Source organism: Myotis daubentonii, chromosome 12 (assembly GCF_963259705.1).
Source record: "Myotis daubentonii chromosome 12, mMyoDau2.1, whole genome shotgun sequence".
In the NCBI taxonomy this organism is placed as follows: domain Eukaryota; kingdom Metazoa; phylum Chordata; class Mammalia; order Chiroptera; family Vespertilionidae; genus Myotis; species Myotis daubentonii.
The window spans coordinates 13,933,103-14,076,961 of NC_081851.1; the positions used below are offsets into that span (position 1 = coordinate 13,933,103).

Genomic DNA, 143,859 nt, shown 5'->3' on the forward strand with positions numbered 1-143,859 from the left:
TAGGTGAAACCTCACACTGCTTAACAGGTTGCTTTGCGTGTGCTTTTCCAACCTCCGATGCCACAGGCCGCTGATGGGTGTGTCAGAGTTCTTTCCATGGGACAGAGTGAAAGAATTGCCACCAACAACCGCCGCACATCCAGCTACCCTGTCTGCAGAGCCAGGGAGCAGGTGAGACCTGCCATGGCTTGTCCCCACAGCAGTGCTATGAGGTTCCCCCCCCCCCCAGCAGCCCACTTTTCAGAGGAGCATCCTGAGACTTGGGAAGATGTGGTGACATTTTCATGCCTCACAGCTAGCAGTGGGCAGAGTCACGAGTGTGTGCTCACCTAGTTAGAAGCTCGTCCAGGAACCGTTGGGCTCTGGAGCAGGCCAGTGTGGAGACGTGGGGGACGATTCCCCCCGGGAAAGCTGGTACCATGGCCATGGCCACCTTCTCCGAGGTGCCTTCCTGGAGGGCCTGCATCCTGCAGGACTCATGCAGGTTACCAGTTCGCTCAGCTGCACACTGGGTGGGAGAAGGAAGGATATCCATGTCAGCGGCATGACCGTGAATCCCACAGGGATGGAGGTTTGGAGCTCAGTCCGGAGGTCCCAGCCCCACTGGGACGTGTGCAAGAGGAGGGAGAGGAGTGCCCCGGCAGGACGAGGTTCTAGGTCTTCAAAGTGCCACTGAAGTCCCGTACATGTTCATACAATTGCCACCGTCTTGGCATCTTCCCCCTCCCCCTTCCCTTTAGCGGAGGATCAACCAACCTCCTTTTAGTAATAGTGTATATGAAGAGCCCAGGCCCTGTCATTCCTCACGAAACGTCCTCGTTATAGAGATGAGAACACAGAGGCTTAGGAAATATCAAATGTCTGCTCAAGGGCATGTAGGTCCAAACTGGGTACTGTCCTGCATGACATTCCTTCTCAGGTACCGGGGACTTTCCTGCTACTGACATGGGTGGAAAGGGTGTGGGAACCTTGTCCCCCCCAGCGTGGGAACAGTGTACACGGTAGATATGGCCTGTGAAATCCTTTGACTTCAAAAGAGAAAGTTATGTTTTATCCTTTTACATTAATGGGCATTTTAAGACCCTCATTATGGAGATGACTGAGTCTGCAAAATGGCAAATGCCTGGAGACTGCAGATGGGAGAAAGGCGATCACAGGGCAGGAATCTGACCAGAGGACTCAGGGAGGAGCTAATCCATGTGGTGGATGAAGTGTGACAGGTGCCTCAGTGTCCCCATGAGGCAATTGCCTGGGATGGAACACTGTGTTTGAGTTGGACATCTTGACGTCGGCCCGGTGAAAATTTCAGTGAGTGAGATTTCCCGGGCCAGGCTGGGAGCAAGGCAGCAGCCATCATCAGAAACTGCTGTTGGCAACGTCCCTGCCACAGCCCTTTGGGTTTGGAATCTGCCTGCAGCCGTTCAAATTTTACACGTGCTTGTCCTTCCCCCAGCAGTGGGCGTCCATCTCCAGCTGGGGACATTATATGTCCTGTGGTCTGAATTGTGTACCCCTAATCCCATGACTTTGCAACCCCTAGAACTTTATCTGCATTTGAGTTGTGCCATGCCTTGTCTCCCAGCCTTTCCCTCGTTAGTCGCTGGAAGTCTTGTGTTCTTTCAGGTATCCCTCATCTTTCCCCTGTCCTGCTCTCTGCGCCCATAGTTTTTTGTTTTCATTTTTGTTGTTGTTGTTGTTGTTGTTTTTGCAATACCATGAAATGCTACAACCATGTCCACCCTCAATTGTTTTAAGTTTCTCATTCAGTGTGGATGCTAAGAATTATAAGCAGAAGAATAGTGATGAAACTAACAGTAACTTGTTAATTTGTTTTTCTCACAAAATATCAAGTCCACAGTTAGGTGGATCCAGTTTTGAATTCAGCTGCTCAATGATTTCATGCTAATCTCCCAGCATCAAGGAGAGGAAAAACCCTTCTCTTTGCTATTGTCTTTTATATCAGGGAGGAAAATAGTGTCTCAGAAATCAACTATGATACTCTTGCCTGAACCCTTGGGTAGAACAGGCCGAATTGCAAGGAACATGGGGCAGTTTAGTGTCAAACTGCTCCTGAAGGGAGGTGCCTCAGTCCAGGAGGAGGTGGTGAGGGGAAGGGCAGTGGGGACGTGTCAGATGGTGAGCTTCCTGTTTCTACTGTGAACACTTATGGCCTGTCCATGTCTTCTTTGCGGACTTGTGGTGGAAAGGTGTCCTGAGATTCAGGGATGACTGTTTCACAATTGTTTCCTAGTATCTTAATCTACTCTGTCCAATACAGTCAATATTAGCCACATACAAGTTTTTAAAAATATGTTTTTATTGATTTCAGAGAGAGGAATTGAGAGAGATAGAAACCTCAATGATGAGAATCATTGATTGGCTACCCCCTGCACCGCCTCTATGGTTTATCAAGCCTGCAACCCAGGCATGTTCCCTGACTAGGAGTCCAACTGTGACCTCCTGGATCATGGGTGGATGCTCAACCACTGAGCCACACATAACTTTATAAGATTAAATGTATATTGATTAAAATGAAGTAAAATGTAAAATTCACTTAGACATTGGGTTTCCCTTTTTGGATACCTGGGGAGTGCTGTCTTGGTATATAGACCGGCTGGTTTCCATTCACAGCAAATAGAAATGAAAGGAATGTGTCTCCCCTCAGAGCAAGTGTGTTCACATGAGAATGAGCACCTTTGGTTGATTCGGCCACATGTGTGCATGGGTCCCTCTTACACAGCTTGCCGCCTCTGAGATACTCACCTATAGATGGCATTCTTTATCTTTTTTCTTAAAAAGTTTTGACAATGGTTTTAATTTTAATTATAGGTTGCTCCAGTGGTGTCAGTGAACTATGGCTCTTCCAGTAGAACCCAGGGTGTGTACCTTGTTTCTGTACCATCCTGTGCCAGTGGGACCATTGGCTAAGATGAGTTTGACTGGTGAGTTAAATTCTGGGATCATTGAGGAAGGGAAAAGATTAAGGAAGAGTTTAGTGGAGGGAGTTGTTTTGAATTATTCCAGTTGCTACCATGCAATGCTCTTTCTATCTCTAGTGATTTTGAATGTTAACAGCTACACTAGTGGTTGTTGCTGCTCCAATAGCATATCAAGCTACACACTGAGTGAAGTGAAATGTAGCTCACTAAGTAATTTTTACTTGTAATGAAACCATTTCAAGATGGGAAACAGTGCTTGGAAATTTAACCGAGATCCAACAGTCCATGGGCTGGCGCTCTAACCACTGAGCCAAGCTAGCTAGGATTTGCCACTCGCTTTTGTATGGCCTGTGAGCTAATAAGTCTTTACATTTTTAAATGATTAAAAACAATTTTTTTAAGAATGACATTAAAAAAAAAACTCTATAAAATTCAAAGGACAATGTCCACCAGTAAAGGGTCATTGGAGCACAGCCTTGACCGTTTATTGACAGATGGCCTAGGATCGCCTCCTGCCCAGCGGCAGCATAGAGTAACTGCACAGAGACTGCATGGGTCAAGCCCTCCATGTTGGCCGTTCTGCCTGCTCCCTGCATGGATGGAGAGAAAAGCCTCCCAGGTCTGGGTGGGCTGCCAGCACAGTCACTTTCTGGCTAGTGGTTATGTCCCCCATCCAAGCCAGCTCTGCAGCCAGGTGGCGCCAGCCCCACCCCATCCCTCTCTGTGAAGTTGCTGTCCAGGTCTCTCCTCTGATCCAGGTCCATCTGAGGGGAGAGAGGAAAGAGCGCTCATTTCACTGAGAAATCTGGCAGCACTTCCTTTGCATTTCATGTCCTGACTTCAAGGCTGCCAGGCCCTTCATGTTCTTGGGGAGAATTGCAATGAAACAGTTCCAAATGGCCCTTGAGTAAAACCCTATTTTCTTGAGCTGACACATGAGTTTCAGAGCCAAGGGCTCAGCTTCCTCATGAGGGAGAAGCCAAATGGTCAGCTCCCCCTGGAGAAGGCCCTTAGTGTCCATTAAAGTATAATTGTCTTCAATCAGACTGCATCCACGGCACCAGCGGCTGCTGCCTACCCTCTGACAGCTGCTCCAGCTCCCAGCACAGGTGGGCGGACTCCTCCACATTCTGCCCCTGTGCAGTCTTGAGGGCCAAGTTCTTTTCCTGCAGCTCTCAAGGTGTTTCTGGTCTGTGTCCTGGCCCTGTATGTGCAGGAAGGGGGGGTGTGAGGATGCGGACTGGGGCACGCTCTGGACAGGCCCCAGCCCGCATGCATCTGTCCTCATTCCCCCAGGATGAAGGACCTCCATGCCCCTGCCTACTTCCCAAAACACAGCTGCACAGAAATGACTCCAACAAATAGCCCTGCTGTGAGACTTACAACCACTAGAAGGGATGCTGACCCAGTGACCTAGGGGATGAAGACACCCAAAATCTCTGAGGGGTGTCTGAACAAAGTGACGTACAGCGCAGGGCTTTAGAGCAAGTGCTATGGTGACGGCAGCTCTGTGGCCCCTTAGCAGGCCTAACGCCTTGGAAAGGCCATAGGGACTCACATCACAGCTCAATCCACATCATAAACGCCAGGGAGACCCTTTTTGCAAAAGAGGCCCAATCCCTCCATCCTCACAGGAAAGCAACACAGCATCAGGCCCTCTCTGTGATGGAGCCTTCAGTGGTGCCCACTCAAGCCACTGAGCTTAGCAAGCGACTCTCCGCCATCAGCGAGTCACTGTGCCGGCGGCAGCACCGACCCAGTAGCTGAACATCAGAGAAGGGCACAACATGAACCGAAAACTGCCCCCATCTACGTTACACTTGGGAACAACAGCCTGTCTTACCAAATGTAGGTGGCGCAGCTTTGATTTCAGTTGCACGTTCTCCTCCTCAAGCTCGTACAGCTTATTGACCTGGGACCAAGCGACCGTCAGCTGCTCCTGGAGAAGGCTCTTGGTGTGAGGTTAAGGCCCCTGGTCATCACGATGGCTCTTCCAGGCACCTGGGACCAAACCAACAACCTAGGGATGACACTGCTGCAGTGGGAAGTCCTATCTCCGCTTTTGAGCCCCTGCCCTTCTCCATTAGGCCAGGCAGATGGAAAAATCCCCGAAGCAAGACACTATTTAAATTCGGGAAGGCTGTCTGGCACGTACAGCTTCAGGTGGTTGGAAGAGTGCACCTGCTGACAGGTATGAGACTTGCCTGAGCCCCTTTCCTTAATAAGGAAGGGGTGGGGCTGAGAGTCTGTTCTGGGTTTGAGGGCTGAGGCTAGGCCTCTCACAGTCACTCCACTGATCTGGGTTCTGGAACAATATTCAGAGGAGCTCTTGTTCAATACGCAGTTCCTATTTGAACATTTCACACACCTACTCTCAGCAGTTTCCTGGAAATGAGGGGTCTGTAAGACACAACAAGTACTATGGCCTCTGTGTGTCAGGCACATGCTGAGTGTGGAACACAATGGCTGGGCCCTCAAAGTCCCCCCCCCCCCACACACACACAGGAGGAGTCCACTGCACTTACTCCTGTCCCAGTGCCCAGCACGCACAGGGAAGCCATTCAGCTCGTTCCCCTCATCCCTGGTCCTCCCCTCCAGATTCCTCCCAGCGCCACTCATGTCTTAGGGGGCTGAGTCTCCCCTGAATGCCCTCACAGTTTGCGAGCACCGATACACGCTGATGTGTCTGTTTCTCTTGGGGAGCAGTTTTCCAAGGCTTGCCCCACTCATGGGTTCTAACACCTGGGAGATGGGCCAGTAGCTCCTGCTTATGCACATGTTCATTTCCCCGCACGGGCCTGAACCCCAGATTCTCGGTATAGGGGAAACCATGCACCTACCACCAGTGGACATGGTTCTGGTCAAAGCCTGGCAGCGGGAAGGGTTTGGTCAGTGACTCTGGCTTCACCTGGCAGCCCCCTCTCTGCCTGTCCCTGGCCCTGCACTAGGTGCTCTCTGTCTCTGCCACATTCACTCTTCACAACAGCCCCCAGAGGGAGGCAGGGACAGTCCGTTCCTACACACGAAGAGGCTGACTTGGGTCAATTAAGGAATGAGCCCCAAGTCACAAAGCCAGCCAGGGGTGAAGCTGGGCTGGAACTCAGGATGGAGAGCTCCAGACCTGTGTCTCTCCACTGCCCTCAGCAGCCTGCACCCCATCCTTATGGAGCCTGCGTGGTTAAGGAGCCCCGACTAGTATCAGCGATGTGAGCTGGAGCACATGGAGGGGCTTCACGCAGGAAGAAGGCCCAGCTCTCCCTCTTTGGCCACTGCCCCCAGCATTCTGAACTAGTGTTCCAGCCGGTCTACCCACCACTGGTGATACTCACCAGTATCACCATAATCCCAGGCCCTGAGCTCCCATTACACAGCCTGCCCCTTCGCCCTTACAACCAACTCCTAACCAGCCTTTAAAACCCAGCCGGAATTGCACCCTCTGAGTAGGACTTCAGCTCCACTCTGTCCCACCCACTGAGTCAGATGCTGGGCACCCAGAGTGCGTACTATGAGGCAACACTAAGCTGGCCTGTCCCCCACCCCAAGGCTAGTCCTGCAGGACAGGCCTGTGCACTTCTGTTCTCACGGGGCCCCCAGAAGTGTTCAGAGACCCTTGTCAGCTGAACCACACCATGAGGGGGAGTCAGAGGTGCCATGTGAGTTGGGTCCTGACAGACCTGGGGAAAGGCAGGGATGGACAAGTGTCCAGAAGCAGAGTACAGCATGGAACGAAATGATTTATAGCTACTCTTCCAAGGTGCCTCAGTTTTCTGGGGGTGTCAGCCTTCCCCATGTATTAGGCAGCAGAAACATCTAAACCTGCTTTGCACACCCCACCACCGCAGAAGTGAGAGAGACCAGACCCCGAGAAGCTGTGCCTGGGTCCTAAAGTGGCAAAGGCTCCTCTTGCTCCCCCTTCAGTCCCTCAGACAGGGTGTGCCAGTGGTTCACCTCCAGCTGTGTGTCCTTCAGAGAGGTTTCAACCTCCTTGGTATGGGTCTGCAGCTCCTCCTGCTCACCCTTCAGTCCCTAGTACAGGGCCGGCCAGTGGTTCACCTCTAGCTTAGTGTCATTCAGGGAGGTTAGCACCTCCTTGGTGTGGGTCTACAGCTCTTCCTGCTCCCTTCTAAGTCCCTAGTACAGGGCCTGCCAGTGGTTCACCTCCATCCAGCTGTGTTTTGTACAGAGAGGTTTGCAGGTTACTGGTGTGGGTCTGCAATTCCTCCTGCTCCCCCTTCAGTCCCATGTACATGGCCTGCCAGCGGTTCACCTCTAGCTTCGTTTCGTTCAGGGAGGTTTGCACCTCCTTAGTATGGATCTGAAGTTCCTACAGCTCCCCCTTCAGTCCCTCGGACAGTGCCTGACAGTGGCTCACCTCCAGCTAGTGTCAGTCAGGGAGGTTACCACCTCCTTGGTGTGGGTCTGCAGCTCCTGTTTTGCTGTCCCTCATGCCCTTTGAACTGGGTGTGCCCGCAGTTCACCTCCAGCTATGTTTCGTTCAGAGAGGTTTGCAGCCAATTGCTGTGGGTCTGAAGCTCTTCCTGCTCCCCCCTCTGTCCCTTGGACAGGGCCTGCCAGCGGGGTTCACCTCAAGCTGCCTGTCATATAGGGAGGTTTGCAGCTCCGTGGTGTAGATCTGCAGGTCCTCATGCTTCTCCCTCAGCCAGTTTCATTGGGCCTGCCCGCGGTTCACCTCCAGCTTTGTTTCATACAGGGAGGATAGCACCTCTTTTTCGTGGGTCTGCAGCTCCTGCTGCTGCCTCTTCAGCCCTTTAAACTGGGGCTGCCAGCAGTTCCCCTCCTGCTGCTGTCATTCAGGGAGGTTTGTAGCTCCGTGGTGTAGATCTGCAGCTACTCCTGTTCCTCCTTCGGCCAGTTGCACAGGGCTTGCTAGCAGTTCACCTCTGGCTGTGTGTCCTTCACAGAGGTAAGCATCTTCTTGTTGAGGGTCTGCAGCTCCTCCTGCTGCCCCCTCAGTCCCTTGTCCGGGGCCTGCCAGTGGTTTACTTCTAGCTTCCTGCTGTTCAGGGATGGTTGCACCTCCTTGCAGTGGGTGTGCAGCTCCTCCTGCTCCCCCTTCAGTCCCTCTTAGAAGGCTTCCAGCGGTTCACGTCTAGCTTCGTGCGGTTCAGGCAGGGTTGCAGCTTCTTGGTGTGGGTCTGCAGCTCCTGCTGTTGCCCCTTCAGCCCTTTAAACTGGGCCTCCCAGCGGTTCACCTCAAGCTGCCTTTCATAGAGGGAGGTTTGCAGCTCCTTGGTGTAGATCTGCAGCTCTTCCTGTTCCTCCCTATGACAGTTGCACTGGGCGTGCCAGCAGTTCACCTCCAGCTGTGTTTCCTTCAGAGAGGTTTGCAGCTTACTGGTGTGGGTCTGCAGCTTTTCCTTCTCCCCCTTCAGTCCCTTGTACAGGGCCTGCCAACAGTTCAGGTCTAGCTGTGTTTCCTTCAGGGAGGTTAGCACCTCCTTGGTGTGGGTCTGCAGCTCCTGTTTTGCTGTCCCTCATGCCCTTTGAACTGGGTGTGCCAGCAGTCCACCTCCAGCTGTGTTTCATTCAGAGAGGTGTGAAGCTTCTTGGTGTGGGTCAGCAGCTATTCCTACTCCGCCCTCAGTCCCTTGTATAGGGCCTGCCAGCGGTTCTCCTCTAGCCTTGTACTGTTCAGGAAGGTTTTCAGCTTCTTGGTGGGGTCTGTAGCTCCTCCTGCTCCCCCTTCTGTCCCTTGTACTGGGCCTGCCAATGGTTCACCTCAAGCTTAGTGTCATTCAGGGATGTTAGCACCTCCTTGGTGTGGGTGTGCAGCTTCTGTTGGTGCCCCTTAAGCCCTTTGACCTGGGCCTGCCAGCAGTTCCCCTTCAGCCGCTGTCATTCAGGGAGGTTTGCAGCTCCTTGGTGTAGATCTGCAGCTCCTCCTACTCCCTCAGCCATGTGCTCTGGGCTGGCCAGCAGTTTAGCTCCAGCTGTGTGCCTTCAGGGAGGTCTGTTGCATCTTGGTGTAGGTTTCAGATCCTCCTGCTCCCCGTTCAGTCCCTCATACAGGGCCTGCCAGCGGTTCACCTCTAGCTTCCAGTTGTTCAGGGAGTTTTGCACCTCCTTGGTGTGGGTCTGCAGCTCTTCCTGCTCTCCCTACAGTCCCTCATAAAGGGCTTGTCAGAGGTTCACCTTCAGGTGCCTGTCATTCAATGAGGTTTGCAGCTCCTTGGTGTAGATCTGCAGCTCCTCCTGCTCCTCCCTCAGCCAGTTGTGCTCTGTGGGCCAGCAGTTCACCTCCAGCTGTGTGCCATTCAGGGAGGTTTGCAGCTTGTTGGTGCGTGTCTGTAGCTCCTCCTGCTCCCTCTTCAGTCCCTTGTACAAGGTCTGCCAGCGGTTCTCTAGCTTCCTGTCCTTCAGGGAGGTTTGCACCTCCTTGTTGTGGGTCTGAGACTCCTATTCCTGCCTCAGCCAGTTGCACTGGGCCCGCAAGCAGTTCACCTCTAGCTTCGTGTCGTTCAGGGAGGTTTGCACCTCCTTAGAGTGGGTCTGCAGCTCCTCCTGTTGCCCCTTCAGCCCCTTGAACTGGGCCTGTCAGCAGTTCACCTCCATTTGCCTGTCATTCAATGAGGTTTGCAGTTTCTTGTTATAGATCTGCATCTCCTGCTCTTCTCTCAGCCAATGGCACTGGGCAGGCCAGTGGTTCACCTCTAGTTTCGTGTCGTTCAGAGAGGTTTGCTCCTCCTTGGTGTGGGTCTGAAGCTTTTCCTGCTCTCCCGAAAGTCCCTCGTATAGGGCCTGTCAGAGGTTGACCGTCAGCTGCCTGTCATTCAATGAGGTTTGCAGTACCTCGGTATAGATCTGCAGCTCCTCCTGCTCCTCCCTCAGCCAATTGCACTGGGCAGGCCAGCAGATTACTTCTAGCTGTGTGCCTTTCAGGGAGGATTGCAGCTTTTTCCTGTAGGTCTGTAGCTCCTCCTGCTCCCCCTTCAGTCCCTAGTACAGGGCATGCCAGAGGTTCACCTCTAGATTCTTGGAGTTAAGGGAGGTTTGGACCTCCTTGCTGTGTTTCTGCAGCTCCTCCTGCTGCCCATTCAGCCCCTTGAACTGGGCCTGACAGCGGATCGCCTCCATTTGCCTGTCATTCAATGAGGTTTGCAGTTCCTGGGTGTAGATCTGCAGCTACCCCTGCTGCGCATTCAGCCCCTTGAACTGGAACTTCCAGCGGATCACCTCCATTTGCCTGATATTCAGTGAGATTTGATGTCCCTGGGTGTAGATATGAAGGTACTCCTGCTGCACATTCAGCCCCTTGAACTGGGCTTGCCAGCGGATCACCTCCATTTGCCGGTCATTCAATGAGGTTTGCAGTTCCTGGGTGTAGATGTGCAGCTCCTCCTGCTGCCCATTCAGCCCCTTGAACTGGGCCTGACAGCAGATCACCTCCATTTGCCGGTCATTCAATGAGGTTTGCAGTTCCTAGGTTTAATATCTGCAGCTGCTCGTGCTGCCCATTCAGGCCCTTGAACTGGGCCTCCTAGCGGATCACCTCCATTTGCCTGTCATTCAGAGAGTTTTGAAGTTCCTGGGTGTAGATCTGCAGCTCCTTCTGCTGCCCATTCAGCCAATGGAACATGGACTCCCAGGAGATCAACTCCATTTAGCTGTCATTCAGTGAGGTTTGCAGTTCCTGGATGTAGATCTGAAGCTCCCCCTGTTGACCATTCAGCCCCTTGAACTGGGCTTGCCAGTGGATCACCTCCATTTGCCTGTCATTCAATGAGGTTTGCAGTTCCTGGGTGTAGATCTGCAGCTCCTCCTGCTGCCCATTCAGACAGTTGCACTAGAATGCAAGCAGTTAACCTCCATTTGCCTGTCATTCAGTGAGCTTTGCAGTTCCTGGGTGTAGATCTGCAGCTCCCCCTATTGACCATGCAGCCTCTTGAACTCGGCCTGCCAGTGGATCACTTCCATTTGCCTGTGATTCAATGAGGTTTGCAGTTACTGGGTGTAGATCTGCAGCTCCTCCTGCTGCCCATTCACCCCCTTCAACTGGGCCTGCCAGCGGATCACCTCCATTTGCCTGTCATTCCATGAGGTTTGCAGTTCCTGGGTGTAGATCTGCAGCTCCTCCTGCTCCTCGCTCAGCCAGTTGCACTGGGCAGACAAACACTTTACCTCCAGCTGTGTACCTATCAGGGCAGTTTGCACCCCCTTGGTGTGGTTCTCCAGCTCCAACTCTTCCTCTCTTAACCAGCTGCACTAAGAATGCAAGAAGTTTACCTCCTTTTGTCTGTCATTCAATGAGGTTTGCAGTTCCTGGGTGTAGATCTGCAGCTCCTCCTGCTTCTCCCTCAGCCAATTGCACTGGGCAGTCCAGCATTTTACCGCCTGAAGGGCAGTTTGCACCCCCTTGGTGTGGGTCTCCAGTTCCTTCTCTTCATCTCTTAGCCAGTTGCACTAAGAATGTTAGCAGTTAACCTCCTTTTGCCTGTCATTCAGTGAGGTTTGCAGTTCCTGGGTGTAGATCTGCAGCTCCCCCTGTTGACCATTCAGCCCCTTGAACTGGGCCTGCCAGGGGATCACCTCCATTTGCCTGTCATTCAATGAGTTTTGCAGTTCCTGGGTGTAGCTCTGAAGGTACACCTGCTGCCCATTCAGCCCCTTGAACTGGGCTTGACAGGGGATCACCTCCATTTGCCTGCCATTCAATTAGGTTTGCAGTTCCTGAGTGTAGATCTGCAGCTCATCCTGCTGCCCATTCAGCCAGTTCCACTAAGAATGCAAGCAGTTAACCTCCATTTGCCTGTCATTCAATGAGGTTTGCAGTTCCTGGGTGTAGATCTGCAGGTCCTCCTGCTTCTCCCTTAGCCAATTGCACTGGGCAGGCCAACACTTTACCACCAGCTATGTGCCTTTCAGGGCAGTTTGCACCCCCTTGGTGTGGGTCTCCAACTCCTACTTTCCTCTCTTAGCCAGTTGCACTAAGAATGGAAGCAGTTAACCTCCATTTGCCTGTCATTCAATGAGGTTTGCAGTTCCTGGGTGTAGATCTGCAGCTCCTCCTGCTCCTCGCTCAGCCAGTTGCACTGGGCAGACAAACACTTTACCTCCAGCTGTGTGCCTATCAGGGCAGTTTGCACCCCCTTGATGTGGTTCTCCAGCTCCAACTCTTCCTCTCTTAGCCAGCTGAACTAAGAATGCAAGCAGTTAACCTCCTTTTGTCTGTCATTCAATGATGTTTGCAGTTCCTGGGTGTAGATCTGCAGCTCCTCCTGCTTCTCCCTCAGCCAATTGCACTGGGCAGGCCAGCACTTTACCGCCAGCTGTGTGCCCTTCAGGGCAGTTTGCACCACCTTGGTGTGGGTCTCGAGCTCCTTCTCTTCCTCTCTTAGCCAGTTGCACTAAGTATGCAAGCAGTTAACCTCCATTTGCCTGTCATTCAGTGAGTTTTGCAGTTCCTGGGTGTAGATCTGCAGCTCCCCCTGTTGACCATTCAGCCCCTTGAACTGGGCCTTCCAGGGGATCACCTCCAGTTGCCTGTCATTCAGTGAGGTTTGCAGTTCCTGGGTGTAGATCTGCCGCTCCTCCTGCTTCTCCCTCAGCCAATTGCACTGGGCAGGCCAGCACTTTACTGCCAGGTGTGTGCCCTTCAGGGCAGTTTGCACCCCCTTGGTGTGGGTCTCGAGCTCCTACTCTTCCTCTCTTAGCCAGTTGCACTAAGAATGTAAGCAGTTAACCTCCACTTGCCTGTAATTCCATGAGGTTTGCAGTTCCTGGGTGTGGATCTGAAGCTCCTCCTTCTGCCCATTCAGGCAGTTGCACTAAGAATGCAAGCAGTTATCCTCTATTTGCCTGTCATTCAATGAAGTTTGCAGTTCCTGGGTGTAGATCTACAGCTCCTCTTGATGCCCATTCAGCCCCTTGAACTGGGCCTTCCAGTGGATCACCTCCATTTGCCTGTCATTCAATGAGGTTTGCAGTTTCTTGGTGTAGATCTGCAGCTCCTCCTGCTTCTCCCTCAGCCTATTGCACTGGGCAGGCCAGCACTCTACCGCCAGGTGTGTGCCCTTCAGGGAAGTTTGCACCCCCTTGGTGTGGGTCTCCAGCTCCAACTCTTCCTCTCTTAGCCAGCTGCACTAAGAATGCAAGTAGTCAACCTCTTTTTGCCTGCCATTCAATGAGGTTTGCGGTTCCTGGGTGTAGACCTGCAGCTCCTCCTGCTCCTTGCTCAGCCAATTGCACTGGGCAGACAAACACTTTACCTCCAGCTGTGTGCCTTTCAGGCAATTTGCACCCCCTGGTGTGGGTCTCCAGCTCAAACTCTTCCTCTATTAGCCAGTTGTACTAAGAATGGAAGCCATTAACCTCCCTTTGTCTGTCATTCAATGAGTTTTGCCATTCCTGTGTGTAATTTTGTAACTCCTCAGGCTGCCCATTGAGCCCCTTTATACTGATAGCAGATACTCATTTGCAATGGCTCATGTACATAATGCTATTTACAAGGTACAGGTCTGCACAGAAGCAAGAGGGAACAGGGCCACAGAGGAAGCAGCCTGGGAGGCTGCCCTAAAACCAGTGGGGCCTCTACAGATTCTAGTGACTCTTCCAGACCCTGACCTACCCAATCTAAAAAATGTGAAATCCATAACCAATCTTTATTCGAGTCCTTACAGGCTTTACGTTCCCCCCAGAAAGCAGTCCAGAAGCACGTGCAAGATGCTCTGCCTGTATCAACTTCTGATCTGGTCCATTCTTTCAAACCCGGTGACTATGTTTAGATAAAGAAATTTGCCACCCAAGGACTGACTCCTACCTGAAAAGGACCACCCTCATGGCAATCAAGTTCGATGGGATCCCGAAGTGTCTTTACCACAGCCAGCTTAAGAGAACCAGGCAAAATAGAGAGTCCAGGACTCTTCAGGCCCTCTAGAGCAGTGGATCTCAACCTTATGGCCCTTTAAATACAGTCCCTCATATTGTGACCCAACCATAAAATTATTTTATTTTTTTTAATATATTTTATTGATTTTTCAGATAGGAAGGGAGAGAGATAGAGAGAGTTAGAAACATCGATGAGAGAGAAACATCGATCAGCTGCCTCCTGCACATCCCCCACCGGGGATGTGCCCGCAACCCAGGTATATGCCCTTGACCGGAATCGAATCTGGGACCCTTCAGTCCGCAGGCCGACGCTCTATCCACTGAGCCAAACCGGTTTTGGCTCTTTTTTTTTTTAAATATATTTTATTGATATTTTACAGAGAGGAAGGTAGAGGGATAGAAAGTTAGAAACATTGATGAGAGAGAAACATCGATCAGCTGCCTCCTGCACATCTCCTACTGGGGATGTGCCCGCAACCCAGGTACATGTGCTTGACCGGAATCGAATCTGGGACCCTTCAGTCCGCAGGCCGACGCTCTATCCACTGAGCCAAACCGGTTTCGGCCATAAAATTATTTTCGTTGCTACTTCATAACTGTAATGTTGCTACTGTTATGAATCGTAATGTAAATGTCTGATATGCAGGATGGTCTTAGGCGACCCCTGTGATAGGGTTGTTCAACCGCTAAAGGGGTCGCGACACACAGGTTGAGAACCATTGCTGTAGAGATTATTCCTGGCCCTCATTCTGGGCCCTTATCTTATAAACAGGCCCACTGACTTTATTTGGCAGAGAATTAATTCTATGAAGCTTATAGTTCTCAGGGGTCAATATAACTCCCTCCCCAACAATGACACAAAAGAGTCAATGATTTGACTCATGTACATAAAACCAGTGGGGAATGAAGTATCCATCTTATACAAAAACTGTTTGAAATTTTAACCCTACTATTTGGCTTCTGTAAATGCTTGCTTGGCTAAATAATAAGGAAAATAAGACTACTCCAATTCCAGAGAGGCCATTAAACCTTCCCCAACGAACTTATCAGTTCTGGCACCAGGCCAAGCCTTTGGTTGAGGTCTCAAAGCCCCAGAAAACAGGGGCTCTTTAAGAACTCGCAAAGGTGACCAGAAAACCCCATATTTGGGAGACAAAGAGGGTAAAAAGGTATAAATACAGGAAACTTCCTGTGTGACTTCGCCCAGAATTCTAGAGGCATTTTTCTCTGGGCCCGTGCGTAATAATAAATGTAACTCCATCTCTCTAAGCGTTGCTTGGTTCTTCTCCGGTATTCTGTAACACCTGCTCCAGGCTGGGAGGTGCTGACAGAAGGTGGCAGTCCCCAGAGCAGGGTCAGAACTGGGCCTCCATGGGCTCTGCCCACCCCCCTTGTGGTGGGAAAGGACTGGTTGTGTCACCAAAGGGAAGCCCAGCTGGCACGCTGCTCAGCGAGGGGCAGCCTGAAGGGAAAAGTCATGGGGTGGCCATCCCCTGCACAGCCTCAGCCTTGAGTTCCCCTCACCTGCCTCACTCGTTCCTTCCCACCACCCCTTTTCCCAGATCAGGAGAAGGGTCTAGGTGGCTGCAAGGGCTTTGAGTGGGGCTGTTCTTCACTCATTTCTCTTCCTTGTGGCCTAAGATGAAGCCCTCACCAGGCGCCTGAGCTGGTGGACTGAGGACAGAGCACAGTCCCCCCAGTCAGCTCCGCCTCCCCCTCTGCTGGGCGGGAAATGAGGAACAGAAGGAAACAGTGGGCTGTGCTCAGGCTTCCAGGTGTGACCTGTCCTGAGTGGATGAGTTTGTGGAAAGCCATTTCTCTCTCTGGGTCTGTTTTCTTGCTGGTGAAGTTAGGGGCTGCCTCGTGCCATCTGGCTTTTCTCCCTGACCCTGTGTTGCACCGGCCCCGCCATCCTCACCAAGGGCCGTGTGTATGCTCTTGCCTCTCCCTTGCACAGCCCTGCACACTGGTCCCCAGGCCCCCGGGCAGAAGTCAGCCATGGCCCACCAGTCAGCATGGGTGTCAGGTACCCAGGGATCAAGGACAGGCCAGTGCCTCAGGCACCCCCTCCTCTTCCAAACCCCCAGACTGGGGGTGTTGGTTGGGAGTCCCTTCCCCTCTGGTGCTTATCTCCAGGAGCTTAGGAGACTGTGGTCCAGGCAGGTGGGCAGTGACCAGAGCTCTCCACACTGAAGCGCATCCAGCCTCCAGGGCTCCCACCTCAGCCTGTGAAATACTCATCCCCAGAAGTCAAGGTGCGGGCAGGGTGGGCTCCTTCTGGGCCGCAAGAGAAAATCAGTCGAGGTCCACCCCAGCTGCTGGTGGCGGCCAGCTATCCTTGGTCCATGGCTTGGAGACCCATCCCCCCACCCACCCCTGAGTCCCAGTCACATGGCCTGTGAGTGAGTCCAAATTCCCTCTTAGAAGAACACCTGTCATTGCAGGTAAGGCCCACCCAATCCAAGCCCTCCTCTGAACTTGATTACATCTGCAAAGGCCCTATCCCAAATAAGGTCACGGCCACTATTCCCATAGGCATGGGTTGGGGGACACTGTAGAACACACCCCAGGAGAGGTATCACAGGCCACACGAAGGAGACAGAGGCCTGGGGTTGAGTGGAAACACAAGTCTCAGAGCAGCAAGCTGAGTATGAAATACCCAATAACTACTGGTAAACACAAGCAAGAATAACTCAACACATTTTCCTGTGGGTAGATGGGCATCCAGGTAAATGAGCCCACGTGTGGAAAGGTTCATGCCCTGCTCACGAGCAGGGTTTCTTTGGTGGCAGTTTCTGAAGAGGCCTCTTGGCCATAATTGGTAGGGATCTCCTGTACGAAGTGAGAACATATCCGTGCACTCACCACCACGTCAGGGGACCAAGTGTTCTGAGAGGGGACATACTGAGGTTGCTGAGCCTTTTCTGGCACTGTCGCCCTTCCGCCAGCAGAGGGCGCCACCCCACCTCTCTCAGAGCGCTGCTCCCTGCCTGGATCCTGCCCTGCCAGAATTCAGCATTGGTACCTGTGGAGGATGCTGCATCCACAGGTCAGGGAGCTTCTGCTGGTGGTTACCCGCACCAAGTGGCCTCTGGAAGCCCGGAGGGGGCGTGGGCCCTGGGGCGGCTAAGGCCATGGTGAGGTGTCTGTGCTGGGACCTCTGAGGGCCAGCCCCAGCAGTGCTCATTGCAGGTAGTCCATTCCCTTCCCCCAGAAGGTAGCCAGGGCAGGGCAGGGCATAAGGCAGGAAGGGCTCCAGGCCCTCCTGGCTTGGGGGCTCCCGCTCTGTGGGTACCAGCTGCTTAGGGAGCTGGCCTTCTGAAGTCAAGGTTCTTTTTCATCCTCACCATGGCCTGGCCCACTCCTCCCTGCAGAGTGTCACAGAGCCCGGGTGCCTTCCTTGTGCCCTGTGCTGCCAGGATTCGGGGCTGTACCAGGGCTTCCTAGAGCCTCCCCCGCTCCCACTCCTGTGTCAGACTGAGATCCTCCACAACCAAATGGTTCTGGTTGGGACAGAATTTCAGAGAGTTGTAGTTAAAGCCATAGATCCTGACCACCTACAGCAGGCCAAGAATTCAATGGAGGTGAAAATACTGGTAAGAAGTTATTGGTCCACTTCTCACTTAACCTTCACTCATGGCATGAAGGACACCAGAAATGACTGGTTCCAGGGAAGTCATTGTGGTGCCTCAGCCAATGGCATCCCCTGAACCCTGTGCCCCAGTGATGATCTCTCCCGATGCTGTGCCCATTAAACTCCAGTTCTGTGGGGCCAGGAAGGTTCTCCAGTATCCAGATTTGTGTTAAAATTCCATCAGAATCAATGTATGTGCTTAAATAACTTTAGCAACGTGAACAGTATTTATATTTTTAAATGCTATACTAAGTAATTTTTTAATACACCAATATGAAATTTGAGAAATTTGACATAATTAAACTGGAGGCCCAGTGCATGAAAATTCATGCACTGGAGGGGGGTCCCTCAGCCCAGCCTGCCCCTTCTCACAGTCCAGGAGTCCCCAGGGGTGGGAGGTGACCCAGCGATCAGGGGAAGGCAATGACTCATCACACCTCTGCTGCTACCACTGCTGGCAATGCAAGCCACGCTTGGCTCTGGTTACTGAGCCTCCGGCCGGCCCTGGGCAGCTGGGCAGCCACCATCGGCAGCTTATCTGCATCTCAGGCCAGCCCTGCTTGCCTGAGCCTCAGTCAGTGGTGGGTGCAGGAGGACCCGAGGCTCCTGGCAGGGCTGAGGTGACCCCGGTGGCAGGCGTGTAGAGCAGCTGGCCCCATCCCTGCTGTGCGTGCCGCCATCTTGTGAGGGTGTGATGGTCCATTGGCATATTACCTCTTTATTATTTAGGATAATTCCACTTGTGTGTTGAAAACATTCATTCAACCTGAGTGGCTTTTATGCATGAATTTTCCTTGATGTCTAAAGAATTCTAATTTCTGTTTTTAAAGTTAAATTTGAACATAATATAGTGTATGCTCCTTAGGTTGATCTTTAGTGAAGGGGCCTCAATGGGGAGTTTACAGGTGACAGTTCACTGTCTTCCTCCTGCAACAGAAGACACCCATGAGTGGGCTGGCTTACCCCATCGGGTCCAGCACTCTTCAGCATGCTCCCTGGAACCAGAGAGGTCTTGCCACAGCCCAGGCCTGGGGTGCAGGGACCCTGGCCCATTGTCTCTCCAGTAGTAAGAGGCACCCGCATTTGCAAAGTAGGTGGCAGTTGGCCAGCAAACCCAGGCCTCACTTCAGTCCACACATGGGTGACACTGGGTAGAGTAGCCTGGCTGGGGGGACCTTTCCTCTCCAGGTGAGTTAGGGGTCTGGAAGGTCAAGTGGAGCTTCCTTAACAACTTGGGGCTCCACGCTTTTCAACCTGGAAGCCAGAGTCCCTCCCTCCACAACCTACATCCTACAGGCTCTGTCATGGTTCCTGCTGGACCTGTGGCCCCCGAGCCAGGGCTCATGAAGTGGGTACAGTGTGCTGGGGAAAGGCTCAGAGACATCAGTCCAGCAGTTCCCTCCCTGGGCTTCATGGAGGATAAACTTGAGGCATTCCCTGGAAATCAAATTCTCAATCTTATATAAGTACTAGAGGCCCGGTGCACAAAATTCGTGCACTGGAGGGGGGGGTCCCTTAGCCCGGCCTGTACCCTTTCACAGTCCGGGAACCCTTGCTCCTTACTGCCTGCCTGCTTGCTGCTCCTTACCACTCGGCTCGCTGCTCCTTAGTGCTGCCATGGAGGCGGAAGAGGCTCCCACCACCGCCACTGCGCTTGCCAGCCATGAGCCTGGCTTCTGGCTGAGCGGCGCTCCCCCTGTGGGAGTGCACTGACAACCAGGGGGCAGCTCCTGTGTTGAATATTTGCCCCCTGGTGGTCACTGCGTATCATAGTGACTGGTTGTTCTGGTCATTCCGCTGTAATAGTCACTTAGGCTTTTATCATATAGATGTGCATTTTTTCTGGGAATGGGCCCTGCAGCTTTCCTAAATGTCACTAAAATAGGTGAGAGATGGGTTTGGTCCAAAACTGCTCCCTTCTCACCTGGACTCCCTGTGGCTCTCTCTCTATAGCCAAGGTCTCCCCCTCATGCCTCCAACCGTTATCCACCCAACACCTACAATGCAGACCAGATCCACCTCTTTCTTGCTTAAACCCACTGAGATGGTTTCTTATCACACCTATGGCAGAACCCAAATTCCTTATGGGACCTACAAGGCCCAACATGGTTCCAGCTCCCTACACCTTGCCCATCACCACCACATTCCAGCCACACTGGCCAGCTTCTGTGCCTTGGTCACCCAGCCTCACTCCTGGTCTTGACACCAGCCGCTGGCTCTACTGGAGCGCTGCTGCCTTCACCCCAACTCTACCTCCACCTCAGGGTTGGCTCCTTTGCTGCCAGATGTCAGCTTAGAGGTCGCCTCCTCCTCCTTGTGAGGCCTTCCCTGACCACCCTGCTGAAATCAACCTCTCCCCAGTCACCATCTCACCATCCTATTCCACTGCTACACAGAGCACCCATCAGTATCTGAGATTGGGTTCATTTATTGACTTGTCGGCTTGTTGATGATCTGAGAATGTAAGTTCCAAGGGCCTTGTGTACCTTGAATGGTGCCTGGCATAACAGAGGCACTCATGAACACTTCTGGAAGGAATGAGTGAATGCTAACTCCCTATTTCACAGGTGAGGAAACTGAGGTCCCAAAGGGGAAGTGACTCACCCAAAGCCAACCTGAGGAAGGAAGTGTTGGTGTTAGAATCCAGGTCTTCTTGCTCCACATTCCATCTCCCTGCCACCTTCAGTTCCCACCTGAGACTTACCCGCAACCTCTCAGTACCTGGAAGACAAGACTCCATCAGGCTCACCTCTCTGCCCTCTCCTCTCCTGGCATTCCAGTGAGGGTAGTGGAGTGTTATCATTGTTTTCAATTGTGGTTAAATGTACATAACATAGCATTTACCATGTTGACAATTTTTTCAGTGCACTGTTCCCAGCATTAAGTACATTCACACTGTGTGAAACTGTCACCACCACCCCCTTCCAGAGCTCTTATCTTCCCCAACTGAAAAACTATCCTCATTAAACACTAGCTCCCCATTCCCCTCTGCTCCCCACCCCCCAACCCTGGCACTCCCCATTCTACATTCTGTCTATGAATTTCACTATTCTAGGTCCTTCGTAGAAGTGGAGTCAGGCAGTATCTTTTTTTGTGACCAGCTTATTTAACTTAGCATAAGGTCCTCAAGGCTCATCCATGTTGTAACGTTTCAGAGTTTCCTTCCTTTCTTCTCTATGTATATTTTGTATTTTGTTTTTTAATTCACTTGTTAATGAACATTTGGGTTGTATTTACCTTTTGGCTATTGTGAATAATGCTGCTATGAACATGGGTGTGCAGATATCTATTTGAGTCCCTGCTTTCAGTTTTTGTGGGTATACATCCAGAAGTGGAGTTGCAGGACACTGTGGTAATTCTATGTTTAACTTTTTGAGGAACCGTCATTGTTTTCCACAGTGGCTGCACCATCTTACATTCTCATCACAGTGGCCAGACTTTTCTTATATTTTGCTTTTTGTGTTTTTGTTTTGCTTCCATCTTCTGAAGGTGAGAATGGGAGGCTGTGACCCCTAAACTGTGCCCACACAACTCAGCAAGTCAGAATTCAGCCCTATTTGCCCTCCTCTTGCTCGCTCTCCTATCTGTGACACCTGTGGGGCCAAACAGTTCACCTGGCTTACATATGAGGAAGTCAACAACAGCACAGGTCCCCAAACCGCCCCCAGGACCTCAGGTTCTCCATAGTCCAAATTCAGTCCGCCCAAAGGAAGATAAAATTCATTCATAAACACAAACCCTCACAAGCCAATAAAACAGGGCAAATGAGACACAGCGAAAACACGTCCTTTCAGGTCTTAAGAATTCCTTGAGAATCCCCAGGCCTAAAGCCAGTTGTTTATTGTTGTTTATTGTTGTTGTATATAAAAGTGTGTGTGTGTGGGTGGGTGTGTCGGGGAGGGGGGAGATGAACAATGGCTTGTGGTGGCCTCTTTCCTAGGCCAATGATAAGTGAAGTCTGGCAACCAAAGTCACAAATAGTCAAGCCTACAGGACAAAGAAGAAACATTTACTATGATTAAAGTACCTCCTCTGTTCACTTTGGAGCAAAAAGATAGTTTTGACATTCTAGACCAGCCGTGGGCAAACTATGGCCCGCGGGCCGGATCCAGCCCATTTGAAATGAATAAAACTAAAATATATATATACTGAACCCTTTTATGTAATGATGTTTAGTTTGAATTTATATTAGTTCACACAAACACTTCATCCATGCTTTTGTTCCGGCCCTCTGGTCCAGTTTAAGAACCCGTTGTGGCCCTCGAGTCAAAAAGTTTGCCCACCCCTGTTCTAGACAGTGGTTCTTGAACTTGGGTGCCTCTGAGTCACTGGAAGATTTGCTACAACAGGTTACTGAACCCCACCTCTGGAGTTTCAACCCTAGGGGTCTGAGATGGAGATGGAGAATTTGCCTCAAGTTCCCAGGTGCTGCTAGTGCTGCGGGCCCGTGCACCACACTTTGAGTAGCCAGGACTCAAAGGTCCAGAAGGTCTGGGGCTTGCTCTTGATCAAGTGTCCTACATGAGTTCCCAGGCTGGGGAGCAGAGGCGGCTAGAAGGGGAACTTGAGACCCAGCCGAACCTGTGGCCAGAACTAGGACACAGCCTTTGGGAGATCAAAGCCTGATTCAAGTTTTCAAAATATAGTGACTGAATTTGTATTTCAAAATGTAGTGACTGCATTTACACTTTGTGTTTGCAAAATCTTTTACAGTTATAAACTCTGCCCCCTTGCCCGGCTTTCACAACAGCCTTGTGATTTTCCCCATTTTGGGACAAGGAAACAGAGGCCTAAAAAGATGGAATGGCTTACACGATAGCCCAGAACCTCTGGGTTTCATTCAACAAGTATTTGTGAGCAGCTATAATGTCCACAGTAGCAGACTAGACACAGGAGACCAAGAGTTAAGGAAGAAATGGCTCCCGCCCTCAGGGAGCCTTTAGTCCTGTAAGACAGGAAGGCCACAGGCACAAAGGACTGCTACTGGGCAGTAGATGGTGGGTGCTTGCTGCACGTCCCTCACACTCACATTTACTGCTGGCTTGTTTTTGTCACTTTATACTCTCTGTGGGACAGCAGCTCTTCTGTAGTTTCAGCCCCTCTACCCTCTCAGGACGCCCAGATTGCACCACCCTCCCCGGGGGAAAGTTGACATAACCAGCTTCCTGCTACCACATAGGACATGTTCAGTGAGGCCAGCCCCGCTTCCATCTCCACTAGTCTATTGCCTGCCCAGTCACTCACGTCAGGTGTCTGACCTTCAGCTTCTTCCCTCATCTTCAAGACACCTCACCAGAGGTGAAGTCAGAGGAATGGCACCCTGAGAGTGCACCTTTTCCTCTCAGGAATTTCAACAAGTTAATCAGCTATAATTCAACAAAGAAATCCCTGCTCAACACAGATGCATGCCTGAGAGATCCACACACTAAAACATATAAAGGTGGGCAATGGGAATAAATGGGGTGATGGCCCTTAATGCAACTGTGCAGCTGGGAGCTTGTGGCTTAGCCCTTTGGCTGGGAAGAACAGAGAGCCGCCCGGGGGGTGGGGCGGGTAGAGGGGGCAGCCCAAAGGGAGAGTGGTGAGGAAGCAAACAGTGATTGTGTCAGCAGACGCCTGACAGAGCACTTTCACGGGGTTCTGCTGTGCAGCTCTCCACTGTTGAGCTGATGGTGGTGTGTCAGACAAAGAAACAGAACCACAGAGCCCTGCACCCCCTGGACTCCCGAAACTTGCCTCTTGCCCTTGGAGCCAGATCCAGGGGTATATTATCTGTAAACCTAGAGCTGTTGCAGTAGAATCGCTGTTTCCCTCTGTGACTGATGCCCAGGAGGGGTGGTTGGGGTGGAACCTCACAGAAGTCAGAGGTCACTATTATGGTAAGAGCAAAATAAACTGCACCCCCAAGCAGCCCAGCTGTACTGTCTTACAGAAGAGGCAGAAGTTCAAGACTGGGAGACCACAGAGGTAAAAAGTCTCATGATTCAGGGCCTTCTACTGGAAAATAATAGAAAGACCTCTTCAGAGATAAATGCTTAAGCAAAGAAGGACAGCAAACACCATGGAGAGCCACAGCAATGAGGATGACAAGAAAGAAAATGAAAAATACCCAGAAAGCGAGCTGGAACACCTGGAAATATGTGATATAAATGGCAGAGATTTCATGATTGTAGTTCTGAAAATACCTGACAAGATGTGAGGAAATACTGACAGAAAATGCAGAACACTCAGAAAATAAATCAATGAACAAAACAAGAACTTTACTAAAGAGATTGAAAGTTTAAAAAAGAACTGATCAGAAATTTTGGAAATGAAGCACGCAGTTAAAGAGATTAAACATGAACTACTGAGCAGAGAATATAGAACCAACCAGATGGAGGAAAGAATTAGTGATATCCAAGATAGGAATCAAGAAATGATGCAGAAGGAAGAAGAGAGAGAGACATGAGCATAAAGAAAAATGAAAGCTCTAGAAGGCCTATATGACTCCATCAGAAAAAAAGCAGTATTTGAATTTTAGGCATTCCAGAGGAGGAAGAGAGGAAGCAGGGTACAGAGAGTCTATTCAAACAAATAGTTTATGAGTACTTCCCAAATCTAGGGAAAGAACTAGATCCTCCTATCCAAGAAGCAAACAGAACACCTAGTCACCTCAATCCAAAGAGGCCTTCTCCAAGGCACTTGGTATTGAAGCTGTCAAGAATTAATGACAAAAGAAAAAATTCTCAAAGCAGTCAGGGGAAAGAAGGGCATGACCTACAAAAGAGAACCCATCAGAATTTCATCAGACTTCTCACAGAAACGCTACAAGCCAGAAGAGAGTGGAACTAAATATTCAAATGCCTGAGAGAGAGAAATTACCCCACACAAATAATATATCTAGCAAAATTATCCTTTAAATATGAAGGAGAAATGAAGATGTTCCATGACATATAGAAACTGAGGGATTTTATCACCAGAAAACCTCCATTGCAGGAAATACTCAAGGGAGTTATTCTACCTAAAACAAAGAACATAAGGTCACAACACTACGAGTAAGATCACCAAAAAACCTACAGCATAAGCAGGGATAATTTGTGACAAAAACATAAAAGGGGAGGAAGGAAAGGTCTGAACTGGCAAAGGAAGATGAAGGTCAGATGCACTCAAAAGGGAAAAAAACTATGGTATATATGCAACTTCACTTTTATGAACCTAATGGTAACCACATACAAAAATCACCAAACCAGGACATATAGCTAAAAAAAGAGGAAATAGAATACCACCAAACAAAAACAACTGACAGAAACATAAAGAGAAAAAAACAAACAAACACAAAACAATGGAGGCACAGAGCTACCAGAAAACAAAAGATAAAATGGCTATAGGAAATCCTCATACATCAATACTTAACCTAAATGTCAATAGTCTGAATTCACCGCTAAAGAGGCACATAGTAGTAGAGTGGATCAAAAAACAAAACCCAATTAAATACTGCCCACAATAGACATATCTAAGCTGCAAAGACAAAGGTAGATTCAAGCAACATCCACAGAAAAGCAGATGTTGCCATACTTATATCTGAAAAAATAGATTTCAAGATAACAAGAGACAAAGATGGACACTTTATAATGATAAAGGGGACACTACAGCAAGGAAACATAACACTTATTAATATATATTCACCCAACCAGAGAGCACTGAAATATATAAAACAACTACTCACAGCACTAAAGGGAGAAACAGATCAAAACACAATCATAGTTGGGGACCTTTGTAGTCCATTGACAGTTCTAGGCAGATCAACCAAACAGAAAATCAAGAAAGAAATATTGGTCTTAAATGAAACACTAGACCAAATGGACATAATTGACATTTTTGGAGCCTTACATCAGAGTATACATTTTTCTCCAGTGCACATGGAACATTCTCAAGGATAGACAATATGGTAGGTCACAAAACTAGCATCCACAAGTTCAAGAAGATTGAAATGATACCAAGCATATTCTCTGACTATGATGCATTGAAATTAGAAATCAATGGCATAAAGGAAGTAAACAAACCCACAAATATGTGGAGATTAAACAACATACTACTAAAAATGACTGGGTCAAAGAAGAAATAAAAGATGAGATCAAAAGATATATAGAGACAAATGAGAATGACAATATAACGTATCACAACCTCTGTGATGCAGCAAAAGCAGTAATAAGAGGGAAGTTTATGTCATTATAGGCCTATCTCAAGAAACAAGCGAAATCCCAAGTAAACAACCTAACATCACATCTTAAAGTACTAGAGAAGGAAGAACAAAAGCAACCCAAAGTTAGCAAAAGAAAGGAAATAATAAAAGTTAGAGCAGAATTAAATAAAATATAGAACAAAAAGACTACACAAAAAATCAAGAAAGCAAAGAGCTGATTCTTTGAAAAGATTAATAAAATTGACAAACCCCTGACAAGACTCACAAAGGAAAAAGGGGGAAAGACCCATATAAACAAAATCAGCAATGAGAGAGGAGAAGTCACCACAGACATCACAGATATACCAAGGATCATACTAGAATATTATGAAAGACTATATGCTATCAAATTCAATAGCCTAGAAGAAATGGATAAGTTTCTGGAAATGTGTAAGCTTCCTAGACTAAATCATGAAGACTTGGAAAATTTAAATAGGCCAATCAACAGTGAGGAAATTGAAACAACCATCAAAATCGTAAAAGTCCAGGACCAAAAGACTTCACCAGTGATTTCTACCAAATGTTCAGAGAAGATTTGAAACCTATCCATCTCAAACTCTTCAAAAAAATGGAAGAAGAGGCAATACCTTCCCAACACATTCCATGAAGTCACTATAATCCTGATACCAAAACCTGGCAAAGATAAAACAAAAAAGAAAACTACAGACCAATATCTCTGATGAACACAGATGCAAAAATCCTAAAGAAAATACTAGCAAATCTAATACAGCAGTACACCCCAAAAAACAGTACATCACAATCAAGTGGGTTTCATTCCAGGGTCACAAGGATGGCTAAACATACACAAATTAATCAATGTAATACACCACATTAACAAAAGAAAGGATAAAATCATATGGTCTTATCAATAGATGCAGAAAAGGCATTTCAAAAGATACAGCATCCATTTATGATTAAAACACTCAATAAAATAGGAAAAGAAGGAAAGTACCTCAACATAATAAAGGCCATAAATGATAAACCCTCAACTAATCTCATGCTCAATGGTGAAAAACGGAAAGCTTTTCTTCTAAGATAAAGAACAAGACAAGGATGTCTACTCACCACTCCTATTCAATATCCCTGAAGTGCTGGAAGGTCTAGCCAGAGCAATAAGGCAAGAGAAAGAAATAAAAGGCATCCGAATAGGGAAGGAAGAAGGCAACTGTCACTTTTTGTGGATGCCATGATTCCATATATAGAAAACTCTAAAGATTCCACCAAAAACCTATGAGAAACAATAAACACAGTCAAATTACAGGATGCAAAATCTATGTGCAAAAATCCATTGCCTTCCTATATACTAACAACAAACTTTAGCAAAATAAATGAAAAAAGAAGGTGATACTGAGGCTTAAAAAGAGGGTAGATGATTATGTCAAGTTAATAGCTCTAATAGAGCCAAGATTTGGACCCAAGCCATCCGGTTCCAGAACCGAGCTCTCAAAGGCAGATGCTCTGGTCCATGTGATCCAGTGCACCCACATTGCTTTGGGCAGGTCACTTGCTGTAGCTGGGACTCTGTAAAATGGAGATAAATACTAGCCATGGCCACCTCCCAGCAGGCTTGTGAGGACAAAAGAGAAGTGAGATGGTTTAAGAATATAAAACTGAGATGCTTTGCTCTACACATCCCTTTCTCCCCCCACCCCTGCAGCTTCCAGAATCCCCAAGAGCCTTCCCATGCCCTCTCCGCCCACATCTCTCTCTGGCTTGAGGATTACCTGCATCCACAGGATTACCTGTGTCCACACCATTGCCAGCCAGGAGGCCCTACCCACCAGCGACCCCAGCCTGCGCTCTGCGGCCACTCATAGGCCAGCTGTGTCCTCCTCCAAGGCCCAAGCCCTTGTTTGGACTGTAACCCCCCACCCCCCGCCTCCCCACACCTGACAGCTGCCCTTGGCCTAAGAGGGAACAGGGAACACACAGCCTGGCAGGAAGACAAGGAAGTGTTGGGTCAGCTGTGCAGAGGAGCTCTAGGAAATGGTTAACTGTCTTTTCACCCACGAGGACCACAGGTTTATATTGGCCTCATAGAATGTGTTAGGAACTAATTACCAGGTGGTCACGGTGCCAGCAGAGGGGTGGCTGCTAAACCAGAAGAAACACCCCACCCGGAAGAGGAACTGGCACGCCCTGCGCTGCTGTTCAGCACTGGCAGTGCTCCCTCCAGCGTGCCTGCACCTGGAGGAGCAGCTCCTCCAAGCCCGCACTCTCACCACTTCCCAGGGCCTGAACAAGAAGATCCAAGGGTGGGCAGGGACAGCACAGAGGACCTCCCACTGGTCTTGTTGAGAATTCCCGGAGGCCTTAGGGTCCTCTGCCCCCCAGGCTCAAAATGACAATAACAATATTCACAGCTCCCAGTTGTTTTTTAGATCTTTATTGTTGAAAGTATTACATCTGTCCCCTTTTTCCTCCTATTGACCTCTTCAAACCTGCTCCCCTCCCCAACCCAGGCCTTCACCACCCCTTTGAGTGTGGCCATGGAGTAGGCATATATGGAAACTGGTACACGTTCTTTGGTTGATCTCTTCCCATCTCTGTCAGCTTCCCTCTGACAGAGCTCCCAGTTTTTGAGCACTTTGTGCCAGGCCCTGTTCTAAGCACTGAAATGCATGAGCTCATTTGATCCTCACCACTCTGAGGTAGATACTTTTATCCCCATTATACACATGAGGGAATGAGGCACAGAGAGGTCAGGTAACTTGCCCAAAGTCACACAGGTAATAAATGGAGGCACTGAGATTCACACCCAGGCAGGTGAGTCCACAGCCATTATCACCACCTGTATCCCATCTTAAACCACCCTGAGCTGGACCCTCAGCACCTTGTTCTTTCACACCTGCATATCAAATCCCGTGACCCTTTCCACTCAAAAGACCTCTTGAACGCCAGCCCCAGTTTTCAGACAGGAAAGTGACTTCCCCTATGGAGTGTCTTGTTTGGCCCAGGCAATCTGTGCTGTGGGCCCTCAATGCTCCCTTGACTCCCTTCCCAGAATTCTTTGCACTGCCCAGTGGGGTCGCTCTCCCACAGCTGTCTCTCTGCATGGCCTTCCTTCCCCCCAGTGCCTGGCTCACAGCAGGGTGCCCCACTCCTGTCTGTGAATGAGTGTCTGGGGTTGGGCGCTGCAGGAGTTGGTTGTCAGGACAGGTTGGAGGGGCAGGGATGGAGGGCAGCTGGAGTGCAGCAGGGAAGTAAAGGCAGAGGTGGGTGTCTCACTTTCTTACTCCTCTGGGCAGCTTCAAACTCCATACCTTCTGACTGGGCCCGAGGCGAGTCTCTGGAAGGAAATGTACAGTGGCAAGAAGGCAGAAGATACCCCAGCAGCTGGCAGGGAGGCAGAGGGAGCAGGTGGATGGGACAGCAGGGAGTTTTGCTTTTCTTGCTGAGCACTCACCCAGCAACCTCCCAGCAGGCTCTTCTCTGGGGCTGGATCAACCTCTTCTGCTTGTCCTCATTGTGAAATTTCTCCTTCTTGCAAAATCTTCAGGAATGGAATTTTCCAAATTAACTATTCATGCCATAAAATTGCACGTGTGCTTTTTAAGCATTGCTGAACTGAAAGCAGTGAAGAGTTTGGCCTTGAAAGCCATAGTGCACGAGTTTGAATCCCACCTCTGCTACCTACTAGGAGGGTGGCCTGGACAAGTCCCTAACCCTCTCTGTACTGGGTCCTCGTGGGTGAAACCTTGTGGGACAAGGCTGCAAAGGGGGCTGAGATGACTGCATGAGGTAAAGCCCTCAGCTCACCACCCAGCACGTACTAGTTTCAGTAGATGTTGGCTGTTACTATTCCTGTCCACTCCAAATACCCTTGTGTCTGTAGCTCTTCCCTTTGGAATGTTCACTGTGCCCTTGGTGCTTAGGAGCAATCTCTTTTCATCCCAAGTGGTTTTATTCTCTGAGGTTTGGTGAATAGTCTAAGGCAGCCGTGGGCAAACTACGGCCCGCGGGCCGGATCCGGCCATTTGAAATGAATAAAACTATTGGAAAAAAAGACCGTACCCTTTTATGTAATGATGTTTAGTTTGAATTTATATTAGTTCACACAAACACTCCATCCATGCTTTTGTTCCGGCCCTCTGGTCCAGTTTAAGAACCCATTGTGGCCCTCGAGTCAAAAAGTTTGCCCACCCCTGGTCTAAGGCCACTCAGTTCTGAGTGCCTGAGTCAGGAATTGAATGGAGTCCTGACCTGCCAGGATCATGCTCACCTCATCTTAACCCATGGGGAAGAAGTGTGTGTTTGAAAGCCCAGCAGCAGCTGGATCCAGAATCTTGGCTCCCAGGGCACAGTGCCTGCCACGTAGAACCTTTCGTGCAGAGAGTCCTGGCAGGGCGGCCACATTGCATAGTCCAGGGGAGGGGGAGACTGTACACAGCACTTGGTGGCCCGGTCTTTCGGCCTCTGTTGTAGCCCAAAGTCTCTATTTACAGATGTCCAAACATATCTAGAGCCTGTCACACTCTACTTTTCAATTAAAACAAGGTTCGTTTTGCTTCATGCTTCACTTTTCAGAAACAGAATAGCATGGTGTCTGCATCAGTTACTTAAAGATCAGAGTGGCCTGTGGGTTCCGGCTGCTCCTCTGGCTGCGCCTTTGTTACACAGCAAGGAGCTAGGACAATTCCAGGGCAGGAGGAATGGGCAACTGAGACAGGAAAGTTAAAACAAGGCCAAACAGGGTGGGCCATTTGCAACCAGCTTATGAATAACAAGCCATTATCTTCTCTAGCCAAGGACACGGAGCAAATGGGTAAAAGCCTCCCTAAGAAGAGAATAAGAAAAGGAGAGGAGGGGAGAGGGAAAATGGCAGTTTTATTTGTTTTTACTCCCTAACAGACACGCCAGCAGTCTCCGGCTTGGCAGGATCAAGTTGCCAGGTGCCTCTCATGAATTCTGGGAAGGCCATGCCAAAGTAAAGAGGGGCCTTGAGAATGAATAGGCACCAAACAGTCAGCAGAGGAATTTTGAGACCTACAATCAGGAGGATGTAAAACGCCTCAGACCCCCACTCAACCGGCTCTTCAGATTAGCTGAGAGCCTGTTTGCACTTCCTAAGCCAGATGGATAGGTCTGCTCGCCCTGCTTCTTTAATAAAGGTGCTTGCTTTAACTGCTTTAGTAAATCGGCTTAATCACACGCAATCATGGTCTCTCGAATAAATTCATTTCCATGATAAGGATAGAGGTTGGGGAAAGCCCTCTCCATGGACTCGGGGCTATCCAGTGTCACCTTTCTGGTGTTGGGGAAAAGGTCCTTGAACACGTTCCACCTGAATGAGGAGCTGCGAGAGCTTCCTTTCATTGCTGTGTTTCTCGGTGTTGAGATACCTACTTCTTGGCAGGAGCAAACACCACCAGGCATTGGATTTGTGCATAGCACCCAGATCACTTAATTAAAATGAAGTACAATTGCTTTCCAGAACCTTCTAGGACCTAGAAAATGGTCATTTATGGCCTGTGCTCATGGAAAGCTGATCTGAGACGCTGCACTGATAGCTGTCTTTCTTGCCCACAAAAACCACTACAGTAGGCTGGGCCCCAGAGACAGGGCCAGAATCTCTCCATCCAGCATGAGAGGCGTTGATGTCATTCCCTCTTTCCGGTCTCCAGGGTTTGTGACCTTGGCATTTGCATTTTCCCAGTGTCAAGCCCAGGGAGGCACAGGGCAAGTGCGCAGAAAGGGCAGCAGACCGATGGACGTATGAGCTGCTGCCACAGGCCGGAGTGTGCTGGGGACTTTTTACAGCCCCTTAACATCCACTCTCTCTTTTTGTTGTTGTTAATCTTCAACTGAGGAGGTATATTTCCCATTGATTTTGAGAGATAGTGGAAGGGGTTAAGCGTTGGGGGGTGGGGGGGGGGGACATCAATGTGAGAGAGGCACAATGACTGGTTGCCTCCTGCACATGCCCAACCAAAATTGGTGGATTAAGCCTGCAACTGAGGTACATGCCCTTGACTGGAATCCACCTTGAGACACTTCAGTCCATGGGCTGATGTTCTAACCACTGAGAAAAGCCGGCTAGGACTTGCCACTCGCTTTTGTATGGCCTATGAGCTAAGCAGTCTTCTTACATTTTTAAATGATTAATTTTTTTAAGCAGACTTTTGTGAAAACTCTATAGAATTCAAAGGACAATGTCCACAAGTAAAGGGTCATTGGAGCACAGCCTTCCCGTTTATTTATTGACAGAGGGTCTAGGACCGCCTCCTGCCCAGCGGCTGCGTAGAGTAACTGCACAGAGGCTGCATGGTCCAGGCCCTCCATGTTGGCCTTTCTGCCCGCTCCCTGCATAGATGGAGAGAACAGCCTCCCAGGTCTGGACGGGCTGCCAGCACAGTCACTTTCTGGCTAGTGGTTATGTCCCCCATCCAAGCCAGCTTTGCAGCCAGGTGGTGCCAGCCCCACCCTATCCCTCTCTGTGACTTTGCTGTCCAGGTCTCCCTCTGGTCCAGGTCCATCTGAGGGGAGAGAGAGTAAAGAGCACTCCCGGCCTCACACAGCATAGGGGGAGCCCGATCAAGCTCCTAGAGGAACTCCCCCAGGGTGACCATCCTCTGCTCTGGGGGGCACAGGGCCGCACCAGGCCTGGGGCTGGGCCACACCCCTCTTCTGGATGCCTCCTGGTGGAGAGGCCCATCCTGGGTGGCAGATACTCCTGGAGGCTGAGGGTAGTGTTTCCTGAGGTGCTGGCATCGCGGGGCAGGGCAGAGTGCTGTGTCCCTGCTGGGCATCAGGTCCTCACTGCTCTTGGGTTTGTGGTGGAACCGGCGGGGTCGGAGGAACCTGGTGTCAGGGCGAGGGGACACACATCAGTCTCTCACTCTCACTGGCCTACCTCCAGTGGGCTCTGTGCTGCCTCTGCTCATGGAACACAGGGAGCCCTGCTGGGGAGCCCAGAGCACACTTCTCCCAGGCTGGCACTGGGATGTCAAGGACATGCTGGGATTCTCTAGAAGTTCACAGTGGGGTTTAAAAACAAAATAACATGGGAGGGAAGTGCAGAGCTTCTGCTAAAGCTGAAATTAGCAACAGCTGTGAGGCACCACACTCCTTAGCCCTTGGGACAGTGACAGACCATCTTCTGCACCATTAACAAACTTAAACGCTGTAAAGGAATCACACTCACCCGTGTCCTCTGACCACGATGGACCAGAACTCCCGGCCCTGTGCCCATCCGGAAGCTGCAGGAACTCAGACTCGTAGGATGGGTGGCTCGCCCAGGCGCCCAGAGCCGGTCAGTGAGGAGAAGGGATCTGAACCCAAATCCGTGAAAACTCCCAGGCCTGAGCCTGAAACTGCATGATGTGCCCTATGGAGGCAAACCCATCATGCTGTGAAGAACTTGCTAATTGTCTTCTTTAAATCACACAAACAACACAAAGCTCAGAGCCCAGATCCAAGGGCACTGGAAAGTGCCCAGAAGGAAAGCCAACTTACCCTTCAGGCCCCGAGGTGAGCTGTCACTGGACGCATCCCTATGGCTCTCCAAGCTGCCTGGCTGGGACCTGAGAGGAAAGGACAATCCTTAACCGAAAGGGCCAATGACCCACTCTAGCCCAGACTCAGCCCTCCACTCTGACCATTAGGACATAACAGAGTGATTCTGCCACAGCTCAGGGGAGCGCCCCCAGGAGCACAGACCCGGATTCTGGAGATGCCCTAGGAGGGGACCCGCCTCCCCTGAGTGCCTGGCCCTGTGCACAGTGGGCATGGGCTGTGCGGGATGACAGCCTGTGCTTCTGTGTCTGTGAGGTCTGGGGCTGGGCTCAAACAAAGGAAATTTGTTTAGACCAAACAAGGCTGCTCTGAGAAAGCGAAGTGTTGGAGGGGTGGGGAGCCCACCCTTACTACACATGGAGCTTTCTAGAACACGTGGAAACACCCTGTCTGGACCAGGACAGTGGCACCTGGTGAGGGCGGGAGCCAGGACAGGGCAGAGTGTGTGCGCCACATGTGCCCAATGAAGCCTGAGCCCGCTCCAGGGCCCACTTCCCCTCGGTGGTCCGAGGGGCGGATGCTGGGGTCTCAGGAGGAAAGAACGTGCTGGCTTTCCATGGCTGTTTGCTGTCCTTAATCTCCTTCCTGCCCCGCCAAGCAGTCTGCTCTGGACTCACTGGGGCACAGGGCTCCCAGGTCCCCAGCCCTCGAGTGCTCCCCAAATAGCAAGCATCAGATAAAGCCTCTTAGCACCGGGGTTTGGGGGTTAGCCAACAAGTACTTGGTTCCCGTGAAGAGCACAGAAGCAGAACCAGCCCCCCCTTTGAGAAGGAAAAACTTGAACAAAAAAACCCACCTTCCTCCTGGAAAAGGACGTGTCACTGAAAGGCAACTGTGATACAGATCAGCGGCTCCCAAAGCCTCCGTCCATTCCAGCCCTGCTTTGCCCACCCCTTCGCCTCTGTCTCTTGATGAGAGAAGCTCGAGGAATCAGAACACTGAGGAAGACGATCCCTGTCCTCAGCGGATTCGGCATAAATCTGGCCCCTCGGTGACACTTCCAAGAGCGGTGGCCGACTCCTCCTGTTGTGTTACCCTCCACCCAGTGTGAAGAGGGGAGGGCTCCGCGGTGTCACACTGCCCCCCACAGAGCCTTTCTCTGCCCATAAGTTGCAGGAGCCCATGCCAGCACCATGGAGCTTTCTAGGCAATGGGAGGGTGGGAGATAGGGCTCCTCCTGCACTTATTGTTGATACTTCCGAAGCCGAAGCCAATGTAAACGCTCTCAGTTTTTGTTTTAATTAAAAAGTTAGCTCCCCACCCTCCTAGGATTTTGTTCTTTGGAAATTATAAAGACCCGAAGCGACTGTTAATGGTCGAGAAGGCTGGTCTCATTCCCTGATTCCCTTCTGCCTCCATGAGATGGCAAGAGTTTCCACCAATTTCTAAGATAAAATTTACCACTGGGAGCTGCTCTGGGCAACTCCACTCCAGGTGAGGAAGGTGAGACCTTCCTGCAATCAGTGCTCTCTGCCTGGGCCACTAGGCCTTCCTTCAGGCAAGGGCAGTCCGAGCCTCCAGAAGAGTGACTCCCCATCATGGAGGGATGGGAGCAGGAGCTGCATGCTTAGGCCCCTCGGGGAGACAGGGAAGGGGTGTTGAGGAACTGCGGGTCCCCATTCCCGCTTCAGCATAACACCTCCACTTTCACCTCCTTTGTGTGTGGGACTTGCACACAGGCCTTAGCTTGAAGGAAAAGCACTGCTGATGGAAACAGGTCTGAGAACACAGGCTGAAGGGTGCTGGGAGCCGGTCCATCCTTGCTGTTTCAAGGGACCTGGCATATATGGCATATGGTTCTTAATATATTTGCTCACCTTCTTGGCGCTGTGTTTTAACCAAGGTCACCTCTCCGAGAAAGGTTGAATCCCCAGGTAGGGATTTTCCCCTGAAGTTAGGGAGGGAATAAAACCCCTCAACTAAGTGCCAGGCGGGTAATTAATCACTTCAACTACGAACAATCATGCTTAAACTACATAATCTTTTCTCCCTGGAATGGAGATAAGAAACGCCCTAACCTTTGTAATAGAGATTGATAGGATTGAATCAACTGGTATAAATACAGTTGTAACAAGACAGAAAGACTCAGAACTTAGAACAGAATCAAGAAGACAGAACCTACACGGAGCCTAGAGACAGAAGAACTTTGATGGAGAGAGCATGCCGGAGGATCCTGGAGAGGGACTGGCCTCGGAGCCTAGAGACAGAGCCTAGCGGGAGAACATGGCAAGGGATCCTGGACTGAACCTGACTACAGAGATTGGCAGGAGAACCTGACTAGAACCTGGTGACTGAACCTGGCTGGAGATCTGAAGCAGAACCTCTCTGGAGATCCAGACCAGAACTTGGCTGGAGATCCTGGCTAGAGATCCTGGCTAGGCTGCTGATCAACTGAACACTGTCTCCGTGTCATTCCTTCTTCGCCGACTCCGTCCACACCTTTGGGGACCCCTGGACCCGCTGGGGTTGGACCCCGGCATATGGCACCCGAACAGGGACCCCTAGGTAAGCGCCCCGCACTCGGGACGGATAGGACTCCACCGTAGGAAGAGGGTGGATAGTCTTCGCCGACTCCGTCCACAACCTTTGGGGACCCCTGGACCCACTGGGGTTGGACCCCAGCATATGGCGCCCGAACAGGGACCCCCTAAGTAAGCGCCCCGCACTCGGGACGGATAGGACTCCACCGTAGGAGGAGGGTGGATAGTCTTCGCCGACTCCGTCCACACCTTTGGGGACCCCTGGACCCGCTGGGGTTGGACCCCGGCAGAAGGGCACCACGCACCGCCCACTCCCCGTGCTGCCTGTGGTTGGTGACCACTCACAGGGGCTGTCATCTGAATTCTAGCCCGTGGAGAACATAAGGCGGGTGAGTCAGCGGACCTGGAACATCCTCGGGAAACCTGAGCCTTTTGCCAGAGGGCCACCTCTGACTCTGGCCCAGCCCTGAGTCGTGGTCGTGTCCAGCTCCTGGAGGAGGGAGGGGTGGGTGGACCCTGCCCTTAGGGAGTACGTGCCCTGCATGTCCTATCTCTCCCCATTTCTCCTGCTGGGACAGCCTCACACTGGGGACTCTCTCTGACTTAACTTTAAATCACTCTTCCGCCTGCGCAATGACTGGGACTCCAAAGGACAGCAGTGTCCTGGCCTAAGGGCCATGCAGCAAAGGCAGCTGATACTTAGCATCCCGGGAGCCCCTCCACCTCCAGGGCCAGCTGCACCCAAAGCAGGGCCTGAGAGCAATCCCCTCCCAGGGGCCTGGGCTCTCTGGCGGGGGCGGGGGGGGGGGTTGGGGGGGCCTGGAAGAAGGTAAAGGAAAGAACCACCACCTGAGGGAGGAGGCAGGTTCCCTAGAGAATGAGCCTGCACCAGCAGCTCCTCACCAGCAACGTCGGGAATCCATGGGCCACCAGTCACTGCTCTTCCCTGAGAAGGACTAGGATGCCCTGTGCCTCAGGCCTGCCAGCTGCTCTCTGACAGCAGCCCTGGGTCCCCTCCAAAGGGACACCAGGGTCTCCATTTTGCAGACAGTTCTAGGACCCCCTGAGCGTGAGCACTGGGCTGCCAGGAATCGCCGTGGGCAGTGCTGGGCGTGCAGTATGGGGGGCCCTGGGGCAGGCTCCGCAGGCATCTGAACAGGCCTGGGCTCTGGCTCAGTGGGGATCCAGGCTGAGGTAGCCCAATGGTTAGCCTGGTGGGCCGGGCCTGGAGCCACACAGCCTGCTGGCAGGCCCAGGGGAGGTGGTGTTCCCGGCTCCTGCTGGAGCCCAGGCAGGGCTTCTGCCCTGCAGAGCCTGGGAGACTGGGCCGGCTGCTGAGTGGCCACAAGGAACACAGAGCGAGCCCACCCCAGCCACGCAGGGCACAGCACCCCTGACACCCAACAGTCAGTGGCTGCCATTTCAGTGTCTGGCCAGGAGCACAGAGGGACTGCCTCCTGCCCTGTGCTCACTCACCTCACCTTCTCCCAGGGGTGCTTCTGATTTGTAAACCAGGGGCCAGGTCCTGAAGCTGAGCCAGGCAGCGTTGAGTGCAGAGGCCCTGTGTGTCTTTGCTGGGCTTGTCAAATCACAGTTATGCTTGTCATAGCTTCCAGGGTTCAGTGGGAGGTAAGATGATGAAAAATCATAACCACTTCTTTTCTCGTCAGTTTCTAACACCTCCAGGGCAGTCATTTCCAGCTCTTCTGCTGTCCTCAGACGTTGTCATCTCTAGGTCATAAGCAGAATGTCTTTTTAAGTTTGAAGCTGTATTTCTCCCCTCTGTTGCATGTTTTAAATTTCCCAGTGCTCATCCCCAGATGCTCCTTTTCACAGCATCCTGCTCTGGTTGCACCCTGCAAAGTGGCTAACTCTGATGTCATGACGGGCATTTTAAAGCTTTTGTCTCTGTAACAATGCCCGCTGACCCTGTTGCTCTCAAATCGGTTTGTCTCTGGTGTTGCAGGTGCTCCTGAGGTGTCTGGGGACCCTGACCTCTCATGGGCTCCCCCTGGCAAGATGTGACCCGACTGCCCTGCTGGGAGTGTCTCCCACTAATCCGATGCCTTGAAGAGGACCGTAATGTCCCATCTAAGGTGTGAGCACGCAGGGCTACTGGCATCTGGGAGACATCCAACCTGTCAATCCTCCCCGAGTCCCCTTGTTGTTCAGTCTAGGACACCTGCCCTCCACGCCATGGACCGGCCTCCAATGCAGGGACCCAGTCAAGTCTCTTCCCTGGAGAATAAACCTCCAATGTTGCCTGATTTTAGCCCAAACTCTGGTTCACCTCCATTAGGAAGCCACCTGGTGCCACCAATTCCTGAGCAGTGGTGTGGGTCTCGGGGCTCAGGCCCAGTCGTCCAGATGGCGGAGTTACCCTCCCAAAGTTGCACAGCTGTAGGTGGAGCTGAGCTCTGAACCTGTGTGTGTGGGATGCCATCCTGTCCACAGCGTCACCCACCTGCTGACCACCTCTCAGTCTGAGAGGCACCTCCTGCCCCTGTGAGCCGGGGTCTTTGGGAAGGACCTCAGGCCGAGATGCTCATCCCTCTTGGTTCTGGAGGGACCCGTGACTCACCGTGGGTGCGGCCTGGGTGCCGGGAGGTGGAGGTGGAGCTGGAAGGAGCTGTAGTGATGGCTGAGGATGAACAGGCCCCGGAGCCCAGCTCTGATGGCCGGGGCTTGGTGGCTGGGTCAGCGGAGGCATCTCCTGGAATGCGGTCAAGGCTGCCTCTGGGTGGGGCCACTCCCTTTGGTATTAGGTCCCCAGGGCCTGGGGCAGAGAAGGACAGTGAGAAATGAGGCTGCAAGATCCCATGCCAAGTTGGGGCGATCACACTGAGGCCTAGAAGCAGAGGCAGCAGGGCCAGGGAGCCCAGGGACAAAAGCGGGGCTGTGTGCCTCACAGGCTGTGGTCTAAGGGGGGGGGGGCCCTGGCAGCAGCCTGAGTTGGACGCCCCGGGAGGCCGGCCCTGGCTCTAACCATGGCTCACAGTGTGAGCCTCCAACAGCCCGGAGAAAATAAAGGGTGAGCTCAGGAGGCTCAGCAAAATGTTGGTAAAAGTCCAACACATTAGCTACTGGGCCCCCTGCCGTGTCCCTCAATCCCTGATTCAGTAGTGAGTAGACCTGGCCTGTGGCTGCTCAGGTCCACTCCCGACCTGTGGGCCAGGGCCTCCAGGTCCAGGATGTGCACCCTGCCAATGGGCTTCCCTTATGATTTGAGAAAGAAGTTCACTGCCACCCTAACAGTCATCTGTTTAAGAAGTCTTCATCTCTCATGGTGACTGACTGCAAGAATGATTTTTACCTTGTATGTTTGGCAATCTCTGAATTTTCTACTGTGAACATATACAAAGTTAAATAAAATCCTAATAAAGACAACAACAACATTGGGAGGAAAAACACTCCTAAAATATCTTCAACTACCTCATAGTAGGAAAGGGGATGGTTCTCCAAATACAAGTGAAAAACGAATGCGGCTGGAGTTCCTCAGAGCATCAGGACAAGGCTGTTTTGCACAGTGTCCTGCTCCAGGCAGCCGGAGGGCTATGGTCCCGGAGCCATACCCACTGTGGGGATTCTGGGCCCTCCACACTCTCCCAGGACCTGCCCCTCTTGCCCTTCAGCCCCCCAGTGTCTGGACTCATGGGGAAGTTTTAAGCACCCAAGCCTTGCAATGTGAAATCAAGGGGAAATTTGGATTCTGAAAGATAACCTTGATGAGAAGCAAGATTGAAGTTTGGTGGGATGAATCTGACAGGCGTCCACTGCGTTAAGTCAGCTTGAGGAGCAGCAGGGAGGCGGAGGCGCCAGACAGCAGCCAGGGCAGAGAGCGCGCGTTTCCAACAGCATGCTGGGCAGGCAGGCGGGGGACCAGCACATGGCAGCCCAGGAATCAGAGGGATGCATGTGACAAAGTCAGTGCCACATCAACTGACAGGAGCAGTGTGAGAGTCACGGTGGCCTTGTGTTTATATGATAGTGGTTTTCCATTCACAGTACCGATAACAATCTTTCTTTTTAAAATAAAGTGGAAACCACAAGTCGATTCAAGGGAAAGTATGTAAGTATCACTCAGGTGAAATAGACTTTGCAAAATCATGGAGATGGTATGAGGATGCTGAAGACAGAAAACAATGCAGTAGCTAAAGGCCTCTGTGGACCAGCGCTCCAAGCTGATGGTGACTGTGAGCTGATGTCCTGTCTGTCCACTGCTGCCCTCACAGCAGCATCCAAGACGTCAGAGGACCTCAGCACGGTCCTAAAACGTCACTCTGGGCTGAACCCTGGCTTGGCAACATCAATCCGATTATTTGAGATGCTGAGTGGAGCAGTCAATTCTTCAAACACAGAACACATCTAAAAAGGGACTGCCAAGATTCTGCGCTCTGACACAGAAAGTGGAGACAAGGGCAGCAGATTTAAAGTTAGCTGCCCAAAAATAAGTCTTGAAAAAATCTCACTTGACAGGGGCCACATAGTTTCGGAAGCATAGCGACCGCTGATGAGTTCTGTGCTGCACAGGGGCATGGTCTACAAGCCTGCAGGTGTGAGGGGTGGGGGGGCGGCACTGGGCCCCGGGCCTCACTTAGCACAGACACCCTGGCCCAGGGACCTGGTGTGGATGCCCCAAGGCTCCCCTAACACTGCCCTGTGCTGGAGTCAGGTCCAGACGCTGGGACCACTGGTCTCCTTTAAAGTCAGAATCCAGGTTGGCTACTTTAAGCTTGGCTTGGAATTTGGGTCAGGAGGAGGGGTCCACTATGGGTCATCTGGCCTTTAGCTACTGTTTTTCTGTTTGTTTGTTTGAATTTCAGACATGAAGGCAGGTACATTGTGAAGACACTGATGGATTAGAAATCCCCAGTGTCTGAGAAAGGGAGGGGTTAGTTAGAAGCAGGTTCGATGTCAGAGGAAGAGGAGAACCTCAGGCGTTTACAGAAAGCCAGGCGGGACAATGGAGACTTGGGCTTTTCCTCGGTTCTGCTTCCCCAGAAGCGACTCTTTTTGTGCTGAGTTGCTAAATTGTGATCCCCTGGATAACCCAAGAGAGGAAGGAAAAACAAAACAAAACAGCAAATAAATGAAATGAATAATAACAAATGACTGCGTTAGCTAAATGTTCTTGGGAAATCAGAGTCCTGTCCTGTCCAGGAGATTTGGAAACAATACCCACGGCACAACCAGAATCAGGACTCAGTGAGCCATTATGCTCTGACTCCACTTAATTAATTTAGTGGCATCCTTGTGTCCAGGATTTACTTAGCACGTGAGGAGGATTCTATATTGCTCTAGGAGCCGATGCCTTAGACTATTTTTCAATGTCAATGTGTTAAACTATTAAATAAGAATGTTTACTAGTTTAGGTTTTTCTTACTCCTAGGCCCTAATGACAAGATCCCTGGCAACTTGGCTCTCACACAACTAACTCCTGCTCCTGTTTAAACACCTTGGGACACTTCCTGGGGTGCTTCTGGCTGCTGCAATGGGACAGGCCACCTGAACTGCTCACTAGTAGTCCTTGTGCATCTCAAACAGCCTCTTATGGAAGGATGAGTTTGAAATTCATCTTTTTCAGACCAAAACACTGTCAACATCAAGAATTATTCCCATTTAGATCCCTACGCATCCTCTACTGCAAACCTACACTTCATGACCTTTAAATTATGGAGTCTCATCAGAGCAGCCAATTGGCCTAACTTCCTGAACATGTCATGTACATGAGCATAACTTATTTATCCTATTTCTGACTTAGGATTCAAGTCCATAGCAGGCCTGCTGTTATTTCTCTGTCCACACCACCACCTGGTGGCCACAGCTCACACCACAGGAGAAAGAACCCACTATGCAATGCTGGTGCCCCAGGCTTGGTCAACACCTTCAGGGACCAAAGCAGCTTCAACTGCAGGCAGTGCTCACAGTGGTTAAGAGTTCAGGCTCTGTAATCTGTCAGACCCGGGTTCAGTTCCTAGCCCCACCCCTTATTCTCTGGGCAAGTGCTTATTCTTGTCAAGCATCACTTTCCCAGCCCTGAAAAGGAGATAGGAATCGTGCCTGCCTCACATGGCAGTTGGAACTAAAGGAGAGACATAAAGTGTGAAACTAGCTAAAGGGTGCTGAGCCCAGAAAGAGCCCCCATTACATGGCTGTCGTTACTAATATCTACCACTGACCTCCTCATTCAGGGATCCAAACAGTTGTTTGTTTGTTTTATTAATCCTCACCTGAGAATATTTTTTTTTTTCAGAGAGAGTACGAGGGAGGGGCAGAGTCAGAGAAAGAAACATCTATGTGAGAGAGACACATTGATTGAGTGCCACCCACACAGCTCAACTGGGCCGGGCATTGAGCCTTCAACCCAGGCATGTGTCCTTGACCAGAATCAAACCCTGGACTCTCTAGTCTGAGGGCTGACACTCTAACCACTGAGACAAACTGGCCAGGGCAGTCAAGCATCTTTTCTCTGAAAGTTTTGCTAGCTCTATTAGGCTGATTATCATTAATTAAGTCAACTTAGACAATAACACAAGGGGAGGTGGTGAATGTAAAAAAATTTATGTAGCCCCCATGAGCACCCGTGGCAACAGACGCCTCAAGATAAATGTTAATAAGCTTCATTATCATTTCCCTGCATGTGAGCATTTGACCTAATCCACCTCCTGTAAAGACTGGGAATGAGAGCATTAGTCCCCAAACACTGGTATGGATGCGTGTGCACACTTTGCTTTTTGCATTTCGAGGTCCTGAAGTGGTGAATGTCACCCAGAAAGGCATGTACACAGGTCACACTCAGGAGGCGGCTTGTCACGGGCTCTGGTGCTGTCACAGCCGCCCCTGAGAGGGCACAAGTCTCAGGCCTGGGCTGGTCTTCAGGAAGTCCAGGTGTCCTTCATAAAATTTAAATTCTCAGGGTGCATGTTTGGCAGGTTTATAGGTAAGTCATGTATGAAATGATATTTAAAACTTAATTGAAAACTAAGCCAAGTTTAAGGCAAGTAAGGTGCACTTTCCCCCTTGCCGGAAGCCGGTCCATCCTTGCTGCTTGACACAGTCACTGCAGGGAAGAAACATCTGCACAGCATATGTTTCAAGGAACCTGGCATATATGGCATACTGTTTTTAATATGTTTGCTCCCCTACTTAGCACTATGTGTTTTAACCAAGGTCACCTCTCTGAGAAAGGTTGTTTCCCCAGGTGGGGATTTTTCCCTGGAGTTAGAAATTAACAGGACTAAGGAAGGGAATAAATCAGTAAAACCCCTTAACTAAGTGCCAGGAGGGTAGTTAATCACTTTAACGATGAACAATCACGATTAAGCTACATAATCTTTACTTAGGATAATCTCCTTCAGTTACTTCCTTGTAGCTTAACAGAAAAATAGAGTAGTGACCTTGGAATGGAGATAAGAAAAGGCCCTAACCTTTGGAATAGAATGGATAGGATTAAAATCAACTGGTATCAATACAGATGTAACAGGAGAATAAAGACAGAACCTAGCTGGAGAACCTGACTAGAGAACCTGGCTAGGCTGCTGATCAACTGAACACTGTCTCCGTGTCATTCCTTCTTCCCCGACTCCGTCCACACCTTTGGGAACCCATGGACCTGCTGGGGCTGGACCCCAACAGCCCGTCTCCCAAACCTTAACATCTCTGAAATCAGGATGCAGGTTCGATCCTGACTCACAGTCACTGTCAGCCAGGTGGCAATTATGAAAAAATCGTCACTGCCACAACCCATTTATCTTCTTATGTGAGCACCCTTGTCCTGACTGCCTCTTAGATTCCATTAAATACATACAGCACATGCAACTAGGAATCCACTTCAGAACCTATGGCAATTCCACATGACAACCCTGAATGATGAGGTACAGTGCACCCCTTGGTGGCAGGACTCAAGGCCAGATCAAGTTAGAGAAGGAAACCAGACCCGCTTGTCAAAGCGACAGGAAGATCAGAGCCACAAGAGGCCTTGCTGAAGACCTTGCAACTGTCAATCACGTGTTAAGTGCACCGCGGATCTCCCTACAGAAATGGCCTGTTGTAGGCCTGGAGGAAACAGGGAACCCCAAAATCCTCTGCTGTGGAGCTTTTCTCTGCAGTAACTGTGTGGACACCAGGTCTGGATATTCGAGTCCCTACCACAGTGTCCATGAGGCATGAGGCTCCTCATGCTAAAGGAACTGAATTGTTCTGGGACGAGAGTACAACAACACTGGGGGTTATATTTCCTACTTGGGTGTTCACATACCAAAGGAGACAGATGTGCATGTGTGGAGCACGCCCCCTTCAGCATCCTACACACACACACACACACACACACACACACACACACACACACACATACACACGCAAACACGCACACGCACACACATGTACACACCTAGCACGCAGTCTCCTTGGTTCTCCCATCCCTAAGGGAGACCTGAGATCCTCTCCCCTTCACTTCCTGCCTGCAGCCAGGTAAGCCCTTCCTACCTTTTCCCCTGGGCCCCCTGCAGGTGTCTTGCTCTTCTGTCCCCTTTGAGCAGCATGGGGTGGCCTCGAGGGGCTCCAGCTGCGATTGAAGAGGCTGAGAAGTACTGGGCGAGGCCTGGTCTGAGGACCCCAGCAGGCAGGGAGGCCTCTCTGGGGTTGACTTTCGTCGTTCTCTGGAACCGCCTTTCTTTAGTTTGATGAGTTTGAGTAAGAATTTAGCTCCAATCCAGTGCTTTTTCCTGTAAGAAGTAGGTTTTTAGGACACAGCCAACCCTCACTGCCCCTCCAGCAGGTCTCGGGTGCCCTATGCGAGCTGGGATTTCCATCACCCGCCTGAGAAGGTGGCGCTTAATTTGGTTCAGAATGAGGGTGCTCGTTTCCATCACCATGCTCATCCCACCTGAGGCTCAGGAGGTGGCACACAATGTGCAGTTAATTCGCCCAGACCCAGGGGTGGTAGAAGCCTTCATCGTGCAGGAACCCACACTAGCCCCTCGGGAAAACAGAACTTCAAACCCAGGTCTCAGCTCTTGATTACTGTGCCAAGGGCAGGAAGTGGTGCCGTGCTGACCTAATCATGCTGGTTGGCAAAATTCCACCAAAAGGCTATTTTCAGAAAGAGTCAGGGACCTCCTCACTTTCTGCTAGCGGTAATAATACGTGAAATAGGCTGGCATACTCTGCCCATTCCCGGCATTGAGGAATCTGGGTGAGGGGAAGAGGGCAGGAGAGTGGGCCGCTTAAAGTAAAAACAGTGAGCCCTGGATGGGTTTCCTGGTGGTTGAGCATCAGCCTGAGCACTGAAGGGTGGTGGGTTCCATCCCCCATCAAGGGAACATACCTGGGTTGCAGGTTCGATCCCCGGCCCCGGTCGAGGTGTGTGCAGATGGAAACCAATTGATGTGTCTCTCTCATTCTCTCTCTCTCTCTCTCTCTCTCCCTCTCTTTCTCTCTCTCTCTCTCTCTCTCTCTCTCTCTCTCTCTCCCACTGCTGTCACCTCCCTCCCTCCCTTCTACTCTCTCTAAAAATCAATGGGAAAAATACCCTTGGGTGAGGATTAAAAAAAAATAAGTAAGTAAATAAATGAAAACTGTGAATGTAAAGTGTAATACATTGCAGCTAACAGGAAATGAAGCATTATAATCTAACAGGGACCATAGCTGGGTTCTGACCCTGGCTCTGCCACGAAACAGCACTGTGCTTACACAAGCCACTCAATTTCCTCACCCGTGCCTCAATTTCCCTGTCAACAGAAGGGTCAGGTGGCGGTTCTGAAATTCTGTGGTTCTGTGATTTCTACAGAGAGGCCCTACTGGATTCATGTGATTTGACCTCAAGGCTGGGCTGGGACAGGTCAATGGGGAGGTCCAGCTCCTGGGCTCAGGCCCTGGCCCAGGGGGAGCCCTGCTTGACGGAGGCCGGCAGTCTCGGGGACCAAGCCGGCCCACCAACGGGGCTGCTGCTCTCTGTGGAAGGGAATGTGTTTGTGAACCTGCCCTGGGGGTGGGGTCCAGTGAACCCAGAGGAATGGAGGGCAGAACAAAAGGTTCCTGTGCTTGAAGACAGGGGTGCTGGTCCAGGTATCTGCCCCAAGCTTCCTTCCCAAAACAGAAGCATGATTTTCTAGGTCTGGCAATCTTGAGACAAAAGCTGATATGCCTGCTTTAGTGGCTCTAAAAGCACAGACTCTGCCCTTAAACAGGCTCCTGGCCAGCAGCATTCACCATCCCTCATGGGATAACCCTGAGAACTGAGGGCGGGACTGACAGAAACTCTAAATTCTTTCCATGCTGGGAGGGACCTGCACACAGGGACCTGCCATACAGCGGAAGGTACGCGCACAACAAACTGGCCGCTGCTCTAGATGCTACAGCTTCCCCCACTCGTGAAAAAGCAAGCTTTCGGTCCTGGGTGTAAGCTACTAACGCTTAAATCAACTCACTTCTTTGGCGCTGGATCATGGAAGTTGTGCTGAGCCATGCTTTTTTCTTCCAGTTTTTCATTTTGTCTCTGTAAGGCATTTAATTTGTCTCTAACAGAGGAGAGAGAAAAACAATCTGGTTTTTAAAATAAAACACATAAATTGACGCATCACCCCCGCCTGGGACCTGGCCCAGAAGGAGCCAGTGTGTTTCTGGGACTCAGACATCACGGTGCTCAGGACCACCATGACCCCTGAGTTGGGAATATGGGGATGGAAGCATGTGACGTGGGTCCAGGAGCCTAACACGTTGAGGAGACGGCTGAACACCGAGGGTCAGGCTGTACGTCACCTCAGGAGAGAGACCCCGAACCATCTGACACTCAAGCTGGGAAACCCCGAGTGTTCGGGCCACGTCAGCTCAGGACGTTGGGCACTCGGGTCAGACCCAGGGCTAGGCTAGCTCCTGCGGGTGCAGACCAACGATACCTTCAGTGGTGGGGAGGGGTCTGCCCTCAGTGACTTAGACGGGCATCAGGTTAAAAAGGTCAGTTTAGCAAAGTCAGACCCCAGACCTGGGCCCACTCCAATGTCGGACTCCTGCTCATACTTCCAGGGAAGCAAACTCAAAGCCTTTTGGGAGCCAGACAGAGAAATCAGGAGCAAAGCGGCCTGGGAGGACCTGAGGGAGGGGTGGGGGCCTGTGGCAAGGCTGAGCGCTTGGTGCCACCTGGGACCTAACGCGGGGCCTGCAAACAGAGCGCCGCTCTCCATGTGGCAGAGCTTCTGACTGCATTTCCCGAAGGATCCAGAAGCCCCAGCTCTGAAGCACAATCTCTTAATTCCTAAACGTGGGAAGTCAGTTCACATTTTTAAAAACACAGAAAGGACCAGAGAGACACCTCTTAAACCTTGGGCTGCCAGAGGGCACCCCTGCTCCTGGGAAAGGGAGCCTGTCCTTCCTGAAGCAGAGGGCATGGCATGCTTTCCTGTTGTCTGTCTAGGAGCCATGCACGCAGTGCTCGCTATACAGCGCCCCCCACTGGGCAGCCGGCGCCTGTCCTGTTCCTGTCTCCTCACCCATGTGGCCTTGACAGCTCAGACCCCTGCTTTTCCTTCCTGAAAATGAGTCCTTGGCATCCAGGCAGCTGCTCAGGTTCCTTCAGTCAAGAAGGTGACCAGGCCCCCTAATCCAAGGGCTTTCCCACGAGTTCACCGCGAAGTGAGCACCCGTGAGAAGCGATCGCTTGCAAACCACTGGGTCCCTGGCCACGGACCTGCTCTGCTCCCAGCACCCTCGTTTTGGCCTCTGTTCTTCTAGTCTGTGTTATTCTGTTCCCACAGCTGTCCCCTAGCCCCACAAACTCATGGTCCAGCTATCCCAAGGCTGGGGAAGACTCCACTTGGAGCAGGCTCAGGAAGCCTGCCCACTCTCTGACCTCCTACAGACACTTTCTAATGCAAAACCATCATCAGATCATCCCCCAGGGTACCAGGTCCCCACTCTTCTAGTTTGCACCTGCCCAGCCTCTGCTGGTAATTTTTACCAGCTGCATTAGAGAGAGCCCTCTTCAGGCTACAATCTCTCACTTCTACCCCAAAAGTACAGTGCGGTTTCCCATGTCAACCATCCTTGGTAGGTGTTGAGCGCCCTGTAGATGAGCAGACAAATCCGGGAGAACAGTGAGCAGAATCGTCACCCTGGGGAGCTGGGACAGTGCCCCAGTGGTCACTGTGGCCATGTCCCTCTGTCCCACACTGGCCAGCCATTCCCGATCGCAAGGAAGGACAGTCCCAGCAGCACAGCCCCGAGGGGTGAAGACCACCCTGGACCCACAAGATGCATCTCAGATGACTTGACTTCCAAACCACAAGGTTTCCAGCACCAAGGCTCTTCCTCCTGCCCTCATTTCTGGCAGCTTCCTAGGCCCTGTACACCAGCATCCCTTAATCACCCACTTCCCAGTGAGTCTGACTCATTAGCCGGGCATGGAAGCCTTCCACAGCTGAGCACTGCCTCTCCCAGCCTTCCTTCTTGCCACTCCCTGCACCTTCCCTGCACCCAGACCACACCAAGCTCCACCTTCACGTTCTCCACCCTCTGTTCCCCTGACACACTGGCCAGCCTTCTCCCCATCCGTGTCAGCAGCAGAACCCCAACTCCCACCACCACGCTTCCATCCATTTCCAGGAAGCTCCTCAGCATCTTTCTGTGTGCACATAGCTCTGCTCACATCCCACCACCCCTACCGGTTCCTGAAGACCAGGTAACTGGTTCTGTGTACCTCGCAAGGCCAGGCCTGTCGGCAAAGGCAATGTCAGCAGAGGGAGGACAGCCACTGTGCACCAACAACCCACTCTCCAGCCCATTAAGGGAAAAATCGACCCAGAAAGGGCTCAGCCTGTGATCTGAAGTCCTTCCCTAGGAGCCTCTCTTTATCACTGTTGTATTTCTCAAAGTGAACTTGATCCCAAAAGAAGATTAAGAAGTGTCTGGCAGGGGGCAGTGTCTCTGAAAAGCCAACAAAGCCAACCACCCCTATTTGAAGAAATCTAGAACCATTCCCCGGAAAATGAGAAAGATGTGCTGGTAAGATAGTCTGTCCCCTTGCCTGGGACACCAGTGCACCCAGGGGGTTCTCTGCTGCCCAGAATGGTGCGGTCTAGTCGTGGAGCTGGAAGCCACGGCCCCTCTGTTGACGGGCGTCCGTCAGCCCACACCCCTCACACGTACTGCTGCTGCTCCTCATGGAGCTGGTCCTTGTTCTCCACATCCTCCTGGAAAAGCCTCTGGTTCTGCTCTTTCAGCCTTTGGATTTGGCTCTGCAGGTCACGTTTTTCTCCCTCCAAGTTGCCCTTGAGGCGGGAGAGCAGCTAAAACACAGATGGACAATGTCTCAAACACCACACACTCCTGTGATTCCACTGCTGAGAATCTACTTCCAAAAAGAGAAAAAGGCCACGTGCACAAAGATGGCCATTTTGGTATGATCTACGTCAGCTGGCATGACCAATACGGCCAATGCCATGGGGATGGCCAAGCCTTCTGCCGCTGCACCGTCCAATCAGGCAGCCACAGGCCATGTGTGGCCACTGAGCACTGAAAACGCAGCCAGTCTGAGCTGAGATGAGCCATAAGTGCAAAATACATAATAGGTTCCAAGGACTTAATAGTGATTCAAAAAATAATGTAAAATATCTCATTAATAAGCTGCCCGGTGCATGTGGCTTGGTTGAGTGTCATCCCATGCACCAAGAAATCACCAGTGTAGTTCCTGATGAAGGCACATGCCTGGGTTGCTGGCTCCATTCCCCAGTAGAGGGCATGCAGGAGGCAGCTGATGGATGTTTCTTTAAAAAAGTCAGTAAAAACATATTATAAAAAAATCTCATTAATAAGCTTTTGGGGTTACATGTGATACTTTAGATATAAGGGTTAAATAAAACAGACCCCTACATCAATCCCACCTGATTCCTTTTACTTTTTGAATATGGCTACTAGAAAGCTGAGTGTTACATGTGGTGGCCTGCATTATATTCCTATTGCACATCTCTGATCTAGGCAGGGTTGGCACGTTTTTCCTGTAAAGAGTGAGGTACTAAATATGTTAGGCTCTCCAGGCCGACAGTGGTCTCCATTGCAACTGTTCAACTCTGTTATTACAGCAGGAAAGGAGCCAGAGAAACAATGCACATGCATGGGTGTGTCTGTGTTTTAAAAAACAAACCAAAATTCTTTACTCGTGGACACCAACATTTAAATTTTATGTCACTTTCACTTGCCCCCAAATATTATCCTACTTTTGATTTTCACCAGCCATTAAAAACTGTGAAAGCTATTCTTGGTTCTCAGCTGTACACAAACAGGCATGAAGCTGGACCTGAAATTTGGGCTGAGGCTGGCCAGCTCCTGCTCTAGAATATCATCGCGGTTGGTGTAGGAGGAAGTCCCAAACTTTGTCTTCAGACAAACGGGGTCCCAACCCGCTACTTCAGAGGGACAAGGATGGGAACCCCAGCTCACAAGATCATTGTGAGAATTAAATGAGATGACATAGAGAACAGAGTGCTCAGCCGAGAGGACAGAGATAAAACGGTACTTGGCTGTTTCCATGCACTGCCCCGACCCTGCAAAAAGCAAAGATGAGGTGAAAGGTGTTCTGTAGCACACCCCTGCCAGTCATGGTGTTCGTCCCAGTCAACTGCCTCTGGCTTCCTCTCTGCCTCTGTGTGACATTCACACACACACTCTTTGAGCAGAGATGCCAATGAGGACCCATTCCCACCTGGCTGAGCCCACGGCGTCAGCCCAGGGAACAGGCCCACCCAGGGTCCTGGGGCCTCCAGCCCTGGCCTCACCTGGCAGTGGTTGTCCTGCTCAGTCAGCGAGATGTCCGTGCTCTGGAGCTCCTCCCTCAGCCAGTTGCACTGGTTCTGCCAGCAGTTCACCTGCAGCTGCGTGTCGTTCAGGGAGGTCTGCAGCTTCTTGCTGTGGGTCTGCAGCTCTTCATGCTCCCCCTTCAGTCCCTCGTACAGGGCCTGCCAGCGGTTCACCTCCAGCTGGGTGTCGTTCAGGGAGGTCTGCAGCTTCTTGTTGTGGGTCTGCAGCTCTTCATGCTCCCCCTTCAGCTGCTGGTGCAGGGAATTGGCCCTAGGGGTGGAGAGACACAGGGCCAAGGGCTGAGGCGCATTCCCAGGCTCTGTCCCAGTTGTGCAACCTTAATCAAAACTGCAACCTCTCTGGGCTTCAGTTTTTTTCATGTGTTAATGAAGGGTTGAACAAAATCAGCGTTTTTCAAAATGTGTTCATTGGGGTTCCAGGAGGCTACACCAGGTGCCCCACTGCGGGCTGGGGGAGAAGGACAGGCAGGCTCGGACACCACGGCAACAGAGCATCCCTGTAAAAGTCCTTTCTGCTTTTCTGCTTTGGCACATCTGCCTACTTGGAAAAAGGGTTCTTTGTTTCAAACACTTAAACACTGAATCAGACCATTTTTGCTCTAAGACTCTATGTCTATGTCCTGCTCTTCCAATTCCAAGCCCCTTTCTAATTTCAACACTTGAAATAAATAAAATAGGAGATTCTGGACTGTTACCTAAACCCACTGAAATTATCACCATCATCATTACCCCAATGGGATTCCTGGGGAAGATATATACCAAAAAGCTCATATGACCAGAGGCTCATGGACTCAATTTGAGCACAGGTGTGTCAAGTTTGGCTCACACAGCTTTTTTTTAAAAAAATTTTTAACATTTACTTATTTTATTTCATTTTAAAGCATGTATGGTTTTATTAATTGATGTCTCTCCAATAAAGTCAACTATAAAAAATAAAATAACAAAGAAAGGAAACAGAAAAAGATAAAAAGATTCTTCCGTTGTGGTCCTGTGAATAATCGCTGGGTTTAGGTTTAAGGGTCCAGAGCCTCAAAAGTTTTTCCAGGTCCTCCCGGTGCTCTATTCCGCCCCCAAAAAGCAGCTTAAAAAATTATTTTACCAGCATTTAAAAATTTTAAGTTTCCCATCAACATTCAGATATCTTCTTCTCAGGAAAAAAAAAGCATAAAGAAGGAAGACCTGGCAGGCAGGCCTGCCTCCCAGCTGACAGCCTCTAGCTGAGGTGTATTCTCCACCAGGGCCTGGTCTATTGCTGACTCTAATTCCCCACCTGCTGGGCCTGCCTGGCCACTGCAGGCAGCTGAGTTTACAGCCCCAAAGCACATATTAAATCAGGGCTGTGGGAAGGAAGAGTTCATGTGCTCATACCTCTGGGTTGAGGCAAGATCTGGATTTGAATCCTGCCTGTGTCACTAACTAGGAATATTGACCTTAAACAAGTTGTTTAATCTCCCTGAGCCCGTTTCCTCCTCTGTTGCTGTGTTTTTTTTGTTTGTTTGTTTTTTTTTTAAGGATAACAATAGCTCAGTCAATTCTCGTGATTTGCAGTATAATGTTCTACCCAGCCACGCGAACCCTGAATTAGTGAGTACTGAAACTTTCCCACCAGTTCCTGAGAGTCTCTGGTCACATTTTGTCAACTCATCAAGACATAAAGATGCCTCGTGTAATATACTCAGAGACAACAGCACCATACCTGGGCCCGAATGACCCTTGTGTGCCACTCGAATATTCCCCGTGAGGCCCAGCGCAGCCTTGCACTTGGGAACACTAGACAGCACTTCAGCACTCCATTTGGGGGCCATTTCAAACAGCAAAATCGCCACCAAAGTGCACAAATTAGAACACCATGGCACTCAGTGGCCCATGAAGAGGACGCTGGTAGGTGAGAGCTGAAATAAGTCTGGGGTCAAAGGCCTTGTTCAACCTCAGCTGCAAATGTGCACATCAGGTGACTCCAGTATCTCCCACTCTGGGCACGTCCATGACAGGCCACAGGCACTCATTTGGGGGTCACCAGTGCATTTTAGCCAGGAGGTGAATTCACAAATGGGAATGCGTGAATGCTGAGGACCGAGCCTCTCTCCCTCACGGAATCGCTGGTGTTAGAGGATGCAGGTGCCCCTGCCCAACAGTCATCAGCATCACAATGTGGGAGAGGATGTTGTCCAAACCGAGACAATGCCCCATCCCAGCTGCGGAGTCCTTCCTTCCAGCCACCAGCTGGAGGCCCCTTTACCTTGTTCCCACCAGGGGCTTCCAGGGCAGGGTTGGTAAAAATGCACCATCACCAGGGGTCTCGCTTGAGCTCAGCTCAGTGGGTGCTGAGTGAGTGGGTCTGAATGACATCCCAGCAGAGGCACTGCAGGGGGCCTGGTGGTTACCTGTCCAGCTCTCTCTGCAGCCTCTGGTTCTCCTCGGCGGCCATGGCGCTCGTCCTCTGCTCCTGCTGCAGAGCCTCCTGCTCGGTGGTCAAGATCGTCCCCAGCTGCTCCTGCGCCGCCTTATGTTGGAGCTGATCCTTGTATCTGTTGAAGGGAAACACACCCGCTAAGAATGGACACCCAGGGAGACCTCAAAGCCTGGGTGAGCAGCTTCTCTCTGCAGAGCTGAGGGAGAGGGGGATGGACAGGGGACAGGGATGGACAGAGAGAGGGGACAGTCACTGGGCCAGCTCTGGGGGTCTCCTCCAGCCCAGGAGTCAAGTTCCCCTCCTCCCACCCGACGTGTCTCCATGTTCCCTTCCAGTCCCTGTCAAAGCAGCCTCCCTCCTTCATCCCACTGGGAACAAAACCACTGTTTTCTGAACTCCATGCCCTTCTCAAAGAAACCACTGCAAATACAGCAGAATTCCACTGCCCATAACAGCTGGTCCCCCTCAGGGGCCCTGGGTGAGCTCTCCACCCCAGCTCAGGAACACAACTCCGCACCCTGCTCCTCAAGGCACCCCCAGTCCAGCCCTTGCCCCCTCTCTCCCCCAGCCTCCCCCCCAGCTCGGTCTTTTATTTCCTTCCTGTCTCAGTCTGTAGAGGGTCCCCCACAGCCCTCGCTGGGGGGCAGCAGAGCACAAGAGGGAGCCCCTGACCAGCCCCAGGCTGTTCCTCCTCCTGCAGGAACCTTCCCTGTTCAGGTGACTCAGAGGCCTCCCCAGGTCCAAAGTGGAGACTGAGTCATCACCTTTCAATCTTCCCCAGGCAGAAAAATCCCTTTGCAGACCCCCTTCCTAAGGTGTCCACACCCAGAGACAGGCTGACAGAGACCACCCAGGTTCCAGGGTCTCAGCCCCTGCCTGCAGCCCTCCATCCCCGCCCGCCCACCCCATATCAGCTGTACTTGTACCATCTGCCTGGAGCCAACACTTGTGTGGACTCAGACTCAGACACCTGCTCAGGTGGCTGTTGGAAGACAAAAGTTCCTTCCTGTGGCCTTTAGCCACGGGTGGAGGCTGCTGGGACGGGACGTGGGAAGTGGAAGGTGGGGGTGGAGGCTCTATCAGGCTTTCAGGGCGGTGATCTTTCTCATCCAGGTTTGACAAACAGGGCTATGGACCATTATGGCCCCCACCTCCTGCTTCCCTGTTGTGTCTTGGAAAAGCACAGGATCAAGCATATCACAAACATTAGTACCTACCCTAAGGCAGGGCAGAAACTGCGAGTGCTTCTCCCCACTGAATCCTGGGTATGAGGCTCGACACCCAGTGCATGTCCACCAGGGGAACAAAGGAGCAAGTGTCTCAGTCAAGTGTCAGGTGAAATGAATACAGAGCCCCCGGCCAGTGTTCCAGGCACCTCCACCTCCAAACTGCAGCCCTGCTGCAGACACACCAAGGGCCTCCAGCTATCTGTCCAACCAGCAAAAACCACTGAATCACACAGTAGGTCCACCAAGCAAGGAGTCATAGGCAGAGCAATGAACTCCTCCCTCAGACCAGTCAAATGCCACCTGTACAAACCTTCCCATGTTAACAGCCATAAGAATATATCCACACGGTTATCATTGAGGGTAGGGCCCGCAGCACCTGGTGAGGGGTGGGCACCACAGGAGGCTCCCATCAGTAGTCAGCTGGGTGCATTCAAACCATGTTAGACAGCACCAGGCGCCCAGTGGGTGCTCACTAAGCGTCTCGTGAACACAGGATGGGTGCGGAGGAGGCAGAGATGGAGATGCCAAAGGCAGAAGATGCTCATTCTGGCTGGAAGAAACGAGAGTCTGATAGGAGCAGACGTCTCGGCACCCCCGAAGGATGGGAATCTGGGTGGAGAAAGCGGTGGAAGGCTCCGGAGAGAGAGTCCACAGGAAGCACTGGGTGAGTGTGTAAATGAACGTCATCGCCCCCAAGATCAAGTAGCAGCAGGCACCCTCCGCAGGCTTTGCAGGCTTAATGCCCTCCTGGTCCCTGTGATGCCAAATCCCTGCACCTCAGCTGCTCCCAGGGAAGCCCCAGCCTTTGCCTAGCATCTTGCTGAGGCAGAGGCAAGAGAAGTACTCAGCAGGGACAACTCACAAGCACAGGAAGTGGACAGCTCTCTCCTGTGCTGCTCCAAGTGTGGGAGAGCCTCTCTGTAGTGCATCTCTCCCTCTCTCACCCCCACCTTGGAGTCCTGTGCACTACACACCTCCCCCAGCCTCTGGGTCCTGCTGCACCCGCTGGGGTCATTGCAATCAGGGATCTGCCAGGACAGGAGCTCGGCCGAAGTTGGCTGACTACATGCACACAAAACCTTGATTTGGCAAAAGCACAAAGTTAAGATTTATGCATTTAAGGTACATCAGTTTTACCTTTAAAAAAAGGTGTATGAAGAGTCAGAGGTGAAGGTGACATGAGAATGACAGAGTATTGGTAATACTGCTGCACGTGAGGGGAACATGGGTTTTTCACTATACTATTCCGTACGGGTCCATATATTCCAAAGTTTCCAAAATTAGAAGTAAAAAAGAAAATCAGAAGCCAAGACTGTGAGACTTGTACAGGGAAAAGGCCCGGGGAGCTCGGTAAGGCACGCCCCTGAACATAGGCAGCCGAGGTGAACCTCCCCCTCCTTGTCCTTGGTTTGGAGAAAAAAAGCAAGAGGGGTTAGGAATCCTGAGGGGAGCTGGGACGCCAATGCTGACACCTGGTTTCCCTGAGCCAGGATTAGTGGGCACACCCTTCTCCCCTGGGGGATCCTCCTGCCCCTCAGCCTCCAGGTGCACCAACTCCACATCGCTGAGGGTGATGGTGGATTTATTTACTTCTCTTCAATGTGAAGCAGCGGGACCAGAGGAAACACAGGGGGCCAGAGTGAAGAGGGGACAGGAGCCTAGGGGAGCCTGTCAGTCACCCACCAACTGCAGGCACGCACCTGTCACTGAGAGCTTTGCTCTCCAGCTCCAGGGTCCGTCGCAGCAGTGTCTTCTGGCGGCTGTACTCATCCATGAGGGCCTCATGTTCCCCAGACAGGTGCTCATGGAGCGCACCCAGGCACGCGTGTTCCCGCTGCAGGGCCTCGTGGGCTGCCACCAGCTGCTGGTGCTGGAGCTGCATGTTCTGCTCTGTGAGCGCAGTGAGCGAGGCGCTCTGGGGGCTCAGAGTGGAATTTTCCACCTGCTGGGAGGGAGAAGGGGATGATGCCTCACCAAGTGCAGGCCCAGGGGGACCACAGACTCCAGAACCCCACATCCTCACATGCAGGGAGGGGCCAAGAGCAGGTCAAGTGTCGACACCAAAATTGCAGGACCCTCAGGACAGGCAACACCCAGCCGAGCTGAGGACAGTTCTACCTGCACTCAAGGAGCTGCTGTGGGAAGGCCCAGGGCAGAAACGGACTGCCCCATGGGCCTAAGCTTAGTCCTGGGCCCCTCTCTGCACATGTGACCTTTCTTGGCAATTTATGCCCTTTCTCTGGATAAGCTCCTTGGGTACCCTCTCTGACTACTTTGAAAAGTACATGGAAAATCAGTAAGGACATAGAGAACCTGAACAGCACTACCAACCCATTTCACCAATATTTACACAACACCCATCCAACCGCATTCAAACCACCAGAAAGTTGACCGGGGAGGAATCCGTCCGAACTCATTCTGAGGCCAGAATTACCCTGGTGTCCAGCTGCTTGTCCCGCTCCAGACCCTCGGGCTGCAGGGTGTCCAGAGACGTCTGCAGCCTCTGGTTCTCCAGCAACAGGTCCGGGCTCTCCCGCTCCAGGGCGTGGACCCTCTCGGGGGCTGTCCTCAGGGCGCTGACCTCCATGGCCAGCATCTCGTTCTCCTCCTGCAGCCGGTGCAGCTCCTGCTCCAGCTCCTGCGCCCGCGTCGCCTGCTCCTTCACCTGCTCCAGGTCCTGGTGCAGCTGCTGCCGCTCCCGCTCCAGCTTGCTGACTCTGCTGCTGGTCTCCATCACAGTCTGGTGGAGGACTTTGCTCTCATTCTCGATGTCCTGCACGCAGGCCTCACTGCTGGCCTGTGAATGCTCCCGCAGCGAACGCACCACTTGTTCAAGATCCTTGATCTTCAGGAAAACACAATGGAAAGGACACAGGCGTGATTTCGGTCCAAACTAGGAGCCCAGAGTGTAGGTCTGGAATGACCATCTCATCATGGACCCAAAAGACGTCCTAATGTTCCCCAAAGGGCTGATATGGACACAAGGTGAAGGGCACGGAGATCCTCACCCAGACAGTTCAAGTCTAAACACTTTCACAGCAGCCAGATGACTTAGAAACAGAAAACACATCTTCTCTTACTTAAAACAATGAAACCGATTTCCTTGGTGCTTTTTACCCTGGTCCACAGGGGCCCGACAAGCTGGCCGCCCACCCCAGTGGCGGCTCCTCACGCCACTCTCCCCTGCAGACATTGCACATGATCTTCCCTCTGCTGTGAATGCTCACCTGCCTGCACCCCCAGCCTCCAGCTTCTCTGGCTCCTTCTCATCATCCAAGGCTCAGTATGATTGACTGCACCTCAGGGAAGCCCTGCACCACGATTCTAAATGTCCTGCACCTAACAATACTCGCCCTGGACCCACGTATATTCCCTCAATAGCACAGGTATGAAGTCACCTGGCTTGTCATCTATCACTGAAACTGCTAGACTGGAAGCCGTATCAGGGGAGGGTGGATGCATGTCTCTTAAGTATACACAGCACCACTCCAAACCCCCTTTTCTGCAATACTAGAGAGGCTGAAGAACTCAAGTACCTGATACCCAGCCTCCCCTGCAGCTAGGGTTAGTCATATGTCAGGTGTGGCCAATGAGATGTCCACAGAGGATCCCAGGAGGCCTTCCCTCTGTCTCTTTACCCTCCACATCCTTCCTGCCCACTTCTTGGCGAGGTACTACAGTCACGGCCAAGACTGGCAGAGCAGAGAGAAGCCTGGCTCCTGGGTGGCATCCCTGAGCCACTGCCCCAGCACTGGGCTTCCTGTAATGTGGGGGCGGATCAACCCTGGAGGTTATCCAGGGCTCTGAGCGTGAAGCTGGACATTTGAAGGGGGATCTTCGTCCTGCGGGCTGTCCCATGTGCTGCAGGACATTTAGCAGCATTCTGGCCTCTCCCACCACAGCCAGGAGCACCTCCCCTCTCCTCCCCCAAGTCATCACAATCAAAAACAAGATGGCCAGTGTCCTTGGGAAGCAATATCTGTCCCTGCCCCCCTGCTGTGGCTGGAATTGCTGGTCAGACTGCAGCTGATGAGGAAACTGGTAACCCAGGAATCACTGCTGGATTCCCAGGACATGGCTGTGACCCTGGACTCTCCCTCTTGCAGGCAGGGGAGCCAAGGGAGGCACGGGTGCTGGAGGGCCTACCTCCTGGGCTTTCTCAGCCTTCAGGGTCTCTATGTCATGGAGCAGCTGTTCTCTCTCCTCCATCAGCTCCTCACTGAGGGTCTCCAGATCCTGACTGGTCTGCTTTTCTCTTTCCACCTGGACTCGCAAGTCTTCAATCTGCAGAACCAAAGACCCAGACCATGCAAAAGTCTGTTTCAGGAAGTGAACTGTGTTTTAAAGCAAACCCGAAACCTGTCAGCCCCATGGAACACTTTATGAAGTATAGTAACCTCCATCTTGGGTAAAAACTGCTGTTTAAAACTTTAACCCTGCTACTCTGTAAACATTTACTTGCTTAAATAATAGGGAAATAAGACTACTTCCCATTCCAGAGAGGCCATAAAATATGGCCTAGACAGAGTAGTCAGTGCTGGTACCAGGCCAGGCCTTGAGATATGGTCTCACAGCCCTGTCCCAGCAAACAGGACTTTTTCTCAGAAGGTCCTGAAGTCTCATTCCAAATTTGGAAAACAAAGAGCTGAAAAATATATAAATTGAGAAGACTTCCACCATATTGGGCCCCAGAATTTGAGAAGCAAGAGTTCCTCTGGGCCCGCTAGCGCTAGCGAAAATGAATAGGACTCCAAATAAATTTGGCTTATTGATTAAGGCTTCTTCTGATTTACTGCAGAAGAGGAAGGGAGAAGCCTGGGGCCTGGGTGGCATCCCTGAGCCCCTGACCCAGCACTGGGAGGCCTACCCTGGGACTTCTTTTACTGTGAGGTGGATCAACCCTGGAGGTTTGCCAGGGTTCTCAGTGATGCTGGACATTTGAACGGGGATGTTTCTTTGTCCTGCAGGCTGTCCCGTGTGCAGCAGGACATTTTCAGCATCCTGGCCTCTCCCCACCACAGCCAGGAGCACCTCCCCTCTCCTCCCCCAAGTCATCACAATCAAAAGCAAGATGGCCAGTGTCCCTGGGGGCAATAACTGTCCCTGCCCCCCTGCTGTGGCTGGAATTGCTGGTCAGACTGCAGCTGATGAGGAAACTGGTAACCCAGGAATCACTGCTGGATTCCCAGGACATGGCTGTGACCCTGGACTCTCCCTCTTGCAGGCAGAGGCGACAGCGGAGGCATGGGTGCTGGAGGGCCTACCTCCTGGGCTTTCTCAGCCTTCAGGGTCTCTATGTCACGGAGCAGCTGCTCTCTCTCCTCCATCAGCTCCTCACTGAGGGTCTCCAGATCCTGACTGGTCTGCTTTTCTCTTTCCACCTGGACTCGCAAGTCTTCAATCTGCGGAGCCAAAGACCCAGCCCATGCAAAAGTCCGTTTCAGGGAGTGAACTGTGTTTTAAAGCAAACCCGAAACCTGTCAGCCCCACGGAACACTTTATCAAGCCTTTTCTCAAGGGAAAAATCTTCCTGCCCACTTCTTGGGGAGGTACATCAGCCACTGCCAAGGCTGCAGAGCAGGAAGGGAGAAGCCTGGCTCCTGGGTGGCATCCCTGAGCCTCTGCCCAGGTCAGGCCTAGTTGGGCAGTGAGCTCCCCATACCCTTGACCATCACCTCTCAGCCCATGGTGTGCACTTCCAGCTCATGGTAGAGAAAAAGAACATGGACATCCATCGGTCAGCTTCCCTCCCAGCTTTCCACTGCTCACTCTCAATGCTTCCATCTTAGGCCATGTCCACTACTGTCCTGAGGGTCAGGCCACATTCCTGGGGCCAGCAGCCACCACTGGATGTCCTACAGGGACTTCACCCAGTTGGTGACATTCCTATTCATCCAGCTGCTCTGAGGGGTCCTCTGCTATCTCTCTCCCTCCTCTCCCCCGCCAAGTAAATGGACCACCAAGGCCTGTCCTCATTCCCCATGTGGCTCCCCCTCCACACCCCACTGCTGCCCAGGCCAGACCAGCTCCGTCCTGCCTGGACGACTGCCCAATCAGCGGCCTGACACGGAGCTCTTCTGCGGGAACCACCAGTGCCCACTCCCTGAACATGAACTGCCTGGACCTGCACGTCCCACACTCTGTGCCTGACACCTGAACACCGTGATGGATGCAGATTCAGACTCAGGGTGGGCCCTGAGGTGCGACTCCCAGGCGAGGCCTGTGCTGCTGTCCCTTCCCACTGATACCAAACTCATGACCACACGGGAGGAGAAAAGGGTTGCTCCCTGCTAACACTGTGACCACGAGCGGGTTTCTGTAACTGACAGGGCCAGCAAGCAGCAGGCATGGGCGCCAGCTTCTGTCAGGGTGATGTGCTCATCTCACACCTGGCAGGAGGCAGGTACAACAAGAGCTGACCCCTCCTGAGAGCTCCAGGCCCCTCCCACCCTCAGAGCTTCTGACATGGTCATTCTGGGCTGGGGCCCAAGAGCCTGCATTTGACTTGTGACCCTGATGCTGGTTTGGGATGACGGCTCTAAAACTAAAACAGAGGAGCCCCATGATCCAGATCAGGTGGCTCTCAGAGCTTTTAAACATCCCAGATCTCAGGCCACCGACTAGAACCTCTGGGGGCAGGACCTTCAGACGTCCAGCGACCCTGTGAGCAGCAGGACCTAGAGCCAGCTCCATTCACCTGGCTGTGGGCGGCCTGGCACAAGCAGGTTGACAAACTCCCGGAAGGATCGCTGCTCTAATGCCAGCTCTGCCTATTTCTCCTGGGTGAGGCCGCCCTGCCTTTATCTCACAGGTCTGGGCACAGTTTCCAGACTCCTCGGAAGCAGCAGGCAGGCAGCTTCTTGCCCATGACGGGGAGGGTCAGGCACAGTGGAGTTCATATTCGTGCCCTCACAGCACCCTGTGGGCACACCCAGCCCCCTGCCCCAACATGGGGACCCGAGGATGGGGCAGCCCCACCCAGCCAGGTTCAACAGCAAAAGGCGCTGCAAGGAGCTATGTGTCTGAGTCTTTCTCACAAGTGAGAACACCTTTCTTCTCCTTCCTGATTGCTGCCTCACTTCCTAGCACCAGGTATGGGCTCAGCAGGAAGTAGGCATCTGCCCTGATGGCAGCACCTACTCTGGAGCTGGCCCTGAGGGGGAAGGCCCTGCACAGCTGTCACTCCCCCTCATTCAGAGAAGGACACCGGCCCAGGGAGTCAAGCGATCTGGCCAGAGCCCCACAGTGAGGATGCAGCAGAGCTGAATGCACCGCAGTGGGCCGACCCCAGGCCTGCTCTCTCAGACGGGGCCTGGGGTGTGTGCCCCCCAACCTCCTGCCTTGTCCACCCCCCTCCCCATCTTACTGTTAATTCTTCTCCCCTGCCGTCCTGTCTGTCCCAGTGAAAGGAATGTTATGCCCAACCGTTGCATATCTGGTGTGGCTGCTTCTGGTCTGAAAATGTGACTGCCCCCTGTCCACCCCCGCCCCACTGCTGAACACCACCATCTTCTCTGCTTCTTTTTTTCCGTGGAACTGGAGCCCTCACTCCTGCCCTTCCCTGAAGGCCCTCCCTTCCCCTAGGGAGAGCTCTCTAGGCTGAGATGGGTTTCCCGTCCTCCTCAAAGCACCAGGCTTGGGCCGAGGGCTCCTGTGGGGAGGTCCAGGTCTCCAGAGCACGCGGGTGCCAGGGGCCTGCCCATCAGTTCCTGTGCTGCACTTGTGTTCCCATGATAGGCCCCAAAGGGCTGCCCTCTTCCTCTCAAAATCAGGACTCCTGCCTGAAGGAATGAACTCTTAGATGTCTTTGCCAAGTGAGGGTGGGGGACGCACCCTCTCTAAGGTCCACAGAAGGGTCGTGAGTTACAGGGAAGGATGAGAACTTCAGGAACTAAGGTTTACACAGACCAAAGCGAGCCTACAGCCTGGGCGACACTGGGCGGTGGGAGAGCCGAGCTGGCACCGGGGGCCTGGAACTCCGGGCCGCCTGTCCTGGCTGACCCTTGTCTCTCCTTCTCAGACACCACCCAGAGGGCCATGTTGTCTGGACGTGTCCAAGGCTGGGCCTGCCCTGGCTCCAGGGAGGTCAATGTCAGGCCATGTCCCCCATGGTTTTTAGCTGATGGCCCAGATGCACCATCGATCCAACATTAGGGAGGACCCATGATGCAGCCAGGCCCCGAACGGGCGGAGGACAGGGAGCCCCTCCCTCCCACCAGGGGCTCAGAGCCAAGAAAGGCCTCCCAAGGGCTGTGGCAGGACTGCCCTGGGGTCCTACAGGGAACTGATCAGGAGCAGAAGTGGGGATGGGACCTGAGAGACAGGACTAAGGAGTCATGTGGGGAGGCAGCACCCACCACCAGTCCTGTGTGTGCGGAGGGGGCACCGGAGTGGACCCCGAGGGCAGGAGATGCGTAAGGGGTTATCTCTCAGCCCTGCCAGGAGCTGGGCCAGAGGCTACAGCGCAGGCCTCTGCAGCTCACCCCTGAGGACCCGCCCCGTTGGAGGTTCTCATCTTTCTAAAGGTCAAGCCTTTCTATCTCGGCCGAGGTCGGGCTGCCATTTACAGAGACATACCCTGTGCCCAGCCCATGTGAATCTAAAACCCTGACTGTCTGGTGGCTTTCCCTGAGCTGCGCTGCAGGGAGAGACATGGCATGAGGAGGGGCTTCCTCCTGGCCCCCAGGGAGAAGACACACGGTGCCTCAAAGGACGAGAAGCGTGAGTCACGGAACCTCGGACGTCCCACGAGAGGCCTGGAGAAACCACTGCACAGGAGGAGGGATGGTCCCAAGCCTCACCCAGAGATGAAGTTCCAGCAGAGCCATGACCTGCGGGACCCAGGTCTCCGGTCTGCAGCCCACATCCCTGCCATTGCCAGGGCCGCCTCAGCAAATGATGCTGGCAGGACCTCTGGGCAGGTCAGGACAGACACCCAGACACCTGAAAGCACCAGTCCTGCCAGGTGGTCAGCAAGCAAGAGTGACCTTGCGCCTCCCTCATCCGGAATCCGGGCACCCGACAAGGTGTGCTCAGAGCCCGTGACGCAGCTGTGTCACCCGTGGTGGCTACATGGACTGAGGCCCTCTGACCCAGAATGACCAGCACAGGGAGGCTGTTGCTAGCCTCTCAGGGCCCTTCTTGCCATGTGAATGGGGTCCTGGTAACTGTAGGATGAACCTGGCTGGGAAGCTTGTCTGTCCTCCCAGACGACTGTTCTACTGCGCTACTGGGAAGACCTGGTTTGTCCAGAAAGGCAATGCAGTCCCGCCATCTCCTCTTCCTCATCCCCTCGACCGAAAGGAGAGAGCGGGCACTGCACTCCTGTCACCAGCAGCCAAGCCCTGAAACGGCCCATCCATGGTCTCCACACGGGAGCGAGTCTTCCATCGCGGCTTCTCTCCGGGACCCACCAGTGTTTTCTGTTTTATTTTTTGTTTGTTTTATGTTTTCAGTATATTAAAAAGTAACAGTACAAAATGCTATAGTTATTAAACAGGATCCAAATATATCCTTTATAAACTAGTTCTACAATTTAAGGGAAACATCTTGATACATAAAAGCTTTAACAGGATTTAAAATGTTTAAAACTAGAATGTGTATAAGACTTAACTCTTTCAAATGTTCAAACAGAAAGACAACATGCATAATCCCTATAATAAAATGTGTCCTTGCACACATACCCTAGGGACTTTAAAAATTGTAAACTTTTAAAGTTCCAGTAATAGAGGCAGCACTTAAAGGCTTTGTGAACCTTTTCCCAAACAAGCATACTTTCAGTAAATCATTTTATCTGACTCCGCATTTGCATTTTTGTTCTTCCTGAAAAGGAGAATTTACACTAGCACTGAATTTTTAATTTAAAAAAATACATTTAGAGATATTTAACTTCCTGAGTGACTTCAGTTATTTAAATATGATTTAACGAGAAAATTCTAATGTTTTAGAAAGAAATAGGAAGTGAAGATTTACACTTGATAACCAATTAAGGCAAAACTCAAAGAGCATGTCACAGAACTTACACTTACATTCTCTATGAAGTTAAACAATATGATTAATCCCAAACTTCACCAATAATCTTTCTCAAATGTTAGTAAAATGAATCACTGAAATGACATTTTCTCATTTGTTAACAAAATACTACTGCATTTTAGACCACCAACTTGAATGTTTTCTATTATATACACAAAATGTGATTCACTAATAAGCAGGTTCTTGCAATACAATAGATAACAGAGCATTAAAATATTTTCTTTATGATACAACCGATACATAGAACACGCGCCTTCCTCAATTTCTAAAACGATTAGGAATTGTGGAACTTTCTTTTGCATAGAACCCTTTCCTCTTCATGAAACCCTGAGGTGAAAGGCTATCCATGTAAAAGCTGTCGTCACAAGTCTTCTCAGTTCTGTATTAGAATATAGCTATATGTTTAAAAAATTTTATGAAGAAATGTGGCAACTTACAAAACTGTTCTGTACAGTTTTAACGAAACATTCCCAGACCAACTCAGCCTAGGACGACCCTATAAAAACACTGTCCTTTGGACACTTGCTCGTTTGGAGATGAAGCCCCTTCCCAGCTCTCCTGCTGCCTCTTCTGTTGTCGGGGCCATGGCTCCAGCCAGGTGGTTCCTGTCCTCACGGAAGTGACCATCTCCGTGTCCTCTGGGTGCTGCTCACGGCTATCGTGTCTGCTCCTGGGCAGGGAGGAGAGCTCGGCCTGGTTGGCGCAGCGATGACGGTGTGTCCTGACGCCATTGGGAGCTTGGAGACTCGTGATAACCAGGATTGTGTGACTGAGCTGATGGGGAAATCCTGACTGATCCAGCTGTGGAGAACCACATTTCCCGCCCTATGACATCTGTCTCAGAACGTTCATCACTGCTTGTTTCTGAACGTTTTCTGGAGAAGAGAGAGATCTCTCAATTGCCTGTGGCGATGGAGCCATGTTACCCAGGCCCTTCCGTGTCTGTGAGGAAATGTAGAGGCCGGGCTTGAATTCCCACATGACGCTGGGAGGCATGGCTACTTCCTGAGAAAACTGGGTTTTGCTGGGCCTTCCAAAGAGTTTTATTGCATTAAGTAGATGCGTTGCATAAAGAACAGACAGTACGTGTTGGAGATTCACAAATGCAAACCGCTTTGCTTTGCCATCCTACCTTCTGGGATTTTCACTGTTATCACTGGCCCCGCCTGGCAGGAAGGCGGGAAAAGGAGCCCCGCGGTCACTGCAGTGTCCAGGTCGCCACCTAAGCGAGCAGATCCGCTTCCGCCACTGCCCCTGCGGGCGCCGCCCTCCCGTGTGAGGCCAAGGGGGGCCTCCTGACGCTCCCACTGCGCACTCTCCAGAGCCCAGGTCCTCGGCAACCAGGCGTCGCCTACGTAAACGTCATCACGCTCCTCCCGCCTGCGTCAACATGCTCTGACCCAGTGCGCAAGCTCGGAGGACAGCGCTCTGTGAAGGCCATGGCTCCCAGGGAGGCTCGCGGAGCCGGAGTCCGCGCCCGACACCGGCTGGACTGACCTGCGGAGCGCGGAAGCCTCCCTGGACCGAGGGACGTGGGACGGACACAGCGGCCGCCTTGGAAGGTGGCCCTGAACGAGGGGTCCCTGGGCCCGGCGACCAGGAACACGGTGGCCCTTCGCGCTCCCCTCAATGGCCTCAGCCCGCTGGCCTCAGGGCCGGCGACAGTCTCTGCAGACAGCGCCCTTGAGCCAGGCCAGAGGCGACCCACCGGGGACCTCCTCCTCCGCAGAGGACACGGCCAGGCATCTGGACCAGAGCCCTTGAGAGACTGGCAGCGGCTGGAGCCTATGATGCTCAGCAAAGGGAAGGGACCCAGATGGGCGGTGCCAAGGCTGCGAGGTGAGATTCTCCCTGTACCCGCCCCGCCCCCTGCGAAACCAGACCTGCTGCGGAGCTCGGGGTGCAGGACGCTGCGTGAGTGACCGGCCACTGTGTGACCGCGGCCCGCACTTTGGCCCCGCCCGGTGCTTTCTAACAGGGCGCTGCTCTCCTTCCATGAGGCACTTACCACACGCGGGACCCTTTGCCTGCACTAACTCACACCATCCTCAAAACACCTACTAGGTGTGTGCATCGCTAACCCCATTTCACAGATGAAGGCAACGAGGCACACAGAGGTCCATCGTGTGCGGTCTCACTGCTGCAGGGACTCCTCATGCTGCCTCGTGACGCCTCTCCAGGAGGCCTCCTGTCCCCCTACCATAACCGTGGCTGCACTGGACTCTGCCTTTCCCCAGCTGCGCATGCTCACCAACACCTGGGTGCTCCCCCTGGCCACTTATATGCCCGTATGTTCCGGACAGCACCCACGGGTACCTGCTTTCTGAGCTGCTGGTTCTCCTTCTCCAGCTCCTGGCGCTGGAGGCTGCTCTCCTGCAGGGCCAGGGAGGCGTCCTGCAGCCCCTGGATGGTGCCCTGGAGGCTCTGCTTCTCCTGGTCCAGCTTCAGGAAGCAACTGGAGGCTGAAGAGCAAAGTGGAGTCAGAGCCCATATTCCAGGGGCCTCAGCTTCTGCTCTCTGCCCCCGGCGCTGAGATGGCCATTACCCTGAGCCTTGGGTTTGGGGGGCCGGGAGTGTCAGCTGGGTGCCCTCCCTTTTTCCCAGGGTGCTGTTGCTCTCTGCACATGAGGGTTCCTCAGGCGGTTATGGCCCCTCTGCTGGTTCAGCTGGGATTGTTAGGGGAGCAAGCAGAACTTAGAAGAAAGCAGGTGATGGCAGAGAGAAGCCAATGCAAAAGTTCAAGATGGTGGAACTGCTGGAACCACTTTTTTACAAAGTTGTAACCTGACCATCAAGTCAAGGATTGCAGAGACTAACAGATGGCAAAGAGAGTGCGTTCTCTGTGCCAGCCTCAGAGTGGTGGGTGTCCGGGAGGCTCAGCCGAGGGTTTAGGGGGGACATGATCATTGACCCGCATGTCTGTGGGTGGAAGAGGCTATGGGGCACATATGCCCAGTACTTGCCACCTCTGGGTAAATTCCTTCAGTCAGAGATTTCATTTTGTACTTTCACAATTGCATTGAAAAAGAATGAGACAGGGACACAATGTCGTTAAGAGTTCTCACTAGCGCCCTTGCGATAATTGCCGATAGGCTACTAGAGACCAGCCACTACGATGTCCAATCCAGTGACGAGAGTGAGAGCTGCCAGGAGACAGAAGAAGACCAAATTATCCCAGGAAATAGCACATGCTGCTGTAGTGGAGACAAGGAAAGGTTCTCAAGCGATCCAGCCACACAAAGATTATATCAGAATCTGAAACAATGGAAATAATAGAGATAGCAACTACTCAAGAATCTGTGACACTGAATCCTGAGATAATGGAGCAAACAGTTAGCCAAGTACAGGGCATGCTGTCAGTTGCCCAGACTCAATCTGCAGAATCAGGCTGCAGCATTAGAACCGCGCTTCTCCAGCTGATCCACATGTTAAAGAAACCTCCTGAAGCATCTGCTCCTCAATTTCAGGTCATTATAGAAATGATACACCATGTTTTCAGAGATCTAAAGGACATTCAGGAAGAAATAGTTGACATTAAGAGGCACATAAGTCGACTCAGCCTGTCATCCTACGTCTCAACATGTGCACCACAAGGCCACGTTGACGTAACACCTTGCTTAGATCTACAGCCCTCTGTGGATCAGCCCACACCACCTTTTCAGCCAAGCGAGATTGAGTCCTCCCCTGACGAGTTCTTCAGTTCATTCTCATAAGCAAAATTTAAGAAAAAGAAATAAAAGGAATGAGACAGTATATCCAAATTGCTTAAAAAATTCTAAGCGAGATGAAAACATAAGGTAAAGCCAGAAAAAGGCAGATTTCCTCCGTTGCTTTTAAACAGCTTGAATGCAGAACAGAAAAGGGAGCACAGACCTGAGAAGAATGGGCGTTCTCGGCCCCGCCCTGCCACCAGGAGGTGCGTGACTTTGGATAAATCCCAGGGCTTGTTCAGGAGGAAACCATGAATGTATGAGGGGTCAGGGTTGTTCCCTCACCTGTCCCTTCAGGGCCACACACTCAGCCCTGGGAGCCTTATCACACTGTACTGCTAATAGGGCTGCTCATGAGCACCCCAAGAAGCAGAGTAATGGGTATCTTTGGATAAGACAAGGGCGAGAAGAACAGCCATCCTTTGTTGGCAACCTGCGGGCCAGGCACAGTCTAATGCTTCACTGTCTCCTCTCACAAGATACCCATAGCAATCCTGTGAGGCAGCTTCATTACCCCCATTTTGCAGATAAGAAAACTGAGGTGCAGAAGAGGTCACCTGGCTAACAAGTAGAGGAGCCAGGACTTTAAACCAGGCCTTTCTGATTCAAGAAGCCACCACCCCAACCACACATAAGTATACACACTTTGTTCGTGAGCTGCCAGCTAAGCAGTAGGAGTTGGGAACACCAAGAAGTCAGTCACTGACCTGAAAGGGCTCATAAGCTACACTGAGCATCTGAATCAGGGAGGCTTTCCAACCCCATCAGCCACCTTGGTCTCTAACAAGCACATTTGGTCTGAGCCACTCCCTGTCAGCCAGCACCAGTTCTGTGTCCCACCAGGGGGCAGTGGTGCTCCCCAGGAACCTGAATTCCCAGAGCCTGGGTTCCCAGGAGTGAGGAGACACCAAACCACAGAAAGAACTAACTTCTCACACAGACTCATAGTTCGATGAACTGATTTTAGGTTTGGAGCTGATGGGACGCCTTGAAGAGAGGAATACCCAGCTGCTTTCAACAGCCTTTCCATGATGCTGAGGAATGTTGCTCAGAATTGAGAAATAGTTCCTCCCCAACCCAGCCAAAGGCCTTCCTGGCTCTAAGCAAAGCCTAACCTGCACTCACAGGTGCACGCGTGCTATTGTTGGACACAGGAACTGGCTTGTTGTTTGCCGGGTGCTGAGGCTCCTGCTGCATGGCCACCCCACCCACCTTCCCTGGCCAACCCCTCACCTCCTCTGGGGGCTGGGAGGGGGGAAACACCAGAGGAAGTGGAAGAGGCCTGGGTCCCCTGAACAGCAGCCACTGAGCAGCCCCAGCCCAGGAAGACGGAGAGCAGACTACACCCATCTGTCCGATGATGAAATCAACGGAGGAAACCATGCCCCGGGTACAACTATAATGGAGGCGAGTGACCACTGGGGACGCCTCCTGCATCCAGAGCTTCCAGTGCTCCATGGAGAGATCTAAGACACCCTCTGGGTGTCAGCGTGCTGTCATTTGGAAGCTCCTGTGTCTAGCTGAATGGGAACTGAGAAATCTGGCAGCACTTCCTTTGCATTTCATGTCCTGACTTCAAGGCTGCCAGGCCCTTCATGTTCTTGGAGAGAATTGCAATGAAACAGTTTCAAATGGCCCTTGAATAAAACCCTATTTACTTGGGCTGACATATGAGTTTCAGAGCCAAGGGCTCAGCTCCCTGGCTTATGGAGAAGCCGAACAGTCAGCTGTTCCTGGAGAAGGCCCTTGGTATCCATTAAAGTGTAATTGTTTTCAATCAGGCTGGCTCCATGGCACCATCGGCTGCTGCCTACCCTCTGACAGCTGCTCCAGCTCCCAGCGCAGGTGGGTGGACTCCTCCACACTCTGCCCCTGTGCAGCCTTGAGGGCCAAGTTCTCTTCCCGCAGCTCCTCAAGGTGTTGCTGGTCTGTGTCCCGGGCCTGAATGTGCAGAAAAGGGGGTGGGGTGAGGATGCTGACTGGGGCACGCTCTGGACAGATCCCGGCCCCTGTGCATCTGCCCTCATTTCCCCAGGATGAAGGGCCTCCATGCCCCTGCTCACTTCCAAAAACACAGCTGCACAGAAATGACTCCAAAACACGGCCCAGCTGTGAGAGTTACAACCACTAAAAAGTATGTTGACCCAGTGACCTAGGCCCTAGGTCAGGGGTGGGCAACCTTTTTGTGAGTGCGTGCCAAAACCAGCAAAATCTCTGACTCAAAATTCTTCTGTGTGCCAACCCTAATTTTTTGAGAACATGTTACGCCTACTTGGTATCTCTTAAGGTGCACATATGTGAAGAACCTTGAAGAAATAATAAAATTCATTCGAGTGACAGAAACACAGTATATGATAATGAAAAATACATTTTATTTTTTAATGTATACATGTACACTGATAGTCTGACAGAAAATGTTATGACTCCGTTTGATATTATCAGTGGGACTTTTGCTGCTGCATCACTGATGACAGAGATTTTACATCAGGTTTCTATTTCGTGACCTTCAGAGATATGCATGAGCTACTACTTTCATCCGTCAGGCTACTCCTATTATGAGACTTAACAAAATTCATCACTGAGAACAAAGGTTCACAATTGTAAATGGGAGATTATAAGAGAGGGTTTCGCGTGCCAGCAAAAGTTACTGGCGTGCCATGTTTGGCACGCATGCCAGGGGTTGCCCACCCCAGCACTAGGTCCTAGGGGATGAAGTTCTCTGAGCGGTGTCTGAACAAAGTGACGTACAGCACAGGGCTTTAGAGCAAATGCTATAATGATGGCAGCTCCGTCGCCCCTTAGCAGGCCTAACGCCTTGGAAAGGCCGTAGGGACTCACACATCACAGCTCAACCCACATCATAAACGCCAGAGGAGACCCTTTTTGCAACAGAGGCCCAATCCCTCCATCCTCACAAGAAAGCAACACAGCATCAGGTCCTCTCTGCGTTGGAGGCTTCAGTGGTGCCCACTCAAGCCACTGAACCTAGCAAGCGACTCTCCGCCGTCAGCGAGTCACTGTGCCGGCAGCAGCACCGACCCAGTAGCTGAACATCAGAGAAGGGCACAACATGAACCGAAAACTGCCCCAACAGTTTTACACGTGGCGACAACAGCCTGTCCTACCAAATGTAGGTGGTGCAGCTTTGATTTCAGCTGCACGTTCTCCTCCTCAAGCTCATACAGCTTATCGACCCGGGACCGAGCGACAGTCAGCTGCTCCTGGAGAAGGCCCTTGATGTCCATTAAGGTGTAGTTGTCTTCAATTAGCTCCTGGTCAGCAAGAACACACATGAGAGCAATGAGGTTAAGGCCCCTGGTCATGACGAGGGCTCTTCCAGGCACCTGGACCCAAACCAACAGCCTAGTGGTGACCCTGCTGCCGCGGGAAGTTCTGTCTCCACTTTTGAGCCCCTGCCCTTCTCCATTAGGCCAGGCCAGATGGAAAAATCCCCGCAGGAAGACACTATTTAACTTCGGGAAGGGAACACTGTGAGAGTGTCTGACATGTACAGCCTCAGGTGGTTGGATGAGTGCACCTGCACAGGTGTGGGACTTGGCTGAGCCCCTTTACTTAAGAAGGAAGGGGTGGGGCTGAGAGTCCTGGGTTTGAGGACTGAGGCTAGGCCTCTCACAGTCACTCCACTGATCTTGGTTCTGGAACAAAATTCAGATGAGCTTTTGTTCAATATGCACTTCCTATTTGAACATTTCACACACCTACTCTCAGCAGTTTCCTGGAAATGAGGGGTCTGTAAGACACAACAAACAAGTACTATGGGCCTCTGTGTGTCAGGCACAAGCTGGGAGTGGAACGCAGTGGCTGGGCCCTCGAAGGCCACCTCATAGGAGTCCATGGCACTTACTCCTATCCCAGTGCCCAGCACACAGGGGAACCGTTCAGTTCATTCCCCTCATCCCTGGTCCTGCCCTCCAGAGTCTTCCCAGCGCCACTCATGTCTTCGGGGGCTGAGTCTCCCCTGAATGCCCTCACAGTTTGTGAGCACAGATACACATGGATGTGTCTGTTTCTCTCAGGGAGCAGTTTTCCAAGGCTTGCCCCACTCATGGGTGCGGGCCAGTAGCTCCTGCTTATCCATCACGTGTTCATTTCCCCACAGGGGCCAGAACCCCGGATTCTTGGTAGAGGGGAAACCGTATACCTACCGCCAGTGGACACGGTTCTGGTCAAAGCCTGGCAGCAGGAAGGGTTTGGTGACTGACTCTGGCTTCACCTGGCAGCCCCCTCTCTGCCTGACCCTGGCCCTGCACTAGGCGCTCTCTTTCTCTGCCACATTCACTCTGCACAACAGCCCCCAGAGGGAGGCAGGGACAGTCCCTTCCTACACACGAAGAGGCTGACTTGGGCCAATTAAGGAATGAGCCCCAAGTCACAAAGCCAGCCAGGGGTGAAGCTGGGCTTGAACTCAGGCTGGAGAGCTCCAGACCTGTCTCTTCACTGCCCTCAGCAGCCTGCACCCCATCCTTAAGGAGCCCGGACTAGTATCAGTGATGTCAGCTGGAGCACATGGAGGGGCTTCACGCAGGAAGAAGGCCCAGCTCTCCCTCTTTGGCCACTGCCCCCAGCATTCTGATCTAGTGTTCCAGCCGGTCTACCCACCAGTACTCACCAGTATCACCATAATCCCAGGCCCTGAGTTCCATAGCGCAGCCTGCCCCTTCACCCTTACAACCAACTCCTACCCAGCCTTCAAAACCCAGCCGGAATTGGGGGCGTGAGCACTGTTCTTGCTGATCCCTGGGCCCCGGCACATGGGCCTCGGAGAACAGTGTGACTCATTCTCTATGTGGCCTGGCCTTCACAGACCACTCTATTTCTCTTGTAATTCATTTACTAATGCCATGTGTAAGGCATTACTAGTTTCACAGCAAAATTATTAATCAATATGAGAAATGTTGCTGCTGTTATCCAGAGGCACACACCTTGAGAACACGAAAAAGGGGTTCCCACGGGAAACCCTGCAAAAGCCCAGAAGCTCCCCAGTGCCAGGAGCGAGTCTTGCTTTGTGTTAGATCCCCTGCTCCTGGCGCAGGGCTTGGCGCCACACAGGCCTTCAGTCACTGCATCCGCATGACTGGGCGAGGCTGCTTGGACAGGCCCAGAAAAGACACGGAGACAGAGGCTGAGCCCTGAAACCCACCCCCATCCACGGGGCAGAGTGTTGGCTGAGATGTGGGCCTGCCTTAGGTTCCCCGTGTGCAGGAGGCTGCGGAGGCGGCAGCCTGGGGAAGCTTGCACATGACCTTCCGCAACCCTCCTACCTGTGAGTGAGGGTGCCCGTGCCCCACACCTGTCTGTGCTGCAGATTGATGCCTTTCATCACCAGCAGGGCCAGGGGACCATTTCCAGGACAAAGCGGAGAGCTGGCCTCCCACCCCCACCCCTCCTGAGCCAGGCTGCTTGGGCACAGCACCCAGGGCGCCTTTTCCCCAGGGGGTAGGGGAGTGAGCCACCAACATTCCTGGGGGAACAGACACACCCTGAGTAGGTGGGAGGAACCAACAAGCCTGGACCACAGTCATCCCCAACCCGCACCACCTGGCCCCGGGACCCCTGGGCCGGTCCGCAGCAGGAGAGCATGTGGAAGTCTCCGGCCAAACTGCCTGGCCCAGCGCACCTGCCTACCAGCTGCTTGGCCAGGAGAGGGACAGCCTGTGCTCCCAGACCTGTGCTCCCCTCACAAGCTTCCTGCTGGCAGCGGGATGATTTCTTACCACCCAGCAGCCCACTCAGTGTGTGCTGACATCCTGTTTTCACACCGCTCCCTCAGACTGCCTCTAACCCTGGGCTCAGCAGAGGGAACAACATTCCCAAATCCTCAAAGAGAGGGTCCCAAACCCGCTGGTGATGTGAGCCATCGGGTGCATGGTCAGAGTGTCAGTAACCCTGCCTGGGTCTTGGTCTCCATCCCCCCCCTCAGCCCTGACACCCTCCCCTGAACAGACCCATAACCTTGAGATCTGAGTAGGCTACACCATGGAGAGCTTCATACGGGACTTGCCCAAATACCATATATCTTTCCTATTTCACTGTATAAACCTCACAGACTAGCACAGTTATCTCTGTTTTATAGATGAGGAAACAGTCCTGGTAAGATTTAGCCATAGAAATTACAAGGAGTCTTAAAGAAAAAGATTAGTGAATAGAAAGTCATCACTATAGCATGAAGGAGGAGAAGGAAAAGTCCCAGAAGAATCAGGGCCCTTCAACCACATTCCCAACCCTATTCCTTCCACTACCAGAGGGAGCCCAGGGGTCTGGCAGACAGTCTGCGGTGCAGGGAGAGGGCCAGCTGGGGAGGCATCGCGGCTCCTCTCCACTCTTCCAGGACCCAAGTGCCCACCGGCCGCCTACCCTGGGTCAGACTCACCTTCATGCGGGCTGCATAGAAGTCTATGTCTTTCTGCTTCTGCCTGAGGCCCATCTCCAGCCTCTCCACGCGCCTCGCCTTCTCCCTCAGGAAGTCCAGCTCAGGGAGGGGGGCACGGGCAGCCTGGGCGCTGGCTGCCAGCTCCATGTTCTGGGAGGTGGGCAAAGGCAGGGGACCTGGCTCAGGGCACCCTCGGGGCTGGGGAAAGGCCCAAGTCCCTGCAGCCCCTGGAGAAGCCAGGGGCGGCCAAGCTGGTCCATGTGCAGGCCCCTGTGTGGGGGCCCCACATGCTGTCACTGCAGCATGTCACCCCCCAGCAGCTCCCAGGACAGCTGGCTCTCAGGCAGCGCTGCTTTGAGCAGGAGGGAGAGGTGTCCCAGGTCACGTTCCTGGACCTGGGGCCCCGGTGACTGGGGCGTCCCAGCCCCTCACCCCCGGCCCACAGGATAGGCCTCCTGCTCACATTGCGCCGGGCCTCCTGCAGCTCCAGCACCAGCTGGTACAACTGATGCCTGGCGTCCGCCAGCTGCTTCGTCTTCTCCTCCCTGCGGGCGATGAGAACACGTGGTGAGGGCTCCTCAGAAGCACCCGGAAAGCCCACCACCTGGGAGACCGCAGCGGGGAAGGAGGGGGTCCTGGCGTGAGGAGGGCCTCTGCACGTGGGGCTGCAAAACCACTCCCGACTCCAAGGTGAGCTCTAAGTCACTCTCAGACTACACCACAGACCTGAGCTTTCCTCTGAGGGTGCGGACAGGGAAGGAGCCCCCGGAACCACTGTGCCCTCCACAGCCAGGCAGGCAGGGAGGCCCCCTGGCAGGGAGGTGAAGGGGGCAGCTTCCCAGGAAGTGGGCTTGGTGCCATCACCAGCTTCAGGAAAGGGGGAGCGGGCCCACCGGACGGGAGAGGAGAGACACATCCTCCCTCCAGCCAAGAGCACCCACACTGGGCCCAAGGCTGAGCGGCAGGCTGCTGCTCTGAGTCTGCCAGGTCTGGACTGGTCGGAGCCATACAGGCCCAGCAGAACCCTGCTGTGCAGGCCTGGGGAGGGGCTAGCCCAGGGCCCAACAGGGACCCAGCTCACAACAGAGCCCCGTCACCCCAGGGCACTGTGAGAGCTGCCCCGTTTGCTGCACTGCATGGCAGTGAACCACATGTGCGAGCAACGGGGGGTGACACAGGGCACAAGAGCGGAAAGACCGGGTCACTGGGAAACTCACAGCTCCTGCCTGAGGCCGCGCAGTGTGGCCTTGGTGTCCGCCAGCTCCACGGCCAGGTGTTGCGTGTCCTCGCTGGGGCGGCTGCTGGTGTTCCACTCCTGGGTCATGGTCACAACCAGCTACAGCAGGGCAGACAGAGGGGTCTCACCAGCGTGCTCCTGTGCCCGGCACAGTGCCCGCACTAGAACGTGGTGAAGAATGACGAAAAGACGGAAGAAAGTAAAAGAGAAGATGGCAGCCGAGACTGCAAAGCCAGGAGGGAGGCAGGAGAAAGTGGGGGATTTTTTAAGAAGCGAGGATATATTTAGTGAGACAGAAGGGCCATGTGAATGGAGCCGACTACCCAAGCTCAACCTCTGTCCTCACACAGGTGTCTCAGGGAACTGTGCCCTGCAGGGAAAGTGCCCACACCCTGCCCCCTCGGAAATGGACCAGGAGGACAGACAGTGTGCAGTTTGAGAGGAAGTCAGGATGAGGAGCGTGGCCATAACTAGGGCCCCAGACCCAGGCCCCTCCCCACCGTCCCTCAGGCTGTTGGGCCACCCGCAAACACACCTCCCTGCAACTGTCTCGTTCAGTTACGAGCTTCCTGAGGCAAAAAGTCGTGTTGCTGGAGAGAGACTCCAGCTCCTCCAGGGCCATGTCTGGGACCTCCAACCTCTGCATGTCAAACAGGCTCTCCTGGTGGCGGGTCACCTGTGGGCACACAAGGGTAAGGTGCTGCGGAGGCCGGGCAGGGAGCAGCGCTGGGGTCCCCTAGAGCACCCACCTCCCAAGGCCACGCCCCCTGGGACCTAGGCCCCACTCTCCCACAGCTGACCCACCTCACTGACATTATTAACCCTCAGCCACCAAGTTCCTGTGGGGGCCGGGCAGGCTCCTCAAAAACTACAGCCACACCCTGCAGCCCAGCTCTTTCCTCACACACCACTGCTGCTCTCACACTAGCTCGAGGGGGACACTGACTTCCCACCGGACAGCACTCCTCCCAGTGTGGGAGCTCCCTCAACTGTCCCAGGGATTGCAGTCACACACCACCCATGTGTCACACAAAGAGGGTAAGCCTTGGGAGTGGAGGGTGAGGAGGGATAGCATCTTATTCTCCAAATAAAATCTAACGTGAAGATGGCCAGGGATCAAACCTGAAACCCAAGTACATGACCTTGACGGAGAATCAAACCTGCGACCCTTTGGTTGGCAGTCTGACACTCTAACCACTGAGCCAAATCGGCTGCGGCCTGACCTCACCTTCTCAACCTGACCCCAGACCTGCTAGAGGAGGCAGAAGGGCTGTTTCCATCCTTGTCTTCTCAGTTTGGGAAGGTGAGTGTTCGTGCACGTGGGCCTCAAAAGGGGAAAACAAATGGCAATCCACTGAGTGATGTGCACCACAAACGCTCTCACATTTTCCAGAGGGGTAAGTGGAGGTGGAGAGTAACTTAAAAAAACCCTGCTCTGGCAGGTTTCACTCCGTGGTTAGAGCGTCAGCCTGTGGACCGAAGGGTCTCGGGCTTGATTCCAGGTCAAAGGGCACATACCTCAGTTGATGGTTTGATCCCCAGCCCCGTATGGGAGGCAACCAGTCTATGTCTCTCTGACATCAATGTGTTTCTCTCCCTCTCCTTTTGCCTCTCCCCTCTTCCTCCCTCTTCACTCTTTCTAAAAAGCAGTAAAAAATATCTTTGGATGAGGATTAAAAAACCCCACAAAAAAAAAACACAAGTAAAAAGGACCTTTCAGTTCCTCAACTGACATCCACTTTCTCACCTTTCCCACCTCACAAAGGAAACATTGGGATTCAGCGGGTCTCAGAGAATTCAGAGAAATCTCTGCCTGTGGCGAGAGGCACCAGAAAGGCAGGGATGTGGGGCTCTGAGGCTGGGCTCTAGGCCTCTCCGCCCCAGTGCTGGGGAAAGGCCTCTCATGTCCGAGGGGATCCTGGGACACAACCCAGCCGCACAGCAGTCACATGAGCAGCTTTTTAAAAAAATGTTTTACTTCTTTAAAATATGTTTTTATTGATTTGAGAGAGGAAGGGAGAGGGAGGGAGAGAGAAACATTGATGAGAGAGTGCCTCCTGCAATCCTCCTACTGGGGATGGAGTCTGATACCAGGAATCAAACCATGACCTCCTGGTTCCTGGGTTGACACTGAACCACTGAGCCACACCGGCTGGGCCACAGGAGCAGCTTAATTAAAGGCTCGTGTTGCTCCTCCCCCAGTTCTGACTCGGTGGGTCTCTTATGGGGCCCGGCACCTGAATGTTTGAGAAGCACCAATAATTCTGAAGCCCCGTCCCCAGGGCCAGGCCTAAATGTGATTATCACTCAAGACCCTCTGGCTGCATTATAAACCCTCCCCCACCTCCTTTATTTTAATTATCCTGCTGGCTGAGCAGGGAAAACAGTGAGTAGCAAAGACCTAGTACCCGGATACATACATGTTCAAAACACAAGGACACACAAGGATAATTAAAAGGCAGAATAGCCCTACCTAGTTTGGCTCAGTGGATAGAGCATTGGCCTGCAGACCAAAGGGTCCGGGTTAGATTCCAGTCAAGGGCATGTATCTCAGTTGCTGGATCCTCCCTGGCCAGGCCCTGGTCAGGAAGCACGCAGGAGGCAACCAATTCATGTGTTTCTCTCACATTGATAGTTCTCTTAGTCTTTCCCTCTCTCTTCCTCTCTCTCTCAAAATCAATGGGAAAATATCCTGGGGTGAGGATTAAAAAAAAAAATAAAAAGCAGAATGGTCCTCAGGCTAACAGGTGGCCGCTCACCATCATGAATAGCTGAGTGTATTTAGGACAATGCAGACTTCCCCTTGACTGTGACCAGTCGCTTCTCACTCCTGCTCCAGTGCTGACTCAGCACCCACCACCCATGGTGCCCATCAGCCCAGCCTGTCCCTGGCTCCGGCCTGGGGTATGGCAGCGGCCCCTGCCAGCCCCACACCTGCTCCTTTGTGCTCCTGCTCATGCCTTTTTCATGCCTTTATCTCAGCTGTCCAATCAGACTGAAGGCTGAGCCACATCCCCTAAGATAACTAAATCATACAAGGCTTCTTCTGGAGGGAGGAGGGGGTGTCAGGGAAATATACTTTCAGGTCAGTGCTGCCCCCACAGGTCCGGTTTCCAGGGAAACCACTTCTCTGATGTTCCCGAGGTCCATGGCAGAGGGGCTGCCCTCAGTGCACAGCCCTCCCGACCCCACCCCAAGGCCCAGTCTACAGCGACAGCCCTTCTGGGACTTGGCAGCCTGTTTCTCTGCCACATCCCTGACAGAAACGGACACCCTTTCCCCAGGAAGATCAGCCATGGGAAGCAGAGCCACATTGGCCAGAACACATTTTCAGGGCAAATCAAATTCTGAGCCCAAGCCCCTTGACAGTACTCAAAACCAGTCTGGCTCCATATTAGGCAAGAAGAGGAGGCAAATGAAGACTTGATTTGGGTGTATAAAATTTTTTTTTTAATTTTCCCCCCATTTTGTTTTAGCTTGCTGATGACTACCTTTCCAAACAGGTTCAATATGTCTCGTGTATGAAACCTAAAATTAGGAAAATCACTAGTGGGTGATGTAGTTTTTAAACTTTTCCTTGGTGGTGAGAGCCTGCCTCCTGCTTGCCACGGTAGAGGGGGTCCACGGCTAAGCCCCACAAAGCCAGCTTCACACCTACCTGCCGAATATGAGCCAGGATCCTGACCTGGGTCTCAATGTCAAGCTGTTGGATTTTTTCAATAAACTCCCCTTTCCTGTCGCACTGCGGAGGTAACGCGTGTTAATGGGAGCATTCTGCAAGCGAGGCAACCTGGGCCCACCACAGCCACAGAAATAGTTTCCAAATGAGCTGCCCACCCAGCCCCTGGCTTCCTCTTTTATAACCATCAGCTTGTCCTCCCTCCTGTCCCTTAGACAGAGGTTTCTCCAGAAGTTGCTCTGACCACCCACAGCAGAATCACCGGGGGAACTTGTGTTCAAAAAGCCCATCAGGTTGAAAACACTGGAGGTGAAGCACAGAAGTCTGCACGATAAACAAGCTCCAGTGACTCTTAAACCAGTAAAGGTCAAGAGCACCAGGGGTGACAACCTTCGTCTTCAAAGGGCCGGATGTAGGAACATCTCGGAGTCTGCCGGCCATTCAGTCTCAGCTCTGCCATGTGCTGTGCGAGCAGCCAGAGATAATACAGGAAGAATTGAGTGTGGCCCTGTGCCCATGAAAGTTTTGTCCAAAATCAGGGGGTGGTCAGATGGGGCCTCCAGGCTGGATGGAGTTTCTGGTCTTTGGTCTAGGTGCCCCTATACTGGGGACAATTTGCTAAGGGCACCCCGGGCTGAGGAATCCCCACTTGCTTCTTGCCAAAGGTGCCCTGGGAGTAGAATCGGCTGCCACCTAATGAGTGGTCCCTTCTCTCGGGAAGCTGGGATGTGTCATGTTGGACTGAAGGCAGCGTCCCTCCTACCTCACTCACTAAGGGGGAGTTTATCCCCACAAACCCACACACAAGATGGCCAAGGGCAGGCCCGCTCCACCCTTGCCCAAGCCCTACTTGGACAGCACAGCCCAGCACCAGCACCAGCATCTTCTCCATTTCCTCCATACTTTGTCCTAAATCAAAAGAGCAACATATTTAATAGACTCATCTTCTCATGAAATCTCACCAGTGATACACCACTCTGCTGTTGTGGGGGAAATCAGATAAGCTAAAAAAAATCATTTCAACCTGGGTGTACCCCGCCATCTGTTTTCTATGTATGGGCTTGTATATTATTTAAGCCAAATGAGAATTCTATACCTAAGTATGTGTGGTCCTTTCCCACTCAAATATGTCATAAATATTGTCCCATGATAATCCATGAACTCCAGCGTCAGCATCTCTTGTCAGTGTGTGCGGGAAGCAAGCCCAGTGGCAGAGAGGCGTCTCCGCAGGCAGTGCTGAGTGGGCTCTAAGGTGAGGTGCACACAACTCTCCCTGTTCATCCTGCAGCATTGCAAATAGACAAGCCCAGCTTCACGCTGCCAACATCCTGCACATCTGTCCTGCCGCCCTCCTCCTCCCGTTTCTGTCAGTGTTTGGCTGGAATGTTCCAAAGAAAGCCCAGACAACGTAAGGCGTCACTTTTGTACAAAGGCCACAAACTTACCAATTTCCTTCCAGAGGCTCAAGTTTTCAATGTTTGAATCTAAATCAGTGGTTCTCAACCTTCTGGCCCTTTAAATACAGTTCCTCATGTTGTGACCCAATCATAAAATTATTTTCGTTGCTACTTCATAACTGTAATGTTGCTACTGTTGTGAATCGTAATGTAAATATCTGATATGCAGGATGGTCTCAGGTGACCCTTGTGAAAGGGTCCTTTGACCGCTAAAAGGGTCACGACCCACAGGTGGAGAACCGCTGATCTAAATGATGCTAAACAACATCTCAGTGGCTAGTTTGTTTGGTTTTAGAAGAAAGAAGAGCAATTTATTTAAAAAGAAATTTAGAGAGGAAGGGAGAGAAAGACAAATCGATGTTAGAGAGATGCACGGGCTGCCTCCTGCACACCCCCTCCCACTCACCCCCATCGCCCCAACTTGAGATAGAGACGGAAACCCAGGCATGTGCCCTAACCAGGAATGAAACCAGCAACCTTTTGATGCACGGGACGATGCCCAACCAACTGAACCACCCAGGCCAGGGCTTGGAAGCAGGGTTGGGGAATGTCCTGCCCAAGGGCCATATACGACCTCCAAAATCATTTGGTCTGGCCCTCCCAAGGCATTAGGAGCGAGTTAATGAAATGTTTGACCAAATATAGCAGCTAATTTTTAAGCTGATAATTTGGTATGGCCCACGAATTATATACATACTCAAATGGCCCTTGGCAGAAAAAAGGTTCCCCACCCCTGGCTGCTGGTTCATAAAGCAGATTCTTATTTACCTCTTAAGGGAAAACTCATCCTTTAAGCTTTTCCTACTGCCGAATTGTCAGGAGGAAAGGCTTTTGCCATTTCACTCTCTCACACCAACGTATGATAAGCCCGATTTCCCCAGACCCAGACCAACACTATCACACTGCTCCTTCTCAGCCCTGCCAATCAGGACCAAAAAAAATCACACAGGGTCCCCTCAGACCATCCAGATCCAGCTCTTTGCAATATGCTCAGTAAGGGTGGGTGCTGCAGATCCAACTACTACGGTCAAAAACTCCCTTTGCTAGTAAGAGTAGAACTTCTCAGTGTTTAAATGGAATAATTCTCAAAGCCTTATGATTGTTTTTTTCACTTGAGGCATTTCATTTGCCCCAAGAGGCTCCAATCCATAGTCATTCATAAATAGAATCACAGCCCTGACTCACTTCTCTATTAATGCTGAGCTGATGATCAGCCACAATTTCAGTTTTGATAAAAAAGAAAGAGAACGAGCATAGGAGTGTTAACAGCCTCCAAACAGTCCCACTAAAACCTTTCCATGGCCACAGTGCTCTCGCCCACCAGCCCGTGTGCCCAAGTGACCGTCCCACCCAGGGCCCCCCCAGTCAGTCCCCACATGACAGGCAAGTGCCTCTTGTAAGCCCTTTGGTGGATATTACAGGCACAGACCCTCCCAGCCATCACCAGCTGCTCTTCCTACAGCGATTCACTTCCCCCAGGATTGTACATGGTGCTGTAGCCACCAGAGAGCTGACACGTAAGCAAGAACGTGTTTGGAGGGCTCAGACAGCAGAAACAGAAGGCAGAGTTCACACAGAAAATCTTGATGTTCACAGCAGAGGGTCTAAGTGTACCATACTTTAGAATAACTCCAACAGCTCTGAGAATCTTTGTTCCCAGTCACAGCAGAGGAAAACAGCATTAAAAGTGCAAACACATGTAGGATAGGCCCACTGCTAGTAGCAAGACCATAAGCAAGGAGGAGACTAGAAACCCTGTACACACAGACACACACAGATACACACAGATACACATGAGCTCAATCTACAGTGTGAGGCGGCTCAATGAAAGAGCAAAGGGTTCCGCTTCCTCAGCACCAGCAGTTACACACATGACAACCATGAGCCATTCATTCATTCATTCATTCATTCTATTCATTCGTTCACACCAATCAGGCATTAAGACAAAACTAAATCTGAACCAGAGCACTGTTATAAAAGCATAGAATTTCTGTTTACTAAGTTTTGTTAACACGGGGTTAGAGGGGGAAGGTTTTAAAGGTAGAGAATTAATTTTAGAAAAAATCTTCATGGAAAAAAATGATTTAAAATAAGCTTTGGGGCAACAAACAGGGCACTAGGAGATTCGGGTGAAGCAGTGCTCTGTTTGTTCTCACCAGGTGAGTGGAATAAAACATGTGGTGCAAACAAAGCACCCTGTGATTTTTATCCCTACACAGATTCCGATGAAACTTATGAGAGAGAGAGAGAGAAAGCAGAAGTTCTCTAATTCTTTATGGGAGGCTGATTTCTCTCAGGAATTTAAAGTAAGAAGAACTGTTATTCTCTTAAATCTACCAGATTGTGGGTTTTGAATAGTTTCAAACATAGAGAAGATAGTGGGTCCCTGTCAGTGAGATTGGCTCAGGGACATTTAAGCAGGCAAAGAAGAAACAAACCTACAGACAACTCCCTTCCAGGCACCCATGTGTTCTGGCTGCTGGGAGCTTTGTTGTAATCAACACAGTCCTCTGGCTCAGACCAAGAAAATCCACAAAGAAAAGCTGGAAAGGGAACCTGAGAGAAGGACCTCTAGTCTGCAGTGAGATTCAGGCAAGGCTTCTTAAAGGAAGTGACCTCTGAGCTGAGACCCACAGGGTGAGGGGGGAGATTTAGGACACAGGGACGAGAGCGCTGCAGGCACAGGAACAGCACATGCAAAGGCCCAGAGGTAAGAGAACAGGGTGCTTGTCCAGGAGCCTTGGTGCAGGCAGAGACACAGGATGGGGCGGGAGGAGATCCGCCGCCCTGTTTAACTCCCAGGGAGCCACCTGACAAGCATGAATTAACTCTGACTTTCTGGAAGATGTCCAGGAGCACATTTCATTCTGTCTTTCAAGGTCACAGCGCATGTCCGAGGCTAGGACTTGGAACCCTTGCCCTCTCCGGCTTCAGGGCCCAGTGACAGACATGCCAGGACTTCCTGGTGAGACCCACCACGGACTGAAAAGGGCATCACAGGGTCCCCGTGGAAGAGAGATGTGAGTTCCTCCACAGATTCTTCCTTTCTTACCAAAAGGTACCCACCCTGTGAAGGTGGCCCTGACCCCACATTTACTGAGGAGGAGAGACCCCCAGAGAGGCCACAAAGACTCGGGCCCCTAAGCCCACCGAAGCAGGGGCCTTGGCTTCATGCCTCAGAGGAAACACCCTTCCTTCAAAATCTCACCGGAATGATCACATGTTTTCACTCTGCTGGCTCCAAGCTGGCAGCCAGAGCTCTGTGTCCAACAGCTGCCCAGAGCCACTGGCACTGGCCGAGCCCGCCGAGGTTGGGGGGGGTGGTTTCACTCACCAGACAGCGGGTCTTTGCTAATCACTGAAACATCCGGCAGGCTCATTACGATCCGCTGCTGGAGAACTTCCTACAGAAACAAAGAGGAGAGATACCACTGAGAACAGGAAACGAACATAAAGAATGACTAACAAAATGACAGCTTATCCAGTCACTGGGTGAGCGCACAGCCACTACACGGTAACTGGGAACATGCTATGTAAGAGGAAGGAATAGTTAGAATATAAATAAATGTGAAAAGTCAGAGCTACCTGGACTTCCAATCCTCATCATAATCAAATAAACATTATGTCTGCATATGAGCGGAGACCCTGGGAAGAAGAAGATAGGCTACATGCCAGGACAGCAGCATCAGGTGTGAGTGTCTTTTTTAATTTTTTAAATATGTTTTTATTGATTTCATAGGGAGAGGGAGAGGGAGAGGGAGAGGGAGAGGGAGAGGGAGAGGGAGAGGGAGAGGGAGAGGGGGAGGGAGAGGGAGAGGGAGAGGGGGAGGGGGAGGGAGAGGGAGAGGGAGAGGGAGAGGGAGAGGGAGAGGGAGAGGGAGAGGGGGAGGGAGAGGGAGAGGGGGAGGGAGAGGGAGAGGGAGAGGGAGAGGGAGAGGGAGAGGGAGAGGGAGAGGGAGAGGGAGAGGGAGAGGGAGAGGGAGAGGGAGAGGGAGAGGGAGAGGGAGAGGGAGAGAAACATCAATAATGAGAGAGAACCATTAATAGGCTGATTCCTTCACGTCCCCTACTGAGGAATTGAGTCCTCAACCCGTGCATGTGCCCTGACTGGGAATCCAATCATGATCTCCAGGTTCATAGGTTGATGCTCAGTCACTGAGCCACACCGGCTGGTTATGAGAGTCCTGGCCCCAAGCCCAGAGGAGTCCAAGCAGCGGGCCAGGAGGAGGCCGGAGACACTGGCTGAGACACCAGCGCTCAGGTAAGCCTGGCCATGCTGCTTCTCACCCGCTCCTGTCCTCTGTAAAAGGTCAAGGACAAAGTCTCCCCAGGTTTTCAGAGGCAAAACTTGAGCTTCTTGAATAGCTGGTGCTTTTCAGAGGGGCCCCTGGTATTCCTAAGTGCCCTGCCCTGAAGCCTCAGAGAAGGACAGCCAGGGTGGCTGAAGTGTTGCCTGGCAAACAAGACCAGGCCTGAGTTCTGTGACTGTGACGTGTCTCACTGAAAAGCCATGGGCAGAGGGATCCCACTCTACGTGGGGGTGACCTCTCACCCTCCCCGGTCAGAGTAAGGAATGACTGTCTCGCTTCGTCCAAGCCCTCACAACAAGGTGACGCTGGGTGGTACTTCTTCTGAAAAACTTTCTTGACTGTCACTTCACGACAGTAACCAGTTATGCATATGCTATCATGTCAGCTGGGAGGGAAAAAGGCAGACTATGAAAGGCAGGGAGTGAAACACAAACTACTCATGCAGAAACTGGGGGGAAACACTAACACCGCTCATAGTGACTGTCTTTCAGTGGTGGGATTCTGGGTGGCTCTTATTCTTACTACCTGTATGTTCTCCTAGCTGTTTGTAAGAAGCACATATTACTTATATGGGCAGAACTTAGCTTTATTTTCCAATAAATCAGAAGGAAATACACACCACAACCCTGCCCGCACCTGCCCATGTCAGCCCAGAGGCAAGTGGCCTGTGGCTTTCTCAGCATGAAAAGGACTGAGGCAGGGACGCCCTGCAGCCCTTAGCAAGTGCTGCAGCAAACATTCACTCTCAGGCCGAGGGGCTGAGGCTTGCCATGCACACCTGCCCTGCCCTCAAAGAGCTGCCAGTGCAGAAGCCGGGCCAGGAGGCAGGGTCCTTCTTTCTACCTGCCTTTCTCTCTGGGCCCTGAGGGTAGACTGGCTGTCTTTTCCTTCCTGGGACGGTTCCCGTGTTCTGGAGCGCAACCCAGTGCCCAAGAGCAGCAAACTGCCTGCAATTCCACATGGTCGAGCCCCCTTGTCCAGCCCAGACCCGAGTGGCGTGCACCCTCCACGGCCGCCGAGATGAGAGGACCGCATGCTCATGGCCACACAGCTCGCCTGAGCCTGCCTGCTCTGTGCTGCTCACAGAGAGCCTCAGACACCTCCCTGCCCCTGAAGCCTCCATCGCAGCCCCAGGGAGAGGTGCTGTCCTCCAAGCCACACCTGAGGCGGGAGGCCTGCCTGTCCAGAGTCTCACGTTGGCATCTCCCTGGTTTTGATTCATGTGAAACCAGGAAAACAGGCCATCATCCCAGCAACTGGGGCAAGTGCTGACTGTGACAGACGTGGACGGGATTTACTGCCCGTCTATGCCCTTTCCCCCGTCTCCCGCCCACAACCCTCCAAACTGGAAACTCAGTTGTGCACCGTCACTCCACTCAGGTGTCATTTCCTCCAAGAAGCCGGCCCAACTGCCCCCACGCAGCCTGAGTTAGGAGTCTTGTCTGTTGACCTGTTGGCACCATCCGCCTTCCCTGGCACTTAGCACACAGCATCAAAAGCACCTGCTAACCACCAATGGTGCCTGCAGCCAGGAATCAAGCCCCTCCACACCCAGACCCAAGTTCAATGGCAGCACCACCCCTGCCCCCTGCCTGTGGGCAGCACTAGATGAAACCCACCAGCCTACAGCATGCCCGGCGCTGAGTGTGGCTCCCCTCAGACAAAGAAACAAGGCCACTTCAGCCCCATCATCTGAGCTCTCAAAGGCCCTGCCCAGAGGCTGCTCAGAGTCACGGTGCTCTGTTGCCAACAGGCGATGGAATGAGTACAGCTGCATGCTGGGAACAGGGCTCAGAAGCGGAGTCTGGCCAAGATCTCAGTGAAACCCAGTCATAAATCTGGGACTTGTTGGGCAGTGAGTGTTTCTAAAATTATATATATATATATTCTCTCTCTCTCTCTCTCTCTCTCTCTCTCTCTCTCTCTCTCTCTCTCGGCCTAGTGCATGAAATTGGTGCACATTAAAAGGGGATAAATTAGAGGAAATATTTTAATATTGCTATTTGCCCTTTCTCTATAATAGAAGTGTCAGAGATGAAAGAAAATTAGTAAAATGTATATGAAAATCTTCCTCCTGTCATAGTTGGGGCACACCACGGGACCCGGAGTCAACCCACGTGCGCCTCGAAATTGTGTGAGACCCAGACCAGGCCGCCCTCTGCCCCATTGGGCTAGATCCAGACCTGGCCGGACCCACCCTTGTCAAGCCCCGCTGGGCAGGGTCATAGCTTCAGGTCTGGCATGGCATGGGGGGAGGGCAGCCTGAGGACCCCTGTCAAGCCCCATGGGGGAGGGTTTTGGGGGATGCAGCCTCAGGTCCCTGCTGATTGCTCGTTAAGGATCATTACAGGAACTTGGCCTCCACTCTGGGTGCAGCCTTCTTGTGCTATGGAACCCTCCCCCATCCCCACCCCCACCCCCCGCCTCGACTGTGGGCACCACCATCTTTGTGGCAGAGTGACAGTCAATTTGCATATTCCCTATTTATCATAGAGGATTTATTTCAGAGTGGGAGAGAGATAGAAACATCAAAGATGAGAGAGAATCATTGATTGGCTGCTTTCTGAAGGCCCCACACTGGAGATCGAGCCTACAACCCAGGTATATTCTCTGACCAGGAATTGAACCATTGACCTCCTGGTTCATAGGTCAATGCTCAACCACTGAGCCACACAGGCCAGGCCAATGAGTGGTTCTTAAACCATGTTCCCTGAGGTCCCAAGAACCCACAGAGATCGCCTAGGGGAAAAGGAAGGGGCTGAGCAGAGGGCATTAGGGTTCCCCAACCCCCAAGTCAATCAGAGTCATTGGGCTTCACCTGAGATCTTAAAAAAAACTTATAGGGGGGATATTGATGCTCAGAAAATGTGTGAAAATCAGGGCCCAGTAGGGCAGTTTCAGTCCATATGGCATCTGTGCTTGTCATATAAAGACCATAAAGATCAAAGATTTCACCCCACCTTCCCAAGGCTGGGGTGGGGATTTTAACAGCCCTTCACCATCAGGTCCTCCTGCCATGGACTATCTGAGATAGAGACATGGTGAGCATGACAAGTGAACACTCTACACGCTGAACTCCAGTGCTGCCATCTGCACCCGGGGGCTCATCCATTATGATCCTGACCCAACATAACCCTCTGTGGTCCCATATCTCCTTCAACACCTTGAATTACTGCTGTACAAAGACTCGCTGACCTGTGGACAATAACCAGATCGCGTGCCCCTCCCAGAGTCCATTCCAGACACTCCCCATGCGCCTGGTGCTTGGGGCCGCAGTGGCGACTCATCTCTGAGGCCCTCACAGCACCAGACCCAATGCCATGCACACCGGTCAAAGGACATTAGCTGGACAAAGTAAAGCAATCCAACATCTGACCCTTCTCACAATGCGGGGGGAAATAAAAGATGCAAGTGATAAACCCCCAAGTGTCAGCGAGCAGCTGCCTCACCGTGAACACCATTTCCTCTGGGCTTCCTGCGGGGAAACCTTTTGAGTGACGACATTGCCAGGAACACAGAAGTCCTGGGGCACAGAGAGCTGCCCTTACCTGGTAGAAGTTCTCAATGTGTCTGACCAAGATGGTCAAGTTCTCAATGCGGAGGTTCACATCGTTGTTCACGTGCTGGTGGAAGCGCTGATTAGGCCTGGGGTCTCTAGGGGAAGAAACACGAGACTGGAAACGGTGTCTCCCAGCATTTGCCACACTTCCCTCCCCAGCCTGGGTAGCCCTCACCAAGCCTAGGTCAGTGTGAGGCTGAAACCAGTGTGGCTCAAGTCAAACCCTAATCCTGCCCCTGCCGAGCCGTGGACCTTAGACAAAACACATCCCTCCCAACCCCATGGCAAACCCTACTCAGGCCCTTAGTCAAAGTCATCCCGATCCCACTCCTGGCAGCACCCACAAACCGCCACCAAATGCAGTGCAGACCCAAAAGGTTACACTGTGTGAAAATCAATAATCCACCCCAAAATATATTTAAAGATTAAGAGTGTTAGGAACTGAACACGCCAAAATATATGAACCATCAAGAAAGAAAAAGGGAAAACATGGTACATTTTCCAACTTAAATCAATAAAATCATTAATGTTCTACTTCACACGGGTTCCCCTCCTCTGTCACCAGCCTGGGTCTCGGGCTGGTCCTGTGATTTTACAATCTAGGGACACAATTCCACCTGGACAAACCTACACCATCAGTCTGTGGCACTATATGGTGTACAACGCCGCCTAGGAGACATTCTAGCAGTGGAGACAAGCAATTCATGTGGGAACCCCCAAAGCATCATTTAATTTCACTCTCCAGCAAAAGTCAGGTCTGGTCGTGATAAAACTGGAAATCTCAATCAAGCGACATATAACTTCATCCATCGATATATTTTCAGGATATTTCTCAAAATTCTCAGGCTCAAAAAGTTTTCCTATCTGAAAAGAACAGACTCAACAGGAGGCCTTAGCTGCCACCTTGCCTGCTTTTTATAACAACCCCCCCCCCCAAATAGTTACTGTCCCAGGACACAGGGAGGGGTGATAATTCAAATGAGGGCTGTCTTCCTGGGTTCATGAGGGCACTGAGCCTCCTGGGAGCTGGTCTGATGGAAGAGAGGCAGGCCTCTTCCTCTTTCTGCAGTAACCTGCCCCCCTCCATAATGAAGGGGAGATGGGGGAGGCATGGAAATCCATATCAATGCCATTCTGCTCATTTGAAGCCAATAATTAATACAAAATTGACAAATAGGAAAAATATCTACAAATAAACGTGTCAGATGTCACTGGAAGTACAATTTAAAAACCAGCACCACCACAAGCTGTTTGAAAGTCAACCAAGACACAAGCAGCTGACTTGGAGAGGAGGATACTGGGGCTGGGGCTGTGGCAGCCCCCACTGCCTGGCTGGGAACCCGAGAAAACAGTCACCCTCAGAATGTCTGCGAATGAGATACAGTGTCTGCAAAGACCGAATTGAAATCTTTCCCTGGCAAATAGCACAGACCATGATGAAGGCCCGATTAAAAGGAGCACCGACAGGTCATAAACCTCCTAAAGAAAGAATCCCATGCCTTCACCTTTGATTCCCACAGATCCTAAAGATTGTAGAGACTTAAATGTTGATGGGTGAAGTGATGAGAGAAGATGTCTCCCACTCACTGAGGCCAAGTTCACAGCAGGGGACTTGAGCACCAAGATGTAAACAAAGCCCAAGTGAACATGTGAGGGAAGAAAGAGGATGTAGCAGGTGTTACTTGGCCAGTATTTGAACATGCCCATGAAGGAACTGACAGCTATGAACTGACGGGATTAGCCAGAGGTGGGGAACAATTGGCGAAATTAAGTGAGGAATTATGCCAAAGCAATGGGACTACTGGTGGATCTGGCCTCTGGCAGCCTTCCTTAGTGACTTGGGATGAAGCTATGAAGATAACCAACAGGTGTGCAGATGCCACTGAACATGTCATCACCCCCTGGATTGAACGTGTCCCTGCATACATCATTGCAGTGCTGGACACAGAGAGCGAGAAGAGTCCTATAGGTCAAGGAAAACACAGGAGAAGAAAAGAATCTCAAGGAAAAATCTGAAAAAGACTTGGCGCAACAAAGGGCCTATGGGGAGGGGCGGAGCCTGGCAATCTTCTGTCTGAAGAGAAGGCTGAGGCTCTTCTGATTGACAATCTTTCCTGCCTTGTTCTTTCAAAGTCTTAACATGGCACCATTTTAGTTAAAAACTAGATTAATTAAATTAACTGCAGCCATGAAGTACATATTTGTTAGCTACACTAGGAGTCCCCACCTTGCATGGCATGTATGCAAACCCCTTTATCCATTGCAGGCAATACTCAGCCAAGGGCTTCATTCAATTGCCCTGGGTCCCCTAAAATAGTCACATGAGGAAACAAGAGGACCGCTTTTCAACTGTCAGGTGACAACAGTTCTTACTGACCCCACACAGTAGGAGAGTCTGGCCAAGACACCTACACGTTACATGTTTCCCATGGAGCCATTCATTACCGAGGAAATAAAGGTGAGCGGTTCAGTGGAAATTAATTTAGGAACAAAGGAGGCTTTCAGAATTCAAACCACAAAGGCTCTTTGGTTGCAGAAGTGTGCCTGGCATCACAAAATGATTTACCTGCAGGGTGCAGTTCTCCCTGGATGAGAGCACATCCTATCTAATAAAAGACAAAAAGGGTAATTGACCGTACCTTCGCTACACTCCCCATTGGCTAATCAGGATTATATGCAAATTAACTGCCAAGAAAGATGGCAGTTAATTTGCATACGTAGACGCAATGATGGGAGGAGAAAGGGGAAGGATGGAAGAATGGTGATTGGAAACCCAAGCGGCAGGCAAGTGCCAGGGGACAGGGCAAAGGCAGCTCTAGGGGCCACCTTTGCCCTGCTTCCCAGCCCTGGATTGGAGAACCGGGGCTGCCTTTGCCTGCCCCCTAGCCGGTAATCGCGATGGAAAGCTGGCCCGCATGCAAGGTAGCACCTCCTGGACCCAGGAGCTGCCTTGCCTGCGGCCCGTGATCCTGATCGTGATCTAAAAGCGGGGCCGCAGGCAAGGCAGCACCCCCGGGACACAGGAGCCCCACAGCGAGGTCTGCAGGCGCGATCAAGCTATGAGGGGGAGGGTGGAGGGTGGAAGGAGCTACAGGAGCAGCTCTGGCCAGAAACTGAAGACTCTCGCCGGAACGAGGAGCAAAGACTGAAGGCTCCAGCCACAGAGAAGACTGTGTCCAGAGCGAAGATGGAAGGCGGTGGCCAGAGTGAAGGTCTGGTTCCCGGGTGCCAGAGGAAAACTGGTGCCAGCAGCCAGGGGAAGGGAAAGCCTATTGCACAAATCTTTTCGTGCAACGGGCCTCTAGTTAAGAAATAAGAAACAAGTTAATAAACTGACAAATGTGCTTCTTAACATAGCAGAGCTTAGGGAACACGCAGGGCTTTTTCATGTTTTGTTGTTGCTGTCGCCTGAGCTTTCATTTTTTTCTGTAGTGAGTCACACGGGAACCCCCCCAGGAGTGCCAGGAACCAAAGGGCCTCAGCACACAGGCACACTCCATGCACCAGGGTGGGGCAGGGGCTCTGACCCCCTGCTTCTCCCACCAGCTCTGAAGAGCAGTACTAACTGAAACTCCACTCCAAAGAGCCCTGGCATTTCCTACCTGAGCAATCAGACTAATTACCATGATCATCCATCAGTACTCCCTCCTTTAAGGCTCTCAAGGCAGAGAAAGGTTATTTGGAACCAAATCCAAACAAGCCAACTATTGCTAAGGAAAGTCTATCCCACTTTGCCCAGGATGTGTAACCCCCTCCTCTCCTGTTGCGGGAAAAACAGATCTAACGCTGCTGATTCCAATCTGGGCCAAATCAAAATGGTGTCCACTCTCACAAGTACATGCACACCAGCACAGGCATGCAGGCACACGGGTGTGCACACACACACACGCATACACACACACACACACACACACACACACACACCAGTTCTGGGCCTCACTCTAATGACAATGATGATGGACATTTGTTGGGCATTTTCTATATACGTGATCTTTTTAATCCTCCCCAAGTCTATAAAATTCCATCCCTTATTACAGATCAGGAAATGGAGGCGTAGAGAGTTTAAGGAATTTGCCCAAAGTAATAAACTAGTAAGTGGCAAAGGGGGGATTAAAATGTGCCTGCCTGATGCCAGAGTCAAAGCTCTCAGATGACTTTCCCACAAGACAGTGAAAAATGTGTGTAACGTGAATCAGACCCCTTCTTTTCCCTGGGGTATCAGTGGGTACCCGGAGATTCTGCATTTACAGAGGAGTGATTCAGCAAGTTTCCCACGCATCTCCATCCACGCCCCTCAACGCCTCATGTTCATTCAGCGATTCTCCTAGACCAGGGCCTCCCCAGAAAGCTGAGCTCACAGGGCTTTCCTGCTTCCAGGCTCTCATGCCACTGGGAGGCCAGAGCCCAGAGACTGCTGCCCTACCGCAGCCTTCTTCAGTGCCCAGGTGCAGTCACCTGAGCTCCAGCCAGCCGCCTGGTGGCTCTGAAGCATTAGGTAACACACCTCTTATCTGAGCTCCAGCTAGCCAGTGAGCAGATTGCTGCTCTCTTTCCTCAGTCCCATCAACCTGGGGAGAGTTGGTCCAAACAGGTGAACAGCACTCAGTTGAAGCTCCCAGCACGGGCTTTGGGAAAGCAGAACAGCCTTCCCTGCTGGGCAGTTACATTTCTCCACTTGGCAGAAGTGAAAACAGGCTTAGCTTCAGTACAGTGTCGGATGTGGGGCTAGGACGTGGGTCCCAGAGTCCAGTTCTGTCCTAGGCCTCATGGGAGAGGGCTAAGGCTATGAATTATCATCATCTAGGAAACTAAGAATGTGGGAGGAAGACTGAAGAAACATAAAACAATTCTTACGGGGTGCCTCAAATCCTTCCTGGATAAGGAGGGTATACACATAAGTGAGTGACTGACACTAGCACCTTTTACGTGGCAGGCGCTGCGCTACATGCTAACACATCATCTCATCTAATCCTCACAACCATCTCTTAAGGGAGGCACTTCACTTCCCATTTCACAGATGAGCAAACTGAGGTGATGAGCGCCCCGCCCAGCGCCAGGCAGCTAGGAAGTGAAATACCTGGACTTCAGGCCCCGCTGGCTCCCTACGTGTGGACACTAGGGCTGGGGTTCTTTTTCTTTTTTAATTGAGGGGATTGTTACATAGAGTGAAGTGCATACATCTTAAGTGACAGCTTGATGAGTTTTTAAAAATGAAACATACTCCAGTCATTATATAGAAAACCCCTCCCCCTCCCAGTTCTCCTGCACCCCTTTCCCAGTCAATCCCCACCACTTCCAAAGGCCACCAATGTCCTCATGTACACACCTGGAGCAGGTCATGCTCCTCCCCAAGCAGTAAGCTCTGCTGCTGGGGCCGCTCTTGCCTGCACTTCCTCCTTCTGGAACGCCACCCAGAGGGCTTCCCCGCTGTCCCTCTTCAGTGCCTGCCCTCACCAGAAAGACCCAGAAGCCCTGCTTAAGGCCTTAAGACCCTCAAATGGGTGGGCTCTCACTTCTGGATGATTCCCTGGGCACATCACTGAGGAGAAAATAACATTTGAAATTGTCAAGGGGAGGGGAAAAGCCCTTCCAACTGAATTTAGCCACAGGCCAAGTGTGAACGAGGGATGAGCTGGCATTTCTCACAGGAAGGTCCAACAGGCTTTCTTTCCTCCAGATCCACAAACAAGTGGTGAAAGCTCAGGGATTCCAAAGCCAGGGAAGAAAGAGCCACAGCCCCCGGGCTGTCGTCCTCCCTCCGCCTGTAAGAGCTGAGGGAAGAGGCTGGGGTGCTGCTCATTCTTTAAACAGTCTTGGGCTTGGGTAAGGGCAGGTGGGAGTTTCATCCCCCCCTCCCCCGCACCAATGGAATCCAGTAATTTTCAGGGTCTAACACCATGGGTGGGGGAGGGGGAAGGGTGGTTGCCAGAACTTGACTCTGCCCCTGGACAATGCCAGGAAAACTCATTTCCATCAGTGTTCTCAGAGAAGTTCTGCCAAAGCTAACGGATTTGTTGTTTATGATCTAAGCAAACACAGGGTGGGTGGGTTGGTAAGGTTGGTGGGGCTTTTGAAAAAACACAGTAGTACTGAAGTGCCTCTCCCACAGCATGATAGCACATGACTTATTAAAACAGAAGGAGCTATGTGCTTGGGAAATTCTTAAACAGATCTTTTGAGGTAAGTCCATTTAAAACACGTAATATGCCAAAGCTAACTCCTCCCACTGCGTGGGCCACAAATGGAGCTGATTCTCATTAGCCAGAGGGTTTACGCTCAGGTCTGACAGCTTAGCTGCAGGTGAGTAGGTGAGCATCAGGGGTTGCTCCAAGGAGAACGTTGGGATGTTCTCTTTTCCTTCAAGTGCCTCAGAACCACACTGACGCTAAGTTCCAGCACCTCCCCTGCCGTTTCTGAGTTTGAAACACAGTGCAGAGGTAGGAGCCACCACCTCCGTGGGGCAGGCTGGCAGTCAGGCAGGCTCTGCAGAATTCAGCAGCAGGAGGGGATGTGGTCCCGCATGCACGCTAACAAGTGCAACCTCCACCGGACCCTGTTTGAGATGCTAAATGGGTCCCTCAACATCCTGACCCCTGTGCCTCTCCTAGCACAGTGGCTTTCAATCCAGAACAGGAGAAGCCACTTAACCGACTGCACTCCCTGTGGGGCAGCTGAACAGGGAAGATGACGTGGCTCAGAAACACGGCGTCCTAACCAGGAGTGAAACCTCAGTCACGCTCAGTGCTCCCGACCCACCCAACACTTCCTGTAGCCAGACACTGTCCGCTGCAGTTCCATGACCCCCCAAAAGCTTTATTTTTAAAATGTCATCGCTTAAACCACATTGATAGCTGAGTTTGAACCATCTACACCAAGTGCTTGCCAGTCCCTCAGTTCTGAATATCCTTCATCAGACAAACTGCCAACCCAGTGTCCTGCAGTTCATCCCCAACGAATGGCAGCCAAAGGGCCCATAGCCTGAGGGACCCCTGGCCCACGAGAAACCCTCCCATAGCAACCGTCCATTTCTACACCCTTAACTCAAACCTTAAATCAAATGCTTCCATTTCTACACCCTTAAATCAAACCTTAAATCAAATGCTTCCATTTCTACATCCTTAAATCAAACCTTAAATCAAATGCTTCCATTTCTACACCCTTAAATCAAACCTTAAATCAAATGCTTCCATTTCTACATCCTTAAATCAAACCTTAAATCAAATGCTTCCATTTCTACATCCTTAAATCAAACCTTAAATCAAATGCTTCCATTTCTACACCCTTAAATCAAACCTTAAATCAAATGCTTCCATTTCTACACCCTTAAATCAAACCTTAAATCAAATGCTTCCATTTCTACACCCTTAAATCAAACCTTAAATCAAATGCTTCCATTTCTACACCCTTAAATCAAACCTTAAATCAAATGCTTCCATTTCTACACCCTTAAATCAAAGTTTTGTCCTTTGCCTGTGAAGACAACTTACATTTCCGACATGACTTGGTTTAACAAGATGCCATCCACCAAGTGCATGTACAGGTGTTCACCGTTGCCGCTGGCGACTGGGCTCAAAGTTTTCACCTGCGAGGAGGGGGGTGCGGACAGAAAGGCAGGAAAGGTCACCCCATGTGCACATTCTGAGGCTCCCGTGGAAACGGCGAGCAGGGCCCTGTGGGCTGCACCCATCCCAGCCGGTACACGTTCCCACTTGGAGACCCCTCCCCCCCAACCCTCACCCGTCACCGCCATCCACCGGCTGGTCTCAGTTCAAATGCTACATCAGGGTATTTGGGGGGAGTGAGTGCTTCTCCCAAGTGGTCCAGCCACATGGGCCGGGGTGACGACTCACATCTTGTCCGCTCCTGGACCCGCAGCCTAGCGCCCCGGCAGGAGCAGGTGAACTCATCTCAGTCCAGGGCTGGGAGCGCCAGGGCGTCCTGCACCTGGTGCATGGGCTCCAGAGTAGGAAACCCCTCAGGCCCCCAGGCCTGGAGCCCGCCCCCAGTTTGGAAACCTGTGAAGAGCCCTGAGTCCCAGGACTGCTAGGGTCCAGGAGGGTGGGGTCTGTGGAGACCCCAGGGGGGCGGGAGAGGAGCCAGGGCACCCACAATGGGACAGGGAGGCAGGTGCACTCACCCCCGCCACCAGCGGGCTCTGCAGAAAGAGCTCCATGAGCTCTCGGACAGTAACGTCCATCCTGAGGCTGTATCCACCGTCCATCGCTCTGCACACAGGCTCTGGGCCCACCGTCTCTGCCCACCAGCTCTGCGCCAAGCAGTGCCAACGGCTACTCGCCCCACGTTCCAAACGGCTCCTCACCCCACATTCCAAAGGGCTCTTGAGCCTGTATTCCTAACTGCTCTGGGCCCCATATTCCCAAGGGCTCTGGCAGGGAACGCAGCTGGGTCGGGGGCTCTGGCAGCTCCTACCCAATGCTAAGTGCTTCGGGATACACACACATTATGTAATTTAAATTAAAAATCTCTATGAAATTTAAAATCTCTCTGGGCACATAAGATATAAGGAAATATAAAGGTTCTATATCTACATCCTATAGGATTATAAATGGAAATTAACCACTTAAACGTAATTTTGCCAATTTCCATTTTACAAATTATTTTTTTCCATTAGCCAACTTACAGAAATTTGATCAGTTCCTTTGAGGTAACCATTCATTTTATTTTGTTAATTCTGACCTAGTAGCTCAGCTTGGGAATTCTCCTCTCCATTGGCAGTGAAAGGAGATCCTCCAGTCAGTAGTTCATACAACACCTCAGCTCCACCAGTTGAATGTTCTAAAATGATTTGTTAGAATATTAGCTAATATGTAATTTAGAAGAAAGAAACATGAACAAAATGAAGCTGTGTATTTGGAAAATATTTCAACACAAAGATTTTGTACATAACTTTCTGTGCAAGGAGCATTATGCTAGCACATGCAAGAAAGACATTTAGAGAACAGATATGCAGGATTCTCAGAACAAAATTTAAACATCTAGGCTGTCAATAAATGAGCTAAAAGGGTTTAAATTATTTTCTGAACTAGTAATGGTTTTATTTTGGTAAACTAAAGTTTTTTTAATTTAAAAATAAATATAAAAATTTTAAGTACATGGACTTATGATGGGGGCTGGGTACCAATTAGCATTTTTAATAACCATCCAGCTCCAATGAATAGTATCAAATTGCTTAAAGTCAAAGAACAAAAATGAAAAACAAAACCCCTCCTGAAGGTGTTATTTTTTCATAATCACCTACATCAATTCATCTTACAGAACCTACCACATAAATCTAGTAGCCTTCATTGGTGGGAAGCATGATGAGATTTAAAATAATGTAAAACAAAATGTGATCTAAACAGGAAACAAATTTATAAATGTAGTTACCTGAACTGAGAACACAGCAAATGACATACAATTTAAATAATCTTGATATATCGAAAATTACTTCTTTTATAATTACATGAATCAAGATTTCAATAACTATTGACTATATGAGCTTATGCCAATGAGATAGTAACTGGATGCTAACATTTTAAACTCTCTGCTTCCAAATTTCAGGGTCAAGCTTTCAGAGAAATGCAGCAAAATTTATGAGCCTAGAACTGTTTTAAAGAAAACACATAACAGTGACATAGAAAACAGGATCAGGCAGACTGAAACCACAAAAGAGTGCGTGCAAGCCAGGCACTGTGATGAGCACATTGCATACATTATAGGTCAATCAACAAAGACCTCAAGGTGTTCCATCAACTCCCAATGACTTAGCTGAACTTTGGACCTCAGGTATGCAGAAATTCTAGGAGTAATTATAAGGTTTTCTTTCCTGAAAACTGGTTCCATGCCCTCGCTGCTATGGCTCAGTTGGCTGGAGCATCATTCCATTGAAAAGTTGTGGGTTTGATTCCCGGTCAGGACACATACCTAGGTTGTGGGTTCAATCCCCAGTCAGGGTGCTTATGGGAGGCAACCAATTGATGTTTCTCACATTGAAGATATTCTCTCTCTCTCTCTCTCTCTCTCTCTCTCTCTCTCTCTCTCTCTCTCATAAATAAACATATTCTCGGATTAGGATTAAAAGAAAATTGGCTCCATTAGATCTTAGAAGGTAATTTTCAAATTTTATTAGTGATAAATTCCTATGAAAATTCCCAATAGTTTCAGAGAATACCTTGACCCAAGCTAACAATTCAATTCTTTTATTTACTAGTATGCAAGCAGCTTTACTGCCATCTGAGTCAGACCCTCAGAATGTTCTGCCGTGGGATTGTTAATCAATAGATATAGCGCTACAATCAGGCTCCTAGTTGGGGAAAGTTGAACTACAGGCTTTAAACATATGATGAGTCATAAGCAAACATCTCCACACTTAAGATATGTGGGCTGTACATGTGGGGCTTTGAAAGGGGATGAGGAAGAGGGGATTGTAAGAAGCAAAAAAGAGTCGGAATCCCTTACTTGGAGAAAGTTACTAATAAAGTAAAAGTGTTAAGAAAGAACTGTACAGGTCTGTACCCTTTCATATATGAAATAAATACATGTGAAGAGATAAAGTCCCCAGTATGTCTACAAAGTTAAAAGCAGAAATTGGGAATAAGAAAATAGGAAAGATCCCCTTTTCAATGCCCTCTTAGAAAGCAAATATCAACCTAAGGTGGCACAGCCAACTATATGTCCTGTGTATTTTTCTAACAAAAATCAATAATGCTGCCCTAACCAGTTTGGCTCTGTGGATAGAGCGTCGGCCTGCGGACTGAAAGGTCCCAGGTTTGATTCCGGTCAAGGGCATATACCTTGGTTGTGGGCACATCCCCAGTAGGGGGTGTGCAGGAGGCAGCTGATCGATGTTTCTTTCTCATCGATGTTTCTAACTCTCTATCCCTTTTCCTTCCTCTCTGTAAAAAATCAATAAAATAAATTTTTTTAAATATCAATAATGCCAATGTGCGCTGTCCAAAATCATCAAGTGAAACTCACACAGGAGCAGTGGACAGTCTGCGCATTCAGTGACTCCTCTGCACTGTGCTGTGGCTCAGCTGAGTCCTAACATTGCCACCATCAGTTCCCTTTTCCCACATCCTCACCATCACTTGGTACCTGTTGACTGATTAGCGATAGCCACTCTGACAGGTGTGAGGTGATACCTCACTATGGTTTAGTTTACATTTCCATGATGATTAGTGACATTGAGCATCTTTTCTTGTCAATTGGCCCTCTGTACGTCCTTTGGGTTTGCAGCCAGTCCATCAATGGCTAGTCCCATGACTAAAAGATTTGTTCTCAAGGAAAAACATATTTGGCTGGTTAGATGCTATTATCACAGTGTTGACACCAACTAGTCCCTCAAACAAAATCCTGAGAATCTTTACTTCTTGATTTAGTTTTTGCAAGGAAATACTTATTTGTGGTGTTTTTTTTTATTGATTGATTTCAGAATAAGAGGAAGAGAGAGAGAGAGAGTGAGTGCGAGTCAGAAACATTGATTTGTTGTTCCACGTATTCATGCATTCATTTGGTTGATTCTTGTATGTGCTCTGACCGGAGAGCAAACCCGAAACCTATCGGCCAGGGCTGGGAACATTTATTTGAGTATCTTTATATGTATATATAAAGTTTTAAAACTGAAAAATGAACAGCCATATGCTTACTCAGCACCCAGTGTAAGACACAGAATGCTACCCTCCTAAAACCCTGAATGCCCTCTACCCATCACAGCCCTCTCTGTCCTCACCAGTGGCAACCACTATTTGAAATATTATGTTTACCCAAGTCACCTGATCATTAAGCACTTTCTGTCATTATATATATCGTTCTAAAACATCATATTCAATTGTATGGCTATGCTATAATTTCCTAATTTTGAATATTTAGAAATATTTGTGTTATAAATAATAAAGTAAAATATTATTGTGGATTAAAAATACTATGTTTACCATATCTTTGATTTCCCTTTCAGTTTCACCTCATAGGTATGCACCTCTGTACAATACTTCATTAAATTATGAATGTAGTCCAACTCTATGTAAATGAGGTCATGCTGTGAGTGTCTCTCTGCATCTTGCACTTTTTCTCAGCTTTGTTCACCTTCAGTGCTCATGGCTGTACCTGACTTATTGTCACTGGAGTAAACTCCTCCTGGCAGAATTGCATTTATGGCTGCACCACATTTGTTCTCCTGCGGAGGAGCATTTGGGTTATGTGAAGCTTTTTGCTGTTGCTAAGATCTGTGCTGTGAACATTCCTGTCCGTGAAATCTTTGGCACCTGGGCAGGGGCTGCTTCGGATGTAACAGGAGGAAAGCGGCTTCACAAGTATTGCTCTACTTTAGGCATCAGCACAGGGGCCGTGCTTCATTGCTCAGTATCCTTGCCAATCTTGGCAGGAGTGAAACTGGGCGTCCTTTTGGTCTTAGTGTCCATTTCCTGGCCACTAGTCATGTTGAGTATCTTTTTGCGTGTTTTTCAGCCACTGAAAAGGACCTTTTCCTGGGAGGTACTGGTGGCTACGTCCTCCCCATTTCTCTAGTGCAGCGGTTCTCAACCTGTGGGTCGCAATCCCTTTGGCGGTCAAACGACCCTTTCACAGGGGTCGCTTAAGACCATCCTGCATATCAGATATTTACATTATGATTCATAACAGCAGCAACATTACAGTTATGAAGTAGCAACGCAAATAATTTTATGGTTGGGGCACAACATGAGGAACGGTATTTAAAGGGCCAGAAGGTTGAGAGCCTCTGCTCTAGTGGTTTTCTGCTTCTCTCCTGATGGACTTTAGTTCTTTCTTTCTAAATGCTGGGCTCTAGCCTCCTCTAGCTCTGTGCGCCAGGAAGCTTCCCTTTCCCTCCTCACCATGTCCTTTCAACAGAGATTTCCATTTTAATTTGGTGAGATTTCTCAGTTGTTTTGGGTTTTGTTTAAACAATCCTTACATTATGATGAGGACACTATGCTATATCCTCTTCCAGATGTTCAGTTTTTTCTGTATGCATTTAATCCTTGTGCACATGGCACCGATTTTCACCATCGCTGTGATTCGGTCTGATGTCACTCACCCTCCCATGTCTCCCCAGTGGCACCCACACTCCTTATTGATTCATACGTGTCTGCTCCAGCCATCTGCAATGCCACCTTTATTTTTCAAGTTTCTAGATGTGAGTTTGTTTCTGGTGCCTATAATGGTGCCACTGACCTATTTTTCTATCTCTGAGCTGAGTCCACACCCTTTTCCTTAGCACTTTAGTAAATCCTGGTATTTAGCAAGTTCTCCATGTTATTCTCAGAGTCTCTTGGTAAGAGAACAGATACAGCATATTTTCTTACCTTATTATAACTTGTAGACATAAGCTGTCAAGTCCCATGAGTGGGATCGATTTCCACCTTGACATTCCTGATACAACGATTCTAGTGTGAAGCCATCAAGGTGAGCAGCAAGAGTACTAAACCACATTGACCTCAGGGCCTCCTGATACCATGTGTTCTCTCTGACCTGTCAAACTCTAGTATAGCCGGGTCCCTAAGCATTCTCTACGGGCAGCCCGAAGGATCTTTTGAAAATGTCAATATGATCATGTCTCTTATGAAAACTAACAATGGTTTCCTATGGCCTTTAGAAATAAGTCCAAAATCCTTAGCGTATCCGTCTAGGCCCTCCATGATCTGATCTTAGCTTCTTTTCCACTCTTGTCTCTCCCTCACCCCTTTTCTCTGGTCACACTTTGAGATCCTCATTAGCATCACACTCTCCCACCCTAGCTTAGAGGTTCCAGTCAAGGGCACATGCCAAGGTTGTTGGCTAGATCCCCAGTAGGGGTCATGCAGGAGGCAGCCCATCAATGATTCTCTCTCATCATTGATGTTTCTATCTCTCTCTCTCTCCCTCTCCCTTTCCCTCCCCTCTCTCTCTCTCTCTCTCTCTCTCTCTCTCTCTCTATCCTATCTAATAAAAGAGAAAAATGGTAATTGGTGTACGACGATACCCTTTTCATTGGCTAATCAGGGCTATATGCAAATTAACTGCCAACAAGATGGCAGTTAATTTGCATATGTAGGCACAATGCAGGGAGGCGAAAGGGAAAGCAGGAAGAAGCCCCCTGCCACTGACAGTGATCGGAAACCCAGGGGGGAGCTAAGAGCTGGGGGGCAGGGCAAAGGCCATGATGGGAGAATCAGGTGCCTTTTCCGCCCTGGCCAGTGATAGCAGGAAGTAGGGGTGGAGCCAGCGATGGGAGCTGGGCACGGTCGAAGCTGGCAGTCCCGGGAGCTAGGGGTCCCTTGCCTGGCCTAAAGCGAACCCACGATTGCGGGGCCGCTGCAGCTGCGGGTCCCCGCTGCCCAGGCCTGACGCCTCAGCCAGAGGCGTCCTGCAGGGGCAGAGGCGGAGCCCGCGCGATCGTGGCGCCCCCCCCCCCCCGCTGCCACTGCAGGTCCCTGCTGCCCGGGCCAGACGCCTAGGCCAGAGGCGTTAGGCCTGGGCAGGGGCGGAGCCTGCAACCGCGGGGAGCTGGGGGTCCCCTGCCCAGGCCTGACACCTCTGCCAGAGGCCTCAGGCCTGGTCAAGGGGCTGATCCGGTGATTGGTGATCGGTGAGTGATGAGGGTCAACTCCTCTGGCCGAGGCATCAGTCCTGGGCGGGGGGCTGAGCCAGGGATTGGGGGGATATAATGGTCCCCTTGCCCAGGCCTGAAGCCTGGGTCAGAGGCGTCAGGCTTGGGCGGGGGGTGGAGCAAGCGATTAGAGGGAGATGGGGGTCCCCTGCCCAGGCATGATTCCTGGGCCAGAGGCCTCAGGCCTGGGCGGGGGCCAGAGCCAGTGATCAGGGGGAGATGGGGGTCCCCTGTCCAAGCCTGACACCTCTGGCGAAGGTGTCAGGCCTGGGCAAGGGGCCGATCCTGCGATTGGAGGGTGATGGGGGTCAACGCCTGAGGGCTCCCAGTATGTGAGAGGGGACAGGCTGGGCTGAGGGACACTCCCACCACACACACACACCCAGTGCACGAATTTCGTGCACCGGGCCCCTAGTGTATGTATATATATATATATATATATATATATATATATAGATATAGATATAGATATAGATATAGATATAGATATAGATATAGATATAGATATAGATATAGATAGATAGATATAGATATAGATATAGATATAGATATAGATATAGATATAGATATAGATATAGATATAGATATAGTTATAGATATAGATATAGATATAGATATAGATATAGATATAGATATAGATATAGTTATAGATATAGATAGATATATACACACACACTAGTGGCCTGGTGCATAAAATTCATGGACATTAAAAGGGAATTAATTAGAGGAAATATTTTAATATTGCTATTTGCCCTTTCTCTATAATAGAAGTGTCAGAGATGAAAGAAAATTAGTAAACTGTATATGAAAATCTTTCTCCTGTCAGAGTCTGGACTGTGCCATGGGACCCAGAGTCAAGTCCCTGCCCACCCGTGTACTCCTCAAAATCACATGAGACCTAGATCCAGCTGGCCCCACCCCCATTGGGCAAGATCCAGACCCAGCCGGGCCACCCCCATCAAGCCCCGAGGGCAGGGGGAATGGCCTGAGGTCCCCCATCAAACCCCACAGGGTGAGGGGCATGACCTGAGGTCCCCCATCAAGCCCAGCCTGGCAGGGGGTGCAGCCTCAGGTCCCCTGCCCCAGCCCAGTGCCATGCAGCCTCAGGACCCTGCTGATATCTCATTATGGCTCATTATGGGAACCCCGCCTCTGCTGTGGGTGTAGCCATCTTGTGATGGCATGATGGCATGAGGGTTAATTTGCATGTTACCACTTTATTATATAGGCTATATACACACATACATTTAGTCTTACCTTGGCTGATGTGGCTCAGTTGCTTGGTCACTGTCCCTTGCTCTGAAAGGTTGTCAGATCAACTCCCAGTTAGGGTACATGAATGGGTTTAGGGGGATCTATCTACAGTGGGGGATGGGCAGGAGACAACTGTTCCACCTTTCATCCATGTTTCTTTTTCTGCCTCTCCCTGTCTCTCTCTCATCTGTAATAAAAGCATAATATACAAATCGACCGAATGACTGAACAGCAGAACAACCATCCAGATGACATTCCAGATGACCACGCTATGACACCCACTGGCGCCAGGCCAGCAAAGGTGGATGCGATGCAATTGGTCAGAGGCTCGGTCATCGCCCCATGATTGCCCTGCAAAAGGAGGCCCAGGACACTGACTGGCGGGCTGTGGGGGGTGGCAGAGCCTCCCTCTGTGGGGGCAATCCATCACGGAGCCCTGACCGGTGGGCGAGGCCTACCTCTTTGGGGCGATTGATTGCAGGGCTCCAGGACTGTGAGAGGGCACAGGCCAGGCTAAGGGACCCCCCTCTCACCCCAGAGTGCATGAATTTTGTGCACGAGGCCTCTAGAAATAGTGCATTCCTCTTATTTATATGAGCTAATGCCTAGAATTCTTAGGACAGAGGGAGAGAAGGCTTTTACTGTAGCTGGCTCCATAATAGCTTCAGGTACTGCCTCAGGCCAGGCCAGGCTGGGGTGGGTGCTGGACCAGGTGCTGGCTCCCAGGCAGGCCCCTCCTCTGGCTCCAGAGCTCTGGGCGTGGACATGGAGCAGGAGGAAGAGACAGATTTACTCACAAACCTGGCTTTCCCATGACGTTCCACGGACAGGAAAGATGCCACTGCCTTTGGGGAAACTCCAGCCCATGAGCCTGCCCTCCCCAGATCATCTGCCCAGATGATCATTCCCCCTCACCTTCTTGAGTTGCCTCAGTGGGCTCCAGATGCTCTAGCTCAACCCAAAGATTTTGGGCGTGGCCCACCAGGTGTGAGGCAGGGGAGTTGACGGGCACCAAGGCCTGCTCTACCTTGAAGCAGGCGAAAGGAAGGGGATGCCCCAAACCCTGGACCTGGTCCAGCCAGGTCCCCACCATCGCAGCAAAGGCCCTGGGGAGAGGCAGGTGGGCAGCAGAGTCAGAGTCCTGGGATTTCCTTCCACTCTGCCCTCCCATGGCACACTTGCTTAGATCTGAGCTTCTGTGCAGGCCCCCCTTGCCCACCCAGGGGACAGCCCCATGCCACCCCCAGCCCCTGTGTGGCTGTCCTGGTTGTAGCAGTTGTGGGATCCAGCAGGTTCAACACGGAGTCTGTGTGAGACTCTTTTTCCCACTGGCAGCTCTCCTGAAGGTCCAGTGCACTGCCCACCCCGACCCTCCAGGCCCTGGGCATCTGGGCTGAGGACTGAGACAGACTTGTGAGCAGCCTGCTCACCACAGTCCTGTTCTGAGCCTGGCCACCGCGGTCAGGGGAGATGGATATGGAGAGGGGCAGGCAGAGCGGGGTGGGTCTGTGGGGGGGTGGGAGGGGACTGTGAGGGACAACTCAGCACAGCGTCTCCTCTGGGTCTACAAGGCCCAGGACCCCACCCACTGTCGTCTTTGACTCCTGTCCTCCTGGAATAGAAGACTCCAGAGCCCAGGCCTTTCTTGGGAAACAGATGATGTATAAGATTAGGATTCTGCCAGGCACTCTCCACCCCCACCCACAGTCCCCACGATGCTGACTCTGGGGGCCCTCCCTCTGGACCCAGAGACCACTCACTTTATGACTTGGTCCTGCGGTGTGTACCCTGGTCACTGTAAGGAGGTGTGCCTCCCAATGTAGAAAACACATTGATGGCATCAGTTCTGATGGATGGTGGACAGCGTGACGTCTGGACCCACAGCCTAGAACTGAGGCCCAGGTTTTGTGTCTGTTTCATTCACTAAGTCAGGCTAAGCGTCTCCAAAATTGCCTGCTGGGAGTAAGAGCTTAATGCACGGTGTCAAGTGCATCGGAGTGGGCCTGAGGCCCTGCTCTCCCCTGCCATCCCCCATGTGGCTCCACCAAGGACCAGGACACGGTCAGCGAGGTGACATCTCTCACTGCTTGACAGGTTGTTCCCCATGTGCTTTTCCACACTCAGATGCCACAGGCCCCTGATGGGAGAGTCAGGGAACTTTCCATGGGACAGAGACATAATTGGCATGAACAACCATAGACGGTCCAGCAGCCCTTTCTGCAGAGCCGGCGGCAGGTAGGCCCTGCCATGGCTGGTCCCCACAGCAGTGCCTACCACAGCCCTATGAGGTTGTCATTGTGAAGACCCACAGCTAGCAGTGGGCAGAGGCCCCACTGTGCTGAAGAGGGGACCGTGCTCACCTAGTTAACAGCTCGTCCAGGAACCACTGGGCTCTGGAGAAGGCTGGGTGGGTGGGCATCAGGGTGCAGATGTGGGGGATGTTTCCAGCTGGGAAAGCTGGTACCAGGGACACCGCCACCTTCTCGAAGGTGCCTTTCTGCAGGGCTCGCATCCTGCGGGCCTCACACAGTCTCAGAGTGAACTCAGCTGCACACTGAGGGGGCAAGGAGGGACATCCAGTCAGCGGCATCACCGTGATTCACAGGAGGATGGAGGTCTGGAGCTCACACAGGAGTCCCAGCCCCTCAGGGACAGGAGGGCCCAGGCTGAATGAGGTTCTAGGTTTTCAAAGTTCCACTTTAGTTCGGTGGGTGGGGGATGTTCCTACAATTGTGACCTGCTAGGTATTCTTTTTAAACTGAGGAACAAAAAACCTCCTTGTAATACTAGTCTGTACAATGCGTATTATCTCTGTTGGGTCCTCAAAAAATATTCCCATTATACAGATGAGGCTTAGGGATGTCACATGTCTTCTCAAGGTCATGAGGGCAGAACTGTGAACTGTCCTGCATGACATTCTCTCACAGCTACCTGAAACTTATCTGCTCCCGAAATGGATGGAAAGGGTGTAGGAACCTTGCCCATCCCTGTGTGGGGGCAGTGTACATGGCAGACATGGCCTATGAAAACCATGACTTCAAAAAAGACACTCTCATTTCATCCCTTTACATTAAAGGGCATTTTGAGACCATCATTATGGAGATCCCAGATTCTGCAAAGGGGCAAACACCTGGAGACTCCAGACTGGAGAAAGGCGATCACCAGGAGAAGTGGATCAGCAACCATACTTCTCACCTGCTTATCCCTCACCGCGAACCAGCTGTGGGTGTAAACCGGCCCCTGCAGACTGGCCTGTGCTCATCCGTGTTCACTGGAATACCTGTGCACACACCAGCAGAACTTGGACGAGCCTCCGTGCTGTCCAAGCCCTGCCCCTAGAGTGGAGGTGAGGCTGTGCCCCTCAGGTAGGGGGTCCTCAAATAGAAGAGGCTGTTGATGCTGGGGGCAGACTGTCAATACAGAGATTAAGAATGCAGACACCACCCCCCCCCATTCCTGTCCCTTTTGGATTAGCTCCACATGAAGGAATGTGCAGGCCTGGGCAGCATGGTGACAGTGCCCTGGATCTGTCTCCGGCCATGCCATTCCAGAAGCACAAACTCAAAAGCTCCCTGCAGAGCCTCTCTACAGTGAAAGGGAGTCCTGACTGTGTTTAAAGGTGTCACATGGCAGAGGTGTCTTCAATGTCCTCACAAAACACTCTTGCTTGGCTACAGACACCTAGCTGGCTTACAACTCCAACACATTACAATATTTCTGCCAAGATAAGTATATTTTTCCAACTGATAGAATGATGGAGACCTAGGCAAAGATGTGAGCATAAATCAGGTTCTAAGGATTCCAAAGGTATTCCAAAGGTGTGGGTACCAAAGGCTGAATTCCTGATCAAAGATGCCTCTTCTGCGCCCTCTTGTGGTGAATGAAGGACAAGCAGCCCCATGTGGCAACGTAAGTCTGAATGCCTGATGGAAAGTGTCTCTTCTACGCCCTCTTGTGGTGCCCATAGGTCATGCAGCCTCGCAATGGGTCCCAAGTGTGAATTCCTGATGGGAGATGTCTTTTCTGCACCCTCTTGTGCTGCACAGAGACCTTGCAGCCCCGCAAAAGGACCTAAGGCTGAACGCCTGATAGGAGCCATTCCTTCTGCACCCTCTTGTGGTGAACGAAGGATATGCAGCCCCATGTGACGACCAAAGACTAAATTCCTGATGGGTGGTGTCTCTTTTGCACCCTCTTGTGGTGCACAGAGAACATGCAGCCCCATGTGAGGACCAGAGGATAAATTCCTGATGGGTGCTGTCTCTTTTGCGCCCTCTTGTGGTGCACAGAGAACATGCAGCCCTAGTAGGGACCAAAGATTGAATTCCTGATGGGATCTGTCTCTTATGCACCCTCTTCTGGTGCACAGAGAATGTGAGGCCCCTCTCATGTGTAACAGCCTGAATTCCTAATGGTAGCTATTTCTTCTGTGCCCTCTTGTGGGGTACAAAGAACACGCAGCCCCACAAGGGGTCCAAATGCTGAATTCCTATGTGACCTGCCTCTTCTACACCCTCTTGTGGTGCACGAAGAATATGCAGAGCCCACTTGGAGCCAGAGGCTCAATTTTGAACTATGTTTTTAAAGATTTACATTTTCTATTATAAAAAAGGAGCCCTAGCTGGTGATGCTAAGTGGCTAGAGCATTGGTTCTCAGATACATAGAGCTTTGGCCCCCAGACTGAAGGGTTGTTGGTTCAATACCTGTCAAGAGCATGTACCTCAGTTGTAGGCTCAATCCCCTGCTCCACGTCGGAGCACATGCAGGAGGCAGCCGATCGATGTGTCTCTCACATCGATGTTTCTCTCCCTCTTCCTCTCTCCTTCCCTTCCACTCCCTCTAAAAACCAATGGAGCCTTGCCAGTGTTGCTCAGTTGTTGAGCATCAACCTATGAACCAGGAGGTCACCGTTTGATTCCCAGTCAGGGCACATGCCCAGGTTGTGGGCTCAATCCCCAGTGTGGGGCATGCAGGAGGCAGATAACCAATGATTCTCTCTCATCATTGATGTTTATATCTCTCTATCCCTCTCCATTCCTCTCTGAAATCAATAAAAACATATTTTTTAAAAATGGAAAAAATATCCTTATGTGAGGATTAACAAAAAAAAAAAATGAAACAAAAGATGCATACTGACTATTTTAAAATGTTGAAAGACTTAAAACTTTACCTGATAGACAAGTCGGGAGATATTAAAAACGTTCAAGAATGAATGAGCTGTGGTCCACCCAGCCACCATCATTATTAACTTCACAATATGTCTCTTTCCAGTCTTTTCTCTGTCATTTTCATTTGTTTGATACAACTGAATCACTGCTTTTATGCAATTTTGTTAAAATTATTATATGTCACACACTATTTTTAAGTGTAGATATGAAGAGTGATCCAAAGAGCTGTAATAATTTTGTATTCTCAGTGGTAGAATGCATTAGATGTTAAAAATTGTTGCCCTGGCTGGTTTGGCTCAGTGGTTACAGCATTGGCCCAGGGACGTAAGGGTCACGAGTTCAATTCCTGACCCCGGAGAGATGCAGGTCGTCTCCTTGAGCAGCCTGGAGGCCACGCTTGGTACTCCAATGGACACGGGTTCTCAAGGTCAGTGGGAACAATCATGTCAGCGGCTCTTTTCAGGGAGAGGGGCCAGGACTCCTGTGGATGCTCAGGGACATCACCACAGGGCATGCTGAGTGCCACACAGGGACGGTACCACAGTGGGAACTCACTGGGTAAGAAATGCATAATGTGAGGGAGAATGGGAAAGAGGAGAGAGGATCGAGGCAAAGGGGAGAGAGGACTGCTCAGGCCATGAAGGAGGTGGGAAAGCAGGTGTGAGGGGGAAGCCCCTGGCCACGGAAGGAGGAATGACAAAAACGCAAACGCCTTGTGTTTGGTCAGGCCAGAAGGGGGACAGTGGCAGGAAATGCAAGCAATAGGGAAGGGAAAGTGCATGCCCATCATTTCCCTGGCAGGGCTGCCTTACCTGGACACGGAGGGTAGAACAGCATGAGCAGCCCCGGGCGCAGAGCAGGGTGGCCAGGCCCTGGCCATTAGGTGGTGGAGCAGGATGATGCTAGGAGAGAGCCAATGGACCACAGCTGGGAGGCTGCCAGGGAATCCAATAAGGGAACCGCTGCCCACTCCCATGCTCCCAGATCTCTGGCAAAGAATTGCCTGATTTTTCCTCTCATTTGTTGTTTTTACTGAAATGGAGGTCATATAACATAAAACTAACCATTTTAGCCCTAGCCAGTTTGGCTAGTGGTTGGAGTGTCAGCCTGTGGACTAAAGCTGTCCCAGGTTTGATTCTGGTCAAGGGCACTTACCACCTATGAACCAGGAAGTCATGGTTCAATTCCAGGTCAGAGCACATGTGGGCTTGATTCCCAGTGTGGCTCATTCAGAAGACAGTTGATCAAAGATTCTCTCTCATCATTGATGTTTCTATCTCCCTTTCCCTCTCTCTTCCTCCCTGAAATCAATAAAAATATATTTAAAAATAATCTGTGAAATTGCTATAACATTTTCCAATATCTTTCCATTTCTCTGCTTACCATGCCGTGGTTGGCTGGCGAACTGTGCCAGTGGGAGCACTGGTCCAGGGAACTATGGGATGCCTTGTCCCCAGAGGCCACTTGTGAGAATGGGCCCAGCAGGTCCTCCGTCTTTGGGCTTTAAAACATTCTGGCTTCAATTAGGTTGGGATTGGAATGGCTTCCATGTCTGGCAGGATTTCTATTCATTATTCTTAATAAAAAATAAATGAAAAATATTGACTATAAACTGTAATTAGAAATTAATTTTTTTTTAATTTAAAATCCATAGGCAGCAACATACAGACATATCTCATAGCAATATGTGTATCAATATAGCTCCTAGGACAGTCATAGCAAACCTATGACACACATGTCAGAGGTGACACGCGAACTCATTTTTTTGGTTGACTTTTCTTTGTTAAATGGCATTTAAATATATAAATGAATATAGAAAATATAAGTCTTTGTATTACTATGGTTGCAAATATCCAAAAATTTCTATATGAGACACGGCACCAGAGTTAAGTTAGGGTTTTTCAAACTGCTGGCACACCGAGCTCAAAAGGTTCACCATCACTGTCCTAGAACAATGGAAACTAAGGACAGCACAGACATGCTCCCAGGAAAAAACTTTAATTACAACTAAAATACAGAAAAACTTCCTCAATAATCAATGGAAAATTCACAAGAGAGAACCCTGATACCTGAGGACCGAAAGTGGAGACCACATAGAGACTGGTAGGAGATTTGGAGATGCAAAACGGGCTGGCCAGGCACCCACAGGCAGCAACTGAAATCTAGAGAGATATCTCGGCTGTGGGGGGTTGCCACTGACAACTCTGGGATCTAATCCCCAAGCTGGGTCCCCCAGCAGTGAGTACCAAAACTGAGAAGGGTACCCCATAAGATCTGACAATGCAAAGCAGCAGGGTGCTGTCTGCCAGGAGATGACAGCTGAAAATTAAGACACCCTCTTAAAGGGCCAACACACAAAATTCCTTGTGGAGCCACCCACCTTGTCCTCTGGTAGAGGGAGGGTGAAGTGGACTAGAGCTGTTGAGAGAAGAAGTCAGGACTAGGGACTTGGAGGATAGAGCTCAGAAGGCAGATACCACAAATTTCATGGGCTGAGTCATTCTCTCATGCAGCAAAGGACATCTTTCCCACATAGACATTTACCTTGCCTGCAGGGAAGACAGTTGACACACCCTATTGGAAAACACCTTGCCCTGAGGCCACTTAAGAGACTAAAAATAACAATTAGCCTCCAGGTAGAAGCAACTGCCCCACACTGTTGAAACAAAAACCCTTGCCACACCTGAGGACACTTGCCTGGGCACAATTCAAGTTGGAATCCTATCAGTCTGTAGGCAGAGGTGGTCTCAGGAGGCTTTGAGTCTTTGCCTGATCTAATTAGTCAGAAACAGCCTTTAACACTGTCCTGCACTAGAGATTGAGAGGTGTAGAGGATATACCTAACACATAGTCACAAACCCAAACAGACACCCAAAATGAGGATACAAAGAAACAACCCCCAAATGAAAGAACTAGAAAATTCTCCAGAAGAAAAGATAAATGAAGCAAAGGTAAAAAAAAAAACAACAACAACAAAAAAACAACAACAACAAAAAAAAAAACTTATCTGAAATAGAGTTCAGAGTAATGATGGTAAAGATGCTCAACAGCATGAAAAAAGATATAGTAACTATGAGAAAAGAACAGTCTGAGATAAAGAATGACCTAACACAAATAAAGAACACATTGGAAGAAATACATAGCAGATTAGGGGAAGCTGAGGATCAAATCAGTGAATTTAAAGATAGAGTTGAAAATTTGAAAATGTTGCTCAGTCAGAGAACAAAAAAAAAAAGAAATTTAAAAACAGGAGGACAGCTTGAGGGAGCTGTAGGACAATGAGAAATGTAACAATATTAGAATAGCAGGTGTGCCAGAAGAGGCAGAAAGGGAGAAAGGAATAGAGAAGGTGGTTGAAGAAATAATGGCAAAAAACTTCCCTAACCTGGTAAAGGAAAAAGTCACACAAGTTAAGGAGGCACAGAGAACCCCAAGCAAGAAGAACCCAAACAGGCCCATGTCCAGACACATCATAATTAAAATACCAAAAATAAAAGACAAAGAATCTTAAAGGCAGCAAGAGAAAAGAAAACTGTTACCTACAAAGGAGTTCCCATAATACTGACACCTGATTTCTCATTAGAAACTCTACAGGCCAGAAGGGAATGGCATGAAGTACTCAAGGTAATGAAAGGCAAGTATCTGAGACCAACATTACTATATCCAGCAAGGCTATCATTCAAAACAGAAATCAAAGAGTTTCCCAGACAAAAAATGCTAAAGGAGTACATCACCACCAAGCCAGCATTACAGGGAAATGCTAAAGGGATTGCTGTAATGAGAAGAAGAAACAGAGAGAGAAACCTAGCCATACAGAATTAAAATGGCTATAAATAAGTACTTCTCAATAATAACCCTAAATGTAAATGGATTAAATACTTCAATCAAAAGGCATAAGGTAGCTGAAAAAAAAAAAAAAAAACATGACCCAGCCATATGCTGTCTACAAGAGACCCACCTCAAAACAAAAGACAAACAGCATATGAGAATAACGGGATAGAAAAAAAAATTTCAAATCAAATGGGGGGAAAAACAAACAGCTGGAGTAGCAATACTCATATCCAACAAATTAGACTTTATAATGAAAGCCATCACAAGAGACAACAAAGGTCACTACATAATACTAAAGGGATCAAACCAACAAGAGGATATAACCCTGGTAAACATATAGGCACCCAACATAGGAGCACCTAAGTATATAAAAAATACTTCTAGAGAACTTTAACGGAGAGATTGACGACAATACAATCATAGTAGGGGACTTTGACACCCCTCTGACTTCACTGGATAGTTGTCCCAGACAAAAACTTAACAAGGAAACAGAGACTCCAAAGGACACACTAGATCAGATGGGTTTAATTGACATTTATAGAACATTTCACCCCAATGCAGCAGACTACACATTCTTCTCAGGTGCATAGGGATCATTCACAAACATTGACCACATGGTAGGACACAAAACAAGTCCCTACAAGTTCAAGAAGATTGAAATCATATCAAGCATCTTCTCAGATCACAGTGCAATGAAATTAGAAATCAACATAGTAAAAACACTGAAAAACATTCAAACACATGGAGGCTAAATAGCATGTTATTAAACAATGAATAGGTTACCAATGAGATCAAGAAAGAAAGAAAAAACTGCCTGGAAACAAATGCAAATGAACGCAGAACAACCCCAAATCTCTGGGACACAGTAAAAGGAATCCTGAGAGGGAAGTTCATAGCACTACAGGCATACCTAAAAAGAAAAAAACTCCCCCCAAAAAACAAGAAAAATCAGCAATAAACTATTTAACCCTACAACATAAAGAACTAGAAAGAGAAAAACAAGAAAAGCCCAGAGTAAGTAGAAGGAAGGACATAATAAAGATTAGAGCAGAAATAAATAACATAGAGACTAAAAACACTATACAAAAAAAAATCAATGAAACCAAGAGCTGGTTCTTTGAAAGGATAACAAAATTGATAAACCATTAGCCAGACTCATCAAGAAACAAAGAGAGAGGAACCAAATAAATAAAATCAGAAATAAAAATGGAGAAGTAATCACTGACACCACAGAAATATAAAGAATTGTAAGAAAATACTATGAACAACTCTATGCCAACAAGCTGGACAATGGGGGTTAAATAGACAAATTCCTAGAAAAATATAGTCTCCCAAAACTGAACCAGGAGGAATCAGAAAACCTGAATAGGCCAATAACAACTGATGAAATAGAAGTAGTAATCAAAAAACTCCCACTAAACAAAAGCCTGGGTCCAGATGGCTTCACAGGGAGTTTTACCAAACATTCAAAGAAGAACTAACACCTACCAGTATACTCCTCAAACTATTTCAGAAAATCCAAGAGGAAGGAACATTTCCAAGCTCTTTTTATGAGGCCAGCATTATCCTAATTCCAAAAGCAGATAAAGACACTACAAAAAAGGAGAAGTACAGGCCAATATCGCTGATGAACATAGATGCTAAAATCCTCAACAAAATATTAGCAAATGGCATCCAGCAATATATTAAAAAGATCATACACCATGATCAAGTGGAATTTATCCCAGAGTTGCAAGGCTGGTACAATATTCACAAATCAATAAACGTGATACATCACATAAACAAATTGAAAGACAAAAATCACATGATCATATCAATAGACACTGAAAAAACATTTGACATGTAATATTATGTTTAAAATAATTTTTCTTGAAATGGTAATGTTTATTGCATGTAAATGGCTAAATACTTTGTATTTACAATCTGGGAATAGATTTACTTTGTATATTATCCTATCTAATAAAAGAGAAACATGGTAATTAGCTGTACATCCGCTACCCTTCCCATTGGCTAATCAGGGCGATATGTAAATTAACTGCCAGCCAAGATGGTGGCCGGCAGCCAGGCAGCTTGAAGGTAACATGAGGCTTGCTTGCTTCAGTGACGGAGGACTCCATCATTCCCCGCCTGCCGCTGCCGGCCTCTGAGCTTGCAGTTTGAAACATTGTTACAAATATAGAAGCTAACCAAACCCCAGAAACCTGCTTTCAGCCAGCCGGGATCTCAGAGCTGGAGTTGAAACATTGTTTCGATTATAGAACCCAAACAAACCAGATACCTGATTTCAGCAGCCGAGGCCTCAGAGCTGGAGCCAAGCCTCAGGGCTAAAGCTGGCCCAGAATAAAAAAAAAAAAAAAGCCAAAAAGGAGTGGTTGGGAGCTTCAGTCACCTGCCAGCCTGAAAACAGCCCTCAGCCCCTCACCCAGACTGGCCAGGCACCCCAGTTGGGACCCCCATCCTGAAGGGTGTGTGACCAGCTGCAAACAGCCATCATCCCCTCATCCAGGCTGGCCAGGCACCCCAGTGGGGACCCCACCCTGATCCAGGACAGCCTTCAGGGCAAACCAGCCGGCCCCAACCCATGCACCAGGCCTCTATCCTATATAGTAAAAGGGTAATATGCCTCCCAGCACCGGGATCAGCGGAGCCGCGAGGCTTCCCAGCACCAGGATCAGTGTGACAGGGGGCAGTGCCCAAACCCCCTGATCACTCTGTGGCTCTGTGTGTGACAGGGGGCAGGGCCACAACCTCGCTATCCACCCTGCTCCGTTCATGACAGGGGAAGGCACCCCAACCCCCTGATCAGCCCTGCTCTGTATCTGATAGGGGGAGCTCCCCAACCCCCTGATCGCCCTGCGGCTCTGTGTGTGACAGGGTGCGGCGCTCCAACCCCCACCCCCACGGGCCCTGTTCTGTGTGTGACGGGGTAGAGCCATAACCTCCCCATTGGCCCTGTCCTGAGTGTGAGAGTGGTAGTGCCCCAACCCCCTGATGGGCCCTGCTCTTTGTGTGAGAGGGGGGAGCTCCCCAACCCCCTAATTGACCCTGCTCTGTGCGTGACAGGGTACAGAGCCCCAACCCCCCTGATGGGCCCTGCTCTGTGAGTGAGAGGGGGCAGTGCCCCAACCCCCTGATTGGCCCTGCTTTGTGCATGACAGGGGCTGGCGCCGCAACCTCCCCATCGACCCTGCCTTGAGTGTGACAGGGGGCTGTGCCCCAACCCCCCAATCGGCCCTACCCTGAGCGTGACTGAGGGTGGCATCACGACCTCCCAATCTTCCCTGCTCTGTGCATGACAGGGGGCAGCACCCCAACTCCCCAATCGGCCCTGCTCTGGGCCCAACCAGGGGCTGCACCTAGGGATTGGGCCTGCCCTCTGCCACCCGGGAGCAGGCCTAAGCCAGCAGGTAGTTATCTCCCGAGGGGTCCCAGACTGCGAGAGGGCACAGGCCGGGCTGAGGGGACCGCCCCCCACCCCCGAGTGCACAAATTTTTGTGCACCAGAGCTCTAGTATATATATAAAAAAGATACTGCCAAGAGCTAGAAGTTTTCATAATTTCATCACTCAGAAGTGAGAAGACATAATTCATTTTCTCTTAGCAAGCAGGGGTTGTGACTGATGCACACTGTACAGGTGAGCCAGGTGGTAGAGGTGAAATAACTTCCCTCCATGGGCCCAGCCACCCTGACCTCTGGGGTGTTCCCCAAATGCGGTCCAACCCTGCCACACCCCCCGCCCCCAGCCTCCGCAGCTCGACATGGGCGCGGGGGGCGCTTGCCCTGGGCACCTCCAAGCTCTGAAACCTGTCATCTGCCGCACCTCTCCCTGATGGCATGGCCACCACAGTGAGACTGCTGGTGCCCACATCGCCTCCCACCTCACTGCTGCCCCCGGCCAGTGAGGGCCCTGTGCTGTGGTCGCAGCAGTGGATGGCCGGCATGGGCCTGCTGATGGCGCTTATCATGCTGCTCACCCGCTTGCCTTGTCACAAGCTTCCTGGCCTGGCTGCCTCCATCTTTGTCACAACAATTTGCTTATTCCCTCCTTATTGGCTGTGAGCGCACCCATCTTTGTTGCAGAGTTATGGTCAATTTGCATATTCCTTCTTTATTAGATAGGATAAAGGTCTCCTTCCCTAGCCAGTCATGGAGATAGCATGGACTCTCCAGGAAATGGTTCTGAGTTTTTTCAATGGTTAGAACATTCTGCAATACAAGGGTTTCCGGAAGGCAAGGCTTGGTTTCAAGAAGATAACACATGAAGGGGATGCATTGTGGCTGGTGTGTCCCCTCCCTAAGATGGGCCTGTGCAGAGCAGACCCCTGCTCCCGTGGTGAAGTGATGGACCCAGGACTCTGGGGGACAGTCTGCTAATGGGGGATGTGGTTGAGACAGCAGAGAAGTTGGGGTTTTGGACAGTGTCAGTGAGGGGGTTTCCCGCCAGCACATGGGGCTGGGCCCGAGAGTGGGTGCACTGAGGGAAGGCTCTAGGGATGAAAACTTGGCTCAGGCTGGATGGAAGGCAGCAGGTAAGGGTGGGCAGCACCTGTAAGGAGCGAGGGCATGGACACTGTTGAGCCAGACTGTTCCAGACTCTGGAAGTATGGAGCCCCCCGTCCTTGGGAGCTGGCGTTCTGGTGGAGGACAGCCCACAGATAATGGGTGGTATAGCTAGCACAGTTGAGAGAAGCTCAGCCAGAAAGGTGCAGCCAAGGGTGGTCAGTGGGGGCCTCCCTGAGAGAGTCCGGGACAGGGTGGCGGAGGGCAGGTTGGGGGCCCACAGGGAGCCTGCCCTGCACATTTGGGAGCTGAGATAAGTCCCTGTGGCTGGTTTGGACAACCAGGATTAGCAAGTGGGCCATGGCTGGGCAGTGGGTGCTGTGAAAGGACATGACCTTCTCAGGAAGCCCCACCGTTTGCCTTGATCCCCAGGCTGCCTCCTGAAGGGCTGGTATGTGGCCCCTTCAGCAAAATCAGCTTCCAGAGGGACATTCACAGACCTGAATGCAGATAATAACGCCAGGGGCTTAAACATTTTTGCTTATTATGATTAAACATTTATCTGTAAAGTACTTCACTATATTCCCCTCAAGGACAGTTCTCCAAAGGGAAATGACAAATGCAGAAATTTACGAGAAGCCAGTAATAATGGTAAGCTTCCACAGAATTTCAAAAAAGAATCTGGCCAAAGGTCACAAATATGGGCTGGGTATGCAATAGATGAAATCATATTTGAGATAATGAGGAACCTTAGACATTTACAGTACATCAGTGTCAGGAAATCATCCTTACAAACCCGGCATCAGCCTCCACATGGTCTCCAGGGGCTGCTCTGCTGTAAGAAGCCCTGCAAGTTGGCTGACTCGTGCTTCCTGTGTCACAGCAGTGCTTTTACACATTAGAAACCTGGGTGTCTCTTCTTTTGCAAAAAAAATATTTTTTATTGATTTCAGAGAGGAAGGAAGAGGGAGAGAGAAATGGAAACATCAATGATGAGAAAGAATCATTGGTTGGCTGCCTCCTGCACGCCCCTAACTGGGGATCAAGCCTGCAACCAGGGCATGTGCCTTTGACTGGAATCAAATCCAGGACCCTGCAGTTCACAGGTGGACGCTCTATCCACCTAGCCAAACCGGCTAGGGCCTGGGTACCTCTTCTTAAAAACAGTTTCCAGTTCACTATGGACTCTAACACTCCAGTGTCTAAAGCTACATTGGATCCCTCAGCATGACCTTCTCCCATGGGTAAGTTCATTTTCAACACTCAAAGTCTAACCTAAATGAAAAACAAAGAGATGACTTTATTCAGCAATCATGGGAGTTAGTGCTTAAATGAAAGCAAGCTGGGGAGCATGACAATGACACTGATAGTGTGAGATTTTTCTGAGATCCATGATATGGATTCTAGTAGCCTCTTAGGTGAAAGGAGACACACATGCCCTGAGTTCAAATGATTCTGATAACTGTTTTAAGAGAGATTGTTTTAGATTTAATGGTATGTTTTGAAAAGTCAACATTTTATTTATTCTTATTATTTTTATCTTCAACTAAAGATATGTTTTTTATTATTATTATTTTAGAGAATAAGGAGGGGAGAGAGAGAGATAAAAGGAAACAGTGTCATAGGAAATATCAATCAGTTGCCTCCCGGGCATGCCCCACCAAGGATCTAACCCCCTGGCCAGGCAGCACCTTAATTCTTAATGTTTCCTTCAGAACAGAGTATTAGTTTGACTCAGCATTTGGGGGAGTGTCAGTCTGCATGTGTGGCTGTTGGTTGTATGTGTGAATTTGCTGCCCCTTTGGGTGTTCCTGGTTGTATCTGTGTGGGTTTGTATTTTCTTGGTGTCAGTGTTCTGTGTCTGTGTATGCCTGTTCTGGTATGTGCCTCTGTGTGTCTATTGTGTGTGGGGGGGTATGGCCTGTACTGACTGGGTGGCCCAGGGTGTTTGTGTCGGTGTGTGTTTGTGTGTCTGTGTGTTCGCCTCAAGGTGTTGCACATGTCTACAATGTGGGTCTGTGAGCCTGGGCATAAGCCCTGCACCTGAGTGCCCAGCTGAGGCTGGGGGTGTTCTGTACTGTGTGTTCCTGTGCCTGTTGTGTTTGTTGTTTCTCTGTGAGTTTGTGCGTCTATGCACCCCGGCAACAGGCAGCTGCATAGACAATCTCCTGAGGGATGAGGGAGAAGACAATATGTTCTTTTCCCCACCCTCCAGGCTGAGCTCCTTCTACCCCTGCTCATCCAAACCGAGGTTGTCCCCAAGGGGGACCCACCTGAGGCCCCAGGGATGGATGAAGTAAAGGGTCTTGCTGAGAAAAGGTGGGGAATTGTGGGAGACTCAGAGGCCAGAAAGGAGTTATAGAGTGTGGAGGTGTGTGTTTGGGGAGGACTCTAAACCTGTGAGGAGCTGGAAGATCCAGGATTCCTGGAAAGGAATAAGTGGAAGGGCAAATATGGGGGAAAGCTGAGGGAGAAGAATCCTAGGCTCCAAGTCCCCCCCCAAAAAACTGAGACACTGGATACCCCAAGAGAGGGCTGGGAGAGTCCTGTGGGAATCTCAGGCCCTGGAGAGCAGGTAACACCATTGCCCCTGAGAAAGCTAGGTTGACACCTAATAGAGGAAGGTGTGTGGGGCTGCACAGGGCATCACTGCCTGACCTCTGTGATCTGGTCATCCACTGGGCGCGCATGGCCACAGAAAAATACTGGTGCCACGAGGGAGAATGAGGTGCAGTTCTCTTTCCAATGGGGATGAGAAGACACATGGAGGGACCACATTTAGCAGAGGTTCACACACAAAATGAATGGAAACCCAGGTTCACCATTGATGTTAAGGTCAGCATTCTTACCATCAGCCCCACCTGATGGAACACTCACCTGGCAATGGAAAAGGAACAGAGAGTTGGAGACAAGGTAGTGACTGAATGTTGACATAAGAGAACACAGATGCCGAGTGCTTGCATTCCTGTACCCAATCAACACTCCTAACATGTGCATCTTCACCTCCAAATAGTGGGTGGACTGAGGCTCTCAGGGATTTATTTACACTAGGCCACACTCGGAAGTGGGTTGAGTTTGCTGCCAATGACATCTGACCAAACTCCTCGCATTGAAGTTCACTCCTTTGAATCCTGCCAGTGAAGGCTTTGGGAAGCTCGGTGACAAAGTCCATGAGGATGAAGAGAAAGAAAACCATCTTGACTGATCTCCACTGTCATTTCCTACCACTCCCCATTCCTCCCTTTTGCCCTTGCACAGCCCCCAAAGAGGTTGGCACTGTGTGGTCGAGTTCATGGGGCCCACCGAATAGGCCAGGTTTTCCTTCTGACCCCCTGAAGCTGGCTGCAACCTTGTTATGTGCTTTGACCAATGAAATGTGGTGGGAGGGAAGCCTGTCACCTGTAACAGAAGAGCCTGGAACCAGTGAGCATGCCTACCCACTCAGCCAATCTCTGATAATACCTACATGTACCTACATGGTGGCTTTTCCTTTAACTGCTCCAAGGAGAACGAGGGTGGGCATGTGTTATGAACAAGAAAGATGCCTTCTATACCATAAGCCACTAAAGCTTTGGGGCTGTTTGTTACCCACAATAAGATCTATCCATCCTAATGGCTACGCATCTCCTATTCTAAGTTCTAGGAGCCAGCAGAGCCTCACATTAGAAGCCAGAACTCTGTTATTAGAGAAACATGGGTTTGACTTCCAGCCCTGCCTTGTATTAACTCTACAATCAGGCAATTTACATTGAGTCTCTGAACCTGGATTTCCTCTCTGTAAAACAGATGGGTAAATGACCTCAGGTGGCAGACAGGGTTACCTGAAATAATAATGCATGTAAAGCACCGAATCCAGAACCTGGCACATGTGGTAAACATTCAGTAACTCTTAGCCCCATAGCTTTACAATGTGCACTGACTACAAACATTCTGACAATGTGCGACATGTGAACTTGGACTATGTATCCTTTCAAATTTGTTTTTATTAATAAGATGAGATCACATATATTTTGTCATAGCCTGCTTTTCCTTTTAATAATGTGATATTTTTATATTAAATATACAAAATCAGCCCAGTAGAGTGGCTCAGCTTGTTGAGCATCTTCCCATGCACACAAAGGTTGCCAGTTTGATTATTGGTGAGGGCACAACCCAGATTTCCTGGCTGGATGCCCAGGGAGTGGGTGGAGGGTGTACAGGAGGCAGCTGATCGATGTTTCTCTCTTTCCCTCTCATTTCCTCTCTCTAAAAGTCAAATTTAAAAGAAAAAAAGCTTAAAAATTATATATCCATTTAGATTTACACTCTTCAGGAATATTGAAATAATACTTTTGACCTCAGTGAGGATTCTCAGTTTTATAGAATCTGAAATAATATCTCAAATCAAGAGATCAGTTGCAGACAACACTTCCCAGAAACCTGTGCCCAGTCCCTGAAACCTAATGTTATTTCCCAACACCAGGTGGGCACCCCAACATGAATATTTGCAATGATCCATGAGTGAGTGCCTCGGATCCTGATGCCACCTGTGGAGCCTGCATAAGTACATCACCCAAAGGGCACTGCGCCCAATGATGGCTGGGTTTAGCCAATGAAAGCCCAGGACCAGGGCATTATTCCGGGGCTCATTGGTTTGGGCATGACTTCCTCTTTCTCCTGGTGGTCACTTTCACCTCCTTGTTCTGTAATCATAGGCAGAGGCCCCAGCGCTCGGAGTCCTCATTAGGACAAGGCATCGGGTGCAGTGTCCCCGCTGAGCAGCAGTGTGTCTGAGGCTTGATAAGCTGAAACAGGCGGGACTGAGGCCTCCGCATCTCTGAGGCTCCGTTCTTCCTACAGACTTCAACTAGGCCTCACCATGTATCCTCCAGCCTCAGGTGTGGGCACCTGTCAGGTCCTGCAGTCCAGGTCGCATTGTCCAAAACAGTGAGTTCCTTATGGGTGGCACACAGTGGGACATGGTGAAAGAGGGTGAAGGGTTGCAATGCCAATGTATGAGGTTTTGGTTGGTGTGGCTGAGCTGGGAGAATTCGGGAATCCTGGGCCTGTGTTGTGCCTAAAGGCAATAGAGAAGATGAGGCAACGTTTTGTGCGAGAAGTTTTCCTTTCATTCTCAGGAAGCTGAGGCAGTTGATGGGTGTGAACAAAAGAGGGACATTGTCTGAGGTAGGGTTCTAAACTTTTCCCAAAAACACTCAGAGGAAGAACACACAGGAAGAGAGAGGATACCCAAAGGAAAGTGAAGTCCTTTGAAAGATAATGAACTTGTCAAGAGTGTGCACTGAGGCCTGAGGCCTGAGGTAATGCAGTCATCTCTAGATCACCTGACCCCAAGGCTGGGCAAGGGTAAAGAACAGCCTGAGTCTATGGATCCAGGAGGTGGTTTCCAGGCTCTCAACAGCCCTTTCCCTTTCCACAGATTCCTGCAAATACACAATCACTTAGACCTACTGGTTTGTGGAGCTTATTTTACGGCCTCACACTCTTGTTGCCTCTGAGATAGTGGTATCCTGGTACTGTCCAACCACTCTTCCAGTCCTTGGATCTGGGGATCTTGAAGAGACACCAAGCCCAGAATCCTAAGTCCAGGTTTAGAGTTACATAAGTGGTCCCTGGTTTTGGCAAGCAATTCAGTGGAATTGGATGTGATAGGACCTTCCATGGCTGGGTTCCAGAATGTGCAAAGGCTTGGAGTGAAGGCTGAACTAATTCAGGGACTAGCAAGTGTCCATTTATTTTTCTTACATAGGAACTGCTACAATGGGACAGGAGTCAGGTCTAGTCGAATGTTGTGACTACTTGGGTGTCTGTGCTGCAGGTGATGGGAGCAGTGAGGGTTATAGAGCAGTGGAGACAGGTGACTTGACCCAGGTCTCATTAGACTTCGTGTGGCTGCAGCATGATGAATAATGTGGGTGTGAGGGAGGCAGTAGGATGGCTAGGAAATTAGCTATTGAGAGAGTCGTGCTAGTGTGATGGTAACTGGCCCAGGAGGGTGGCTGTGGAGATGGAAGTAACAGTTAGATTCTGGATTAGTGTTTTAGGTGTGGCCACTTGGATTTCTAATTTTGAGGTCGAGAGAGAGAGGTAAGAGTCAGGGATGATGGGATGTCATGGATTTAGCAGCTGGAGGTATGGAAGCATCACCAACTGAGATGGGTAAATGTATAGGTAGAGCAATGTTCGTTGGGGATATAAAAACTTTATTTTTTAGGCTGTTAGGGTATAACATAGTACTGAGGGTATTTCACCAGAGTCTGGAACTCTGAGGAGCAATTCAGGATGAAGATTTCTTAAAAAGGTAGTGGAGAGTGTATGGACCAGAGTGGAGGTATAGATCACCTTATTCTAAAAAATATGTTGTTACTGAATTTAGAGATAGAGAGGAAGGCAGACCAAGATAGGCAGAGAATCATCCATGAGCAGGATCCAAGGATCGGTTGCCTTCTGCAAGCCCCCTACTGGAAGCTGAGCAGGAAACCCAGACAAGTGAACTGACCAGGGCTTACTCCAACCAGTGACCTCTCAGTGAATGGGTCGATGCTCAGCCGACGGAGCCACACCAACCTGAGCTGTAGATTACTTTAAAATGCGGAATCACTTCAGGATGAGAATGGTAGCTTAGGAAGGAGAGTGTCACTCTGAGGACTGGGTTTCCTGCTTGGCTCCCAGTTTGTGGGAGTCAGGTGTCACAGCACATAATAGAGATGGAAGTGGCCAGCTAGAGGATGGGAGAGATATTACAATTTGGCAGTGTTTCAGCCCCTGAAAGTTGTTTCAGCCCCTGGACCTTCCCTTTGCACTCAGTCCTGCAAGGTTACCTCTGGGCATGGAGTTTGCTGGAGGTGCCCACAGCAGCCCTTCTGAAGGCAGCCGGGGGCTGAGATAAACTGCGAATCTTCCCGAGGGGAAAGTGAAGTCCTCACCGAGCACCCACAGCCCAGCCAGGACCCCACCTTCTGATCCTGTTGTTCAAACCAGCCACAGGGCCACCCTTCAGCTCCCAAAAGGGCCTGGCTGCTCCCTGAAGCCCCTCCACCTGGACTCTGCCACCCCTTCCTAGACTTGCTCAGGAAGGACCCACTGCTGGCCCTGGCTCCACCTTCCCCCGAGCTCCCGCCTTCTGTCCCAGCTCTCCTGCCCATGGTTTGTGGGCTGTCCCCCACTAGAACCCCAGTTCCCAAAGGAAGGAGACTCAGTACTTCCAGAGTCTGGAAGAGGCGGGCTCAACAACATCCATGCCCTCAGACACTACAGATCTCATGTGTGCCTGCCCTTGGCTGGTTCCCCTCCATCCAGCCCGATTCAAGTTCTGGTCTCTAGAGCCTTCCTTCCACCCACCCACTCAAGAACCCAGGCCCATGGGCTGGCAGTAAACGCCCTCACTAACCATGTTCAACCTCACAGCCCAGCAGCACACTGTCCCCTAGAGGTCAGGGTTCATCACCTCACTACAGGATCAGGGGTGTGCTCTGCACAGGCCAAACCTAGGGAGGGGGGACACTAGCCACAATGCATCCCTACAATGTGCTATGATGTAAAGGCCAAGCCTCTCCTTCCAGAAACCCTGGTATTGCAGAATGTTCCCGCCATTGAAAAAAACCAGCACCATTTCCTGGAAAATCCATGGTACCTCCAGGAACCTTTAAGGACGGGGCTTTATTTTTAATTAAATCAAAGTGGGAAATTACCCCCAGAATGCAAAAACAGAGACTCAAACACCTCCAGTGGTGCTGTGGGATGGTTGTAGGCAGGACTTTCCAAAGATGAACCGATCAGACCAAAGAATCAGGAGGTGCCCCCCATACAGAAGGAGGTGCAGCCGCAGTGGGTCAGGTGACTTCGGGATGGGGAAGAGCAGGCTAGAGAGAGCACTGAGTGGAGACAGACGGTGCCTGGCCAGCTCCTCTTAGGCAGACACAGAACCCAAATTCCTACCAGGCCACCTGTTTGGGCTTCATTCTGCCAACCCCCAGGATGGACAGACAATGTGCCAACTACAGTAGGAATATCCCCAGCAAAGGCAGGAAAGAGTGAGGAGGGGGGCGCTGTGCAGGCAGACATTCAATCTCAGGGCAGTGGGTGAATGGTTCTCTCTCTCTCTCTCTCTCTCTCTCTCTCTCTCTCTCTCTCTCTCTCTCTCTCCCTTTCTTAGTTAATCCTCAACTTAGGATATTTTTTCATGACTTCCACAGAGAGTGGAAAGTAGGAGTTAGGTAGGGAAAGAGAGAGAGAGAAACATTGATGTGAGGGAGACCAATTGACTGGATGCCTTTCCCACGCACCCCAAGCGGGGCTGGGGATCCAACCTGCAACCCAGGTACATGCCCACCACTGGGAATCTAATTCGCCACCCTCAGGTGTGCGGGATGACCTTCTTACCATTGAACCACACTGGCCGAGTTGGGGTGGATGTTTACCCCATAAGGAAAGGTCAGGGCCATTCTCTCTTAGTAGTTTGATTGATCACCTCCTTTAGTTGCTAAACTTCAAGACACTTCCATCACACCAGAGGCTCACTTGGCTCAGCAGCCAGCAACCCTCCTGCTGGTCAGATAATCAGTCTGTGCAGGTCAATGTTGGAAGCAATTTATTACAGTGGAATAGGTGGGACCTCCCTTGATTTATTTGGAGCACATGCCGGCTCCTAGGTCAGGTCCATTAGTAACTCATGCAGCAGAACTCAGTCCATTTCGCACTAACCATGAGACAGAGTGGCCAGCAGTCTGGATTTGGACTAGAGAGGGCCTCAGAGTCACACACGAGGACGTAGCACCAACTCTCCCTGGCAACTGCTCAGGGCTCTTGCCTGCCCACACCCACCTGCCCAGCTGCCACCGTGGCTCCCAGCCTTGACACCTGAGAGCAATCTGGGCTCCTCAACCACCTGAATCTGAAAGAGCCCCACCTCAACACCTGGCTGGAGGGTGCAGAGACCACAGGGGCTTGTCCAGGCCCAGAGCTTCTTCTGGCTGCTTTGATTTTAGTTCCAGGGAGCACACTGACGTCATCATTTCTTGTGGGTGACTGTGTAGCTCACCCCGGTTCCCTACCTGCTACACTAACAGCAGAGGTACCTCCCTTCATGTTCCCTCAGTCATGTCATGCTCTGCCCTCATGAAACCTGGCTTCTCGTCACCATGGGGTCCCTGGGCTGTGCAGGTGTTCTAATGTGAATGGATTGACAGGGTGAATTAAACAAATATATTGATTTTAGAGAGTGAGAAAATGGGGAGAGAGAGAGAGAAACATCTCTTTGTTCTTCCACTGATTTTAAAGATTCGTTGGTTGATTCTTGTAATTGCTCTCACCTTTGATGGAATCTGCAGCGTTGGGGTTATCCAGAGGAGACTGTGACTCACTGCACAATCCGCACATGGCCAGACATACTGGGATTTTAAGCAAAATAACCCACTAAAGTACCTGAGATTAGATAGACAGGAGAACCACCTTGATGACATATAATGAGGAAAGTCTATAATATGATTCATAAGTGTTTTCTTTACATGGAAATATTTCAAATGCATCATTAGTTTATTGACTTATATGTCAAAATATAAGACAAAATTTGTCATTGCATCAGTTATTCCACATTCAGAGAAAGAAAGACTGAGAAGAGTAGATGAATTTGGTTTCAGGGATGCAGGCATGTATGGAACCATCAAAAGCATATGTTTAAAAAATGTACATTTAAAACAATTGTACTTTAAAAAACCTTTTAAAAATGTATAAAACTTGCCACTTCCCAATTATTTTATTTTATTGTTTAATTATAAAATTTCTTGAGCATATTTTTTTGCTACTGTATCAGTACATTGGAAAGAAGATACAATGATGTGCTATTCAAATCTTATCATATCAATGTTCGATACCATCATTTTAGCAGTTTAACACAGACAATGATGAGAATATTTTTATGAGGGAAAATGACAAATACTAGAAATCTAGACTTCGCTTAATGTATTATTGAATTCTTAGACTTAAAAAAGAGTATGGATAACGTTAACAATGCAGACTGAACTTATAAGTATATTGTATACTAGTAAGTGGGCTTTTAATTCTACATAGGATAAAAATTGAGAAAAATAATTTTTCTTCTAGCATTCAAAACCAATAGTTCTTATGGCAGAGAAGTCACTCAAATCATTGAGTGAAATTCAAGCATATGTGGTAGAGTCTGCACTCTCCTCCTCTTGGTTAAAATAATAAATTCATTTAAAAATAGTAAAATATTCTGGACAGACAGTTAAGCAAAAGAGATTACGACAGTGTGATACATGCAATGAAATATGATCGCCATAAAAAGTTCTCAGGAAATGGATTTAAATGAAAGCCAGGTAACAGTAGACTCATTTCAGGGGCTAGTATTTACAAAGATTAAACATTGCATGGGCTGGCAGATTTGAGGAAAAACTGGAATATTTATTAAAAAGGGTGGGTGGGAGGTCTGTGCCTGTTGTCTCTAGACTTGAGAAAGTGATGAACAAAATGTTAATAGTGAAGATTAAACCTAAAAGTGTGTCCTGGGTGAATATTATGACACGTAAATTGTCTCTCTGTTTTTTAAAAAAGACCTCTGTAGGCATTGCAGTGCCAACACATTATAAGAATTGAGGGACTGGCTGGCATTCAGAAAAGCACTACCTGACTGAGTAGTCACTCACATCATGAACAAAAGAGTGAGGATCTCATAGGCACCTCCAGTTTGTCTGACTTACTAACATAACAGCAAGCATCACCCAACATTCTCATTGGAATGACACTCATCCGTCATCGAGAGCAAGCATAAGGTGGCTATAAATTCACCTGTTTGGCAAAAATGAAGGAGAGCTTTCCAAGGGAGTCAATGGGCTGTGTATCTGCATGTTTATATACCTGTGTGTGTGTGTATGAGTCTGTGTGTGTGTGTGCGTTTGTGTGTGTGTGTGTGTGTGTACATATAAATATACTCCCTCCTCTTCCTCTGGTTGGTTGATAAAATTTGGCTGGATGCTTCCTTCCCAAGGTGTGTGTGACCTTTTCCCATTTTCTCACTTTCCTGCTCTCCCCAGGGGGAGCCCCTCTGGTGCCACAGGTGACCCCGCCCTCTCTGCAGGCAGACCTCAGCCCTGAGCCTGAGCGGTCATGTGAATGTTTACCACCCCCCAGAGCGCACAGCTACCAGCCAGTGCAGAAAGGTGGGGCCCTGGAGCTCAGGAGGGCCTGGTTTGGGTGCTCCCTCAGCAACAGGACCCTGTGGCACCGCCCCGGGGGGACCACCCCTGGGTTGGGTGGTATGTGAGTGAGAAGTCAGAGTTGGGAGCAACTGGGGGAGTGAGGGATAGGACACGGGGAAGGGAGGGCGATGCCCAGCATGGTCTGGGGGAAGGGATCAGAGCGGATGAGAGGAGGAGCACAGAGGCTTTGGTGGGGGAGGAGCATGAACGGTGTGCTGAGCATTGTGGGGTGGATGTGTCTTTGGGACCTCCAAGCTGGGAACTGATCTGGGTTTCCCAGGAGAGGCCTGGGCTAGCAGTGCTGGGAGCCTTTGGGGAAGATGGCAGTGAAAGCTGTGTGCACGACCAGCTTGTCTGGGGCTGGAGGGGGGTGAGAGTGGGTGGGGTGCACCCTGCAGTGAGTCACATGAAACACATAGTCCGCAGAAGGACGGGTGTAGCTGGTGTGGAGGCTGAGGGAGGGAGGTTCACAAAGGTAGATGAGCAGGGTGGATGCCAGAGGTTCCAGGGACCTGAGAAGTTGTGGGAGGCAGGCAGAACAGTTGGCCAGTCCCTGCCAAGACCCAGGGACACGGGTATCGGGGAGACCTGGGATGAGGACAGTCAGCTAAGAGGGGCTGGCACATTCCAGATGCATTCCAGACCCAGGTTCAGGGGAGCAACAACCTGTGGGAAGTAGAGAGTGGAGGGTCCAGCCTGCACCCCAGGTTTTGGCTTCTGTGATTTACAGCTGGTGGCCTTGGATAAGCAGGGAGCACAGAGGAGCCAGGGAGAGTGGGAAGCCCGCAGCCCAGGCAGGGGGTCTAAGGCAGCGACCTCAGGCCTGAAGCTCAGGAGCAGTCAGTGCTGGGGAGCAGGTGGCTCAGCCCAGCAGAGGGGTAGGGAGGGGGCTGCCTCCACGGTGGAACCCGGGAGCGAGCACACAGGGAGCTTCAATGAGTGTTTGTGGAAAGGATGAGGGGGTACCCAGGGACCGGCCAGTTGCGCCCTGAAGAGCTGTCCCAGATGGGAGAGAATCAGGGGACAGAGGCTGAGAGCTCCCAGGGGTGACCGGTCAGGTTCAGACCCTGCAACAGGCAATGGCGCAGGGGAGGCGGCCTGCAGGGGTCCACACGCTCAGTCTGGCTCCCAGCTTTGGGTAGGGCAGCTCGCGGAGGGGGCGGCTCCCCCAGGGACAGGGCCTGGGAAAGAAGGGGAAAGGAAGCCACAGGAGGCACCTTACAGAAGAGGCTGGTGAGGGAGGAGGGACACGCAGGCGGCAGCTGGACGGGCCGCCATGAGGTCAGGTCAGGGGGGATCTTCACCTGCCGTCCTCCTCCCTCCTCAGCCTCTTCCTAGTTGCATGGCCTTGGAAAACCCAAGGATCATTGTAAGCAGAGCTCCTGCTGTGATATAAATCCCAAATCAAAATGAGATTCCACTTAGAGTGACTTAAAATACACCAAGTCCTGGGAAGATCGGTTGCCTGGGAAACAGGAAACCTGGTTTCCCATTCTCTGGCCTCCTGGCCGAGGGAGGTCTGCATTCCAGGGGCCCAGGACCCGGGGGCGGACGTGGAGAGCCCTGAGCCTGGACATCGCTGCCCATGATGAGCGGTGAGGAAATCCAGGACTCAATTCTACTCCAACTCATTTTATTACAAACCCATCCTTGTGTTCCAGAATCAATGGCTAATTATTACATGTCACAGCACTCAGAGACAGAACACATTTGCACACCCAGTTCTTTGTCAGCACATTAACTCCAAAGGAAAACCTCTTTATAGAGCCCCAGTCCCCAGGCCAAGCCCATCCCAGGAGAGCACCTTAGTAAACCGGAAACTATGTGTCAGGAAACCGGCCATATACACACTAGAGGTGAGACCCCAGGACAGATATGGGCAAACTACGGCCCGTGGGCCAGATCTGGCCAGTTGGAAATGAATAAAACTAAAAAAAAAAAGACCGTAACCTTTTATGTAATGATGTTTACTTTGAATTTATAATAGTTCACGCAAACACTCCATCCATGCTTTTGTTCCGGCCCTCCAGTCCTGTTTGAGAACCCATTGTGCCCCTCAAGTCAAAAAGTTTGCCCACCCCTGCCCCAGGAGAAAAATTTATGCCAATTGATGTCAATATAGGATGTTTCCCAAAAAGATATAGAGAGGGCAGGCTATTGATGGACAATGAGTCCCCATTGAATGTAAATATAGGCTGTCCCCCAAAACAGATCCAAAGAGGTCAGACATGTGATAGAAAATGACACCAACAGAATGTAAATATAAGGTATCCCCCAAAATGGTAGTGGGGCCAAGGCAGAGGCAGTTAGGGGTGATTAGGCCAGGAGGAGAGGGCAGCTGGGGGCAAGCAGGCTGGCAGGAAAGGTGGGGGGGGGAGCAGGCCGGCAGTAGGGGGCAGTTGGGAGCAAGCAGGCCATCAGGATGTCAGTTGGGTGGCAAGCAGGCCAGCAGGAAAGGCAGAGGGGGGGAAGCAGGCCGGTAATTGTGGGCAATTGAGGGCGAGCAGGCCAGCATTGGAGGCCATTTGTGGGTGAGCAGACCCACAGTGGGGGGCACTTTCTTGTCTTTCTCCCATTAGACTTCAAAGGTCCTGCCTTTAAAAATCAAAGAAGCTGAAAAAACAGTAGGAAGCTTCAAACCTCCTTTGGAAAGCAAACTTTCAGTCAGCAGAGTGGAACATCTTCTCTATGAGTGTTTCTTTGCTTCTTTGTTCATTCGTTTGCCAAATGTATGTTTTGCAGACATTTCTAGAACTGACCTTTTCAGTACTGGATCTCCCTCTCGGAAGGTGCCTAGGCCTGTGCTAGGACCAAAGAGTCCCCAGTGCTGAGTGGGAATTCAGCAATGACTTTTGAAGGTTTCTGTTTAAGAAATATATACAAATTCTGAATTTACTTTTATCACTAGATACTAGGAAGGGTTCTCCCGTCACAAGAGCCTTTGTGCTATTTTCACAAGACGCCTGCTCAGTATCTGGTGAAAGAAGCTCAGCTTATTTCAAAGAAACACAACAGCTGAAACCATAGCACTATTTTTATAATAAGAAATTTCCTTTGCACATTGTAGCGAGGAAGAAAAACCTTTAAGAAGAAATGTCAGATATAGTTGCAGTTTTGTATGAATAAAGATAAGTACGGCTCAAAGTAGCAAATATATTCAGTATGTTAAATGTGCAGAATAATTGTAGCTTATATACTTATTTCTAAATGAATTTGCTCTTGAGTCCCCCACCAATGGATAGAGGGGAGAGGAGCAAAAGAAAATATTTAGCTCAATTTAATATCTGAGTTCAGCCTCATGAACTGAATCCTGTCTTTAAATGAACACAGTGCCTTTCCCATTGGTGTTATATGGGATGGGAGGTAGAACTATTTTGGTTTTCTGGCAACAGGGGCAGAGTCTTTGTATCTCCTATTGTCGCTCAGGGAGTAGCTAGTCTGGGTCCATGTGTGGGGTCCTACTCCAAGTTTCCCTCTGGAGTTCTACTCACCCAGAGAGTGAGGACATGCGGCATCCCTCCTGGGGGCTCCCAGTCTGCCCAGATAATCCCAGGGGAGCAGTCCTCAGCCCTCCAATTCTAACCCCAGTGTCTGTGTGTCCCCCTCTCCCGTCTGAGAGTCCTGGCTGCAGAGGAGGGGACAGGAGACATCTGCAGTTCCCTGTCCTCAATCTCTTCATTTGTTCCTACAGTTACCAGAGCTCAGAAGGCTTTGCTTCTACTGCATGCAACATGACAGAAAAAGAATTCAGAATAAGGGTCCTAGAGTGCATAAACCAGATGGAGGATAAAATCAACAACTTATGCAAGAAGCAAGAAGAAACAGATGAAAAAATCAATAACATACAGAAGAAGCTAGAAGAAACAGATGAAAAAATTAACAACTTAAGTAAGTCCCAAGAAGAAATGAAGAGTGATATAGCTGCAATAAAAAACACCATTGAAAGTATTAACAGTAGACTAGGAGAAGCAGAGGACCGAATTAGTGAATTAGAAGACAAGGAAGCAAAACACACCCAAAATGTACTGCAATTGGAGACAAAAATTAAAAGACAGGAGGAGAGCCTAAGGGAGCTTTGGGACACCATGAAACAAAACAACATACGAATAATAGGGGTACCAGAACAACAGAAAGATGAACAAGGATTAGAAAACCTATTCAAAGAAATACTATCAGAAAACTTCCCTGAGGTGGGGAAGAAAAAAGTCACACAAGCCCATAGAGTCCCAATCAAGGTGAACCCAAAAAGACCCACACCAAGACACATCATAATTACCATGGCAAATGTTCAGGACAAAGAGAAAATCTTACAGGCTGCAAGAGAGAGACAGAAAGTCACAAACAAGGGATCTTCCATGAGATTATCAAAGGATTTCTCAACAGAAACACATCAGGCCAGAAAAGAATGGACAGAAATTTACAAAGTGATGCAAAGCAAAGGGCTGAATCCAAGAATACTCTATCCAGCAAGGCTACCATTTAAACTTGAAGGGGAAATAAGAAGCTTCACAGACAAAAAAAGGCTAAGGGAGTTTATCACCACCAAGCCAGCAATGCAAGGAATGCTAAAGGGTCTGGTATAAAAAGAAGAAATAAAAAGCTCAGAAAGAAAACAGCCACACACAAAAAAGAAATGGCTACAAACAAGTACCTTTGAATAATAACTTTAAACGTAAATGGACTAAATGCTCCAACAAAAAGACATCGAGTGACTGAATGGATAAAAAAACATGACCCATACATCTGCTGTCTACAAGAAACCCACCTCATTAGAAGGGACTCACACAGACTGAAAGTGAAAGCATGGAAAAATATCTTTCAGGCAAATGGAAAGGAAAAGAAAGCTGGGGTAGCAATACTTATATCGGACAAAATAGACCTCAAAGTGAAGGCCATAACAAGAGATAAGGAAAGCCACTTCATCATACTAAAGGGATCAATACAACAAGAAGATATTACCCTGCTAAACATATATGCACCCAATGCAGGAGCACCCAAATTAAAAAAAAAAAAAAAACTCCTGGAAGATATCAAAGGAGAGATCGACAACAATACAATCTCAGTAGGGGACTTTAATACACCACTGACAGCACTGGATAAGTCCTATAGATAAACAATCAGCAAAGATACAGCAATCCTAAATGACTCACTAGATCAGATGGACTTAATAGACATCTACAGAACACTTCACCCCAAAGCCAGGGAATATACGTTCTTCTCAAGTGCTCATGGGACATCTTCAAAAATAGACCACATATTGGGTCACAAGCAAAGTATCCCCAAATTCAAGAAGATTGAAATCATAAAAAGCATCTTCGCAGACCACGATGGCATAATATTAGCAATAAACTACAACAAAAACAACCCAAATACTCAAACACCTGGAAGCTGAATAGCATGCTATTAAATATTGATTGGGTTACCAATGAGATCAAAGAAGAAATTAAAAACATCCTGGAAACTAATGACAATGAAAACACAACAATCCAAAACCTATGGGACACAATGAAAGCAGTCCTGAGAGGGAACTTTATAGCTCTACAGGCCTATCTCAAAAAACAAGAAAAAATGGTAGTAAATCATCTAACTCTACAACTCAAAGAATTAGAAAGAGAGCAACAAGAAAACCCCAGAGTGAGCAGAAGGAAGGAGATAATAAAGATTAGAGCAGAAATAAATGACATAGATCAGCAAAAAAACAACACAGAACATCAATGAAACCAAGAGCTGGTTCTTTGAAAGGATAAATAAGATTGACAAACCTCTAGCCAGACTCACCAAGAAGCAAAGAGAGAGAACCCAAATAAACAAAATCAGAAACGATAGAGGTGAAATAATAACAGACCGCACAGAAATACAAATGATTGTTAAAAAATACTATGGACAGCTCTACTCCAACAAACAAGACAACCTGGAGGAAATGGACAAATTCCTAGAAAAATACAACATTCCAACACTCAATCAGGAAGAATCTAAAAATCTCAACAGGCCAGTAACTATGGAAGAAATTGAAGTAGTCATCAAAAAGCTTCCATCAAACAAAAGCCCAGGACCAGACGGCTTCACAGGGGAGTTTTACAAAACATTCAAGGAAGAACTAAAACCTATCCTCCTCAGACTACTACAAAAAATTCAAGAGGAAGGAACACTTCCAAGCTCATTCTATGAAGCCAGCATCACCCTAATACCAAAACCAGGTAAAGACAACACAATGAAAGAGAATTACAGGCCAATATCCCTCATGAACATAGATGCCAAAATCCTCAACAAAATCTTAGCACATCTGATCCAGCAGTACATCAGAAAGATCATACACCAGGACCAAGTAGGATTTATTCCAGGGATGCAAGGATGTTACAATATCCGAAAATCAATAAACGTGATACATCACATAAACAAACTGAAACAAAAAAACCATATGGTCATATCAATTGATGCAGAAAAAGCATTTGACAAAATCCAACACCTATTTTTGATAAAAACTCTCAGCAAGGTGGGTGTAGAAGGATCATACCTCAACATAATAAAAGCCATATATGACAGGCCCACAGCCAGCATCATACTCAATGGACAAAAACAAACACCATTTCCCCTAAGGACAGGAACAAGACAGGGATGCTCACTCTCACCACTCCTGTTCAACATAGTACTGGAAGTATTAGCCATTGCAATTACACAAGAAAAATAAATAAAAGGCATCCAAATTGGAAAAGAGGAAGTAAAACTGTCCTTATTTGCAGATGACATGATATTATACAGACAAAACCCTAGAGACTCCATCAAAAAGCTACTAGACTTAATACATGAATTTGGCAATGTAGCAGGATACAAAATTAACCCCAAGAAATCTGAGGCATTTCTATACACCAACAGTGAACGTTCAGAAAGAGAAACTAAAAAAAAAACAATCCCATTTACCATCGCACCAAAAAAATTAAGCTACCTAGGAGTAAACTTAACTAAAGAGGTAAAAGACCTCTACTCAGAAAACTACAGGACGTTGAAAAAAGAGATAGAGGAAGACATCAACGGATGGAAAAACATACCGTGTTTATGGACTGGTAGAATCAACATCATTAAAATGTCCATACTACCCAAAGCAATCTATAAATTCAACGCACTTCCAATTAAAATACCAACGACATACTTCATAGAACTAGAACGAACTCTACAAAAATCCATCTGGAATAAAAAAAGACCCCGGATAGCTACAGCAATCCTGAAAGAGAACAAAGTAGGTGGGGTCTCAATACCAGATATCAAGTTGTATTGCAAAGCCACTGTTCTCAAAACTGCCTGGTACTGGCACAAGAATAGGCATATAGATCAATGGAATAGAATAGAGAGCCCAGAAATCGGCCGGAACCAATATGCTCAATTAATATTTGACAAAGGAGGCAAGAACATACAATGGAGCCAAGACAGTCCCTTCAATAAATGGTGTTGGGAAAATTGGACAGATATATGCAAGAAAATGAAACTAGACCACCAACTTACAACATACACAAAAATAAACTCAAAATGGATAAAGGACTTAAATGTGCGACAGGAAACTATAAAAATTCTAGAAGAATCCAAAGGCAACAAAATCTTTGACATATGCCGAAGCAATTTCTTCACTGATGCAGGTCCTAGGACACTTGAAACTGAAGAGAAAATGAAGAAATGGGACTACATCAAAATTAAAAGCTTCTGCACAGCAAAAGAAACCATCAACAAAACAACGAGATAACCCACCATGTGGGAAAACATATTTGCCAATGTCATATCTGATAAGGGCCTAATCTCCAAAATTTATAGGGAACTCATACAACTTAACAAAAGGAAGGTAAACAATCCAATCAAAAAATGGGCAAAGGACCTGAACAGACACCTTTCAAAAGAGGACATTCAGAAAGCCAAGAGACATATGAAAACATGCTCAAAGTCACTAATCATCCGAGAGATGCAAATCAAAACAACAATGAGGTACCATCTCACACCTGTCAGACTGGCTATCATCAACAAATCAACAAACGACAAGTGCTGGAGAGGATGTGGAGAAAAAGGAACACTCGTGCACTGCTGCTGGGAATGCAGACTGGTGCAGCCACTATGGAAGACACTATGGAGTTTCCTCAAAAAACTGAAAATGGAACTCCCATTTGACCCTGTGATCCCACTTCTAGGAATATACCCCAAGAAACCAGAAACACCAATCAGAAAGGACATATGCACCCCTATCTTCATAGCAGCACAATTCACCATAGCTAAGATCTGGAAACAGCCTAAGTGCCCATCAGTAGATGAATGGATTAGAAAACAGTGGTACATATACACCATGGAATTCTATGCTGCTCTATAAAGAAAGGAACTCTTACCATTTGCAATGGCATGGATGGAACTGGAGAGCATTATGCTAAGTGAAATAAGCCAGTCAATGAAGGAAAAATACCACATGATCTCACTCATTCATGGATAACAGAGACCATTATAAACTTTTGAATAATAATAGATACAGAGGCAGAGCTGCCTCAAACAGATTGTCAAACTGCAGCGGGAAGGCCGTGGAGGGTTGGGGGGCAGGAGGTAGGGGGGTAAGAGATCAACCAAAGGACATGTATGCATGCATATAAGCATAACCAATGGATATAAGACACTGGGGGATAGGGGAGGCTAGGGGACTGTCTAGGGCGTGTGGAAAAAGTGGACACATATGTAATACCCTGTCTAATACTTTAAACAATAAAAAAAAAGAATAAGGAGTGTTATAAAAGTTATATGCTTTGCTTTAAAAAATGAGAAAAATTGTGTGGATCCAAAACTTTACCAATTTTATCCATTTTTAAATAAACTACAGATATTCAAACCAATAAAAATAAAATTTACTTATTAAAAAAAACAAAGGGTATATGATCAAGACAGGGATAAAGGGAAAGGATTATAAATCTTCGTGGTCGGAAAAAAGGGAGAGGCAAGTTAGGGAGGAGAGGGTGGGTGCATTAAATGCAGCATTTCATGGCGTTAGACCAAGCAGAGCTGGCCACTGGAGGCTTGTCTTTGACCTCGACATGCTTCTTTCTGCTCCAAAAGGCACTCTTTCGTTGTTCAGTCGCTAAATTGTCATCCCGGATAACCAAGGGAGGAAGAATAAAAACACAGAAAACAGCAAGTCAATGAACTGAATAATGGACAAATGACACTACATTCGCCAAATGTACTTGGGAAGTCAAAATCCAGTCCAGCCCGGGAGAGACAGCAACATTCCCCCCAGCACAACCAGCCTCAGGGCCCGGTGAACCCTTTCTGCTTGGACTCCAGTCAAGTGTTGGAGTGGCATCTGGAGCCAGGGCTCCACGTAGCACGAGAGGAGCATTCTGTACTGCTCAAGGAGTCGATGTCTTAGACTGCTTTTCCATTTCCATGGGTTACATTATTAAGCAAGGGTGTTTATTGATGTAGGGGGCAGCTTTCCTTACTCATCCGCTTTTTTGTCCAATGTGTTTGTATTGATTTTCAGAGAGGGGGAGGGAGAGGGAGATAGAAACATCAATGACGAGAAAGATGGATAGGCTGTCTTCTGCACGCCAATACTAGTGTGCCCTGACCGGGAATCAGAAGGTGATCTCCTGGTTCATGGGATGATGCTCACCCAACTGAGCCACACCAGCTGCGCTTACTCATCCATTTTAATGACAGGCTCCCTGACATCCTGTCTCACACACAACTAAATCCTGCTCCTCTCCAAACACTTAGGGGCATGTTTCTGGCCTGCTGCATGCAGTGAAACAGTCCACCTGGACTCCTCAGTCATAATACTTCTTTTTAAAAAGTCCTCATGGGAGGATTTTTTTCCATTGGTCTTTAGAGAGAGAGTGGATGGGAGGACGTAGGTGAAGGGAGGGAGAGAGCAAGAGAGGGAAACATCGATGGGAGAGAGATACATCCACTGGTTGCCTCTCTCACAAACCCCAACCATGGTCAGGATCAACCCTGCAACCGAGGTATGTGCGCTTGACTGGAAATCTAAGTTGCGCCCCTTCGGTCCTTCGATGCTCTAACCACTGAGACAAACGGGCAGGCTCACTAAGAATTCTGGTACCTCTCACAGCCTCTTATGGCAGGATGACTTTGCACATAATGAAAATACCTACCTCTATCTGATACCAAAACATCCTCAAACTCAAGCGTTATTCCAGTGTAGATCGCGCCGCATCCTCTCCTCTTGCTTTAGCCCTCACAGCCTTTAAGTTCTAGTCTTATGAGAGCAGACAATTGGTCTAGTGACTTCCTCAACACATCAATCCATGAACAGAAGGGATTTCTCCAGTTCTGATGGAGGATTCAAGTGCACAGCTGCACCTCTGCTATTTCCTCCCCGACAGCGCCACCTGCTGACACAGCTCACACCACAGAGAAGGGACCCACTCCTCAGTGCTGGGGCCCCAAGTTGGTTGAGCATCTTCAGGGACCAAAGCAGCTTGATGGGCAGGCAGTGCTCACAGCGGTTAAGAGTTTGGGCCCCAGAACCTGTCAGAGAGGGGTTCGGGTACCAGCTCCAACACTAAATCTCTGGGCCAGTGCTGACCCTGGTCAAGCATTCCTGAGCTCCCCTCCCAGCTCTGAACGGGGGACAGGAATGGAGCCGACCTCCCACGGCAGCTAGAACTCAAGGAGACGGACAAAGTGGGTCAACTACCGAAAGGCTGCTGAGCCCAGAAAGCCCCCTCGCACTGCTGCCGTTACTAACTGCAGCCCCTGACCTGCTCACTCACGGATCCAAACCACAGCGGGGATCCGTCAAGCAGTTTTTTCTCAGAAGGTTTTGCTAACTCAATTGGGCTGATTATAGCTCATTCATCAACTTAGCCAATCACACCAGTGGACGTGATACATGTCCAAAAGTGTGAGGAGCCAGTATGAAAACCCGAGGCCACAGAACCCTCTGGAGAAAACAAATGCTAACAAGGCAGTAAGCTTCATGATCATTTACCTGCACGTGAGAGTTTCCCTGACTTCACCTCCTGTGAGACCGGGAATGCAAGCAGCAGCCCCCAGACAGTGTGCCCGCGTGCGCACACTTCATTTCTGCATCTCGAGTGACACAGCAGGACTTGCAGTGGTGACTGCCACCCGGAATGGCTGGTGCACCCGTCACACTCACAGGGCGCATTGTCACAGCCCCAGGTCCTGTCAGGTCCTCTCACCCCAGCCCCTGGGAGGCCACGAATCTCGGGCCTGGCCCCGTCTTCAGAAAGTCCTAGTGTCCTTCATCAAATTGTTAACTTCCTCAGGGGGCATCTTTGGCAGGTTTATAGGCAAATAATCAATAAAATGATATTTCAAAGTGAATGTGAAAACTAAACCACCTTTCAGTCGATGGCTTTGTTTAATTGGTTCTAAGAGGAACCCCCCCCCCCCCCGCAACCTTCCATCTCTGAAATCAGGGTGAAGCTTGGAGCATCACTCCCAGTCACTGTCAGCTGGTGGCGATTCTGACAAAACCCTCACTGCCACCACCCGATCACTTTCTTTCTATGAGCACAAAATCGGGCAGCTGACAGATGACAGCCTCTTAGATCCCAGGAAACACAGGCAGCACATGCAGCTGCAAATCCACTGTGGACCCAATGGCTCACTCCCATCACAGCCCTCAATGAGCAGGTCCAGCGCCCCCTGGTGGGAGGACTCAGGGCCAGGTCAGGTGGGAGAAGAGAACCACACCTACTTTTCAGAGCCACAGCAAGAGCAGAGCCCGAGCCTGGCTGAAGGCCTGGCAGATGTCCACGACGGGTTACATGGGGGCTCTCCCGACAGAAATGGCTAATCCGAGGCCTGGCAGAGACCAGGAGCCCCAAACACCTCCTCTCCTGAGCATGTCTCCATGGTAACTATCTGGAGATCTGCTCTGGATATCCGAGGACCCACCACAGTGTACGTGATGGGGAGGCTCCTCATGCTGAAGGAACTAAATGGATCTGGATGAAACTGCCACCACAGTGACGTGGGCTTACATGTTCTACTTGGGTGTTCACACACCTGAGGGGGCAGACGGGGGCGTGCGGAGCCCCCTTCAGGCTCCAAGCACACGAGTGTGCAACCAGCTCGCATCTCCTCGGTTCTGCCCTGACCTCGAGGAAGGCCTGAGATCCTCCCCTTCACTGCCCTCCTGCAGCCAGGCCAGCCCCTCCTACCTTTTGGTGGGGGCCCACTGCGTGCGTCTCCTTTCTCCTCCCAGTATGAGCACGATGGGGTAGCCTCCAGGGGCCCAGGAGGGCTGTCTGCTGGTGACTTGGCTTGTCTTCGTGAGCCATCTCTCTGGCGTTGGAACAATTTGAGGAAGGCTCTGGCTCGACTCCAGTGCTTTTTCCTATTAGGAGTAGAGGGTTAGGACACTGCCAACCCCCACTGCCCCTCCAGCCGGGGAAGTGGCCCTTCACTTGGGGTTCAGCACCAGGTTTCCCACGAATCTGCATCGCCAGCACCAGGATCATCGCATGTGGCCTCAGGGCGTGGAGCACCATTTGCAGTTCATTCGCACAGACCCAGGGACTGGAGAAGCGTTCTCTGTGGCAGAAACCCGCACTAGCCTCTCGGGAAACAGAACCTCACATGCAGCCTCCACTCTGCGTCACCGGGAGGCACCGGGAGAGGTGCTGTGCTCATCTAGGTGTGCTGGCAATTGTGCATCCCAGGGCCATGTCAGGGAGAGTCAGGGCCTCCTCATTTCCCGCTGGAGCTCCCAATAGGTGAGACAGCCGGGCAGACTTAGCCCCTTCCGGGCACTGAGGAGTCTGGGTGAGGGGGGAACAGGGTGGTCCCAGTGGGCCATGTGGATGAAAAAGAGTGGACACTGGCTGGTGTACCCCAGGGGTTAGAGCAGTGGCCCAAGCACTGAAGGGTCAAGGGTTTGATTCTGGGTCAAGGGCGTGTACCTGGGTTGCAGTTTTATGCCTGGGCCCACTGGAGGCATGTGCTGGATGGCAACCAATCAATGTGTCTCGCATATTGATGTCTCTCTCATTAATGTCTCTCTCTCTTCCCCCCAACCCTTTGTTCCCCTCTACTCTCTCCAAATATCAATGAAAAAAAATCCTCAGGTGAGGATTAAGCAAAATTAAAATAGCCCTAGCCGGTTGGGCTCAGTGGGTAGAGCATCACTCTATGGACTGAAGGGTTCTGGGCTCCATTCTGGTCAAGGGCACATACCCGGGTTACAGACTCAATTCCCGGTGGGGGGTGTGCAGGAAGCAGCCAATTAATGATTCTCTTTCATCACTGATGTTTCTCTCTCTCACCCTCAGCCTTTTTCTCTGAATTCAGTTAAAATATACATATATATATATATATATATATATATATATATATATATATATATATATATAAATAAAAGTGAATCAATGAAAACAGTGAACTTAAAGGGTATTACAGTGCACCTAAACGGCGGAAATGGAGGCATTCTAATGTCACAAGAAGAACCGCAGCTGGTTCTAATCCTGGCTCTGCCACAGAGCGATACTGTGCTGACTCAACTCGAGTACTTTCCTCATCGAGGCCTCAATGTCCCCGCCAACACAAGGGACAGGAGGAGGGTGGGAAATTATGTGGTTTTGTGATGTCAACAGAGAGCCCTTGCAGGATTCATGGTGATTTGGCCTCAAGGCTGGGCTGGGGCAGGACAATCTGAAGGCCCAGATCCTGGGGCTCAGGCCCGGACGCAGGGGAAGGCCTGCTGGACGGAAGCCCGCAGCCTCGGGGACCGAGCCGCCCACCACCAGGGCTGCTGCTCTGCAGAAGGGAACGTGTTGGAGAACCACCCTGGGGTCCAGAGACTCCAGAGGAATGGAGGGAAGACCAAGAGGTTCCTGTGACTGAAGACCATGGGTGCTGGCCCAGGTGTCCTGCCCACGCTTCCTTCCCAAAACAGAAACATGGCTTTCTAGGTCCTGAAACCTGGAGACACAGCCTGATAGTCCTGCTTCAGTGGCTCTAATCCAGACTCTCTGCCCCTTCACAGGACATGGCAGCTGGCATTTGCCATCCCTCAGAGGATAACCCTGAGGAAGGCCGGAAAGAAACTCTAAATTCTTTCAGAGCTGGGAGGGAGGTGGGCACAGGGGACCTGCCATAGAGGGGAAGGTGCGGGCCCCACACACTGGTCACTGCTCCACATGGCTTTCCCCACTCGTGAAAGAGCAGCTTCCTGTTCTGAGTTGAAGTTCCTGCTGCTGAAATCAACTCACTTCCTAGGAGCAGGACACTGAGCCTCCTGAGGATCCCCAATTCTGTCCTCTTCGGCCTCTCCTGTAGGCATAGTCTGCCGGGTGTCGCTGGAAACAGAGGACAAAGAAGAACAGTCTGGTTTTATATAAAACGTGTAAATGGACTCATCGGCCCCGGCTGGGACCTGGCCCAGAAGGGCCGGCATTTTCCTGGGACTCGGACATCACGGTGCTCATGACCGTCAAGCTCGCCGAGTGGGGAAGATGGGGAGGGGAGCTTGTGGCGTGGGTCCGGGAACCCTAACACGTGAGGAGACCTGCTGCAGCACCAAGGAGCAGGCTGGACCTCATCTCAGGAGAGCAAGCCCCGAACCATGTGCAACTCAGGATGGCAAACCCGTGGGCCTTGACGGCAGAGACCCTGGTTTCCTTGATTGAACATGAGTCCCCTGGATCGAGGCAGCAGCTCAGGCTCCTTTGGCCCTGAGGCTGCCGAGGTCCCACCTAAGACGGGGGCTTTTCTGAGAGTTCACTGTGAAGTGAGCAGCTGTGAAAAGCGATGACTCGCAAACCGCTGGGCCCAGGACCACTGACCCTGACCTGCTCCCAGTGGCCTTGGCTCGG

The 143,859-nt window shown here is 50.3% G+C and overlaps 1 protein-coding gene across 1 annotated transcript; it reads right to left on the bottom strand.

Moving 5' to 3' along the window:
* Positions 1-38,165: 38,165 nt before the first annotated feature.
* Positions 38,166-96,655, bottom strand: LOC132213902 (protein Daple-like). Its single transcript, XM_059660782.1, has 23 exons — positions 96,596-96,655; positions 95,946-96,040; positions 88,448-88,553; positions 83,924-83,993; positions 79,983-80,041; positions 79,112-79,195; positions 75,989-76,129; positions 75,434-75,552; positions 74,680-74,761; positions 74,217-74,366; positions 70,951-71,097; positions 69,640-69,766; positions 66,432-66,577; positions 59,348-59,485; positions 56,518-56,928; positions 55,784-56,025; positions 52,826-52,969; positions 50,545-50,691; positions 50,400-50,439; positions 48,769-48,914; positions 46,062-46,151; positions 44,119-44,357; positions 38,166-38,410 (listed from the first exon to the last, which is right to left on the bottom strand). Exons 1-23 carry the CDS (start codon positions 96,653-96,655, stop codon positions 38,166-38,168), a joined length of 3,228 nt encoding a protein of 1,075 aa, XP_059516765.1.
* Between the last annotated feature and the right edge of the window lie 47,204 nt (positions 96,656-143,859).

Bases quoted from the DNA above. Each gene is read 5' to 3' on its own strand.
- LOC132213902 (XM_059660782.1), bottom strand. From the start codon at position 96,655: ATGGACGTTACTGTCCGAGAGCTCATGGAGCTCTTTCTGCAGAGCCCG. The intron at 56,026-56,517 runs GTAATTCTGGCC...CCCTCCCAGCAG, and splicing joins ACAAGCAGCTGGACACCAGG to GTGGAAAATTCCACTCTGAG. The intron at 44,358-46,061 runs GTGAGTTGATTT...TACTTCTTACAG, and splicing joins CATGATCCAGCGCCAAAGAA to GAAAAAGCACTGGATTGGAG.